The sequence below is a fragment of the Equus asinus genome, chromosome 11, assembly GCF_041296235.1.
Source record: "Equus asinus isolate D_3611 breed Donkey chromosome 11, EquAss-T2T_v2, whole genome shotgun sequence".
Lineage (NCBI taxonomy): Eukaryota > Metazoa > Chordata > Mammalia > Perissodactyla > Equidae > Equus > Equus asinus.
Genome location: NC_091800.1, coordinates 17,901,431 through 18,020,024, shown reverse-complemented (window position 1 = coordinate 18,020,024; position 118,594 = coordinate 17,901,431). Strand labels below are relative to the sequence as shown.

Below are 118,594 nucleotides of genomic sequence, written 5' to 3'. Positions count from 1 at the left end.
CTCAGCCTGTCCTTCAAAGGAAGGGGAGAGACTGTTTCCAATCAACTGAATCAAGGGCAAAAACTTGACTTTAAACTAAGGGTTTTTGGTTTTGTTTTTGTTTTACTGAGGAAGATTCGCCCTGAGCTAACATCTGCTGCCAACCTTCCTCTTTTTGTATGTGAGCCACAACCACAGCATGGCTACTGAGAGGTGAGTGGTGTAGGTCTGCACCCAAAACTGAACCCAGGGCCACCAAAGCAGAGTCCACGGAACTTAACCACTAAGCCACTGGGGCTGGCACAAATTAAGGGTTTTAAACTAAGGGTTTTCCCATTGCTATGGATTGAATGTTTTTGTCCCCCCAACATTCACATGTTGAAACCCTAACCCCCAGTGGGATGGCATTAGGAGGTGGGGCCTTTGGGGATAATCAGGTTTAGATGAGGTCATGAGGGTGGAGCCCCAGTGATGGGATTGGTGCCCTTATAATAAAAGAAAGAGAGTAGAGCTTGTTCTCTCAGCTGTGTGAGGATACAATGAGAAGGGGGCCATCTGAAAACCAGGAAGTGGGCTCTCCCCAGACACTGAATCTGCCAGCACCTTGATCTTGGACTTCCAGCCTCCAGAACTGCGAGAAATAACCCTCTGTTGTTTAAAGTCCCCTGGTCTATGCTATCTTGTTATAGTCCCTGATCTGACTAAGACACCCGGTATTAGTAGTGACCCCCAACTATAATTCCATGATACCCTAGGATGTTGCTTTTTATTTCAGAAAGTATTGCACAGTTCCAAAATCAAAATTAAATTTATCTTTATCTCAAAAGCAAAGGTCTGCAGTCAAAAACAATGGGAGCCCATTTAGTTCTTTGGGGATCAGATATCACAAAATCAAGCAACCCTCATAACGCACAAAAAGTATATAGAAATAAAGTTTAAATTAAAAAGTCATTATAACTGCGTTCAAGTTTGTCACATGTACCATCAAATAATTAAATCCCACATAAAAATAATAAATCTTAATCTCATCCTTACTGTGGAGGTAAGTTTTGTGGATCATATTGCTCTCTCTTTTCAGGTCCTTTAATATGCCTGCCACTTCCCCAAAATGACCACAAAGCACCCCCGACTTCACTCCCCACTACACACACACACACACACACACACACACACATTTCTGTTAGTTTTCCAAAAAGACCAGAGGCAGGCATTGCTTTCTCCTGCACTGGTACGCCCTTGGAATAAAAAAAAAGCCTGGTGTGAATCCAAGCCCAAGATCTGTTACTCTGTCCTCTTCTTCCACGCCTAATCAATCTTCATACACTGAACATGAGCACTTACTATATACCAGGCGTTGTTTTAGGTTTTGTGAATAAACAAGAGCAAAATCAGATACACTCCTCATTCTTTTAGGTATTACAGGTAACTGAAGGAGACAGGCATTAATCAAGTAATTAAATAGGAGTCGACTGGAACAATGATGTTGCTTATGAATGAGAGATACATGGTCCCCTAAGATTACAAAACAGAGGGTCTGACCAAGTCAGAGAGGAGCAAGAAGGCTTCTCTAGGATATGACACTTGCACTGAGATCTGGAGGAAAGTAGGTGTTAATGAGGCAAGGAGGGGAAGGAGGAGCCCAATGATGAAGACCAAGTGAAACTTGAATTGGGAATTAATCATGGTTGAATAATTCCTGCCATTTAATTGAGTAGAATTTTTCTGTTCTTCATTTCATCCATGCTGCATTCATTCATCTATTCATTTAATTTCCTCAAAAAGTTCGTGGGTTTCTTAAAAGCAGCAGAGGCATCAAGAATGAGGATCAGAGGCTTACCCCGTGGCTGAGTGATTAAAGTTCTGCACATTCCACTTCAGTGGCCCGGGTTCGTGGGTTTGGATCCTGAGTGTAGACCTGCTCCACTCATCAGCCATGCTGTGGAGGCATCCCACATACAACACAGAGGAAGATTGCCACAGATGTTAGCTCAGGACTAATCTTTCTCAAGGAAAAAAAAAAAAAACGGGAGAGGGAGGAGATTGGCAACGGACGTTAGCTCAGGGCCAATCTTCTTCACACTCACACACACAAAAAGAATGAGGATCAAATATGATACCAAGTACAGGCAACAAAAGCAAAAATAGACAAATGGGACTACATCAAGCTTAAAACTTCAAAGGAAACAATCAACAGAGTATAAAGGCAACCTATGGAATGGTAGAAAATATTTTCTTTTTGTTTTAAATTAATTAATTTATTTTTGAGGAAGATTAGCCCTGAGCTAACATCTGCTGCCAATCCTCCTCTTTCTGCTGAGGAAGACTGGCCCTGAGCTCACATCTGTGCCCATCTTTCTGCACTTTTTTTTTTTTTAAAGATTTTATTTTTTCCTTTTTCTCCCCAAAGCCCCCCAGTACATAGTTGTATATTCTTCGTTGTGGGTCCTTCTAGTTGTGGCATGTGAGACGCTGCCTCAGCGTGGTTTGATGAGCAGTGCCATGTCCGCACCCAGGATTCGAACCAACGAAACACTGGGCCGTCTGCAGCGGAGCGCGTGAACTTAACCACTCAGCCATGGGGCCAGCCCCACATCTTTTTGCACTTTTTATGTGGGACGCCTACCACAGCATGACTTTGCCAAACGGTGCCATGTCTGCAGCTGGGATTCGAACAAGCGAACCCCGGGCCGCCGAAGCAGAACGTGCAAACTTAACTGCTGTGCCACCGGGCCGGCCCCTGGAGAATATATTTTCAAGTCACATATCTGATAAGGGGTTAATATCTAGCACATATAAGGAACTCCTACAACAACTAAACGACAACAAAAACAAATAACCTGATTAAAAAAATGGGCAAAGGTCTTGAACAAACAATTCTCCAAAGAAGATACACAAATGGCCAACAAGCATATGAAAATATGTTCAATATCACCAATAGTAAGAGCAATACAAATCAAAACCACAATGAGATATCAAGTCACACCCATCAGGATGGTCTCTATCAAAAGAGCAGAAAATGACAAGTGTTGGCGAGAACGCAGAGAAATTGGAACCCTTGCACACTGTTGGTGGGGCTGTAAAATGGTGCAGTCACAAGGAAAACAATATGGAAGTTCCTCAAAAAACTAAAAATACAGCTACCGTATGATCCAGCAGTCCCACTTCTAGGTATAGATCCAAAAGAATTCAAAGCAGGATCTCAAAGAGATATTTGCACACTGATCTTTTTTTTTGAGGAAGATTAGCCCTGAGCTAACATCTGCTGCCAAACCTCCTCTTTTTGCTAAGGAATACTGGCCCTGAGCTAACGTCCGTGCCCATCTTCCTCTACTTTATATATGTGGGACACCTGCCAGAGCATGGCTTGACAAGCGGTGTGCAGGTCCGCACCCGGTATCCAAACCAGTGAACCCCAGTACCCGAAGCAGAACATGCAAACTTAACCACTGTGCCACCCGGCCGGCCCCTGCACACTGATCTTCATTGCAGCATTATTCATAATAACTAAGAGGTGGAATTTAACTAAAATAATAAAGACATATTTAAAAAAATTGTTTAAAATGGAGATTAAGACAGTTCACTGAATTATTAATTGAAAGGTCACTGGTGGCCTCTAAGAATGTTGGAATAGCACTGAAATCAAACTGTGGGGATGGAAGGCAGAAGCCAGAGTTGGGGAAATTAAGAAGGGACGGGTAGGACGGAGAGACAAATATCAATCACGCATTGTGAAGTTTGACAGTGGAGTAAAGGACAAATACTGGATGGACTGGGGGAAGAGTTTTGATCCCAAGAGAAGCTCTGACTTGACTGAAGTAATGACCTGAGTTATCGTTTCTCTCTCATAGAAAAAAGAGAGATGCTGAAATGGACTGGAGAGAGGGCAAAATTCAGAGGTTGCAAATTGCTAGTCAAATTTGGCTCAAATATGTTTTCTTTGGCTTGTGTCTTTAAAAAACAAATTGGGTTTGTTATCAAAACTTTTTAATTTATAAGATTTTCCATAAAATTCTGTATGTCTGTTATCCCTTGAAATTATGTCCTCATTCTCACATGGCGCCAACTGGCTGGAGCTGCGTACCAGGAGCTCTCTTCAGAAGGAAATGTGCTCTCCAGTCCCTACTCCTCACTATGCTATCTGACCTGGCTGACTGCATATTGACAGTCCCAGCCTGGTCCAGGCTGGCATTGTTTGCAATCCCAGTTACAGAGTAAGGTGAAGCTGTGAGGAACCGTAGGAGTGTCGGAAAGAGGAAAGGTAAGCAACAGAATTGTGAGTTCTCTTTTTACCTCTGGGACCATTCCTTGGTCTTTCTTTAAGGCTCCAATTTTTCCTCCCACTTCCTCAATGAGCGTGTTCTCACTCCTCTGTTCTTTCTCCATAATTTCTTCATCAGGGATCTCATTCCTTCTAGTGGCTTCTGCTGTCACCTCTACAGGTACATTCCAAATCTACATCTCTCCTCTAATCACCTTCCCGATATTTTTAACCGCATGCTAAACATTTCATTCATTCAACAAATATTAATCGGGCATCTACATGTGCCGGGCTTTGTTTCAGGCTGTGGGGATACAGTAGTGGGCAAAAAGAGCGTTCTTATAGAGAGACAGTCAAAACACACAAATGAATGGTTTATATGAGTTCATGTAGTGATGATGCTATGAGGAAAAAAACAATAAATAAATGAGATTTGGGGAACAACTGTACATGAAGGTGATTTCTTGTTTTTTTTCCTCTCATCTTTTTCCCCTCAACAGTCCCAGGAGGGAGAATCCCACAACAGGAGATAGCCGTCACTCTTCATGACTAAATCAAGATGTTCTGTTAGTCGAGTACCTTGTCACAATCCCAGAGCATTTATTTGGTGATGTCCTACCTCGTAACATTATTTTTCTTATTTATCCAACTAGTTTGACAGTTCTCTTAGGAACAACGAGGTTTTCATGCTCAAAATGTCCAGGAATTCTGCACATAGTAGGCATTCTGGGCTGCCTTTACAGTTGTACAAGTTGTGTCTGCATCAGAGTGCCTGGCCCAGGGGGCTGAAATCCAGGCTGCACTGTGCCTCAAAGCTGGTACTCACAGAGCTGTGTCCACTGAGACTTGGGGGGGGGGGCGGGGGGCTTCTTTAGCTACCGAGGGGGTAGGCATTCATACTCATTTCTCAAGGTGTAGCTAAAATTTCACCTCTGTGGAGACCTCCCTGACACCTCCCCTGTGCCCACACCCCAAAGTGACACACAAAGCTGTATGACAATCGTTGGTGTGTGTGTCTCTCCTAGTGAGCCTGAGTTGACTGAGGGCCAGTGCCGTGTTCATATGCTTAGTCCAGGCACCTGGTACTCAGGAAAGTGTTCAATAATGGTTATGGAATGAATGATGGCTCTTGATGGAAAGTTCAAGGGGGAGGCAGAATAACGGAGAGCTAGGACAGAGTTACAGATGAAATGTAGGAAGGAGACTAGAAGCGGGAGGGGTGTGTGAGCAACAATTCCTAGTTGAGGCTCTGAGCGGAACCATTATAATGCTAGATCAAACGTAAGGGACAAGAGATGAACAAAGCAGAACCTGCACATCTATGAGTACTATAGACTTTGTCATCATCTCATCCTATGCTGGACATAGAACAAGTGAAGAGAACTCAGCCTCTTACGGGAAAGGAAGCTGCCCTTCCTACCGCTGTTTTATAGGCTGTAGGAGCTCATGTTGCGCCAAGTCCTTCTAATTCAGAAAATGGGAAGCTCAGTTTCACTGCGGTTTTCAGATCTTGAACCAAAATTTTACTGGAGGTTCCACCAAATCACAACCTGTGACTGAGTCTCACCGCTCATATGATTCCCATCATGTAGTTTTTTGGTGGAAGTTCTAACAAGCAGTAAACTTGCAGCCAATGAAGAAATCAAGAGGAAAAATAAAGCAGAGAGTCTGGATTTCCTATCACAGGGCTAGTCAGCTCCTGAAAAATGGAGTGTCAACACTGAGCCTCCTTTCCCAGAGTGGGCAGTTTCTTATAACTCACCAGATCTTACTGCTCTTGGGTGAAATGGATTAACTTTCTATACTAGGCTTGAGGAATAAATGATAAGAATCGTATATGTGACAGGCTAACTTTTAGGTGCCAAAATGTCTTGGTATGTAAATGAGAATGTACAGAAAAAGCAGACTACACACACTCAAAGAATCTGCAAATCCAAGTCCTGCCAAGAGCCAGGAGCCTTCCGTGAACGTACAAAGACTCCACACCAGAAGCATGAGCCAGCACAGCAGTGGTTCTAACTTCTCGCTCTGCATGGCGTCCTCTGCACTGTCTAATGCCATAAGAGAAGGAAACTGAGTGACTGAGCCATTTCTTCTCTTAACAACATTTTTAAAAAACGTGAGCCACATGGTATCAATCCTGAGGACCTAATTAGTTTACTTGCAATAAAGTACACAACAGGTGCCATGGGTAGCTTTCAGCAGTCTAAATGTTTCCTGGTGTTTCACACCCAGAGCAATCTCAAACATAACACCTGGCCTGGAGCAGAGGTAAACGGGCCAGGGGTAGAAAAAGGATTTCAATTCGAGTTTTAGGTTCTACTACAAATGCTGTTTTAAATAAGGGCATTGCTCCACTACAACAGTGTGATAATACAGAAACGGCATCTGCCATGGGAAGAATGCCCAGTGCTTTAAGAACTCAAAAAAGCAGTTAAATTCTCACGTTTACAGTTCAGGGAGAATCCTTTTGGGGGAGTGATTTTCCTATACACAGGAACAAACTGAATACTGTCCTGAGTGGCTTTATTTTACTTTCACCTCTGCAGTAAATGCCTTTTCTTTGAAGAGCTACTGGCTGATGGGGAATCAAAGGCCATCAGTACTGGGTGGCATTTCCTAAGCGTATTCTGAGTGGATTCCAGGAGTCCACGGTGACCTCAAAAGGCAGGCTACCTAGTGGGCAGGCAGGCCATGAACAAGAAGGTTGTACATTAACATTGCTCAGTGCCCACGAGGTTGTATCTTTATTAGATTAGATAATATATATCATACGCTAGGCTGTTCAACAAATACACGTAGGGAAATGACAATCCACATAATTATATAACTAGTTTTAACTCCACTCACCACTCAGGGTGATTAGGTTTCCTTCTGCCTATGCCTGTGCAAACCAGTTACTCTGGCGCTGCGGACGGGTGTAATGATCCCTTTACTCTGAAAGGAGTAAGGAACCATCAGGGCTTAGAAACGTGTCCGAAAGAGCGGCTCGGAGGGGTTTCCAAACCGGTTTGTTGGTCCTGCATCTGTTCTGGTAAGAACCCTCCTTCGGCCTCAGGCTCCAGGTGGAGACGAGGGACGCGAGGTGCCCCACGCTGCCGGGAGCGGGGCTGGGGCGCGGACCGAGGCGACCCTGGGCTCGCGCGGCAGGACCGAGGGGCAGCCCTGGCCGGGGTCCCGCGTGGCCGGCGCCCCCGCCGCAGGTTTCCGCGCACGTGGCCGCCCCCTCCCGGCGGGCTCCCGAGCGGCCGGGCGCGCGGCGGCGGCGGGGGCGGGCCGGGGAACAGGGCTGCTGGCCGCTTTCCAGGTCGGCGCACTAATACGGGCGATGAGGCTGCGCGGCTCCAGTCTGACTGACGCCGGCTGGGCCGCCGCCGCCGCCGCAGCCGCTGTCTCGGTCCCCGCCGCCGCCGCCGCCGCTGCCGGGCCCTGCAGCCCCTGGGCGCGCGAGCCAGGCAGTGAGTGCGCGGCGCTCGGAGCGGGCGGCCGGGACCCCCGGGGGCGGGGGGAGCCAGACCTGGGTGGGGGAGGGATGAGTGGCACCGTGGGGACAGGTAAGAGATGCCCTCTGCGGCGCGCGCTGGGCGGGTGCGTGCGTGTGTGGCTAAGTTTTTCTTCCGCAAGGGAAGTCTTGGAGGCTCTTGGGCGTGTGGCTTGGTTCTTTGTATTCTCGTCCGTGTATTTCTGGGCAGAGCCTGTTTGGGGTGGGCTGGGTGGGAGAGGAGCCGGAGGGGACAGCCCCGGGGAGTTGGCCGCACCCGACGGGGCTGCCGGCACCGGGGACCTGCCGGAGGATGCTTGTCCCGCGGCGGGGGCGCGGGCCGCGCGGGGCTGTGGCCCAGGGCGTGGGCAGGGATGCGCGCCCGCTGTCCGCGGGGGAGGCCGGGCACCGCGCACCGAGGACCGGGGCCTTGGAGCCCCAAACTCGGAGCTGAGTAACCATTTGCTGTGCCGGGGGGTGCGGGGTGGGGGGGGGGGCGGCGAGGACAGTGGAGAAATCAGGGTGAGGGGTAGTAATTGTGACTCAGCTAGCCTCCCTGGCCTTCGATCACACAGGCTTTTCACTCTCCTTACCTTTGAGGCACGCGAAGTGAGAAAAAGAAAAAAAGTTAGGAATGTTGTTCAAGTGTCTCTGGGCTAGCGCTTGGATTGTCTTGGGAGCTGGGATGTTTGTCTTTTCCTTCGCCTGCCATTCGGTGCCAGCTCTCCGCAGAGGGGAGGGGGGCGAGGTGGGGAACAGATACAGGAGACTAACTGACGCCAGCATTGTGATCGGAAGGAGGAGCGCGGGGGAAACATTTTTATGGATGGCTAATCGCTGACAAGTCTTCCCGTTACTATTCCTTCCTCCTCCCACTCTTGACAGTGGAAATTTGAAATGATAGTTTAGAAATAACTCCGTTGACTTGTTTCTGGGCTGGAACTGGTACTCCTGAGAAATAACCTACAACTGATGTACATCTAGTTTTGGAATAAAATTGCATGTAAATTCTTTACCCAGTAACTCACAGTGGGATACACATCCACAGGACACTGTGGATTGCTTTTAATGGATGCAGTTTACGAGTACCATTTCCGTGGCTTGCCAGCTTTCTCGGATGATCTTCTGAAAGTGTGGCTTAGCAGGAATAATAGAGGATAACTGTAAAGGCATACGGCACTTAGTAGTGCTGCCTCCTTGGCCATAAGTAAGCGGAGGATTTGGGGCATCCTTCTGGGTGTGTGAAATGTTCTGTTTCAGACAGATCTTCCGCTTTAGGAGTCCTGTCGGTGTGAGGGAATGCCATTGAGTACTTGCATTTTAAAAATAGTCATATATATTTAAAAAGGAAGTAAAAGTAAAACCCAGCGCATTCTCCTAATTTCAAATAGACAATTGAATAAGTGAGTTTCCCTATGCTTGTAGGAAACCATAAACAACAAGATTTTGGACCGATTTCAAGTTTGTGGTTGTCCAAGAAGGACACTGCAGATAAGAAAATGATGTAATAGTTTATAAATAAGGAGCATTTTAGATATAATATGACGGAAGTTTCAAATATATCAGAAGAATAACTTTTAGTGATGATAATTGCCTTCATTGATGGCAAGACAACTGTCTTTAGCAGACAGTCTTCAGCCTCTTAATCTATTCTGACACAACCAACTCCCATTTTTATGCTTGACTGGCTATCTTTGTCAGAGTTGTTTTATGCTTCAGCTCTGTGGTTTCAAGCTATGTTTAAGGGAATGTCAACATACTCTTAATCTGAGCAAACTAATTTTTATTAGTATAGTGTTTACTAAAAAATCAAAGATATAAACAAATTTTAGGTTAAACCACTAAATACTTTACAGTTCTTACATCTCTGTCATCAGTCTTTTAAAGTCAGCATGAGCTCTTTGACTTTTCTCCTTTTAAAATCTTTTTCTTTTACTTTTATATCCCAAGTTAATGAGTAATCAGAAAATATTCACAGATGTCAACCACTGCGTCTCTGATTGCCCAAGACATGTAATGAGAAAGAAGAGTTTTGTTTTTTTAAATGAAACATTGCCAAGGATATCAATAAGTAATAAGCAACTGGTAAATTTGTTTATCCTTTCTGATTGTGTGGTCAGTTGGAGGAGAAAAAAAATCTGTTAAATTATTTCATAAGGATTAAAATTTCAATTTCAGTTTTACAAATAGTTTAATTGTGATTAATGAGAGTGCAATTTCCCTACCAAATTGGAGTGTTTAATAAGTGGTCACTGTAGCACTTAGGCAACTAACTAGTTTATGTCTGACATTCTGCAATAAATAAAACAGCAATTTCATCTTTTTCTGCTTTAATGTGTCAGAAATAATACTCATCCACAGAATGTGTTCTGATTTAAGGAAAGATACAGGTTAAGGAAAATAAAGAAGTTTTTTGTTTTTTTAATTTGCAAAACATACTACATTAAATTTTAAAGCTCTAATGAAGCTTAGTGCAGATTTTCTGTTTATTGTTTCTAGCATTTAGAGGGGAATTCGGAAACACGGAAGTGTCCAGAATGAAAAAGTAAATACAGCAGTACATTGAAAGCATGAATCTCTTCAAATAGTTGTAATTCTAGGCCTCTGGCTTTATATTTCCTTGGTTACAGTTGCCAGTGAGTTGAAAAGTTATTCTAAAGAAAAAAAAAGCAAACAGTAAATTCACACGTAGTTACAACAGTGTGAACACTTTAGTGATGTTTTTTGTTAACCTAGTGAATGTCCATGTCATGACTAGGGGTATAACAAAAAATAAACAAATATCCCTTGGCAGAAAACTAACCTTTTAAAATAAATAGTCTTATAAATTGTGTCTCTTAAGAAATGTGTGCTAACCAAAGTTGTTAAGATTTCAAGATGACTGTTAGCATTAGAAGCTGTCATACCCCTGAAAGCTGAGTGTTAATCTTGCCGGTGGACTGCATCCTGGCACTTCCACCCCAAACCATCCTTAACGCCACATACTGCTCTCCTTTGGTGTCAGCCGCAGGCTGACCCTGGACCATTTTTCCAGGCTTATCTTCCCACCCCGTCCGTATTTCATGCTGCAATTAAAATAATGAATTATAATTTCCCATGCATAGCTCTCCTTTCCTCTCCTCTGCACCTTTACTCCTGCTAAGGCCTAGAATGCCTTCTCCTGCATCCCCACCCCTCACCAGATCCTCAGATTTATCAACATCGTCCTCATCTTTTATGGCCCTGTCCAGGTGCTGCCTTCCCAGAACTTCCTCTGCTGACCCTGGTTGCAGGCATGTCCTCCTTTGAGCTCCTATGGCCCTTTGCATTTTCTGCTCTTGCCACATCTTGCATTAAGTTTCTCATATGATAATTTATTTCTTTTCCTCAGTCAGTCCTTTCAAGATCTGTGAAGGAACAGACCATGTTTCATCTATCTTTTTCATTCCGTTAATGCTAACCGTGGTGCCCTGCCATAGTGCTCAGTCAATAAATATTAATTAAATGACGCATCTTTCACTGAACCCATGATCTCTTCTGAAATAAAATCTGAAAAGGATTTTCCCCCATACAGTAGGTTTTAACGGTCCATTTTTCAAGAAGTCAATGTTGAACTTGAGCTGAGGACTTGTTAAGAGGCTGTGGAGAGCCAGCCCTGAAACCCCTCCAGTCCCCTTGAGCCTCTTTCTCCTGAATATTGTGGCTGAGCATTACAGTCAGGAAAGCTTATGTGATACTCCTATTGCATTAGCAATTTTCCATATCAGATTCACCAAATACACAATGGAAGCCATTTAGCAAAAAACAGATTTTAATGTGATATGGCTACCACAATGAAGCTCTAATGTGATTCCACAGAAAATTGCTAACACGATATGCTGACCCCCCACCCCCCCACTAATAGCCACGTAAAAATTGATACTGTTTTTAGTGTATATGTTTCAAACTATGCTCACAAAAGGAAAAGCAGACTGCTACTGAGATGAGCTTATGTTTTGGTCACGTTGGATGTAGAAAGGGTCTTGTTATCAGCCTTGTCAACTGAACCCCCCTTTGTTCCTTGCTCATTATATTACCAAGCAATACTAGATCATGTGTTAAAATGCATCATATTTTGTCAAGTGATTCAGAATTAGCAGTTAGTATAATGTAAAAAATGTAATTTGTGTATAAATATCATACCTATATAATGTATTCTATTCAGTTTTAGTTGGGAAGCCTAATCAACTAGAAATCAGTTTTCTAAGAATTAAAGAGACTATGACATAAAAATTAAATTCAAAACTTAAAGTGAAATTCATAAGTATTAAGAAACATTATAAATGTGTACACGCAGCTGTGTCATTTTAAGAAGTCATAAACACTGAAAGGATTTTAGTTCTTTTCCTGCATTTCCTAACCCATATTTAATTCAAAGACAAAAATTTCACCCATAAAATAAATGTAAAGGAGTCCTACAAAGTTCTGATTTTTCTCTTGAAGGCAATTTTTATTTTCTTTTTTTGAAGGAAATACTAAATATCAAAATCTTTCTCTCTTTTGGTATTCTGATTAACATCACTGGTCAGGATTATTTTTATATATGAAATTCCCCTTGGGGAAATTAAATATTAATGTCTGATCACTTCCTTTTCCCCCTTTTCAAATTTAACTTTGAGGGACTATAAATTGGAAACGTGTATTGTTCAATCATGAAATGGATCGATTTAGTGCTGCGTTGTGAAACTCAGTCTGGTTTACAAACACTGGGATTACCAGGGATGACCATTCATTCGAGAACTCCAGTTTCCAGTTTTCTACCACTGGACAAATCATCTGGAAAGTGCACATGTGCTCTTGGGGCCACCCAGCTGTGTTGATGACATAGGGGATTGGTTCTGAAACAACTTAGGGTTTGGAAGCGGTGAAAATGTGAACACTGAGGTAGCAGCTGCTTAAACTCGCTGATCCTGAGAGCACATCCCTAGGTAGAGCGGGCTGTGTGCCTTCACAAACCCTGCTTTAACCCAGGGATGTCTTCTTCCATATAGCCTATTATTTTTCACTTTTAATCTGTTAAACTGTTTGGAAGCTGATCAATGTAGATTTGCTTTAGTTAGTGTGCGTGTGTGTGTGTGTGTGTGTGCACTCGCGCATGCACATATGTGTGTCTGTATGTTTCAATTTGTTTTTGCAAAATGCAGTAATTGTGAGATGGGTAAAGTAGGAGATAGACCTGGAACCGTAGATTGGGGCAGTTTATCAAAAGCCTTGAAGGATTTTGTTTTAAGTACTTGCGGGCTGTGGAAGGTTTAGAGCAGATTTGCAAATATTTTTACAGGAGAGTTTGATGGATGGTAGAGTTCAGCTGAAGTGCTAGGAGTTACTTTCTGAATTCTTGTATCTAAATTTAACTGACTTGGTGGTAACACTTTTCAGAAAATAACTCGGAAAAGGATTCACAGATTCCATCAGTTTTCCATCCCATGGTAGAATATTTGACTACTTCTGTTATTCACACTTCATTATAAATCCATTCATTCATCTTGCTTTTTACTTTGCTAAGAATCGCACGGAAGAGATTGGAGTTTGGTTGGAGGAGGAAGGAGAAAGAGGAGGCAGTTTAAAAGTTTGTGCATTAAGGGCAGTTGTGAAGATTTGAGGCCCCTAAGCCTGGGCCCTGGGGTGCTGCAGAAAGCAGGTGGGCAGATGGTGGGTAGACATCACCTGTTTGGGCTAGTGTGAGCAGATTAGAGACCACCGGGATTAGGAGCTAAGTGGGCTGGCCAGGGACTATATCAGCACTCAGAACATTGTTTCTATGGGAAATTCCAATTTCCAAACGACCGCACAGAAATGAGCACAATTTGTTCATAAAGCGGGACTACCAGTGATTAATGATATGAGTGATTATCATTAGTAATATGAGTAATTATTAGAAGCCAATGAATGTGGAAGATGAGAAAATGTATTCAACTAAAAAGATTTTAGGTCTTGTGATTTTCTTTCACTTGCTGAGGCATTTATATAATTCTTTACCTATTTGCTAGTGGTAGCAGAATTTTGTTTTTAGGAGCAGAAGTTGGGTCAGATGTTTGTCAAAGGCAAACCTTTGTGTACAAAAATGCTTCCCTTAGGGCTTATTGGTTGATTGTGTGTTTACACAAAGCTGTCATTAGGTGTTTGCTCTATGTGCAAACAATGGCAAGTTGGTGCCTAGGTGTTGTTTCAAAGGAGTGGCACCTCCTTTCTATTGTTATTGGTCTAAATTTATTGCAAATACCCACTTTTAACTTTTTTCAAAATATTGATTATGTTTTGGGGTTTTAAAATATTGTGATGTTGTGGATGTAGTAATTGCTCTATAAAGTAGGATTTATAAATTTTGCGGGTTTATATAGGTTTTTTATTCAATCAATATATACTCTGTGCTGGTTGAACCTATGCTGCTTATGAGGCCCCAAACCAGGCCCTTGGGACCACATAACAAAATAAAGTAACAGAACAAAATAAAATCCTGTTCTCCAGGATTTCATAGCCTAATTAGAGAGAGAAAAGTCATGAAAGCGAATATCAAAATGTTTATCCAATAGTAAGATTCCTTATGTAAAAAAATTGTCATCTATTTGGATTTCTGTATATTTTTCCTGGTTAGAATTCCATTTTTACTGTGTATGAATTTTGAGTCACCCTTGACAAAAGTACAGTTTTCTCCCATTATCCAAAAGTAGAGCGTTCCTCTGGAAACTTTTGTAAGCAGAAATGGTGTAAAGTGCAAACATTTTTCGCCTTTCTTGATAAAAGCGAAAATCCTCTTCAGATTTCTTTAAGTTAGTGAAAACAGGTGCTAATGTAGGAGTTTCATAAAATTGAAGTGGCATAAAGGGAACTTTCGAAAAGCAGGGGATACCTATAATTAGAATGGTCCCATTGGGGATTGGGACTCTAAATAGAGGTGAAGTAGAAGGCATAGTGGGAATAGAAACTCTTGCAATAAGTCCTTGTGAGAACTTAAGGATGCTGAAGATGTCCTTAGGTATCAGGAGGGAGAGCCGCTGCTTCTCTGATTTTCACCTTCTCCTCTACTGTTCGAGAGTGAGTTTGCTTGGCCCCTCCCACAGGAAACCTCCCCTGACCCCCCCTTTTTTTTTTCCTGAGGAAGATTAGCCCTGAGCTAACATCTGCTGCCAATCCTCCTCTTTTTGCTGAGGAAGGCTGGCCCTGAGCTAACATCCGTGCCCATCTTCCTCTACTTTATATGTGGGACGCCTACCACAGCATGGCTTGCCAAGCGATGCCATGTCCACACCTAGGATCCGAACCGGTGAATCCCGGGCTGCTGAAGTGGAACGTGTGCACTTAAGTGCTACGCCACCAGGCCAGCCCCTCCCCTGACCCTTTTAATAGCGGTTATAATAATGCATCTGTCACCTATCTGATAATGATGTGTTTAGATTTGCATCTCCCTCTGTGGACTGTAATATGGTAGAGAGAAGAGACCATGTCTTATCTTGAAATACCCAGCACCTAGCAGAGCGCTTCATCATTGATACTTGATCAATTTAGTTTCTTCCTTCAACCACCCCTTTCTCTTCCCTAAGATGGGTGGGTGTTTTCTACGGTAAGGTGGAAGGAAGGACAAGCCATTTGGATTTTAATCTGTAGGCAAAAGAGAACTATTAAACTTTAACCTGCGGTCAAAAGAGGAATATTAAAGAGTTTGAACAGGAGACTCACATAATCGAAGGGGTATTTGAAGGAGAGTGAAGACACATTGAAGTGGTGTGGTACTGCTAAATGCCACATTAACACCTGGCGAAGCTGGGGAGACGGTGCGGAGACAGTGCTTGACACATCAGCTCCACTGCTTTGGGAGTATGTTTGGCAATTAAAAATCTGAGCTTCTCCAAACAGCAGAGCGTAACACAGTTTATGACTGATTCTTCTCCACCAGTCTGTAGTCGCCATCCCTCAGGCAGCCTTTGGCCAGGAAACTCAACCTCCCACAACATGCACACATCAATAAAACCTTAAAAATTGCCCACACATCATTTTAAAAAACATTCATAGTGTTGTTTATAGCCATTTAACACTTTGCAGTATTCCAGTATGGGTTTGTGTTCTATATAACATCACCTTAAGTGGGCAGACTATTAAATGCACAGGAAGGAGGGAATGCATTATATGATTCTGCCTTTCAGAGGAATTTGTTGTATCACATGAGCAAAGCCGTGGGCTTTAGGTCAGAAGTTAGACTAATTGCATAAGGTTTAATAATACAATAGTTAATGTTATTGATAACTGGATTTTACTTTCATTCATGCCACGTTTATTGTGCGCCAGACCTGGTGTGAGGTGGAACAGACCACTCTGTGGCCTGGCCTGTGGCCTTTGGAAGGATCTCAGCATCTCTGTGGAAAACAGGTAACAAACATGAGTCCACTGTGATCCGTGCTATTGTGAAGGTGGGCACTGTGGAAGCCCAGAGGAGCTGAGGAGAGCTGATTAATGCTGCTGCCTGGGGGCCTCAGGGAAGGTTCCAGGAAGCTGGCTTCCAGCTCTGTCCTGAAGGAGGAGCAGGGTGTAACTGCACACGGGCCTTCCGGGCAGAGGGGAGGGAATGAAGGGCAAAGGGAGCGAGAAGTGATTGGGTGGGGAATGTAGTTTGAAGAGGCCGCATTGTGAAAGCCTGGTTTGAATTGATGTTAAAAGCATCAAATCATACTCACCCATGATATTTACTGGGGCTTTTCCCTGTAGAATATATAAATGCATACTCATAGTAGAAATTTGGAGAAAAAATTATAAAGCACAAAGTGCTTTTAATCCCAAACCCTGAAAGTAGTACTGTCCCACTTGGCTGCAGTGTCACAGCAAGGTGTGTCACTCAGGAGTGTGACAGGATCAGCTCTGGACTTGGAATGACATTGCGTGAGGGGCCCAAGAGGCAGAGTGCTTTCTGGGAGGTGGGCTGGTGAGGGGAGGCACAGTAGCCTACGGCTGCCTGGGGTGGAACAGACTCATTGGGAACGTCTGGGATGGGACATAGCTAAGAAGTGTGTGGCAGGGCCCATCCTCAGGATTTAGTGACCTATTGAATGTGGGATTGAGGAAGAGCAAGGAATAGAATTTTCATGAGATGGTTCTGAGTCAAGGGTGGCCCATGGTTTCTAGCTTAGCCACGTGGTTAGAGTGGTGCTGCCACGAATAGGGAATGCAGGAAGAAAAATGACGTTTTAAGAAAGCTAGTAGGTTCCCTTTCTTTCTCTTTTTTTAAAAATTAATAAACTTTTATTTTTGAGAGCAATTTTAGATTCAAAGCAAAAGTTGAGCTGAAGGTGAGAGTGCCCACATATTGCCTGCCCCCATACGTGCACAGCCTTCGCTACTGTGGACATCCTCACCAGAGTGGTTCAGTTGTTACAGTCAATGAACCTGCATTGACACATCATTATTACCCAAAGTCCAGAGTTCACATTAGGGCTCCCTCTTGGTGTTCTCTCTTCTGTGGGTTTGTACAAATGTATAATGACGTGTGTCTGTCATTGTAGTATCAGATAGAATAGTTTCACTGCTCTGAACTTCCTCTGTGCTCTCGCTCTTCATCCCGCCCTCTCCCCAGCTTCTGGTGTAGATTCTGTTTCTACATTGGAACATGTTGCGTTTAAGGATCCTGGAGGGTGGAAGTCAGAGGTAGTCAAATTTTAATTAAAAAAATTTTTTTTTTACCCACAGGGCCCTTTCATCAAGGAAGCCACAATAAGTAAAGCCGAACGAAGAAAGGCTGCCTTGGTGAAAGGTGGTCTTTGCAGAGGGACAGAGCCTCGTTCTTTGGCTTCTGCCTGCTGGCCGCCTCCCCGCTGCTCTCTCGTTGCTGTGTCTGAGGCTCTCTGCCATCTCCAGAGTTCTGAAGGACACGGTTTGCAAGCTGCACGGTAAGCAAGCCTGGAGCTCAGAGGAAGGGCTGGTAGATCCTGGATGCAGTGACCTCAAACTCTTGTGCTTTTTGAGCTCTGGTGTTTGTTTTTTAATAGGTTGTTTTCTCTTGTTTGTTTGTTGTGGTCCCTTTTCTTGGGGTCAGGCTGCCAGCTTTGATTTCCCTTTGCTGTCGCTGCACCTGCTGGTGGCATCTCCTTTTCCCTCTCCCGGTTTGCTTGGAAATCCTAGAAACATACTTGTTTAAACTGAGTTGAAAGTAGTTGCAAATAGGTCCTGTGTGATCTTCTCTGTACAGACTTGGTGACATCCGTTTTGGCAGGTAGAACCCTTTCTTGCTTCTTGCTTGTTCTCAATTACGTTTTGAACAGATGCACTTGCTGGAAAGTCAAATTTTGCACAGGGAGTGCTGCATCTCTGCCAGGGTCTGTTTGTGTCTCACCTTCTCCCTCTTTCTGATCCTGGAATTACAGACAAAGTGTAGATTATGGGCTCCGAAATTTCTGTCCGATAACTCTCCTGGGTGAATAGTGGCAGTTAATGCTGATTAGGGAGAAAATGATGTCATAATTTTAATTCCTAATAAGATGCTAATATGTTGAGATCCTGGTTTTTTTTTTTATTGAGTTATTGATAGGTTACAATCTTGTAAATTTCAGTTGTACATTAATGTTTGCCAGTCATGTTGTGGGTACACCACTTCACCCTTTGTGCCCACCCCCCACCCCACCTTTCCCCTGGTATCCACTAAACTGTTCTTAGTCCATAATTTTAAATTCCTCATATGAGTGGAGTCATACACAGATTATCCTTCTCTCGCTGGCTTATTGCACTTAACATAATTCTCTCAAGGTCCATCCATGTTATTGCAAATGGAATGATTTTGTTCTGTTTTGCAGCTGAGTAGTATTCCATTGTATATATGTAGCACATCTTCTTTATCCATTCATCTGTTGATGGGCACTTAGCTTGCTTCCACGTCTTGGCTATTGTAAACAGTGCTGCAATAAACATTGGGGTGCATAGGACTTTTGGGATTGCTGACTTCAAGCTCTTTGGATAAATACCCAGTAGTGGGATGGCTGGATCATATGGTAGATCTATTTTTAATTTTTTGAGGAATCTCCATACTGTTTTCCATAGTGGCTGCACCAGTTTGCATTCCCACCAGCAGTGGATGAGGGTTCCTTTTTCTCCGCAGCCTCTCCAACATTTGTTGCTATTAGTTTTAGATATTTTTGTCATTCTAACGGGTGTAAGGTGATATCTTAGTGTAGTTTTGATTTGCATTTCCCTGATGATCAGCGATGATGAGCATCTTTTCATGTGCCTATTGGCCATCAGTATATCTTCTTTGGAGAAATGTCTGTTCATGTCTTCAGCCCATTTTTTGATTGGGTTGTTTGATGTTTTGTTGTTGAGTTGCGAGAGTTCTTTATATATTATGGATATTAAGCCTTTGTCAGATATATGACTTGCAAATATTTTTCCCCAGTTAGTGGGTTGTTTTTTTGTTTCAATCCTGTTTTCATTTGTCTTGAAGAAGCTCTTCAGTCTGATGAAGTCCCATTTGTTTATTCTTTCTATTGTTTCCCTTCTCTGAGAAGGCATGGTGTCCGAAAAGATCATTTTAATACTGATGTCAAAGAGTGTACTGCCTACGTTTTCTTCCAGAAGCCTTATGGTTTCAGGTCTCACCTTTAGGTCTTTGATCCATTTTGAGTTTATTTTGGTGAATGGTGAAAAAGAATGGTCAATTTTCATTCTTTTACATGTGGCTTTCCAGTTTTCCCAGCACCATTTGTTGAAAAGACTTTCTTTTCTCCATTGTATGCCCTCAGCTCCTTTGTCAAAGATAAGCTGTCCATAGATGTGTGGTTTTATTTCTGGGCTTTCAATTCTGTGTCATTGATCTGTGCACCTGTTTTTGTACCAGTACCATGCTGTTTTGATTACTGTAGCTTTGTAGTATGTTTTGAAGTCAGGGATTGTGATGCCTCCCATTTTGTTCTTTTTTCTCAGGATTGCTTTAGAAATTCAGGGTCTTTTGTTGCCCCATATGAATTTTAGGATTCTTTGTTCTAATTCTGTAAAGAATGTCATTGGGATTCTGATTGGGATGGCGTTGAATCTGTAGATTGCTTTAGGTAGAACAGACATTTTAACTATGTTTATTCTTCCAATCCATGTACATGGAATGTCTTTCCATCTCCTTATGTCATCATCCAATTCTCTCAGAAAGGCCTTGTAATTTTCATTATATAGCTCCTTCACTTCCTTAGTTAAATTTACCCCAAGGTATTTTATTCTTTTTGTTGCGATTGTGAATGGTATTGTATTCTTGAGTTCTTTTTCTGTTGGTTCATTACTGGAGTATAGAAATGCTACTGATTTATGCAAATTGATTTTATACCCTGCAACTTTGCTGTAGTTGTTGATTGCTTCTTACAGTTTTCCAATGGATTCTTTGGGGTTTTCTATATATAAGATCATGTTGTCTGCAAACAGTGAGAGTTTCACTTCTTCCCTCCCTATTTGGATTCCTTTTATTCCTTTTTCTTGCCTGATTGCTCTGGCCAGGACCTCCAGTACTATGTTAAATAAGAATGGTGATAGAGGGCATCCTTGTCTCGTTCCTGTTTTCAGGGGGATGGCGTTCAGTTTTTGCCCATTGAGTATGATGTTGGCTATGGGTTTGTCGTATATGGCCTTTACTATGTTGAGGTAGTTTCCTTCTATGCCCATTTTGTTCAGAGTTTTTATCATAAATGGCTGTTGGATCTTGTCAAATGCCTTCTCTGTATCTATTGAGATGATCATGTGGTTTTTATTCCTCAGTTTGTTGATGTGGTGTATCACGTTGATTGATTTGCGGATGTTGAACCATCCCTGTGTCGCTGGTATGAATCCCACCTGATCCTGATGTATGATTCTTTTGATGAATTGCTGAATTCTGGTTGCCAAAATTTTGTTTAGAATTTTTGCATCTATGTTCATCAGCGATATTGGCCTGTAGTTCTCTTTTTTCGTGGTGTCCTTGTCAGGTTTTGGTATCAGCGTGATGTTGGCCTCAGAGAATGTGTTAGGAAGTGTTCCATCTTCCCTAATTTTTTGGAATAACTTGAAAAGGATAGGTATTAAATCCTCTCTGAAAGTTTGGTAGAATTCCCCAGGAAAGCCATCTGGTCCTGGGGTTTTATTCTTTGGGATGTTTTTGATTGCTGTTTCAATCTCTTTCCTTGTGATTGGTCTGTTCAAATTGTCTGCCTCTTCTTGAGTGAGCTTTGGGAGATTGTAGGAGTCCAAGAATTTATCCATTTCCTCTAGGTTATCCATTCTGTTGGCATATAGTTTTTTGTAGTATTCTCTTATAATCTGTTGTATTTCTGCAGAGTCTGTTGTTATTTCTCCTCGCTCATTTCTGATTTTGTTTATTTGAGCTTTCTCCCTTTTTTTCTTTGTAAGTCTGGCTAGTGGTTTGTCAATTTTATTTATCTTCTCAAAAAACCAGTTCTTTGTCTCATTGATCCTTTCTACTGCCTTTTTCGTTTCAATAGTATTTATTTCTGCTGTGATTTTTATTATTTTTCTCCTTCTGCTGACTTTGGGCTTCATTTGTTCTTTTTTCTCTAGTTCAGTTAGGTGTGCTTTAAGGTTGCTTATTTGGGATTTTTCTTGTTTGTTAAGATGTGCCTGTATTGCGATGAATTTTCCTCTTAATACAGCTTTTGCTGTATCCCATATGAGTTGGTATGGCATGCTATCATTTTCGTTTGTTTCCAGGTATTTTTTTATTTCTTCTTTAATTTCTTCAATGATCCATTGCTTGTTCAGTAATGTGTTGTTTAGTCTCCACATCTTTGTGCCTTTCTCAGCTTTTTTCTTGTAATTAATTTCTAGCCTTATAGCACTATGATCTGAGAAGATGCTTGTTATTATTTCAATTTTTTTTAAATTTGTAGAGGCTTGCCTTGTTTCCCAACATATGGTCTATCCTAGAGAATGTTCCATGTGCACTTGAGAAGAATGTGTATTCAGCTCTTTCAGGGTGGAGTGATCTATATATGTCTATTAAGTCCAATTGTTTTAGTTTTTCATTTAGCTCCACTATTTCCTTGTTGATTTTCTGTCTGGATGATCTGTCCATTGATGTGAGTGGGGTGTTGAGGTCCCCTACTATTATTGTGTTGTTTTTAACATCTTCCTTTAGGTCTGTTAAAGTTGCTTTATGAATCTTGGTGCTCCTGTGTTGGGTGCATAGATATTTATAAGTGTTATTTCTTCTTGATGAAGTGTCCCTTTGATCATTATATATTGCCCCTCTGTGTCTCTCTTTACCTGTCTTATTTTGAAATCCACGTGGTCTGATATGAGAATTGCAACACCTGCCCTTTTTTCCTTGCTATTTGCTTGAAGTATTGTCCTCCACCCCTTCACCGAGTCTGTGTTTGTCCTTGGGGCTGAGGTGTGTTTCCTGGGGGCAACAAATTGTTGGATCTTGTTCTTTAATCCATTTTGCCACTCTGTGTCTTTTTATTGGAGAGTTCAATCCATTCACATTGAGAGTGATTATTGATGCATGTGGACTTAATGCTGTTAATCTGTTGCTCATTATCTTGTTTTCCTGTGTTTCTTTTCCTGTTTGCTTTAGACTACCCATTTAATACTGCAGTTTCTTATGCTGGGTTTGTTAGATTTTTCCTTATTTATGATTTGTGACTCTGTTCTGTATTTTAGTGTCTACCTTGAAGTTTGTATTTAGAATCTCGTGTATAATATAGTCTCTTCTCTGGTGGTCTCTTACCTACTTGACCAATACCCTTTGCTCTTCCCCTCCTAAATAATTATTTTCATTTTTTATTCCAACTCGTCTTATTAATTTGTAGTTAGAGTGCTAAGATCATCCTTGTTTTGGTAGTTTCTTACCTTTACCCTAATACTATAATTGAATATTTGCTATCCTGTTCTGGTTCTATCCATCGGTCTCCCTAGTCTGTGGATTGTGTCCCCTTTCTCCCTTTTTTCTTTTTTCAGGTATGAGAGCCTTCTTGAGGATTTCTTGTAATGGAGGGCTTTTAGTTACAAATTCCCTTAACTTTTGTTTGTCTGGAAAAGATTTAATTTCTCCCTCATATCTGAAGGAAATTCTTGCTGGATAGAGTATTCTTGGCTGAAGGTTTTTATCCTTTAAAGCTTTGAATATATCACTCCATTCTCTCCTAGCTTGTAGGGTTTCTGTAGACAAATCCGCTGACAGTCTGATAGGGGCTCCTTTATAGGTTATTCTCTTTTTTTCCTTACTTCCCTGAGTATTCTCTCCTTATCATTCCTATTTGCCAACTTTACTATTATGTCCCTTGCGGTGGGTCTTTTTACACTGACAAATCTAGGAGATCTAAAACCCTCCTCTACACAGATTTCTCCGTTGATCCCTAGATTTGGGAAGTTCTCTTCAATAATTTCGTTAAGCACACTTTCTGCTCCATTTTCCTTTTCCATATTCTCGGGAATTCCTATGATCCTTATGTTCTTACTCTTCACTGAATCCATTATCTCTCGGAGATTTTCCTCATTTTTTTAAATTCTTAGTTCTCTTTCTTCCTCTGTCTGGCGCCATTCAGCCTGTCTATCTTCGATTACGCTAATTTTCTCCTCTATGTTGTCTACACAGGCATTCAGGGAATCCGTATTCTGTTGTATCTGGTCCATTGTGTTTTTCATCTCAAGTAATTCTGTTTGATTCTTCTTTATGATTTCAATCTCTTTTGTGAAGTAACTCCAGAACTCGGCTTGTTTCTTTATCTTTCTCTCTACCTCATTGAGTTTTTTGACTATAGCTGCTCTGAATTCATTATCACTTAGTTTACCTAATTCGAAGTCCTCAGGACTTAATTCTGTGTTTTTATTGTTTTCCTTCTGGTCTGGGGCTTTTATAAATTGTTGGATGGTAGAGGAGCAGTTTTTTCTCATGGTGGTAGAATTCGGTTGCAGTTACAGCCTGTCGCCACTAGATGGGGGTCAAGAGCCGCGTGTTATGAGCTCTCCGCCTTGGGGCAAGATGGCTGCGCCCACTGGCTTTGCCTGGGGGGAGGGGCTGTTACTCACATGCGCTGGTCTGGGTTCAGATCAGTTCTGTTCTCTGGTCTCCCAAGGCCCTTGATTTATGGGGTCCCCGCGGACGGAAGCTTTCCCCCTGTCAGTGGGTCTCCACTGAATCAGCGGCAGGAGTCCTGGATGATCCCCTGGTCGCGCGGCCCCTCCCCCGCTCCGGCCCGACCCGCGCCGCAGCAATCGCAGACTCTAGGGGAGGGAGCGATGTTCTCTCCTACCGTTCCAGCGCCTCCGAGGGTTAAGTAGGGTTTATGATCTCCGCCTTCTTGGTATTGTAGGTCTCTAACGAGCTGGCATTATGTTTATTCTCTGAAATTCAGTTCTTCCAATCTTTTGTTGTATTTTGGAGGGGAGAGAACCCTGGGTCAGCTCACCCCGCCATTTTGCTCCGCCCACTTTGAGATCCTGGTTTTTTGATGTGAGATACTGGATTTTTGATCCTTTTTTTCCCCTTCTTTGCCTCTGATCTGTTTCTGAGATGGTTTTTCTTTCTTTATTTCTTGGCACCTTTTACTTCTACAATGAGGCATGCAGGAGGAATAAGCAGAAATACAACTACTTGTTAAGAATAAAAAATAATATCCTCACATTAGTTTACAGTTTTTGGACTGCTTTTGTGCACATCCGCTCAGTGTGAAGGGTGGTGGTTATTGTTTGTTTCACAAAGGAGGAAACTGGATCGAGGTGGTTAACTGCTTGAAAGTCACAGATAGTGATGGAGCTGGCCTTCAGACTCAAGTCCTCGTCCTCTACATCCTGTGTTCTAGCCAATACATCAGGTTGCCTCTTATTCATGGAAGCACCAGTTTAATTGTGGGCCCTTCCAAACTTGAATAATAAAATGTCACTGTTGTGGAGTGTTGTACAGTATTTCCAAGCATATGCTGACAACGTAAAGAATATAGGTTGGAATGCTAGAAATTTATGCCATAATCTTTCCAAGATTGATGTCTCTTGAATTGCTTATCCGTAAAATGTTTAATCATGCTTTTAATTTTCGGAATAGTACATGGAAAAGATATCTAGCATTCTAAGTCTACTTTAAAAGTGACTCAAATGATTAGCCATATTCTTTAGATTCCCTCTTCGATGCTGTAATGCCTGTTTGACTTCCCTTTTAGTACATTTGGCATAAATAAAAATATCAAACAGGCAACAGAATAATAGTTCCATCTCCAAAAGAAGTGGTACTGAGCAACAATAAAAAACGTATCTCGTCTTTTTATTTTAAAAAATAATTCTAACTCTCTGCTAGAACTTAAGAAATGATGTCTAATCAACGTCAGCATTCTAGCTGAGAAGACAAACTTATCTGAGTGGCCAAGAGAATTGTATCCAGGGATTTAAATGAACATACATCAAGACTTCCCCAATACCTATTACGTGTAAACTCCAGTGAGACCAGTTTACCGTAGCACCTCCTATCAGGAGCACAAGGACGCCTGGTATAACCAAGTCTTTCTTTGGACAAAATATACCACTTTGAAGCAGGGCATTTTGTTTCATGTGAAATTCAGTACTAGTATAAAAAGAAGCCAAGCCGTTGTTGGAGGAGTTCTATTTTGAAGGTGTGTGTGCGCTGTGCACCGTGAGGATTTTGATATATTTGTGGGCTTCTATCAGATGAGACAGAAGTCATCGTTATGTTACTTCCTCTGGGCCACAGTGTACCCAAATCCAGGAATGGTGATAAAAAGGTGTATTTCAAAATGAACTTCAAATATTCTTGTACTTAGTTGTGTATTATAAGATAGATTTAACACAATAATATTTTCATGCAGTAGATGCTATTATATTACTTTCTAGGAGGGATCATAAGGTTAACTTTATGAAAGATTGAATTTCAAATTGTGTGGACCTTCCAATGGGTTTGAAGTCATAGAGATTCTGGAGTATTAGTAGGTATTAACACAATTGTAAATATCAGATATGTCAGTGCATGATAAGAAATTTATATTTCTGCTTTCTTTTAGAATGCTCAGAGTTGTTGAATCTATGGATTTTTGTTGAATTTAATTATTTGCTTTGACTAAAGGCATTTTATAGTTTGCAGTATAAGAATACTTGATTCCAAGAAAATAAAGCTCAAAATATTGATTAATGGTATATAAAATTGATATTGAGTGATTCTGAGATAGATAATAGATGTCATTTAAAAAAATAATCTTTCTAGAGATTGTTTCATATTTTTTCCTTGTTCTTAGTGTAGAAGCTAATGTTATTTTTAAAACAATAATTCCCTTCTCCCCCCAAACTACCATCATCAGAGAAAATTGATAGGTTATCATGAATCATCATTGAGTGGAAGAAAGGATCTGAAAGGCAGGCAGAATGCCAGGAATTGAACAAAACTATGACTGCCTGTTGAAAGGAGATTAACCTACCTAATTGGGCCTGGAGTGTGTGTGAAGATTTCCCGGCATTTTATATTATCAGGGATTCTAATTTCTTTCAAAGCTTCCACGTACCAATGGTACATTATTTTCCATCTCAAAATTAGAGTTTAGAGAAAACCTCTAATTTTGGCAGAGGGAGATTTTATTTGTAAAATCTTAAAGGTGGTGATGAAGCAAATTATTGTAACATTTGGCATGTGATTTTTCTTTATTGTGATAAAAAATACGTAATATTTACTATTTTAACCATCTTTAAGTGTTCAATTCAGTGGTATTAAGTGCCTTCACATTGTTGTGCAACCACCACCGATATCCATCTCCAGAAGTTTTTCATCCTCTCAACCTGTAACTCTGTACCCATTGACCAAAAACTCCCCATCCCCCCTCCTCCCACTTCCTGGCAACCTCTATTCTATTGTCTGTCCCTATGAATTTGCCTGTTCTAGTTACCTCATGTAAGTGCAATCATACCAAATTTGCTTTTTGTGTCTAGCTCATTTCATTAGTATAACATCTTCAGGTTTCATCCATGTTGTGCATGTGTCAGAATTTCCTTCCTTTTTTAAAGCTGAATAATATTCCATTGTATGTATATACCACATTTTGTTTATCCATTCATCTGTTGATGGACACTTAGATTGTTTCTGCCTTTTAGCTATTGATAAATAATGTTGCTGTGAACATTTCTGTACGTGTGTTTGAGGATCTATTTTCAGTTCCTTTGTGTATTTTTTGAATGCAATTACTAGGAGTGCAATTACTGAGTCGTGTGGTAATTCTGCATTTAATTTTTGAGGAGCTGCCAAACTGTTTTCCATGGCAGCCGAGCCGGTTTACATTCCAACCAACAGTGCGCAAAGGTTCTGATTTTTTCACATCCTTGCCAACATTTGTTAGTTTCTCTTTTATTGTTAATAGCCATCCTAATAGGTGTGAAGTGATATCTCATTGTAGTTTTGACTTGCATTTCCCTAATGACAAATGATGTTGAGCATCTTAGCTTGTGCTTATTGGCTATTTGTATATCTTCTTTGGAGAAATGTCTATTCAACTGCTTTGCCCACTTTAGAATTGGGTTGTTTCTTTTTGTGTTGTTGAGTTGTAGGAGTTCTTTATATATTCTGGATCAGAATCCCTTATCAGATATATGATTTTCATGGAATGTGATTTTTAATGGACCGTTTCTAAAAACTTCATACTTTTATCACCTATTTGTATATATTACTTTTCACATTTAAGAATTAATTCTGTGGAATTTCGTAACATATGGTCATATAAATAAAAGGAATCAAATGTTTAAAAAATTCTTTGTTTCTAAAAACCACCAATCTGAGGTCACATTAATTTCAAGCAAATCATGGTTTGATTAGAGGCTATCTAGCCAGCATAAGAGATAACAGTCCATGGGTGATATAACATTCAATGACACAGCATTTATTCTGCAAATGAAATTAGAAGGGCCATTTGGCCTTTGTAGCTCTAGAAATTTGGATCACTGAAGAAGATTAGCTGCCATCCCCTAGAGTCTGTTTTTTTCCCCTCAGTTTCCTCCTTATTTAAAAGCTTTCATTTGAGTTAAGAGAGTTGTAAAGCAGGTAGATTAGAAATAAGAATTTTAAAACTGTTCCAGTTCTGCTTTTGAAATACTGATTATTGACAATGTTATTGAAATCCAGTGGCAACTCTTAACTAAAAAACAAAGATATTAAAAAAAAGTTTAAGACCTTTTGAAGGACGACAAAGATTTTTAGTCTCACTTATATGTGGAATCTAATTTGAAAAAACAAAGCTCATAGATACAGAGAATAGATTGGTGGTTGCCAGAGGCAGAGAGGAGGGCGGGGGTAGGCGAAGTGGGTAAAGGGGTCACGGGGTACAAGCTTCCAGTTATAAAATAAATGTCATGGAGGTGTAACCTACAGCATGGTGACTATCGTTGACAGTACTGAATTGTATATTTGAAAGTTACTAAGAGAATAGATCTTAAAAGATCTCATCACAAGAAAAAAAATTTGTAACTGTATAAGGTCACAGATGTTAACTAGACTTATTGTGGTGATCATTTTGCAATTTATACAAATATTGAATCATTATGTTGTACACCTGAAACTAATATAGTGTTATATGTCAATTATACTTCAATTGAAAAAAAAGATCTTTACAAAGAAAGATTAGGGGAGAGAAAGAGCAGGAATAGGGTAGAATGACAAGGAGTTAATTTCAAGAAATGAAAGTGTAGGTTGGGATTTCTCAACCTTAACTCTGCTGACATTTGGGACCAGATAATTCTTTGCTGTGAGGTGCTGTCCTCTGTGTTGTAGGGTGTTTGGTACTATCACTGGCCTTTACCCACTAGATTCCTGTGGCACCCACTCCCTCCAGCCTAGTTGTAGCCATCAAAAATGTCTCCAAACATTGCCAAATGACCCGGGGGGGCAAAATCACCCCTTCTTCCCTCATTGAGAACCACTGGTCTAGGCTGATAAGAGCCTGAGCTGAATTCTAACAGCAGAGTGGTGATTAAAAAGGAAAGCAAGTGAAATTTTGAGGAAAGGAAAGGAAAAAAATTCTCATAATTAATATGTATTAAGGATCTACTATTTTCTGGGCACCAGCACTCAGTGACATAGTCATTTAACATAAATAATGACAAATGATTATTAAATGTCTATTTTATGAGAGAGATTGAAGCTACAGAGATGAATAAGACAGTCACTGCCCTTAATGACTTTGTCATTTAATAGAGGAGAGACATATGAACAAATAAATTACAAGCCAAAGTGAAAATAGTAATGTGTGTAAGCTGCTTACTGCGAAGAGAATTCCGTCTGGGGAAGTCACAGGAGGCCTGTGATACCTGAGCTGGATTTGAAGGATGAAGAGCAATGTTGTCTCCTGGAGTGGGTTTTGCAGATGAGGTGGTGAATCATAATTAAACCTGGGATGACTGCCCGGGGCAATTGTATATTTTCCCTGAGGCTTGAGTAGAGCGATTAGCACCTGGCAAATCCCGGAGCTATGCAATTTTAGTGGCAGTTTATATACCTCCCATATTGTTTTAAATCCAAGGGGACGAGGAGATGCAGACCTAACTCCCATGATACATCAGACGCCCTGACAAGTTATATACACAAAATCTTGTTGATTTTGAGAAAGTTAAATAAGAGGCATATTTGCATCCTCTGGTTAACCGTTTCTTTATTAACCAGTAGGTGTACTGTAATGGAAACTAGAAATAGATGGGACCATATGGCTTAACTTGTGGAGCGGCAATATGTTGCTTAATCTCATAGCATCAGTATTTGCTGTTATCTAAGAAAAATATGGTGATTCAGTGGCAGCTTACATAATATATAATCAGCAGTAGTGGCGCTCTTCATCTTCCTTAATTATTTACATTTTTAGAATTTTATATTGAAAAAGAAAGTAATGAGCATCAAAGAAAGTTGCCACTGCATTTCTCTTAAACCGCGCCACATCTCCCGCTCTGAGCTTTCTTCACTGGCTTCTGTCCCATTAGTAACAATAGTGTTCAGACTTGCCTATGTCACTGCCCAGTTATTTAATTTGACTAAATGTGATAAATGTGTTTATTTAAGATTTTGTTCAGAATTTTTTTAAAAGGTCACTATGGTACTTTTGCATTGCAGGGTATGTTTTCTGATACGATTGTAAAATTACATTAACTTATCAAGGATAATTATTTACATATACTAAAAGCTATGGGGACTCTCAAGATAAGATGCAAAAGCTATTTTCCCTCTCAGTTCAGAGAAAACAATTCATTGTTATTCAATCTATTTCATCTTAGCTGATGTTTTATTTTTGAAAAATAGAAAATGTTCAGTGTGATAGTAACTAAATGATTTTTAGTTTTAGTACATATGAATTAGTAAAGGCTGACTCACACTCCAGAATGGCTGCTGCCGCTCGTGCCTCCCTGACAATATGGTTTTGAAAAGATCCCTTTGGCACTGGAGCCCAAGGCCTAAACCACCCCTCCTTCCTGCCTTTTCAACTCTTCTCTGACAGGAGTTGCTTAATCCTGGTATTCTCTTCCTCTCCTCTTGCCCTCCCACCCGGACCGTTTTCTCTGGACTGTGCATGACTCTTATCTTCTCAGGAGCCCATTCATTCATTTAGTAAATATTAAGCACCTAGTATATGCTAAGCCCTATTCTAGGTGCTGGGGTACAGCGGTGAGAAAAATGGACAAAAGTCCCATTTTGTGGTGGGAAAAGGAGACAGTAAACAATAAAAATTAGCAAAATGTAAAACATTCTTGAAAAGGGAGAACGAAATTGGAAGGCTCACGCTTCCCAGTTTCAAAACTAACTACAAAGCTACAGTAATCAAAACAGTGTGGTATTGGCATAAGGATAGTCATAGAGATCAATGGAATAGAATTGAAAGTCCAGAAATAAACCCAATTGGCTATGCATCTATGGCCAATTGATTTTTGACAAAGGTGTTAAAACCATTCAATGGGGAAAGAATAGTCTCTTCAACAAATGGTGCTGGGACAACTGGATAGCCACATGCGAAAGAATTAAGTTGGGTCCCTACTTCACATTATATACAAAAATTAACTGAAAATGAACAATGATCTAAATATAAGAGCTAAAACCATAAAACTCTTAGAAGAAAACATAGGGGTAAATCTTTATAATCTTGGATTTGGCAATGAATTCTTAGATATGACACCAAAAGCACGAGTAACAAAAGAAAAAGGAAATAAATTGGATGTCATCAAAATTTAAAACTTTTGGACATCAAAGGGCATTATCATGAAAGTAAAAAGACAGCATACAGAAAAGGGGAAGATATTTGCAAATCATATATCTCAGTGTCTGTATATCCAAAATATGTAAAGAACTCTTACCATGCACTCAAAAAGACTAACAATACAGTTAAAAATGGTCAAAGGACTGGAATAGACATTTTTCCAGAGAAGATAAACAAATGACCAACAAACGTATGCTCAATACCATTAGTCATTGGGGAAATGTAAATCAAAACCACAATGAGATAACTTCATACCTACTAGGGTGACTATAATAAACAAGACGGAAAATAACAAGTGTTAGTAAGGATATGGAGAAATTGGAACTTGTACACATATCTGTTGGGAATGTAAAATGTTTCAGCTGTTGTGGAAAACAGCTTGGCAGTTTCTCAAAATGTTAAACATAAAATTACCGTGTGACCCAACAATTCATTCAAAAGAATTGAAAACAGGAACTCAAACAAGCGCTTATACATAAATGTTCCTAGTAGCACTATCCACTATAGCCTGAAGGTGGAAACAACCCAAAGGTCCGTCAAAGGTTGAACTGATGAACAAATTGTTGTGTGTGTGTGTGTGTGTGTGTTTGTGTATGTGTGTGTATGTATATGATGAAATATTAGTCAGCCATAAAAAGGAATGAAATACCAACACATGCTGCAATGGGCATGAACCTCAAAAACATTATGCTAAGTGGAAGAAGCCAGACACAAAAGGTCACATATTATATTCTTCCGTTTATATGCAATATCCAGAATATAAATCCATCCCGATGGAATGCATATTGATGGTTGCCAGGGGCTAAGGAGTGGGGGCAGCAGGAGCAGGGACTAGGGAGAAATTGTTAATGGGTATAGGGTTTTGTTTTGGAGTGGTGGAAATGTTTTGGAACTAGAGGTGATAGTTGTACAACATTGAGAATGTACTAAACGCCACTGAATTGTTCAATTTAAAATGGATGATTTCATGTACTGTGAATTTCATGTTAGTAAAATTTTAAAAAATAAGTAAAATTTATGGTAAGTTAATGATAAGTCCGCTAGGGAAAAATAAAGCAGGAAAGGGTGATAGGAAGATGGGGGTGTGGTGGGTTGCAATTTCAAATAAGATGGTCAGGGAAGGCTTCACTGATAAGACACTTGAGTAGAGTTCTGAAGAGAATGAGGGAGACAGCCATGTGCATACCTGCGGGAAGAGCATTGAAGAAACAGAAATGCCCTGAGGTAGTTGCATGCCTGGCATATTCAAGGGAAAGTAAGGAGGCGATTGTGGTAGGAGTAGAGAGAGCAAGGTAGAGAGGAGAAGGAAAAGAGGTCAGGGAAGTAACAGGGGTGGATGCTCAAGTACGTGTCATTCTGATGTGCCACCAGGGCTAGGAAGTAGTGGTGTGGGGCCTCATAGATCATGGAAATAACTTTGGCTTTTACTTAGAGTGAATAAAACCATTGCAGGATTTTGAGCAGAGAGGGATCATGAAATTGACTTATGTTTTCATAGAGTCAACCAGGCTTTTGTGTTAAGAAGAGACAGAGAGGAGCAAGTGCTAAAGCAGGGAGACCAGTGAGAAGGCTATTATATTAACTCATGAAAATGTTGTTTTTCTTCTGTTTTTTGCATACTATACAATCTCATCCAAACTATAGTTTCCTTTCCCCCTTAAGTGTTGATAAATTTGGGACTCCCTCCGTTTAGTTCTGCCCTGTCCCCTGAGCTCCAGATCCTGTATCTAACTGCCTACTGAATTTCACTTTAATATCATGCTTCCCCCAACCCTCTACCCACCTCACCACTTCAGACTCAGTATATCCAAAATAGACTTCATTGCTTCTTTCTTGCCCCCAACTTCAATTCCTTCTTCAATTCCTTTGATGAATGACATACCATCACCATTGCCCAAGAAATCTGGATTCTTCCCAGTCTCTTGATCTTAACAGTTAAGATTTTTTGATATTCTAACTTCCTTACTTTTTCATATAAATTTCAAAATCATGCTGCCAATTTATACAAAACTTACTGCTGGGAATTTAGTCAAAATGGCATGGAATCTATAGATTGATTTGGGGAGAACTGAATTCTTAACCGTATTGAGTCTCCAAATCCATGAATGTGATATAACTCTCCATTAATTTCTTGCTGCAGTGTTTTGCAGTTTTCATCATAGAGTTCTTGTCCATTTGTTGTTGTTGTTAAATATATTCCTAAGAGTTATATGGCTTTTGATAGTATTGTAAATATTTTTATTTATTTTATTTTCAACTTGTTTGCTGCTAGACTATATAATTGTTTTTGTACATTTATCTTGTGTCCTGCAACTTGCTAAATTCACTAATTAGTTTCAGTAGTTTTTTCTTTTTTTTGAAGAATCTTGAGGATTTCCTTTGTTGTTCTTTCTGTTGTCTATGAGTATAATTTTGCATCTTCCTTTCTAAGCTAGCCAGTATAATGATGAATACAAGTGGTGCGAGTGGATTTTCTTGCTTTGTTTCTAATCTTAGTGGAAAGTATTCAGTATTTCATCACTAAGTCTGATGTTAGCTATAGGTTTTTGTAGTTGCCCTTTAAAGATTGTGGAAATTTCCTTCTATTTCTAGTTTGTTGAGAGTTAATAATTTTTAAAAACTCATGAATGGGTGGTGACTTTTGTCAGATGCTTTTCCTGCATCTATTAAGATGATAATATGGCATTCTCCTTTATTCTGTTAATATGGTGAAACGTTGATTTATTTTCGAAAGTAATATGAGTCTTGCATTTCTGTGATAAATGGTACTTGTTCATGAGGTATTAACCCTTTTTATGATGCTGGAAGTGATTTGCCAATATTTGTTAAGGTTATTTACATCTATGTTTCTGAGTAATATTTGTGTTTTCTTATGATATTCTTGTCAGATTTTTGTATCAGGATTATGCTGGCCTCATAAAATGAGTTGGGAAGTTCTCTCTCCTTGATATTCTGAAGAGTTTGTGTATTATTTCTTCTTTAAGTGTTTGATAGAATTTGCCAGTGAAGCCATCTAATCTTGGTGATCTCTTCCAGGGAAAGTTTTTGATTTTGAATTTAGTTTCCTTAACAGATATAAGGCCATTCAAATTTTCAACTTCTTTCTCTGTAGACCAAAAATCAACTTCTGTGTTGCATACGTCTGTGTAACCCACACCCTTATGAAGCCATAGGACATTTCCATCACCTCAGAATGTTCCCCCTAGTGAACTTTGGATAAAGAACTCTTTGTAAGTTGGAGTTTGTATGAGCAATTATCACTGAAAATACATATGTAATATATCTCTTTGAACCATTTATTAGTTTTGTTTTGTTGATATTTATCAAAAATAGAAATCTCCTGTGTTCTATTTTTATTAAAAGCAGGTTATCAAATTCTGCATTTTCTTTTTTGTTATTTAGGAAAAAAGTTTATTTTAGAATTTCCTCTGAAGATATCCCACGTTCCTAAAGTTGATGCCAGTTTTCAAACAGACTTGAATATATTTTAGATTTCCTACATTGTGGTAGACTCTTCGAATGGCAGTTTGAGCTTAAGTAGAAATGGGCTTTATATAATGTGGAATACTACACAGCAGTTAAAAAGAATGAAGTAGATTTATGTAATACTAGCATAGAAAATACCCTCAAGCAAGTTGCAGAATGATTATTTTAAAAAATTCAAACATAATATATATGTGTGTATATACGGATATATACACACAAATATATTTTGTGTGTGAGGACCTATCTGTGTATGAATATGCAGAGCAAAATATCTAAAACTAATCCCAAACTTGTAATAGTGCTTATAGCAGGAAGTACATGAGGATTTGGGAATAGTGATTGATGATCACATTAAATTTAACCTTATTTATAATGTTTTAATTTTTGTAAGAATAATAGCTTAATGTAGAATTTATGTATTTAGAACTGTAAAGTACTCTGACAGATTTATATGTAACAAGAGGCAAAATGCCTCTAGGTTTTTTGTTTCATTTTTGTTTTAGCAATTACTCTGAAACTATTGAAAACCAACTTATAAAATCTGTACAAGGAGTGCTCTAAATCTGTTTTTTTCAAATTATAGCACAAGAAAGTATTGCAAGTGAAGTAAAAATGCTACTTAGAATTAAAAGTTGCATATTGTTCTGACTACCACAGAACTTTAAGAACATAAAATATTTATTAATGTGAAAATGGTTATACTATATTGTTCATTGAAAGAAGCAGAATATTAGCTGTATCTATATAGATTCCTATTTTAAAATATATGTTTATTTAGAAAAAATTTAAAAATTCACAAAAATGTTAATAGTGATTATTATATCTGTGTGAATCAACAGTGGTTGTTAGAACCTTCTTTTTTAAGGAACTTTTCCATATTTTCCTAGTTTTTCTTCTTCATGAACACGAATTGCTTTTAAAATCAAGGGGAGAAAATCCCCTCCCTATCCCAATTAAAGTAAAAAGGAAGGAAAGGAGGAAAGACTGGGCAGGGCAGGGAAAGGAAGAGAAAATAAGCAGTTCTGAGCATTTGTAAACGTGCTACACGGAGTTCTGGTACATTTTTAAATGAGAACGTTAGATCTTTGTTTTAGAAACCTGGCAATTCGTAGAAGAGATTTGGGAGAAATGGAGGGAGGTGAAGGGGATGGGGAGGAAGAGGTGGTTTTGAAAGATGTTTGAAAAGTAAAAAATCCACAGGAGTGGATCCACAGGGTGGGTAGGAGTGGACTGAGAGAATGAGGGAAAGGTTTTTTTCCCTCCCATTTATATTTGTCAATTTGAACCCAAGTCATTTCAAGTCTATTTTGTAACTGTGTTACTCTTCAATTTAGGTACCTGATTCTTCTCGTTCTGTGATCATAACTGAAGTCTGAACCCTCTGGCTTTTGCTAAGGTAGTTCAAAATAACACTACATCCCAAAGTTTCAAGCTGCCCAGGAAAATGCTATTGCTTTGAAGTGGATTAATATCTCAGTATAGAAGCCACGATCCAGACCCTTCTGTAATCTTCAGCCTAAACAACTGCGCTGGGTAACATTCGCTAGGATAACCTTTTAAAAAAGCACTATATTTTCTATGCCTAGAATTCAAAACTTACTCTCTGTGCAGCCATTAGCAGAGCAAGTTTTCTTCCATTTTCTTTTTTTTTTTTTAAGGATTGGCACCTGGGCTAACAACTGTTGCCAATCTTTTTTTTTTTTTTCCCCTGCTTTATCTCCCCAAACCGCCCCCCTGTACACAGTTGTATATCTTAGTTGCAGGTCCTTCTAGTTGTGGGATGTGGGACGCCGCCTCAACGTGGCCTGACGAGTGGTGCCATGTCCATGCCCAGGATCTGAACCCTGGGCCGCCGCAGCGGAGCACGCGAACTTAACCACTCGGCCACGGAGCTGGCCCCTCTTCCGTTTTTTAAATCCACATTGAACACACCTTTCTCTGGAATTCTGTTTCATTTTTATTTAACAATAATCTAAATCTTAAATTATCAAGATCTTGTGATTATTGAGCAGAATGATGATTTATGTTAAACCAGTGATTTTTGACAGAGGGCAATTTTTGCCCCACACAGGACATTTGACAATATCTAGAGACATTGTTAGTTGTCACGACTTAGTGAGGGTGTGCTACTGGTATGTAGTGGATAGAGGCCAGGGAGACTGCTAAACATCCTGTAATGCACAGGACACAGGACAGCCCCCTCCCCGCCCCGCTCCCCAAGTATCCGGCTCCAAATGTCAATAGTGCTGAGATGGAGAAACCTGTATTAGACCCTTTGATCTATTCAGAGATGCATGAGACTTCACATTTCAGTAAAGGATATATATCCAGATAATTACAGTATCGTTTACAGTAGGCGAATAGTTGTTACATATGGGTGTAGAGAGCTGGGAAAATTGAAGACGTAGATTTGAGGGTTTAAGGTTGGTGGAATGGTAGACGATCTAGCTGGTTAATCTGACCTGAGGCTAACGTGTGCTGGCTGTAGGAGATGGGGTGAGTGGTGCTAGGCAGTTTGGAGCCCCTCACTACCAGACCATTCAGAGAAAACTGATAGGCATCATTGCCATGGGAGTGAAAGAGAGAGTGTGACATAAAAGAGCCAATCATACATCATAACGAGTGATTTGGGGTGGTACATGTATCAACGAGGGCTTGGATCCCTGTCATCTTCTTAATGACTTGGCTCAGGATTCCCAGGGAGACTTCACATGAGGGTAAGGGGACCCTTAGAGGAGGTGGGGTTCTCTACCAGGACCCAAATCAGTGTGAGGCCACCTGGGATAGTTGACGTATGAGAAGTATAAAGCATCAGCAGCGAAGATAGAGATAACATTCAAATAGGGGATCAGGAGGAGTCTATGGAGGGGACTGGACTTGAAGAGGGGAGTTTAGAAGATCAGGAGACGGAAAGGCATGCATGAAAACACGGAGGCAGGAAGGGCTAATAGTTCATAGCAGAGAAGTTAACCCCTGGGGTGCTCTCTAAATGTTTTGTGTGTTAGTTTTGTAACTTTATAACTTGTGTATGGTGCATGCTCAAGAAATTATTGTTCTTAACCTTCTTAGTCATTGTTCTAAGGCTCTTCTAGTTGTTGCTTAGGATTCTCACTTTTTCTTAATCTTTGATTAAATTTTGATTCTCGAATTTCCATCTGCTGAGAAATATCATTGTTGTTTACAATGGGGACCATGTTATACGTGTCCTCTGAGATTTTGTTTTAAAGTAATTGAAATATTTTATTATGTAGTATTTGATACTTTCAAAAGAATATGTGGCACATGTATAAAAATTATGATGGAACATTATAATAATTAATATATGATAATATAATAAGATGCGGCATTCCTAATGCCACATCTTCCTGTTGTGCTACTCCTCTGCCTCAAGTATTAATATCTGGAATTTTGTGTTTTCCTTGCCTTGATGTTTAAAATGTAATTTAATCACATATGTGTGTATCTCAATGATATTTAGTTTTTATTTGTTTTTAAACTTTATAAAAGTGATTTCATACTCTGCTTAGTCTTCTAGGCTCTACTTTGTTTCTCATTTAACATTGTCTTTAAGATTAATCCTTGCTTGTGGGTATAGTTAACATATTTTTATTATTATATAACATTCCATTGAGATTATTCCTTCATTTTATATTCATTCTCCAGTCGATGGGTATTTGGGTTATTTCCAGATTTTCACTATTTTGGATAATGCTGCTATGAATATTATAGTATGTGCAATAGTGTCATTAGGGCAGTGGCTTTCAAGTAGTTTTGTTTTTAACTATAACCTGACAGGACATATACACAAATCTCTCTCTCTCTTTATGTATCTATCGATCACTTCAAAAAGTTCAAGATATAACACTGTTTCCTATTCTGAGCAATGACTGTGATAACATCGTCTATTTTTTAAAATGCTGATGGAGACCCAATAAATTTATTACATTAATCATTTCTGCCTGAGGTTTGAATGCCAGTCTAGGATGTATACCAGATTGTGGAATTGCTAGGTCTTGTGATATGCAAATTTCAACTTAACAAGATGATGACAGATTGTTTCCAACGTACATGATATACCCATTCCTGCCAATTCTTGTTAATCACATTCTTCTCAACACTTGGTATTTCAGACAAAATTAGGTTTTCAACAAGAAGTCTATTAACTTAGTAAATAAAATGAGGACAAATTAATTTTACTTATGTGCTGATTTTATAACTAAAAATTTCTAGCCAAATAAAGTGCCAGGGTTTCTAAAAGGGTGGAGAACACTGAGTACTGTATTCTGTTTGAGATCTTGCTTAGGAATGTCTTCACATTTTCTTTGCTTACAAGTCCATCTTGCTCATTATTATTCTGTTTGCTTTGCTGCTCAAGAGTGCAACTATTGATCCATCTTAGTTGCGGCTTTGTGCTTGATTATTTTAAAGTTAAACATCACCAAGAAATTATTTGCTAAGTAAAACTTAAACCTGCAGAGAAAACAGCTATGTTGTCCCTGATGCTGTATGTCACATTTCATTTTAAAAAGACTGGAATTTTTATAGAGAGTGGTGATGTCAATTTTAAAGCTCAGAGGATTGGTTAAGTATATCAGCAGGCTGTTTGATGGAGAGTTTTGCTTGATTTTGTCAAAATGTGGTCTTTTGTAGACCTGGCCTTACATCCTAGCTTCATAGTGAGAAATTAGTTTAGCTAGTTTGTGGACCTTGTCATTATTTTTAAGGTTGAGAATGTCTTCCCTGATATTTTCTTTACACTTGCTAGGGTAGTGATTCTGGATGCTACTGTATGTCCTCTTGGCATTTGCTGTGTTTCATGACTCCTTAGCCTGTAAAAATCTATGTGTTAGTCTAGATTCAGTGACTAAATCTACATAGGAAGAATTTTTGCTCTGCACAATGACCGACTTCATCATTAATGGATATCCTCCTGGTTAACTGGTGATCAACTGTAACCTTTTAAGGCACTTTCCTTATGTCTGTCTGACTTGGGTCATTCCAACAGGAGGTGAGCTTCTCTCCAGGTTAATCTTTCAAGTCAGTGGGACAATCAAGCCTAGCCACCCAATAATGCCGCTTTATATGTATTTCAACAATATTATCATCATTGTTACCAAAATATTTCCAACATGATTTTATACTTTGTCATTCTTCTGGATGTGTGTTTTTCTGGCTTGGGAATGTACATAGCTCATTACAATGGATGAGCTCACTTTTACTCCTATAGAGATTCAGTTTTTGTTTTGTTTTGTTTTGTTTTTTTAGTTTCTGGAATTCCATCTCAACACTGAGGATTCAAACTGTGGGTCTAAAAAAGCACTTGCTTGCCTTGTAGGAAAGTAGTGGTAAACAGAGGGCAAATGGAGTGGAAGAAATAGATGAATTCACGGTGCTGAAATAGTCTAATGACATCTAATTGATGTCATTTCTTCAGTTACACCGTATCTACATTTTCAGAGTTCCACCTGGAGAAAAATATAACAGGTTGGGGCAGCTCAAGTTCATGCCCCAGAGTCCACCCAGCTCTGGTCTAGGGAACAGGGAGAATTATGCTGTGAGTGCCAGTTACAGACCGTGGGGCTCACCGGGCCTGGTACAGCAAAGAAAGTACATTGCTTCTGGGCTGGCCCAGAGTCTCCGACTCTCTGTGATGAAGTCACTCTGTTGTCACCTTTGTTTAAAATAAAAATAAAACAGAGCAATACACACCCCCATAAACTATTTAGTAAAGCTAAAAATAGCCCCCCAAATATCCTTATTACATTTTTAAGTCTCTAAATATTTTGAAGCAGTTTAATGGTATTGCATCCTGACTCAGATTCTTTTGATTCCTTAGGTAATGAAGATTTTGAATCTGGAAAGCTGTTGTACAATTTTAGCACACAGTGCAGCACACAACGCATGGTAGAAGCTCAATAAATATTTGTTGACTGAATCAAAGAGTGAATGAAAATGAGAATTACTTCAGGATGGCTTCCCAGAAGATATTTTTTTTTATTATTGAGGTCATAATAGTTTATAACATTGTGAAATTTCGGTTGTACATTCTTATTTGTCAGTCACCATGTAAATGTACCCCTTTACCCCTTTGCTAACCCCCAACCCCCTTCCCCCCTGGTAACCACTAATCTGTTCTTTGTCCGTGTATTTATCTTCCACATATGAGTGAAATCATATGGTGTTTGTCTTCCCCAGAGGATATTTTCAAGGGCTTTTTAGAAATAATCCCTGATCCTTGTAGTGCATCTAAGCACAAGGGAAGATAGTAAAATGCTTTAGGTAATACCAGGTAATGGCCATTCATTCTTCTGTAGGTTTGCATTTCTCAGAGGACCAAAGTGGGAAAGAGAAAAAGTGAAAGGTCGTTTGTTGTGTTTACCATAATTACAGGCTGGAAGTTACAGAAATTAATTAAAAAAAATTTTTTTTAGTAAGTCCCATATACGTTACTTGTGTGTTGACATCTGAGAGGTTTGGAGTGAAAAATAGGAAAAGTTTTAAAACACATGTTTCTGTCCTCTGTGTGGTGTGGCTGTGATGCATTGTTCTTGCTGTGCCACCAGCTAACATGTCCCTGTTTGGGGCTGAAAGGCATTTATTTTGAGGTGGTGACGGGAGGATGTATATATTGGAGGGAAGCTCATTTCCGTTGTTCCTGAACACTCACCAGGGTGAAAAAAGACATCCAAACTGACCTGAGGTGACATTACAACAATGAGAAGGTGGAAATAGACCTACTCACCTGTAAAATCAATTTAAAAACATCTGTTTTTTAAAAAGGGAAATACCCCTTTTCCAAATTTGAGCTAAACTATTCTACACGGGTATTATCTGACATGTAGAATAATACAGCTTATCTGTTTTCTGAAGGACATGCTGGGAACATTTTTAAAAAGTGGTTTATTGACTACATCAGTAAAATAATACTGTATTGCTTACAAAAAAGCTGGAACAGTTGTAAAATTCTTAAAGTTTTAAGGATATTTGGTGTTTTGATGGGCAAAGAGTTTATAAGATAAAGTGTCCTCAAAGCTAATTTGATTTCTTCTGCAGTTTGCTAACAATGGTATTCTTTAGTGCCCCACGAAAACATTTAGGTGATAACATGGCCTAAATAAAAAAATACATTTTTTAAGTTAGGATTATATTTTAGAAGTAGGAATGGAAAGTGAGATCTCTTCGTTCTACTGACGAGTGTAGATTGTTTCTGACTAAAGAAAGAGATATACCTTTAAAAGCAAAATCTGTCAAGTTTGGCAGTTAACTCTAGGAATTGCAACATAAAGAACCTGGTAAATATTTATTGAATGAAAGGATATTTATTCCTGAAAAAGCTGTACGTGAATGTTTTTTGTAAATGAATCTTACTTTTACATTTATTGATTCATTTTGTAAGACAAATAATCTATCCCAAATTTATATTTGTAGTAAGCCCAGATTTTCATAGTTCAGAATTGCTTGGAATAAGGACAGCTTTAAAGTGCGTTGTGTTGTGTAACTTCTGGTTTATGCTTTTTGAGGTTGCTAAGGTGCAGAAAGTTTGATATTTTTTTTAAGAGCAACAGTTATTCACCAGTTTATAAACAATTCAGTAAAAATAGATTTCTATCTAAGGATCTTCACTTTGTTATTGATAAATTGTTCATGCTGAAATACTTGGCCTTGATTCTTATTCTCCTTGAGAATGTGGAGTGTTTCATAAACACCTTGAGTTACAAATATAGGAGGAAGAAAGAAAAAATTGCATCATAACATGATGACATGCAGTTGTGCATACATGAAATGTCAATCAAAGCACTCTAATGCAAATAAGAGAGATGTTCAATTGGGGTCTAAATTAAGAATAGGCTCTAAGTAACAGGTAGTCTCCTTTGTTGCAATCCTATTTGGGTCCTACTGTGAGTTAAAGACCTATTTTGTCTCTGCTCTCTTGTTTCTTTCCTGAGTTCTGGCGATGGAGTTAAAGTTTTAGGATGAGTAAAAGCTCCCGATGAATGGATTGTGTCTGTAAGGTGTTCCCTACCTACTCTCTAACTGGGAATGCAAAGCTTCTCTTGGGGGTGAAAAAAACATGGAGCCACATTTTAGAGTAAACACCCTACTCTTTTCTGAATGGATACTGGAAATCCAGTTTTCTTGTAGTTTTAACAAGAGCTGAACCAAGATCTGTGAACACTTCAGAGAGACTAATCATACATATGGTACTGCTTCAACTTATGCTGAGGAAAGGTGGGGAAAAATCAATCTTGTTAAGGAAAAGTTTATCCAGAAAGAAATTCAAGTATGAAGCAGAATCAATGCCAGGAAAAATAATGGGCAAAATATTCCCCACTTCTTTGCAGTTCTTCTCTTCTCAGTTTTCTGTTGTGATTTTTCTGACTTGAGAGGGGTTTTTCAGTTGATACAAAATTCAAAAAGAACAGAAGTAACGTGTCTTCCACCCTTTTCTCTGGCCACCATTTTCTTTCCAAAAGCAGCTAATATTGTCAGATTCTTGTGCATCCTGTCAGAGTTCTGAAAGTATTTATCTCCAGGCCCTTCCTCTAAGCTATTATATTAAAAGCTTCCAAAGCCAGGTTAATCACTTCTTTCTGTAAGGAATGTAAATACTCTGTATTACCACTTCATAGTTTGTTCTGACTTCCTAACTTCCGAGCACTGAGTGGCATGCTCATCACAAACAATATTTAGAAGTATTAGGTTTTTTTCCTACTTGAGGGCACTGCCTACGTTGGTAGGAATGTGACCCATGTATATTTTGGGAGTTTCTTGTAGTGATGTTTTTGTGACTCTTACAGGCAAGTGCCTGAGTACCTGCTTGGCTGTCCTGCTTCTTTATCCCGCTCTGATCACCTCCTTGTATCATAAAGGGGAAAAGAGCCCAGTGGTCGAGGACCCAGGTTTTGGTCTGAGCAGCAAGCAATGCTCATTTTCTGAGAGTAGAGCTACTTTTTCTGGAGCTCCTCGGTGTGGGGCCCTCCCAAGGCCTCACTCTCAGCCGTGCTGAGGGGCCTCTGTAGGAGCGTGCCTTTTGTTTTCTGTCCAGCGTTTCAGAACACACTCCTGCTTTCCCATTCTCTCCCTACTTCCCACCTTTGCCTTGCCCCTCAAATCTCTCACCCCTCCTCCTCCTAGTCTTACTTGAGTATCATTGAGAATTAGAATCTTTCAGAGGGAGTGCTCTCATTTTCCCGTGACCAGATGGACAAACCTACCTGTATCTGCCCTCATTCTCTCCTCTTCCCTTCTGTGGTCCCACTTCCTCTCCCTATCTTTTGCAACATGAATCTCTCCTTTGTACTGATTAATTCCTCTTGATAAATAAGGTGCTCTCTGGAAGGCCCCATTTTAAAACAAAACAAAACAAAATAACACTCCACTGATCCCACCTTCCCCAGTAGCTCCCACCCTGTTGGGTGTCTATGGTCTCTCACCTGTACTTTATGATATCCTCCAGTTGGTCTCCCTGCTTTCTCTCCCATCTGATTATATTCCACATAAGCAGCCAGTGTGAGCATTTAAAAATACATCATATCATTGAACTTCTTTGCTTTTTAGACCCATTCACAGACTCCCCTTTGCACTTAACATAAATCCATTTTCCATATATTGCCTTCAAGGTCCAGCATGAGCTGCCTCCAGCCCACCCCTCCCGCCTCACCTCCAGCTCCGCACCTCCTTGTCCACTCCTCCTGGGCCACCCAAAGGCACCACATTCTTCCTACCCCTTAGCCACTGTCCTAGAACTTTCGTCTGAAATTCTCATTCCACAGCTTCTGGAGAGACTGGCACTTTCTCCTCCTCTCGGTTTAATTGTTACCCCCTCAGGAGATCTTCCTCAGGAGGTCCCAGGGGATCCTTTGCCCCTGCTTTTCTCTATTCCAGCGCCATGTTTGTTTCCTGCATAGTACTTCATGGTTTGTTAATATTTGCTTGTTTAATATCCAGACAAGACTCTAAGCTCTTTGAGGGCGAGGATCATGTCTGCTTGGTCACCACCAGGCAGCGCCTGACACATAGTAAGCATTCTTGGTAGCTGTATTTGTTGAAATAGATGAGTGAGTGAATGCTGGCTAACAAATGAGGTTTGGCTCTGGTTTATCCTTTTCTTGAGAACAGAGAGCCAACCCTTCAGTTGTGCTACATGCCCTTTTAGAATCACGACATTTTGGAGATGGAAGAAACCCTGGAGGGTTTGTATTTACCTTCCTGCCATGCATGCCCCTTCCCTCAGCATCGTCCTCCGTTTCATACAGCTCAGACCCAGCCTTGGGTTCAGGTGCTCTGTTGCTCTCAGTCTGAGCATGACAGGGGAGACACCCATTGTTGCTTTCCTCTCATCTCCTTTGGGAGGAGGGTTATGGTGCAGTGGTTAAGGGTGTGAGTCTGGAGCCAGACTGCCGGGGTCTGAATCCTATCACTATCACTTACTAGTTATGTGATCTTGGGCAAGGTATTTAATTTCAGTATGCCTCAGTTACCTCATATATAAAGGTATAAAGGGGGGGGAGCTTATAACCACACATAGCTACTGCACTGATTCAGTGAGTAAATGAATGTAGAACACCATGATAATGCTCAGTATGTGTTAGCCATAAGCCTTTTTTACCTGTCCTGTTTTCATTATCTCCATTTACTCTAGTCTTTTAAAAAAATTTATTGTAATAAAAATCACATCATAAAATTTACCATCTTAACCATTTTTGTGTACAGTTCAGCAGTATTAAATATATTTGTAATGTGCATCATCTTAATCTTGATAACATTCATAATGTGTAACCATCACCACTATCCATCTCCATAAGTCTTTTCTTCTTATAAAACTAAAATTCTACACCCGTTAAACAATAACCTGTCATCCTTCTCCCCTCCAAGCCTCTGGCAACCAAATGCTACTTTCTGTCTCTGAATTTGACTACTCTAGGTACCTTAAATAAGTGGAATCATATATTATTTGTTCTTTTTTGTCTGACTTACTTCACTTTGCATAACGTCTTCAAAGTTCATTCACACTGTAGCACATTTCAGAATTTCATTCCTTTTTAAGGCTGAGTAATATTCCATTGCATGTATATACCACATTTGTTTAGCCATTCATCCTTGATGGACATTTGGGTTATTTCCACTTTTTGGCTATTATGAGTAATGCTACTCTGAACATTGGTGTACAAGTAACTGTTAATCTCTGTTTTCAGTTTTTTTGGGTATATGTCCAGAAGTAGAATTGCTGGATCATATGGTAATTCTATTTTTAATCTTTTGAGGAACCACCATACCGTTTCCACATTGGCTCTACCATTTTACATTCCCATCAACAGTGCACAAGGGTTCCAGATTCTCTACAACTTCACCAACATCTCTTCTTTTCTTTTTTTTTTTTTGATAGCCATCCTAATGGGTGTAAGGTGGTATCTCATTATAGTTATTATTTGCATTTCCCTAATGATTAGTGATGTTGAGCATCTTTTCATGTGCTTATTGGCCATTTATATATCTTCTTTGGAGAAATGTCTATTTAAGTCCTATGCCCATTTTTTGATCAGGTTGTTTAGATTTTTGTTGTTGAGTTTTGAGATGTCTCTGTATATTCTGAATATTAATCCCTTCTCAGACATATGATTTGCAAATATTTTCTCCCATTCTGTGAGTTGCCTTTTTACTCTGTTGATAATGTCTTTTGATGCACAAATTTTAAAAATTTTCATGAAGTCCAATTTGTGTATTTTTTCTTTTGTTGCCTGTGCCTTTGGTGTTCTATCCAATAAATTTTTACCAAATCTAATGTCATGAAGCTTTTGCCCTATGTTTTCTTCTAAAAGTTTTATAGTTTTAGGTCTTACATTTAAGTCTTTGATCCATTTTGAGATGATTTTTGTATATGGTGTTAGATAAAGGTCTAGTTTCATTCTTTTGCATGTATATGTTCTTTTGCATGATATCCAATTTTCCTAGCATCATGGGTTGAAAAGATTATTTTTTCCCCACTGAATGCTTGTGGTACCCTTGTCAAAAATCATTTGGCCCTATATGCAAAGGTTTATTCCTGGACTCTCTATTCTATTCCATTGGTCTGTATATCTGTCTTTATTCCAGTACCACACTGTTTTGATTACTGTAGCTTTGTAGTAAGTTTTGAAATCAGAAAGTGTGAGTCTTTCAGCTTTGTTCTTCGTTTTCAAGATTGTTTTCACTATTCAGGGTCCCTTGGGATTCCATATGAATTTTAGGAGAAGTTTTTCAATTTCTGCAAAAAACTTCATTGAGATTTTGTATAAGATTGCACTGAATTTGGAAATAACTTTGGGTAGTATTGATATGTTAACAATATTAGGTCTTCCGCTCTGTGAAGGTGGGGTGTGTTTCCGTTTATTTATGTCTTCTTTCATTTCTTTCAGCAGTGGTTTGTAGTTTTCATGGTACAAGTCTTTCTGCAAAAATTATCTGCAAAAAGACATAATTTTACTTCTTCCTTTCCAATTTGGATGCCTTTCATTTCTCTTTCTTGCCTAATTGTTCTGGCTAGAACTTCCTCTTATGTTGAATAGAAGTGACAAAAGTGAACATCCTTACCTTGTTCCTAATCTTAGAGGAAAAGCTTTCAGTCTTTTACCATGGAGTGTGATGTTTGCTGTGGGTTGTTCATATACGGCTTTTATTACGTTGGAATAGTTTCCTTCTTTTCCTAGTTTGTTGAGTGTTTTTATCCTGAAAGCATGTTGAATGTTGTCAAATGCTTTTTCTGTATCAATTGAGATGATCACGTGGGTTTTTTCCCTTCATTCTGTTAATGTGGTGTATTACATTGATTTTTGTATATTGAGTCACCCTTGCATTCTAGGAATAAATCCCACTTGGTCATGGTGTATAATCCTTTTAATATGCTGCTGAATTCAGTTTGTTGGTATTTTGTTGAGGATTTTTGCATCAATGTTCATAAGAGATATTAGTCTATAGTTAGTCTATAGTTATAGTCTTTTCTTGTAGTGCCTTTGTTTGGCTTTGGTTTCAGGGTAATGCTGGCTTTATAGAATGCGATAGGAAATGTTCTCTCTTCTTTCATTTTCAGAGAAGTTTGAGAAGGATTGGCGTTAGTTCTTCTTTAAATGTTTGGTAGAATTCCCCAGTGAAGCCATCAGGTCCTGGGCTTTTCTTCGTCAGGAGATTTTTGATTACTAACTCAATCTCCTTACTAGTTATGGATCTATTCAGATTTATAATTTCTTCATTATTTAGTCTTAGTAGCTTTGTGTTTCTAGGAATTTGTCCATTTCATCTAGGTTATCCAATTGGCATGCAGTTATTCATAGTACTCTCTTATAACCTTTTTATTTCTGTGGAATCAGCAGTAATGTCTCCACTTTCATTTATGATTTTAGTAATTTGAGTTTCTCTCTTTTTTTCCTTAGTCCATCCAGCTAAAGGTTTGTCGATTTTGTTGATCTTTTCAGAGAACCAACTCTTAGTTTCATTTATTTTTCTATTGATTTTCTGTTCTCTGTTTGATTTATCTCTGCTCTGATCTTTATTATTTCCTTCTTTCTGCTAGTTTTGGGTTTAGTTTGTTGATTTCAGATCTTTCTTATTTTTTAATGTAAGTATTTATGGTTTATAGCTATAAGTTTCACACTTAATACTGGTTTTGCTGCATCTGATAAGTTTTGGTATGTTGTTTTTGTTTTTGTTTTCATTTATCTCTAAGTATTTTCTAATTTCCCTTGTAATTTCTTCTCTGATCCATGGGTTGTTTGAGTGTGTTGTTTAATTTCTACAAACTTGGGAATTTTCCAGTTTTATTTCTGTTGTTGATTGCTAGCTTTATCTTGTTGTGATTGGAGAAGACAGTTTGTGTGAAATCTGTCTTTTTAAATCTCTTGAGACTTAATTTGTGGCCTAATATATGGTCTGCCCTGGAAAATGTCCCATGTTCTCTTGAGAAGAATAGGTATGCTGTTGTTACTGGGTAGAGTGTTCTGTCTATGTCTGTTAGATCCAGCTGATTTATCATGTTAAGTTCTTTCTTTCCTTACTTATCTACTGTGTGGTTGTTCTCTCCATTATTGAGAGTGGAATAGTGAAGTCTCCAATTCTTATTGTAGCACTGTCTCATTCTCCCTTCAGTTCTGTCAATTTTTGCTTCACGTGTTTTGCTCGTCTGCCATTAGTTGTGTAGAAGTTTATCATTGTTATATCTTCTTACTGTATTGAGCCTTTTATCAATATATAATATCCTTATTTATCTCTTGTAACCTTCTTTGAATTACCCCTACTCTCTTTTGGTTGCTATTTGCATGGAATATCTTTTTCCAACCTTTCACTTTCAATCTATTTGTGTCTTTGGATCTAAAGTGAGTCTCTTGTAGACAAAAGAGAGTTGGATCATGTGTTTTTATCTATTCTACCAAACTCTGTCTTTTGGTTGGAGAGTTTAATCCACCTACATGTAATGTAATTAATGATAAGTTATTACTTATCATTAATTACTTCTGCCCGTTTGCTATTTGTTTTATATATGCCTGTTAGTTTGTTATCCCTCATTTTCTGCCTTACTGTCTTCTTTTGTGTTACATTAATTTTTGTGTTAAGTGAAATGTTTAAATTCCTTTTTCAGTTCCTTTTGTGTACATTCTTTAGCTATTTTCTTTGTGGTTACCATGGGGATTACATTTAACATCTTGAAGTTATAACACTCTAATTTGAATTTATACCAGTTTAACTTCAATAATATACAAAACTCTGATTTTTTACAGCCCCATCCCCATCACTTTGGGTTGTTGATGTCACAAAATTACATTTTTATACATTGCGTGCCTCAAAACATAAACTAATAATTCTTTTAAATGCGTGTCTCTTGAGTTATGTAGAAAACTGCATATGGAATTACAAACCAGAGTTACAATTGCACTACCTTTTAGACTAATAACTTAAAAAATACATTATTCTCTTAAATTATATGGAAAATTAAAGGTGAAGTTACAAACCTTTGTTACAGTAATACTAGCTTTTATAATTGCCCATGTGTTTACCTTTATTGAGATCTTTATTCTTTATATGGCTTTGAGTTACTGTCTGGTGTCCTTTCATTTCACCCTGCAGGGCTCCCTTGAGCATTTCTTCCAGGGCAGTTCTCGTGATAATGAACCCCGTCTTTTGTTTATCTGAGAATGTCTTAATTTCTCCCTCACTCTTGGAGGACAGTTTGCCAGATATTCAATTGATTGACAATTTTTTTTCTTTAAGCACTTTGAATATATTGCTCCACTTTCTTCTGGCCTCCCATGTTTCTGATGAGAAATCTGATAATTTTATTGAGGATCCCTTGTATCTGGTGAGTTGCTTCTTTCTTGCTAATTTCAAGATTCTTTATCTTCAGCTTTTGGAAGTTTGATCATACTATGTCTCAGTGTGTCTCTCTTTGAGTTCTCTTTCTTGGAATTCACTTAGATTCTTAGATGTTTATATTCATGTTTTTCATCAAATTTGGGAAGTTTGCTTTCTTTTTTTATTTTATTTTATTTTATTTTATTTTTCCAAAGATTTTATTTTTTTCCTTTTTCTCCCCAAAGCCCCCTGGTGCATAGTTGTATATTCTTTGTTGTGGGTCCTTCTACTTGTGGCATGTGGGATGCTGCCTCAGCTGGTTTGATGAGCAGTGCCATGTCCGTGCCCAGGATTCGAACCAACGAAACACTGGGCCACCTGCAGCGGAGCGTGTGAACTTAACCACTCGGCCACAAAGCCAGCCCCCTCTTTTTTTATTTTTTGAGGAGGATTGGCCCTGAGTTAACATCTGTGCCACTCTTCCTCTATTTTATGTGGAATGCCACCACAGCATGGCTTGATGAGCCGTGCTAGATCCACGCCCAGGATCCGAACCTGTGAACCCTGGGCTGCTGAAGCGGAGAGCATGAACTTAACCACTATGCCACTGGGCTGGCCCCCAAGTTTGGGAAGTTTTAAGTCATTATTTCATTAAATATTCTCTGATCCTTTCTCTCTTTTCCTTTTGAGACTTCCACAGTGTGTATATTGGTCCTCCGTTGATGGTGTACCACATGCTGTGTTCACTTTTCTTCAATCTTTTTTCTTTCTGTTCCTCAACTTGGTAATTTCCATTGTCCTGTATATAAGTTCACTGATTCTTTCTTCTGCCTGCTCACATCTGCCTTTGAATCCCTCTAGTGAATTTTTCATTTCAGTTATTGTACTTTTCAGCTCCAGAATTTCTTTTTGGTTTCTTTTTAGGTTTTCTGTCTCTTTATTGATATTTTCATTTTGTTCATACATCATTTTCTTGAATTTCTCTACATCTTCCTTTAGTTCTTTGACATCTCTAAGATGATTGTTTTGACATCTTTGTCTAGTAGAACTGCCATCAGGTCTTTTTCAGGAACAGTTTCTGTGGATGTAATTTGAATGGGCCATACATTCTTGTTTCTTTGTATGTCTCTGATTTTGTTGTCGTTGTTGAAACCTGAAAATAGGAATCTTATAATTAGTGACTCTGGAAATCAGATTCTCTTCCTTTGCTGGGGTTTGCTGGTTTTTGTTACTGTTTTTGTTTTTTTATTGTAGTAGGCTGTCTCTGCATGAAGGCTCAGCCTGAGGTGTAAATTGAAGGTCTTCTCAGGTCTTTTTTGAGCCTGCACCTTTCCCTAGTGTGCACAGTCACTTTCTAAGTTTCGCCATATATGCAGTTGCTTTTGAATGTCCTAGTCTTGAATGTCTGGCTCCCAAAAGGAGAAAAAGAGAAAAATAAAAGAGGTGGGGAGAGGGAAAGAGTGCTGGCCCTTTAAATCCCCTGGAAGTCACTTCAGCCAGAGGGGGAGGAGCTTGCAACAGTAGAGGGGGGTGGAACAACAATGGCCACCCTCCTGTTTGTCTGCACCTCTGTGATTAGAAACAGCAATCCATGATTAGAGCACAGATCCCTGATGTTTGGAGGACAGGGTCCTTTTTGCCTGCCCTGGCTCTCCCAAACTGTGTGCAAGCTTCTGCAGGAACACTTACTTGCACAGCTACCTGCCAAGGGCTAGAGGATGGGTAACTGCTCCTGTGCTAAGAACTGAAATGGACTGAAATTAACCACAATTTACCATCTAAGCCTTCCCCTGGAAGTTCCAAGCCTTCTATTGACTTCAGAGTTCCATAATATTAAATTAGATAGATTCTGCTGGTGTAATTGTTGTCTAGGTAGGGAGACAGATTTCTGGTGCTTCATATTCTGCCATCTTCCCAGAATCCGCTGACTCAAGTCTTTTTTAAGCCTCTTTCCAGCACCCACTTTAGTCAGGTAGAGTAGTCGGCTATTCTCTTCCATCTCTTCAACATATTCCCCTTCTCTCTCTTACCTTCTCCATTTCTTTTTTCTTCTAATTCAGTGAACTTTTTTTTTTTAACCTTTTGGAGGTCATGGGTTCTTTTAAGAATTTGAAGAAAAATTCCTATGGACTATCTCCCTAGAAAAATCCATATAGAAAATCCATATAGAAAAATCACTGAAAATAAGCAGACAATTCAGGGGTCTATAGATGCCTTGAAATCCCACCATGGCCCTCTTGAGTAGAGTCCCTACTATACGGATGTGTCTCTGTCATCTTCCATTGGCACTGTGGGCAGAAGATGTTCTACCCTGCAACCAGATGCTCACTAGGAGACTGGTGAATGGGAACTGCCCTCTCACAGATTTGTAGGAAATCTCTGAATACAGCTAGAAAAGCCTCTCCCCCAGAATATGAAATCATGATACCATTTCCATGTTTATCCAACTGACATGTTTATCCAGTGACACTAAACGTATACATGTATGAGGTAGTTATTTATATCTTACAGTACAAACTTGTGATTGCCACTCATTTGGAGCATATACAGATGACAGGCTAGTTTAAGTGAAGACACATTTGAATTAATCAAATATACATCTATGTATTTGTGTGTGTGTGTGTGTGTGTTTTAAACCTGGTTTCTCTTCAAGTGTGTACAGTAGTAAGACATGATGTATATGTGCCACTAGTGATAATAACAGCCAGCTATTTTCTAGATAGACCTTCTTTTGGATCTGTTTTTACACTTTAAAAGCACTTATTATTGCCATATTAATTACTGGTGTACAGAAAGTGCTGTAAAAGGAGTCAAGAGAACAGTCTGTTCCTTTAAGGTTAAGTGTTCCTTTGGCAAGTGTGTTGAAATTCTAAATCTGGTTAGTAAGCTGTTATATAGAGGAGATACCAAGGTGTACTTAATGCTGACTATGGATTAGAGCATCCAGCTTGATAGGGTTAAAAAGTTTAAAAACAAAGCAAATAATGAAACAGTGTTCTGTCATGGGTAATGTTTCTGGAGTGGCCCTTGCAGAAGGACAAGCACTTCCTGATCCCCTGGACTGACTGTGGTGTACAGCCTGGTAGGTGGTGTAGACTTTTCTTGGCCACGTGGACCCAGAAGCAGTGCCTATGAAGGATTGTTCAGAGGTTCCTTATGTCCAGGGTTTAGGCATGCTCCAGAGCAGACAACCAACAAATCCATCTTAAATGATATTTTTTGAATTTTATTTTCTTTGCAATTAAAATCACCAGTTGAATCTTCCAAGGAGGCCATGTAGGTGGAAATCATCTTGAGTAACTGCTAACAGGAGTTGGATTTAAACTGACAACTTAAAAATAAAAGGCTCATATCTCCCGAACTTCTCTCCAGCCTGGTAAGTTGGATTTCAGTGTGAAATCACGTATGGTTAAATCATGGTGCGTGCATGTGGTCAGTGCTGCTTTTCTTTTACGTGGTCCTGTTTATTTAAAAACTTGAAAACGAGAAGTTGTTTTGCTCACTCAGTTGGGGTTTATTATAAAGCTCAGATGCCAGAAAAAGAAAGGACTGTTTTTGTGCTGCGAGTGCGTGAAGTGGACCACGAGTGAACCGGAGGAGGCATGGTCATGGTGCTTTTTTCCTTCCGCCCAAAGAAGGAAAGCCCTAATGATCAACAGATGGCATTTGGAGACGTCTGGGGTTTTGAAGGCCTTGGTGAAGGTGCCACAAATGGTGTCAGATGCAGTAATGCCAAGCATACGTTTTCGCTCTTATTCCTTGGCAGTAATAAAAATAAGGCTAGAGAGAAGGAAAAAGCTGGAGAGAAAGGTGGAAGTTGTGTTGTGTTGGTAGATGACCATTTGTTATAAAAAGGGTCAATTTGACAACCGTGGAAAAAAAAGTGTTGCTTTGCCCTGCTCTATGCAGTATGGCTTCGTGAGTGAAGACCTCATTCTCAGACTACCCAGGGAGTAGCAATGTAGCATCGACAGCAGCTGAGCGGGCCACACAGTCACACAGCCAACACCCGTGGAGTCATGGAACCATCTCCCAGACAGACACTTCCAGGGAGGCTGAGTCCCTCTTGATCTGCAGATGAGGAAATGAGGGGGCCCAGAGAGAACACGTGACTTGCCGAAGATCATACAGTTGATCTGTGACAGGGATATGTAATTTTCTTACAAAAGGGAGAATTTAACCACAAAAAAAATTATTACGAAATTGTCCTAATCTGCCAAGTTCATTTATTTTTTAACTGAGACTTAAATCCTTCTAAGTGCAGTTCGGTTATCTCCAGAATCCTCCAGAACTCCCCAGACTGGGCCAAGGGCTCTTCCTCCTACAGTACCCCCTGCATCTCTCTTCCTTAGCTCTTGTATTTTGTAGAAATTATCTGGTCATGTTTTTGTTTATAAATCCTTCAGGCATATTCATCTTTATGGTTTATTTCATTTGATTCTTCTTTGTACTTTATAGGCATGGAGTAACTACAAGCAGTATTAACAACTCCCACCCCATTGTTGTGACAGCTTTTTAATGACCCTCTGAGAGCACTCTATGTTAATTACTATGGTGGGCCTGGGCGGTGGTATCTGCAAGGAGGTTGTCGCAGGTCAGAGCATATAGTCTATGGGCATTTCAATGATCTGACAGTGGAGAGCTGTTCTGAGCCAGGTTGACACTATCAAACAAACTTGGGTGGGGTCGGGGGGGCCCACACTGTTGATATTAGTGTGATGGCCAGCTGGAGATAAACAAAGGGCCCTTTGTTCTACTAGTGGCTAAAACATTATAGGAATGAGAATGGAATAACCTTTATGAACCTTAAATTGCACCGCTGGACAAATAGGAGCTGTTAACATAGACAAGAACCTGAAGCCTTAGTGTTAGTGAGTTTCCAAGTTTGATTCATTGCATTAAATTTACTTTTTCTCTTAAAAAATACATCAAATATACAAACAAGTATAGAGAATGGTATTTTGAACATCTGTGTACCCACCAGTCAGCTTTATTAAACCTTAACTTTTTGATATTTTCTATTCTCTTCCTTTCCTATCCAGAGGCAGCTATTACAAATTTTGTGTTTATTACTCTGAGATTCTAAATTTGGTTCTTTGGGCCCCCCCTCAATGCGAGGGCTTCTGTGTAATGGGATAGGAGCTGTGTCTTGTAGCAGTAAAATCATAGTTTTGGATCCACTGTGAGACTATGATAAAGATTTGAAATGCGGCAATGAGATCAGTCAGCAGAGCCAAGATCCCTCAGACCCTGGATTCTTGACCAGTTGGGATTTCCCTAAGGGACGAGGAGGGATGGTGATCCCTGAAAGTCACTCATCAAGAAACAATTTGAGGAAATGTATGGTTTAGAGGTAGTGCTTTTCAGACATTTTTGATTGTAACCCACAAGAACAAATAAATTTTGCCTTGTGACCCTTGACATCTACACATGCACACATACACATAAACCTCTGAATGAAAAGTTTTAATGAAATAATACTTATTCTTTCTCTGTTAGCTGCACTACACTGTAGTTTATTTTATTGTTTTTGCAACCACTGTTTTGTTCTAATAAATTGAATTCACATGCTGTTCATAGATAGGAACCCACAGTTAAAATAACAACAAACCCTGGTTTAGAGAACTGTTATTTGTTTCATGGAGCAAAAGTTTTTTTAAAAAGTATATTTAATTTAGCTTTGCTGACTATTTTTATGAAAAGCCTTTTCTACCACTGACCTAAGCTTAAAGATTTATGCCACAATTTACAAATAACAGATCCAATGTAAAAGTAAGCAGAATCAAAGCTCTTGGGGGTTCAGATTATTTTGTATGGTGTTGCTTCTCCCAACCCTCTTCAGCCATTGCCTTAAGGCAGCCTGTCTCGATTAAGTAAACAGAACTTGAACACAGTGACTTCACTATACTTTATAAGTTCATGATCGTTAAGCCACAAAATCAACCTTTCCAAATAAAACTGAGTGTAAGTCAAACTGCCAAGTGAAAAAGAACAGCTATCAAGCTCTCAGCTCTCCTTTTCTTCAGAGTTTACCCCTATACAATGCTAAGTAAAGTCTATATGAGGAATAAAGTGATATGTGTTGCTTTATATTTATTAAATGTCGTCAATTTTTGTGTAACCGGGCTGTCCTCCTCCTCACGTGAGGTGCCTGATAATTATCACAATAGCAGGGGTTTATATGGCACTTTCGTTCAAAGAAGTTTATATAATTGGGCTCAGAAAAGTGAAGCTTTCCTGCCAGGGAAGCAAAAGAGAAAATTACATTGAATGCATATGAAACAAGCAGTTGTTGGAGATTATAAGCGAGATGGATTCCAAGATAGTAAATGAGTCAGCTTGCTCCAAAATGTTACCAACAGCCACTTTAAACATTAATAAGGTAGCTGGTTTCTAAAATCTGGAACAAGGAGAGGGTTTTGTTTAAGCCAGCTGCTTCAGAGAAGAGGAAGTGCAGTGCTACCTCAGGAAACTTAAATGGGACTGTTGAATAACTGGGAAAGAACGTCTCCTTTGGATGAGAGGGCAAGGAAGAATTCAACTGATTTTCCGGCAGAATAACAAAGGTGACAGCAGTACTTTTTTCGTGTACGCATTTATGTGTGCGACCACGTGTGACTTCTAGAAAAGCAGTTCTCAAGCTTTTTGGTCTCATCACCCATTTCTACTTTTAAGAATTATTGAGAACTCCAAAGAACCCTTTCTTATGTGGCTTACATCTATCAATTTTTACCATTTTAGGAATCAAAACTGGGAAACTTAAAAATATTTGTGGATTCATTAGAAGACAGTAATAAACCCATTATATATTAGCATAAACATTCTTATTTAAAAAACTGTATTTTCCCAAAAAATTAGTGAAAAGAGTGTTATTGTTTTATATCTTTGCAAATCTCTTTAATGCCTCTTTAAATAGATGACTTGGATTCTCATATCCTCTTCTGCATACAGTCTGTCATGATATGTTGTTTGGGTTGAAGTACATGAAGAAAATCTAGTGTACACAGATATGTAGTTGGAAAAGAAAGGACCTTGCAGCTCCCCGTTAGGGACTCTGAGACTCAGAGGGTCCTTGGGTCACACTTTAAGAGCCCCTGTCCTATAAAGTATTGTGGAAGAACATGTGAGTGGTGACAGTATTAGTGATGCTAATTTCTTTCTTTGTCATTTATGTTGTTGTATTATATTATATTACCATGTTTTCTACAATAAAGGTAGATTACTTGTACAAACAATACATGAGAAAGGAGGAAGCATGAGCATGTTGAGGAAAGATTATAGAGGCCCTAAAAACCCAGGCAGAGAAGTTTATACTTGGGAAACCAAGGAGCCACTGTAATTTCTTAAACAGGAAAATGACTTGTTAGAATTCGTATGTGGGAGTGAAAAGATTCCAACTGGAAGAAAGGGGCCGCTTCAGAGGTGGCTGCAGTAATGTAGGGGAGTCATGAGGTGGCCTTGGCCTCAGGCATTGGTGGAAATGGAGAGACACGTTCAAAACCTGAGAGAGATTTTGAAGGCAGAAATACTAAGACTTGGATATGGGGAATAAGGGAGTGGGAGGAATCAAAGATGACTAGGGGTTTTCCAGTCTAAAATATTTGAAGAATATTTTCTCTCTCATATCCAACTTGAACCTTTTCTGAAAATTATCCTGATTAAACTGAGTGAAGTCTTGTCTTGTTTTTCACAGTTGGCCAGCCCATTGCAGGGCTTAGGAGAAAGTCAACACACGTCCCATACTGAATTGGTCAGTTACTTCCAGAAGAAGAGGAAGACCTATGACACCCCTGAAGAGTTCATACCTATGACATCCCTGGAGAGTTACTTGCTGCTTCCTTCCCTCAGGCCCCACAGGCAGTGAAGGGCTGTCTGTCCAGTTCCTGTTTGCACTGGACGCCGGTGGTTCACCTCTTATGCACTCCAGCACCCCCATCAGCTCCCTCTTCTCCTTCACCAGCCCGGCAGTGAAGAGACTGCTAGGCTGGAAGCAAGGAGATGAAGAGGAAAAGTGGGCGGAGAAGGCGGTAGACTCCTTAGTGAAGAAATTAAAGAAGAAGAAAGGAGCCATGGACGAGCTGGAAAGGGCCCTCAGCTGTCCGGGGCAGCCCAGCAAATGTGTTACGATTCCCCGGTCCCTGGATGGCCGGCTGCAGGTGTCCCACCGCAAGGGGTTGCCACATGTTATTTATTGTCGAGTGTGGCGCTGGCCCGACCTCCAGTCTCACCACGAGCTGAAGCCGCTGGAGTGCTGTGAGTTCCCGTTTGGCTCCAAGCAGAAAGAGGTGTGCATTAATCCCTATCACTACCGCCGGGTGGAGACTCCAGGTGAGCTTCCTTCATGATGTCATGGTTTATTTTAGAAGTTAAGGAGGTACGTCCCAGTTGATGGAGAGTGATGGGGCACCAGCAAGACGAGGACCGCCCCCCCCCCACCCCTTAGCAAAAAAGAGAGTGAGAGAGAGAAGAAGAGAAGAGAGGGAGGCTCAGTTTTGAGGAACTAATGCAAAATTTTGTAGTCAGAAAAATCTGGAAGGCAGAATTCTCATTTCAGTGTACATGTAAGCTCTGTGTGATTTTGAAAAATGCTGTTTTATGTTGATGTATTTTGGAGTCATCATCATAAGGTTTTCCCAGTTCTTGGGGCCTCTGAAGGTTTTAATATGGCCTTGATATGATTAACTGTAAAAATGAACATCCCCCTGCCTGGCCACTCTTCCTCAGCTTAGCTGAACTGCACTAAACTAAAGAAGGTTTCTTAGCTGCCGTGTTCCCCAAGCTCAGGGAAGTGGAGGTATCTCGTATTTGTGTCTGAAAAGAGCCAATGAAAGAGTTGCCAGAAATCCTTCTAGGACTGAAAACAATGGGGGTTGGGAGAGATTGGCAGTTGTTGTTAAATATGGCTTTAAATATGAGAAAGCGTTGTTCTAAAGCTCTCACACACCCGTATGTGTATGTGTTTATACATATATTTTACCCCCTTTTGAAGAAGTCTAGTGGATGTCCTTGTTCCTTTGCACTGGCTGTGACAGGTTGACTGCATTTCTCTTTGGGTTGTGTTTTCCTGTGGCTGTAGGGATGCAGTTTTATGAGAGCTTCTTCTCCCTGAATGGCCATCTGCCTCTTTCCAGGAGACCAATGGCCCGTGTCCCTTAGGAACCGGCTCCGTCTTGTTAGGCGGGCTGTGGTGGGAGTGCAGCCTGCCTCCCGTCTCCAGAGTTCGGTTAACCTTCCAGCAGGACCCGTGAGTGATTCCTGCCCAGCCTGTAGCAGTCTTAGCTAGACAACCTTTCAGGTTCCCAAATCTTGCCATCATGTTGTAAAACTGTTACCAAGGAAGTCACCTGCCTGGATGTGGATGCCTCTCGAAGTCACTTCCTCCCGGGATCGAGTTCCTGCATGAGACTGCGATGAGAAAGTCCCACGGTCCTGGCGAATCTGATGCATTTTCCCTCAGTCAAATGGGTCTTTGCTTTCTTCCCTTCTTTCCCTCTTCTCTCTGGGCTCTCTTTGCATGCTTTAAAAAAAAGTCATTAATGTCTGAGTTTATGACAGAAAGGACTTGATTCCTTTTTTTGTTTCAAAGATTTGAGTTCTATTAAACACTCAAACAGAAACCTAATTTTAAAGGATCATTGATAGTTTGGTTTTTCATATTATTTAAGGTTCTTTTATGAAGGACAGTGTGAATGTTTTTATGTATGGCACATAGATTTCATATCATCATATTTTAGGTTTGAGTGTCCAAAATGAAAGGTAAAAATTTTAAGGTAATATTTAAGCTATACAGGTTTTCTTATTCCTAACTTTGATTTTTTTCATAGAAAAAGGAGATTTATGGCCCTGTTTAAAGTAAATATTTTGGGAACAATGAAGATGTTAATATTAAGCAAGTTTGCTGGGTCGCTAATTATCATAAAGTTTACGTTTTGCCTTTGAAATCTCCCATTTTTTGACTGCCCATGGAACATTAGGAACATTGAAGCTGCATTCTGATTTTCTTTTCACTCACATAACCTCTTAAGTAACCTATTTCAGTGCTTCTCAAACTATCTGTAGTGAAAGACCAGTTTTTGTTTTTTAAATCTCCGATTGTTCAAAAACCAGTAAAAACAAATTACTAGGCAACTGAAATTTTAAAAAGACTTGCAAAATACAAGCCCAATTTTCTTTATTATTCATTTCAATAGACATAAAATTACTTTGTCAAATTTCTATTAAAGTTTCCAAACACTGTCAGTTTCCATGTTTTTATCTTCATGGGCTGGTACCCAGCAGCTGGTAAAGTGTCATCTGTCCTCAGACCACACTTTGGGAGGGTCAGGTCTGGTAGAAGCTGTACAAAAATGTGTTCCTGTCACATAATGATTGTACTCTATGTGACTAGAGGTTATTTCATGAGTGTAATTTCTCCTTTACATAAAATACCCATACTCCATCAAAGAATGACTGTTGAAAAAGATACAAAAGCTTTTTTCAGCTCTGGTTTGCACCCCCATATACTCAGTAATTCCTTCCCCTATTTTCCCCTGTGTAACACTTAGATGGTAAGATAGTGTAGTATTTAAAAGGCAGCATAACATTGAAACCAGGGTCTTTGAGGTTACCCGATAGTATGTGCATGGAGCAGTTGCAATGTGAAACAGAATTTCATAATTAGGAATAGCTATTGCTATAGATTGAATGTTTGTGTCCCCCCAAAATTCATATGTGAAAACCTACTGCCCAAGGTGATGGTATTAGGAGGTGGGGCCCTTGGGAGGTGATTAGGCCGCGAGGACAGACCCTCATGAATGGGATTAGTGCCCTTATAAAAGGGGACCCCAGAGAGATCCCTGGGCCCTTTCCACCTTGTGAGGACATAGTGGCAAGACAGCTGTCTGCACCTGGAAGAGGACTTTCACCCGGACCCAGCCGTGCTGCCCCCTGGTCTCAGACTGCCCAGCCTCCAGCTCTGTGAGAATAAATGTCTGTTGTTTATCAGCTACCCAGTCTATGGTATGTCCGTCATAGCAGCCCAAATGGACTCGGACAGCTATGTTTAGAGTGGAAGTATTTAAAAATATGAACAGTGCAGATCTAGGGTAACTGAGCCAGTCGGGCCGAATAACAGCAGGATGATACCATTGGTTTTCTTTACAAATAGTCGCTGCCTTTGGTTTTACACAGATGGTAAAAATATTTTATCAAGATATTTGTCTCAATAAAGAAAAGCAGACCCTTTCTTTTCTTTTGGTGCCTAAGGTTTCCGGGCCTGAAGAAATAGAAGTCTGTGCATTCAGAAGAGCGCAAGGCCTTATGTGTAACAATGTTAGGAATATACCATAGAGATAATTACATTAAAGCTGAAGTCACAGAGATTATTCAAATTCTTCTTCATCTAAAAGAGAAAAATGAGTGTTTATTTGAACAGTGTTAACATTGAGATGAGGAAGCATCATTGAAAAAGAAGCCATATGTTCTTTGCTGTGTTGGTCCTTCACTTTCAGACTATTCGTGAGGCAAGCCATCTTTTCTGCTTGCACATTCAGGAAGGGGTACATAAGAGGAAAGGTAAGGGCTTACCATCCAGGTCGTTTTTGCATGGTGATGTTGAGTGCTCTGTAATGTGCTAAGGCAGTGTATACAAATCCTGGCTTTTAAAGGGGGAGGAAGTCATTTGTTTCCCTGCCACCCTCACCTCTAGTGGTTTAGTTTAAAACTTTTCGTTTACCTTTTTGAGTTTATTTTTTTGCCTGTAGAACAGAAAATGATTGCTCGTTAAGAAAGAGATAAATGTGTTATGGTAGATAAATGGTAGACTTTGTGACTGATGTGTTTGTTATTGTATTGCTATCATTATCTGTTTATCTCAAAACGTTTACTTTTTATGGAAGTTTTATCAGTATTTTAGTGTGGCAACAAATCAACAGTGTGACTAAAAATAAGAGCTACCAGGCCAGCCCTCATGGCCTAGTGGTTAAAGTTAGACGTCCTCGACTTTGGGGCAGTCTGGGTTCGGTTCCCAGGCACAGAACCACACCACTCATCTGTCATAGCCATGCTATGGTGGCAGCTCACATAAAAAGAGGAAGATTGGCAACAGATGTTAGCTCAGGGAAAGTCTTTCCCAGCCAAAATAAAAAGAACTCTATGAGATAGAGTTAAAAAAAAAACAAAAAAACCACAAGTGCTACCACATCCATCTCTGGGTACAACCTCTTTTAATCATTCTTGCTAATTTCTTTTGCTAGTTTCCTCCATTATTACTAAAAATTATGGAGGTAACTCTAGATAATATGCTTAAATATCTGTTTCCAAATTTATCACCATTAGATAACTTCATAAAAGATGAGAATTAGCTAATTTATAATAGCCTCTTCCTTTCTTTCTTTTCTCAATCACTGATATCTGTGTTTTGGTTTATAGTTTATATTATTTTGGGATGTTCTGTTGGTTTTCATTGTGGGATTTGGGACTAAGAATTATTTTCCCTTAGAAGAGCATTGGTGCATTGCCTTCTAGTGTCCAGCGTTGGTGATGAGGAGTTAGATATGAGTTGGATTCTCATTTTTTTCTAGGTGACTTTGAGATGATCCCCTGGGAGCTTTTAGAATACTATTCCGTTTGTCCTTAGATGTTTGAAATTCAAGACGGTTTGACTAGGTTGGGATCTTTTTTCATTAATTGGGCTGTTCACCCTGTAGTCTTTTCAGTCTGATGACATGGATCCATCTGTAGCTCTGGAAAATTTCCTTCTGTTATTTCCTTCCTTTCTCTGCTTCTCTGTCTGGATCTATCCTTGGTCACAGGTTGCACCTCAACATTTATGGAGTCCCTTCTTTCTGCCAGCAATTGTGACACTTTACAAGTAAACAGGAGCTAGGAATGCCTGGACAGAGCTTGCCCTTGAGAACTGCATCCATTCCTGAGGTGTTGTATAGAAACAGGGTCAAGAACACTCGTGTTCTTTTTAAAATATGGAACCCAGAAGGAACATACTAAAATGAACAGGCTTTATTTATAAGTTCTCTTATTGCTGTTTATCTTTTACTTGGTCACTTTTATTACTCACTGTTTATCTTTTGCTTAATAACTTTTGTTACCTTCAAATCTTTCTGGTAAAGACAAGTAGAATGTTTTTACTTTAGGAGCACTACTGAGCCTTAAATTTAGGCTGGTCATCTAAATGATTCAGCATGGGCACTGAAGGAAGAATATTCTGGGCACCACTCAGAGTTTCAATGCAAGCAAGAGAAACTGATATCACCTTAAAAAACACCAAAACCCTTTATTGGCAGAATCGAAGGAAGATGTGAACAATTAGGTGTCTAGAAGGCCGGGTAATAGGGCAGCTCTGGTCATTTCCGTGGCAGGAATGAACAGGCTGTCTCTTTAGAGTGCTGACATCAGAATGATTCTCCTCTAAACTTCCTGTTGGGAGAGTCTGCGTGATGTACAGGCTGCAAGGAGAGAAGCTATTGGTTTAGCTTGCTTCACCAGCTCACTTTTGGTAAGAGATGGGACCTCAATTGACATTTCACAATGAGCACAAAGAATGGTGGAGGGATAGTTCCCAAAGGAAAAACTGAGTTTTATCATAAAAAAATGTGGACTGAAAACAGCAAGTGTTGGGGTCGGCCTGGTGGTGTAGAGGTTAAGTTCACGCACTCTGCTTTGGTGGCCCAGGATTTGCGGCTTCAGTCCTGGACACAGACCTACACACCACTCATCAACCCATGCTGTGGCAGCATCCCATATACAAAATAGAGGAAGATTGGCACAGATGTTAGCTCAGGGACAGTCTTCCTCAAGCGGAAAAAAAAAGAGAGAGAGAGAAAGATTGTTCCTGAGCTAACATCTGTTGCCAGTCTTCCTCACCAAAAAAAAAACAACAAACAAGCAAGTGTTCACTCTATTTTGTGCCAACAAGCCAATATTCAGTTCTAACCCACTGGTTCCTTTCTTATCCTAGTGCTGCCTCCTGTACTTGTGCCAAGACACAGCGAATATAACCCCCAGCTCAGCCTGCTGGCCAAGTTCCGCAGTGCCTCCCTCCACAGTGAGCCGCTCATGCCGCACAACGCCACCTATCCCGACTCTTTCCAGCAGCCTCCGTGCTCTGCATTCCCTCCCTCACCTGGGCACGTGTTCTCTCAGTCCCCGTGCACAGCCAGCTACCCTCACTCCCCAGGAAGCCCTTCCGAGCCGGAGAGTCCCTATCAACACTCAGGTCAGTAAAAGCTGCCGGGGATGTGAAATATGACCTAAGGCAATTATTTATGGTGGGACCATCATCATTCCAATCACTGTAACTAACATTTATCTAGAGCTTTACAGTTCGCACAGGGATCTCCTGTGGGCCGTTGGGCCCTGCCCACCCTCAAAGATGATCCGGGCTATTCCCATTTGGAGCAGTTACCCTGGAGCAACAACATGTCTTTGCTCTGGTTTCTGGTCCTAATCCTCTGGAAGCTCAGAAACTGAATGGATTAGAGCAGCATCCCTGGGAATTTCCAGGGATTTTCTTTAAAAGGCAGTAGAAAGAAGATTATAAAATCCTTCTCTAACGCAAGCAGGAAGACTTGGCCTGAGGGCAGGCAGTGTGAGGGCTCAGCGCTTGGCCTTTCTCTGACTGCCTCTTTCCACAATTAAAGGGAGTCCCTGCCTGCAAAAGATGTCTGTGCAGCTTCAGGGGGCAGAGAGTGAGGCCCCAGCTCTAGCCAGGGGCATTCTCCCTTCTTGCTATGGGAAGCCAGCACAGTGTCTTGAAGACAGAGCTAGTCAGTAAGTGTTTGCTGAACTGAAAAAGCATACGGAAGAGAGAGGGAATGTGCATGCCCCCATGTGAAAGGCGGAATGTGGGCTGAATGATGGCCTGGGCTGACAAGTTCCCAGAGGCATGCATTTGGTGCCAGATGTTGTGATCTGCCTCATTCATTTCCTCATATGTTCAGTTATTTAACAGATAGTTACTGAACTCTTACTATATGCAAGCATTGCCTTAGAGTGCTCAAAAGAGAATTAAAAGATTAATAAAAATTGTCCCTGTCCTCAAAGAACTTATAAAATGTGGGAAAATAAAGGAGTTGCCTCCTCCCTTCCGAGTTATTCAGTTCTTCCCTTTCCCCCTCAGCAGCCCATCTCCTGTTTTACATATACATCTACCATTACATTTATCACACTATATTCTGTGATTCCTTTGTGTCTACTTCCCACATTCAGCTGGCAGTTGTCTTCCCTTGTGTATGTCTAGTACAGAGCCTGAAAGGCAGTAGTTGCTTATTAGTTGATTACCGAGTAAATGAATTACCACGTAGGCGTTTGGAACTGGGACTGGAGCGCAGGGTTGTAGATAGAGATTATATTGAGCCAGTAAGTCATGAGTGAGCACCTGCTAAGTGCCAGGCACTGTACTAGAGGTACAGCGATGATTGATTAGACAATGGTCTCTGACCTTCAGGATGCAGTGACCATTGAGAACAATTGTGTAATAAGTAACAGAGTGTGGGGCGGGCTGTAGCAGTCCAGGCAAGTAATTCTAAGGACTTGGAGTAGAGAAAGGACGTGGGCATGGAAAGAAGGCAGTGAAGTTGAAGAGGTAGAATCAGTAGGACTTGATGTGGCGGGAAGGCTGAGGTTAGGAAGGAAGGCCGGGAGTCGTTCACACAGAGTGGAGGAGGTGGCTGAAGTCTTGCAAGTGGCTGGATTCCCTGAGAAAGGGACACAACACAAAGAGAAGTCATTTGAGGACAGAACCATGGCTAAAGAACAGGAGGATAATTACGTCACAAAATGTGTGTTTACATAAAACATATCTGTGCTATAAAGATTTCCTGTACTGACTTTGCATTCCTGCCCTGATTAAACTAACAGGTTGATTTTCTTTCCTCTTCCCACCTGGGAAGGAGAGACCCCAACATCTATGCAGAAGCTGGTTAGTTTCTCACAGAGGGAATAGCCTTTTAATTTGAAAGAAAATAATTCTTTTCTGAATGTTTAATGGCAAAATGCTGACCTGAATATCATATCCATAGATAAATAAGACTAAAAGGAACTTTGAGATTAACTGGTTCAGCTCCTTAAATTTTGTTAACAGCTTTATTGAGATATAATTCACGTGCTATACAGTTCACCCATTTAAAGTATGCAGTTCAGTGGTTTTTCATATATCACATAAAATTTGCCATTTTAACCATTTTTAAGTGTGCAATCCAGTGGCATTAAATACATTGACAATGTTGTACAACCATCACCATTATCCATTTCCAAAACGTTTTCATCACCCCAAAGAGAACCTATTAAGCAATAGCTTCCCAATCCCCTTTTCCTCCAGCCCCTGGTAACCTCTAATCTACTTCCTGTCTCCATGAATTTGCCTATTCCAGGCACCTCATATAAATGGAATCCTATAATGTTTCGTCCTTTTGTTTCTGGCTTATTTCGCTTAGCATAGTGTTTTCATACTTCATCCTAGTTGTAGTATGTATCAGTTACTTCCTTTCTGTGACTGAACAATATTCCATTGTATGGATATGTCAAATTTTAAAAAATCCATTCATTGGTTGATGGATATTTGGGTTGTTTCCACCTTTTGGCTATTGTGAATAATGCTGCTATGAGCATTGGCATGCAAGTATCTGTTCAAGACCCTGCTTTTAGTTCCTTTGGGTGTGTACCCAGGAGTGGAACTGCTAGGTCATATGGTGAGTCTACGTTTAGCCCTTAAATTTTATATTTAAATTTACTCAAGGACCTGCAAAAGGATCACCTCACTTTATAACTTCTTCACCAGGGTCATAGTTCATTTTCTCACAAGGAAATCCTTATGCATGGTTTTGCAGAGTGGTCCACGGACCACCTGCGTTAGAACCGCCAGCAGTGCCTGTTAAAATATACCTGGCTACATCCAACCGCTAAGCTATATCAGAATTTCTCCAGGTGAAGCCAGAAATCTGCATTTGTAACAGGTTCCACTGGCGATTTTTGTGTGCCCCTGTGTGTGAGATCTACTTGAATGGACAGTTCAGTTCAGCAAAGGCAGACTGACCCCACCTTCTATGCCATTGAACTCCACCGCTGATGTCACAGGACCATTCTGAACAGAGACTAGGAATGTATACAGAAGGAATCAGTTGTTCTGAGGTCCTCACTGAAGAGTTTTCCCTCTGCCTTGGGAGTTTGGATTGTTATGAATTAATTTCTAATGAGAAATTATCTACTCAATGCCTACCATTTCCCTCATCACTGTCCAATCACAGAACAGATATTTGGGGAGAAGAGCCCTTCTCAGCATGCCTTGAACACAAGGTTACAGTCAGGTTTCAGCTGTTTTGTGTTTGGGGGCATATTTGAACTGTCTCAGAGACAGAGCATCCATGTGGCCATTGTACAATCCATGGCAACAGAGGAACTGAAAATTAAGCTCACTTCAAAGAAGAGTTAGCTTTCTCTGTTTTCAAAGCCAGATAACAGACTATTCTGCTATTGAGAAAAGCTAAGAGAATAGCCCTTAGATTTGAAACTCTTATCCTGAAGTCATTTGAACTCAATGATAACTCGTAAGTCAGAGAGAAAACTAATCAGCCCTTTAGTGAGGAGCTCAGGCCACCTGATTTCTCCTGTAGGACACGCCCAGTGTCAATACAGAATAGCCTTATTACATTACTGGTCTCTCTTTAGCAATAGCACTGTCCACCAAGCCCAGGAGTTTAATGGCAAAAAACGTTGTATCAAGCTGTCTTTGTGTAGCTTGCCAGGTTGACATTCCTGTTTTACTGCTTTCTTTTCTTTGACACACCACCCCCGCCTTATCATGCCACAGAAGCCCCAGGGACCCAGAATGGCCAACCTGTAGATGCCACAGTTGATAGTCATTTAGTGCTGTCAATGCCTAATGGAGGTAAATTTGCAGATGAACAGCTAAAGGTAGCTATTTTCCGAGAGAGTATTTCCTATTACCCCCAAACAAAGCAAATCAAAGACCAAAACAAAACAAAATGTGCTGGCCTGCCATTTCCCGCGTGTGTTAAGGGGCAGATGGTGTGGCTTTGCGTTTTAACTTTGACATTCCTCAGTACTGTGGGTTGACTGTTTTACTTATCACCCCGGTTACTGGAATAAATTCGTTTCTTATTTTAACCTAACGTTTAGAAGTTGGTAGTTCTTGATGTGTCGTATGGAATTGGGTATTTAAGAAGTTAGTGATTTTATCCCACTGTGTCTCTACTACAGGTTGTAGTGGTATCTTTCATTTATCTTAGAGGGATGCGTCTAGAAATATATGTAAGTAAGGTTTTACAAAATTTTATTTGTGTCTTATAATAGGCCAGATAGATGTTGCTCAATTTTAGTGTTCATACAAGCCACCTGGCCGTCCTTATAAGTGCAGATTTGATTCCCTAGATGTGAGGTGGGCTCCGAGGCTCAGTCATTCCTATCACGCTCCCAGGTGATGCAGGTTCTAGGAACCACGCTGAGCAGGGAGAGTCTAAAGGAGTTAACTATTTAAAGTATCCAAGAGTGAATTCTTGTATATTTGAAGGTCTTCTTGTAAGTCAAATAATCACCCCCTAATTTATCTGTTTCATAAGTTTATATTGTAGTGCATATAAGAACACACTCTAGATAAAAGAATTATGAGGATGTTCAAAGAAAAGAAAGATAATATAATGACTAGAAAGGCAGAGAGAGAATGTGAGTGGCAAAGAAAGACGGGACTCTGAGCTTTGGTTGGTTACTGACAACTTACTTAACTTGGAAAAATTTGAGGTAATAGTATACCATTCATGGATTTCTTATTGAAGTATACTGCTCTTGAAATATTTTTATGCTATAAATAATTATGTGTTCCATATGTACACAAAGGAGAATGTGAGTCTATATGGAAGTTTTTTTCCTTTCTTAAAGTCCTATCTGGTGTTTACAGTTTGGTTTTTATCATATCTAAACTGTTATTTTTCATCTTTAGTTTGTTAGAAAAGGATGCTCTTGGCCACAGGGATTCAGTTTGGCACAGTAACAGTCGTCTGCTTTCTTTCATATGTAAAGATGAGGTGACCTGCCAACTTCCTTCTAGCTGTGTTTCCTTTGGGGTGATGAAGTTTGCATGGATCTGTTCATATCGTTGTTTGCCTGGCCCCCTCAGTACTAATGAATATGTTTACAAATGCTCTAACCGTGGGAGAGTCACGGGACCCTGGCCTTTGTGCCACAGGTACGTTACCCAGATGAGCTGATCACAAACAGCTTCCGTTAAAGTGATGGGTTTGAAAAGATTGCAAAGAGCATCCTTGGTCTTGTAGCCAACATTCTAGTTAACAGCATCAATTTAAGTTTTCCGGTGGATCAGGAGATGGGAAGCCCAGGTGTGAGGGTAGTGATGTGCTGTCTGATCCATTTTCTTTCAGACTTTCGGCCAGTTTGCTACGAGGAGCCACAGCACTGGTGCTCGGTCGCCTACTATGAACTAAACAACCGAGTTGGGGAGACATTCCAGGCTTCCTCCCGAAGTGTGCTTATAGATGGATTCACAGACCCTTCAAATAACAGGAACAGATTCTGTCTTGGACTTCTTTCTAATGTCAACAGAAACTCAACAATAGAAAATACCAGGAGACACATAGGAAAGGGTAAAAACAAATGTGTAATTCCTTTATATATTCTTCTGAACTGAACGTGGAAGTAGGAACAAGCCGTGTATTGGCCACATAACGCAGCGGATGATCCCAGGGCTGGTGCGCTGGGAGACCGTCCTAGGGTTATTGTTGGAAAAAGTGCATGGGCCTTCAGGATCTTATTCTCTCTGCCTCCAAAGTTGGCATGGCATCTTCCGAGGGGTGGCATAGGGCGGGTATTATGGAGACAAACAAGTTGATAAGTATGAAAAACAGGATGAAATTGATGAATGGAAGTATTATGAGTTATTTTTGAGTTGCCTAAAGATACTAAGTAGGATAACTTCCAAAGAAGAGGATTCTAGCTGGATGATTACTTAGATCGGGTAAAGTTACCTGTGGAGACTTAGAAGCTAGGTAGTTAAAAAGCATTACTTATTTATGTTTGGAAGCTTTTGGTAGGTGATTGGGGTTCTCCTGTCTGGGCTGTGTTCTTACAGCTGAACGGGCCCAGGCCTCACTGGGATCTGGCTGGCGATGCTTTTGGAGGCTCTCTCATCAGTGTGCTCGATGGTAACAATTCCCAGCAGAGTGGGAGGTGTCATGGAGGATCTTTAAATCATTTTCTTTTATATAGAATCACTGCTAGTGCCTGAGTGATCCCTGGTTGTCCACTGTTATGTCAGATTTCTCTGGAATCACAAGTGTCATTTGATCTTTTCTGTCCCCAGACAGCACTTAGACACCTCGGGAAGGTAGCCACAAGCCTTTTTTTTCCATTTCCTGGGGAGATTCATTATTTCACTTGGTGGTCCATTTTAATATTCTTCCTAACATACCTCCTAAATGTCTCCTGTTGTCATAAACCTACAAGCTATTGATTAGAAACAGATTGAATCCATTCTTTGGTGTTGACTCTTAATGGTGACAGTTACTTTATGTTTGTTCATATCCTGTATCTCTCCGTCGTGGCTTTGAGGTAGCTTGCAAGAAAGCTTTGCAGTGAAATGATAAATGAAAAATGGAAAATCAGAACCTGTAGGTGAGGAGTGGGGGAGAAGACGAATACAACTCTGTCATCCCTTAGGGTCAGCAGTGGGATTGGGATTGTGGTTCAAGTTTTGCTCTGGTTTTCCTGACTGGGAGGTCAGAAAAGGGAAACTCGGTTTGTGATGTAATCTTCATCCCGAAGGAGGAAACATAGCTGTTCCTCAAAGGAAATAATACTTTCACTTTAACTGACTTCTTAAACAAATTTCTCAGGTGTGGTTTTACTTTCAGATGATTTTTAAAGAATCTTCAGGTGAGATCTAAAGGCAGAACATTAAAACACGGTGTTGTAGAGCTGTTTGCTGACAGGCTTTGCAGACTGGTCTGTGTATTAGACTTCTGCTGTTGCCACTGGATCCAAAGATAGAATTAAAACATTAAGGAGTATTGAATACCTTCTGGGAACCTTTCTGCAGGTAGTTGTTCGAGGTGCTGCTGATGTGGACATGGAGTCGGTGTTCTGTGTTATTGACTGAGAGCTAATCCACAGGATTAAGAAGCCCTAGGAGCAAGAGCCAGTACTGATGGCCTGTACAAAAACCAGAAAGCGTCAAGTGCTCACCTGGATAGAAGGCACTCCAGTCTCAGGTGGTCCCCAGCCAAAGTCACAGTTTTCTCAGAAGACTGCTTTGGAACTGCTTTAATGTGAAACGTTTTTGTAAAGCCAGGCCACAAAACATGGCAGAAGAAAAATGTTGGCTTGGAATATTTTTAAAGCAAGAGCTGTGAGTCTTCTCTGAGGTTGGGGACTGTTTCTCAGGTGCTGCCCTGGATCGTCTGGTTCCCAGCAGTGGGGCTTCCTGGCGCTCCAGCCTGACTCAGTTTGCAGCAAAATACCCTCCTAGATTAGTGAGTAAGTTAGCTTGTTCCATGGAGTTAATTAATAGAGACATTTAGATTTTAGAGATGTGCATTCATCTCATAAATATTTATTGAGCACCTACTTTTAGCCAGACTGTTCTGCTCCTAGGGATGCAGCAACGGGAAACAGTACAAACAAAAAAGCCATCAGGAAAAAAATCCTGCCTTCATGGACTATATGCTACTAAAGACAGACAGACAAGAAATGATATATATATGTCAAATGATATGTGTCTAGAGAAAAACAAAGGAAGGGAAGAGAGTAGGGTGGTGCCATGTTATAATTTAGAACAGGGGAGCCTGGGAAGGCCTTCCTAAGAGGTGACATTGGAGCAGAGAGCTAACGAGGGAATCAGCTGTGTGGGTGTCTGGGAGGAAAGCTTTCTAAGCAAAGGGAGCAGTAGGTGCAAAGTCCCTGAAGCCTGCTTGGTATACTGTGAAGAACAGCATGGAAGCCAGTGTGAGTGGAACAGAATGAGCAAAGGGGTAAAGAAGTCTTGCAAGAGGAGGGGACAGGACCAGGTCGCCGGGGGCTTGGAGCCCTTCAGCATGTTTTAGCTTTGACTCTGTGAAATAGTAAGATGGAGTTAAGATGAGTTTACATGATCTGTTTTCACTTTAAAAGGATCCCCTCGCTGTTATATTCAGATTAGACTGTAGGGGGCAAGGGAGGACGGTAGCTACAAAGAAATAATTCTTTTTATTATAGTCAGTGATGAGCCATTTCTCCCCTCAGCAGTTATCAGTTAGCTTTGAGGCCAGTTCTGGTTTGAGTTCCTTGCCACTAAAGCTAGCTAAGATGGCTGGTCCTCTTGAGAGCCGTTTGTGCGGCCGCCCTGTGAGCAGTGCAGGTGCTTTGAGTTGTGTTTTCTCCAGAGGGGATGGCTTGTGCTGACTCACCTGTGCTCTCCCCCTGCTTTGCATCCAGTGGGACACACTGTGCGGCGCCAGGCTTGGTACAAAGCATCAATTTGCAGCCTCGCAACAATCAACTGCTGTAAAGGGAATTGAACCTTTTCCTTTGACCTCACTAGCTAAACAAAGTGCTTTAAATAGCCCTTGGCAAGTTAGCTCTGGCATACCAGGGGCAACAGGTTAAGTATCAGAGGCCATACCTCGAAGAACCTGGAACGCTGCATTCTAATGTAAAGTCTATCCATAGTCTTCCTTGAAAACTGGGAAACCACTTGAACTCTTTTAAATGACTGACAGCTACCCCCATTGATGACCTAATCCGTGTCAGGCACCCTGGCACGCACTTACCCATGTTGATTTTATAGTACCCTACACGCAAGGTTTTCTTAGGCCCATTTTGCAGATGAGACAGCTGCAGCTTAGAGAGTTCAGTAGCTCACCCACGGTCACACAAGGGATGCCAGGCATTTGCGCCCATGACTGTCTCAGGCCGGCTGCTCCCCTCAACTGGAGGGGAGGGACCCCCCTGCCTTTTTATCTTTGACCCTTCTTAGTGCCTTGTTTGTAGAACTGAATCTTTCGATGTGGGATGAAAATACCTATCATACGCTGCAGCAGTGATGTCATCATCAACTTGGAGATGTTGAAATAATTCCCTACTAATACTCAAATGATGGGCCCAAACCTTGCTTGTTCACCATGTTATCCAGAGAGACTTAAAGTCTTCAAGTACAGATTTGGGGGACCAACCCTGCTACCAGGCCAGAGGCAGCTTTATGTGAATTAGGAGCCCCTTTCTCAAGAGAAGTTACTGCCATCTGCTGGAGAAGTCTTGTAATAATTATGAGGCAACCTGGAGTTGTGCAGTGCACAACTGCAGGCACGGTCCTGTGGAGGGCCCACGTGCATCCTCTGAACCAAAGGCCTGGTGTAGATCTGGAAATCTTTACTTTTATGTTATTATTTTTTGATCATCCATTAAAACATTTTTTATTTTGGAAAGTTTCGAACACACAAAAGTAGAGAGAGTGGTGTAATGAATCTTCATATTAACATGTCCACCTTCAGTAATGAGTCACACCCTGTGCCATTCTTTTCCTCCATCCCTCTACAATATTTTTGCGAGAGTATTTTAAAGCAAATCTGACTTCACATCCTTTCTCCCATATATTTGAGTGTATACCAACTATGCAAGGAATTTCTGAAACTGCCGTTACTATACTCAGATATATGCACTTTCTTAAAGCTCCAGCTGATCCTGATAATCAGCCAGCTTTTAAGATAACTGTTCAGAAGAGAGGACAACAGTGGCCAGGAGAAGATCGATTACAAGCTCCAGGGAAGGTGTTGAGCTTGTGCTCAGAAGTTGAGTAAGGCATCAGAGGTCTCTGAGCAGGGCGGTGGGGTAATGAGATCTGCTTTCTGTGGCGGTATCTTCCCTCCCTCCCAGTCAAGAGGGGACCCATGCACATTCCTTCCACTTTGGGACACTGACTTTCTCTTCTGACTATTAGATTCCAGAGCATTGGAACCCTCTCACCAGCCTAACTCACCCATCCTCCTCCCAGTCTTTCCTCCGTCATTTCTCTGTCACTCAAGACTACAGAAGAGGACTCAAAGGGAGCACACTTACAGTCTGACTCAGCAGACCCAAGTCAAACCCAAAGTGTCTCTGGTCCTAATTAACCGCAACACAGGACTCCAGACTCCCTAATCTCATAAAAGGTGGCTGTAACCACACACAAGTGGAAAGCTCAGATAAAGAAAGACGCCACCGTAGAAGAAATGTAGTCCAAGATGTGGGTTGAACTTGCTGGAGGACCACATTGCCTGGGTTCTCTTTGTCGTTTCAGGAAGCACTTTCTTTGGGCATTTGTCCTTCTTGCTCACTGCTCTCTTTGGCGATTTTGAATCTAGTACATGTGGTTTATAGCCACTATTCTGGCCTATCAAATGGATGCAAATAAAATCATTTGCCTACTTGACTCTTCTTTAGGTGCTGCTGTCTCGAGCTAAAACTGAGGCTCCTTCAGCTTGGGGTTGAGCTCCATCCTTGTCCTCTTGTTCAGAGCCGGCTCGGGCCTCCAGGTGCTCTTCCTGTTGGCTCTGCTCCCTCTTCTCACTCAGGATGCTAAACCACTGCCCGCCTGCCCAGGCTCTTCTCTGCTTTCCTTACTCTGCCAACATGTCTGTGGTTGCGGATAAGACTTTAACAGGATTGAAAATCATCCCCTAAATAAAGACCAGAGTCAGATAACAAAAATCTTATCTATTCTACTTAATGGGTTCTGGGAGGATTATATATTTGAAGGTCATTCAATTCAAACACATACTGAACGCTTAGCAGCCCCACTCTCTGCTCTCTTTTTAAACTCTCGTTTAAAAAAAGCCACCCCAGGGCCAGGCCTTCTCCCCGAAAGGTCACAGGGGTCGTTAGAGAAAGGCTGCTCTGATTTGCCCCTGCCTCACCTCCCGCAAGTCAGCCCAGCGAAGTAACTGTGTCCCAGCCGATTAGCACTGTCTTTCTGCCTACTGCTCACCGCCTGTGTCATGGGTGTCAGACCCAAGGCCGTTCAGGGAGAGTGAATAGTGGAGATGAGAAAGAAAGGGAGAGGAAGGCTGAGGAGAGGGGAGCCAGTCTGATCTGGGTGGTGAGAGGGGACCTTGGCCTGAATATCCAGAGCTGTGCTTTATCTTTGTGACTCTGGATCCGTTTCCTCAGAGTGACGTGGTTGGAATACGTCCTACTGAACAACGTTCTTTTCGAAAATTGTGTTAAGGGAAAGGAGATTGGAAAAGGAAACAATAATTCTGGCGGGTGGTAGTCCCATTAAGTGCCGAATGGCCTCAAGTGCCCCTTAGAACCTGACGGAGAAGCTGAGCAGCTCTCTCATCATGTCTCCTAAACGCAGTTATGCGAACCGAGCCTGAGAACCCCTGCAGGTCTGTAAGTTCTATTATTTAAAAGTTTTGTATTTTCATTTTGAGGAGATCCGAAATATATCACTGTAAGTATATCAGGCTCATTTCTACAAACACCATGTCACTGCATGGTGACTGTTTCGACCCTATTGACATCTAGTGCTGGCGAATTTTGTTTCTGCTAAAAGGTTGGAGAAAAATTGGTCTGGTGTTTAATATTTGCTAGACTAGAACTTGTTTATTTTATCTAACCCCAGTCCCTTGCTATAAATTTATGCTTAATCTAAAACCCAGACGTTTAGAAGGAAAGAATCAAGTAAAATTTAATTTGGAATAAAAATTAGTGTGAGCAGCGCCGTGCTCAGGATGTTTTCTGCCTTTTGACTGCAAGAACGTGAGCTAAGAGAACATGAGCCACATTGTGACTGGGAGTCTTTATATCCTAAACTGTGGCAAGAATTTCGTTGTTCATAAGTAAAAAATAGGCATTATTTCTGTGATCTGTAATAGCAAGTGATAAGCTTTAAAATGAAATAGGTCTCTTTGAAGGATTTATTAAGAGAAATGGATTTCTAATTGTTGGTAAAATAAAATTTAAACTTCATTTCTTGTTCCCTCTGAAATGGGTGTAGTAGATGCACTTAAGTAAGATTTTCCGTGATATTCTCTGTGCCCAATTTTTTTTTTTTTATCTATGGACCTGAAGGACTCTTTGATGTTCTGCATTATGTATTTATTTTGCATCTGCTGTTATGGGCTCTGCCTTTTAGAACGCATCAGTGTGAGATCGAGAGTGATGGGGGTGGTATGTGAGAGCCTGCTTATTTGGTCTCGGCAATGATTGTAAACATGGGTTGCCGTCTGCTTTTGAATGGGTTTATGGAAAAAACACAGATTATCATTAAAGCCAGTAGGTACTTTGGTCACACATTTTACTAATCTGTAATCGGTGATATCAGAATGAACCTCACAGGAGACAGTCCCATCTCTAGAGGTGACAGAGGTCAGTGAGAAGGGAGCGGTGTTTCACCTGAAGTAAATACGGTGCTGGTGTTTGAAGGCTGTGTTTTTGCCCGTAGGCGTGCATTTGTACTACGTCGGGGGAGAGGTCTACGCCGAGTGCGTGAGTGACAGCAGCATCTTTGTACAGAGCCGGAACTGCAACTATCAGCACGGCTTCCACCCAGCCACTGTCTGCAAGATCCCCAGTGGCTGCAGCCTCAAGATCTTCAACAACCAGCTCTTTGCCCAGTTGCTGGCTCAGTCAGTCCACCATGGCTTTGAAGTCGTCTATGAGCTCACCAAGATGTGCACTATCCGGATGAGTTTTGTTAAGGTAAGGAGTGCTTGCTGCCAGATTACAAGATGGAAAGTGAAAAACAAAACAAAACCAAAAGCGCTCTTTGGTTGATATGGTAGTTATACAGCCAGTTCGAGTAGACAGCCTTTTTTTGGAACTGTATTTAATTGTTTTTAGGAAGAGCTCCTCTATGAGTATGACCTCTCTTTTTAAGCAATTATAAGAAGATTCTTAAGCATATTACTTTTGGAGGAAAAACAAGGTAAGGTAGTTATCTGATTTTTTTAAAGGCAAAAGATAAAGTGACAATAATTTTATAGAACTTAATGCTACAGAGATTTTTCCATCCCTCAAATTGCTGGGTACTATTGTCACTCAGTAAATGATGATGAATGTACCTGAATTAAATAAGACGTTCTCCGTACTCTTAGAAAGCATACAGGCAAACAGAGGAGATAATATTTATAAATAAGCTACAAAATAGACAGTACTGGCTCTAATTCAAGATAGTGTAAATTAAGTGCTGTATAAAGGCATGAACAAACTGGGATAGAAACATTAAGCTGAGTATGATTAATTCTGAGATAGCAGTAGATATTCTATTTATGAATATTTGATGAATTTCTCAAATTAGATCTTATTAAGGTTGATGTGAAGGTTGGAGAACCAACAAGTTATTTAGTGGGAAGGAAAAATAACTGGATTTTCACATTAAAGCTAAAGCCCTCTCTTTCACCATCTGCTGTTTCAGCTCTTGCAAAGCACTTACAAATAATTCTAATATTTCAGAATCTGAGCTTCTTTATCAAGCTATTTGGGTACACATGACACCGTTTCTGCATTGTCACATATCCATCCAAGGAATCAGTATGGCTTGTACTAGGTTTTTTTCAAAGTGAATTTTGTTAATCCTTTAAAGTTATCATAAAAAATAATTGGCCTATGTTCTATACTCAAATTATACTTTATTGTATTTGTAATTCTAGTGATTATTTTAAAAATAAGAATCCAGACTATAGTTTCCAATTTAAAAAATGGCTTCTTGAAACCATTTCTATTTCATGATGGCAAAGCAGTTTTATTCAAATTTACTAAGTTTTAAAAGCATTTTTACATTGTAAAGCAATTAACAAATGCTTAGAAATCTTTTCAAACGTTCTGATGCTTTAGAGCCAGCAGAGGGCATTAAATTGCCATTAGTGAACAATCATTTGAATCATATGGTTATTCTTTCCAGGTCTCTGTTTTTAAAATTAGGATGAAATGCCAATACCCCAGAGGTAATTATTTCACTGTAACATAAGCTTACAAAGAAATCTGATTTTCCCAGGATCAACTAGATGTAGTTCTCAGATATGCAACATTTAAATTCATAAAGCTACACAATTCACAGAAAACAAACTGTTACTAATAGTACAGGAACTTTTAAAGAAAATAAATCCTTAGCAGATATAACTATAGATGATCAGTTTAAAAGAGATTTAGAAGTTCTCATCACAAGAAAAAAAACTGTAACCCAGTGAGGTGATGGATGTTAACTGAACTTACTGTGGTGGTGATTTTGCAGTATACACATATATCAAATCATTATGTTGTACATACACCTAAAAGCAATGCAATTCATGTGTCAATTATATCTCAGTAAAACTGGAAAAAATACAGTACAAATAAAAAGAATATAAAATATCTCAATTTCATATTGATTACATATTGATATAATATTTTGGGTATATTGGGTTAAATAAAACATTATTAGAATTTTAAAAAATTATGGATGACTAAACACTGGTGACTTCTACTGGGGGGTGATAGCCCAGATCATCTTTAAGGTCTCTTTCTGCTCTGATTTTTACTGGTTCTAGGACTCTTTCAGTCAGTCAACAAATAGTTATTGAGTGCCTACCATGTGCCAGGCACCATTCTAGGTGTTGGGACACATCAATGATGACTCAAAGATCTCTGCCCTCACGGCATCAATATTCTAGTAGGGAGAGATGGACAATAAACATCAGCTATGATAAAGAAGTTGAGTGGACAGAGAATGTAGAGCAGGGCGTGGAGAATTGGAGTGCTGGGGTAGAGGGAGGTTGCAAGTTTTAAAAGGTGGTCAGTGTAGGCCTCATTGAAAAGGTGACACATCAGCGAAGACTTGAAGAAGACATCGAGTTAGTCATAAACGTGTCTGGAGAAGAGCAATAGATGCAGAGGGAAGGGTAAGCCTCACGGCAAGAGCATGCCTGGGAATTTGGAGGAGTGAGGAGGCCAGTGTGACTGGGGCGTGATGAGTGAGCCGGAGGTGAGGGTGATTGGAGCAGTAGCAGGGAACCAGATCCCAGTGCTCTGTAAGCCACTGCCGGGATTTTGGCTTTTCCTGTAGAGAGATGGGACGCCATCGTGGGGGTTTGAGCAGAGGATTTTCATGAACTGACTTAACGTTGTTAAAGGATCACTCTGGCTGCTGTGTGGAGAACAGGTATGCTACAGACAGGGGTGGAAGTTGGGAGACCAGTCAGGAAGCTGTGGCAATATTCAGATGAGAGATGAGGGTTGCTCCCACGAGGAGAGTTCCAGTAGAAGTTGTGAGAAGGAGAAGGATTCTGAATTTTGAAGGTGGATTTGATGCAGGATATGATAAAAAGAGAGGAGTTAGGTGACGTTGCCTTCAGCCGAGATGGAGATGATACAGGTAGATCAGGTTTAGATACAAGATTAAGAGTTCAGTTTGAGGGAAAATAACTTTGAGATGTCTAGTCACACATCCAAGTGGGGATGCCGAGTAGGCAGTTAGATGTGCCGGTCTGGATTTGGGGAGAGAGGGCTGTTGGGGATGTAAATTTAGGAATTGTCACTACAGGGACAGTTTTTAACTCCATGAGCCTGGATGAGATCACCAACAGTTTGAGTTTAAACAGAGAAGATAAGGGGTTCTAGGATGGAGCCCTGGGACATTTCAGCATTAAAAGATGGGGAAGAAGAGAGAACCAGCAAAGAAAACCAAGAAAGAGCAACTAGCAAAGTAGTAGTAAGAGCAAGAGAGGAGGGTGCTTTGTAGGTCATTGAGGAGGAGGGTGAACTGACTCAGATGCTGCCCGAGCGGCACGAAGACTGAGGGCGCTGTTCATTCTAGCGATTTAAAGGGCTTTTTTGATCTTGTTGAAGGCTAGGGTGAAATGCTACTTAGATTGGATTTAAGACAGAATGGAAGGAGAGGAATTGAGACAGCCAGACTGGGCAATTTTTTTTAGGATTTTTGCTAGAAAGGGGATCAAAAACATAGGGCAGTAACTGGTGGAGGTGGCAGGGCCAAGAGAAGTATTTTGAAGATGGGAAATATTTGAGTATGTTTGTATATTGATAAGGACGATCCAGGATAAAGCAAAAGATTGTAGGAGACAGTGGAGAGTTTGCTGGAACAAAGGCCCTGGGAAGGCGAGTGAGTCTTAATGCACAACGGGACGGACTGGCTTATGTGGAAACACAGAGAATTAATCTCTGGAAAGAGGTAGAAAGGCCGAGTCTGTGGGTGCAGGTGCTGTGGAAATTCTCTTCTGATGGCTTCATTTCTCTCACTAAAGTAACAAAGAAGATCATCTGTTGCAAGCAGGCTGTGGAGTAGGTGTTTGAGGTTTTAGGGGAGAGGAGTAGGAGTGAAGTCATTTGGGGCATGCAGCAGGGATCGGGGGTTGGGAGAACGAAGGGACTCGGGGAGTGTGGTACAATTGCCGGGGGGCATCAGCGGTCCTCTTGAGGTTCATGGTCATCACTGTAAAGTGTGAGGAGGCAGCATGGTTGTGTTGAAATCCAATTTTTAAAAAACTCTACAGAGAATCACTGTTGCCAGTAACAAAACTAATTTGCTTGACTGTGAACCCTCTTTTTTTATTTTCCCCCAAGGAAGATTACCCCTGAGCTAACCACTGCTAGTCCTCCTCTTTTTGCTGAGGAAGCCTGGCCCTGAGCTGACATCCGTGCCCATCTTCCTCTACTTTATACGTGGGACGCCTACCACAGTATAGCGTGCCAAGCGGTGCTGTGTCCACACCCGGGGTCCGAACCGGCAAACCCTGGGCCGCTGAGAAGCGGAACATGTGCACTTAACCTCTGCACCACGGGCCGGCCCCTGAGCCCTCTTTTAAAAATAACTTTTCATTGATGTATAACATATAGAGAAAAATACACCAATTAATTAATTAATTAATATTTATACTCTCTCTCCTGTGAATGGTAATAAATAAGGAATGGCCAGACATGAACCAGAGAGAGAGAGAGAGAGAGATAGGAGAAACAAGCTTTGTTAGTCAACCCTGAATAATCAAGAGCACCCTCCAGTTCTCTCTTTACCACGTTCAAAGCCAGTCACAGGTCTGTAGAGAGTAATCATTTTGTGCAAAACATTGTCTTCAGCATGAAGGGGGTGAACATAAGGTCAAGTTTCTTCCCTTGTGGAAGGGAAAATGACATGCCAGTGTTTGCAGTATGACTAGAGCCCAGGCCATCTCTAGGGCTGTGTATTTGGTTGTGAACCCAGAGGGCAGGGCTTGATTAGGCTGTCTGGTTGGTGTAAAAGCTGGCCTGTGCTTACGGGAAGGTAGAGGCCACGCTCTCTCCCCCAGGTCTCTGGAGCTGCGCTGGGGCGTGGGCTCCGAGTCCACTGAGCTCTGTCTCATGCCTCTTGAAGCCGACTGTAAAGTCTGGCACAGTCACTCTTGGCTTCCACTCTTCCTTTCAGGGTTGGGGAGCCGAGTATCATCGCCAGGATGTCACGAGCACCCCCTGCTGGATTGAGATTCATCTTCACGGACCGCTGCAGTGGTTGGACAAAGTTCTGACTCAAATGGGCTCTCCACATAACCCGATTTCTTCAGTGTCGTAACAGTCAGGTCTCAGTCTACATTTCTATAGAATAGATGCTATTGCAGGCAGTGGCTTATATCATTTCAGATTTGCAACTAATTGAAGTTTTAAGTACACTTGTAAATACATATAATATATACTATTCATATTTTTTATCACCATTTGTTTTGTGCTTTCTGGTTAACCTGATAGCCAGTGCAATGTGATTAGAAAAGCAGGTTTTTTTGTCCCTCGGCTATAAAAAGCAGCTTCTTTTGTGGGAGGAAACAAACAAAAGGCAACTGTATCAATAGTATTTGAAGGGCGTTGGCAGAATAAAAGACAGCTTTAGTCAGCCATGTCATTGTATGGCATGTTGTGTGGCCACCAGAAAAATATTAAAACTGTTTATACGGCAAAAGTCAGGTACTAGCAGCACTAGAGCAAGTAACACTTTGAGACAAAACAAAGCAATCAAACCCATGTGATTTAAGTGATCTCACTTTTAGTGCTATTGGCAAGAAAAAAACCCAAGCTTATACAATCAATTATGTAAGATCGGACACATAAATTTTATTTTATTTCTGAAGTTGAAATACCTATAGCTGGACTATTGTGCTGATATTAAGGGTACATTTTAAACAAATTTTAACTGTGATTAGAAAAGAAAAAACTGTGAAGCTGAGAGTCCTGTTGCCTCATAATCTACTACTGTAAAGAAAAAAAAATGAATCTAATATGGCAAGAAAAACATGAAAATAGCATGAACTGAGCTATATCCCCAAATTGCAAGGTAAGACCAGAACATAGTCCGAGAATCAACCAGGGAGACTCCTGTTTTCCACATAGGAAATCAGGTTCCTGTTTCCTGGTTATTCGTGTCGGGCAGTCCGTCAGATGTCCACGTCTGCATGGTGAGCTGTGAGGCCATGTGTGGTCCTGTGTGGAGAAGCAGCAGGTAGAATAAGAGAGTTGGACAAAAGCATCCTCTGTGTTTACTTATGCCTTCCCACATTCCCACAGTAAAAGTCTCTAGGTGAGGGCCCTCCTTTTGTCATATTTCCTTGCCTGTTAGAAAATTTTAACTATTTACAGATTACTAAAACAATGGTGAAGCCTTTGAGAAAATCCCATTACTGGGGTCAAATTTATAAGTTATTTAACTCAGTGTCTCTGTTGATTAAATTATCTACTGGTCAAATCTAGTAGTCTCTTATAAAGCTAAAGTCTCATGCTTGGAAATAACTTCCCAGGTAAAATGATAATAGTTTCATAATTCCTGTAATTTCTGGGGAACAGTGGTACTGAATGACAGGACACTTAAAAAAATACACAATATTAAAAACCTATTCTTATTTACCCTTGGGTGATAAAGAGAGGAAAATTCCCCAAATTTCTAGGTACTTTCATATATATAATTTCCACCCACTAAACACTGCATTGCTTGGAAAAATATTTCACACCCTCTTAAAAATGTATAATTTAAGAAGGTAATTATGCTTGTAACAGACGGTACTTCAGTAATCCAAGAGGTTTCTTCATTTATACATTCTGTCTCAACTCTTTCTAGCATTAGTGCACACGGTAGTTGTTTCTCATTAAATTGTATTCAAGGTAGAAATGATCATGTGACAAAGATATATGAGTGAGCTACTACTGTCACTGCTTGTAATGACTAGTATTATCTAATAGGAACTTTCATATATACAATAGAAAATAAATATTACATTTTACATTAAAACTAGGTGGCCCATTTAGTGTTAAGAAAACCCCGTAGTTTCTTGGTTCATCAACTATGTATTGTGTACCTGTATGTGCAGGTACCATGTTAAGTACTGTGGAATCAAGTATAAACAAGAGACAGTCCCTCTGGGGCTGAGAGTCTAATAGTAAATCTGTTTGTATGGACATCTTCATGTTTCAGAACTTGTAAAACAAAACACAACACACAGTTTTTGTTTTGCTTGAAAGAAAATGTGATTGATATCTTAATTATCTCTATTTCAAAACTCATTTCCCTTCTCTTCTGAGCAATCAGGTAATGGATGAAGATGTCTTTGGATAAATGCCACTTTTCTTCTATGTCTCAAAGTTGGTTTTTTTCTCCCCTTGCTTCCCTGTTTTCCAATAATTCTCCATCTCCGTTTTTCTTGGGAAAGGCATTAATATGGTGAGTCTTCCTCATATGAGTATCATTCCATGAGAGAGTAGCAAGTACACATGGTTTCTGCTCCAGAGACCAAACCTGGCTTTCTTTTCGTTTTTTTTTTTTTTTTGCTGGGAAAGATTCACCCTGAGCTAACATCTGTTGCCAGTCTTCCACTCTCTCTTTTTTTTGTTCTCTTCCCCAAAGCCCCAGTACATGGTTATATATTCTCATTGTAAGTCCTTCTAGTTCTTCTGTGTGAGCTGCTGCCACAGCATGGCTGCTGACAGATGAGTGGTGTGGTTCTGCGTCCAGGAGGCGAACCCGGGCCACTGAAGCAGAGGGCGCCGAACTTTAACTGCTGGGCCATCAGGGATCGCTCCAAACATGGCTTTCTTGATCAAACTCACCCTCTGGTGATCTTATACCTTTACAGAATTAATCAGAACTGGTTGCTTACACATGACATTAAAAAAACCAAATCTTGAATTTTCATGCAGCTTTGGGAAACCAGGACAGAATTATTCCAGTGAACCTGAATTATTTCTTCAAAAATAAATGATTAAAGTGGTACATATGCATCATCACCAGTCATGTCTCACCAAAAGCCGTCATTAGGATATATGTGAAATTCAGAGAATTTAGAATTGATGAGAAATTAACCCTTCAGTCTTTGTAACATAGTCACATTTTAATCAGCCTTTTTTTATTTTTGCTGGCAAGAATTGTCCAATGTTGTACTGCAGTATTTGATTTCAGACTTCTAAATGTGCTCATTTAGCATTCATTCCTTGAGGTAGACAATCTGAAAAATGTAATAGCATTTTTTTTACAGCAAAGTGGACATACTAAGCCATTAAATGCATCAGCAATGCCAAACATGTCTAAGGTTGCCATGGACAAGGGTTGTGCAATAGAGAATAATAACATTTGGCCTGCTCACAAGACCCAGAACACTTATCCTGTTGTTCAAGCCTGTTTTCTGGTTTTTTTCCTGTTAAAAAATGGAGATGTGAAAAGTTTGTTTTACTTAGACGGTATTTTAATATCTGCCAGTGCTTTGGAACTATAAAGATGTCACTGTTCAACACATTCACTTTATGTTGTGTTATGTTTTTTTTTTTTTACACTCAGTATAAATCAGGAAACGGGCAACAACCTAGCATTTAGAATCCCTTTTCATTGTCTTCCAAGGAACTGAATACCCCCATGACAACAGCAAAAGCATTTTACACAGATCGCTTGCTAGGCTTTAAGCGCCTGCTTAACTTTGAATGTGTCCTGAATATTTGGTATATGTATTCAGTAAATAAAGCAAAATGTAACATGCATTCCAAATTTTGTCTTTTCCTGTTATGATTTAACAGCTGAACTGTATGACAAGATTAGGTGATGCTAGCATATGTTAAGGATAAGTTCAAATTAATGTCAAACAAACCAACAAAAAAAGAAACCATTTCTTTTTAAGTAATGCTTTTGATTATAATATCTTGGCTTCAGCCATCCTTCAGATGCACACCTATACTGTTATCTGATTGTTTATAATAAAGAATACTGTACCTATATGTCTTTTGGCTTATTTTTCCCCACGCACCTCATAGAAGGATTCACTGCATATGAGTCTTAAGATGATCTTAAACCATCCTATTTTGAAAATGTGATGTTCTTAAAAACCAACATGATATGCATAGAGGCTTTTTTTCTGAACAGTAGGAAATATTAAGTGATATTGCAGTATATAGGAAAGAACGAACCATTTTATTATTGTAAACATCTGTATGTTGTTGTATATTACCTATCAAAAAGGTGCTAACGAAGGCTGGTGAAGAAAAACTAAGATGAAATCCAGGAGGAATATGAACATCTCTGAAAATGTAAATTCTCAGTTCCCTCCATTAAAGTTTCTTCCCAGTCTTAAAATGGAGGGAGAAAAATATGCAAATATTTCAAGAAAATTTAGCCTTCCTATTACCTTGATCCAGGTTTTCCTTTTTAATGTTTTTTGGAAATGGAAACCTTTATTCAAAAGAAATATTTTGTGGAATTCCAAAATATAAGCAAATGAAAGACAAGCTATTTGAATTATAGGTGGGGATCATGAAACCTCCAGTTTAAGCTGTGAGTTTTTGGCGAGCGGTGATTGTGTCTTGTTTGTTCTTGCCCCCCCCATGGTTCACCACCCTGTTCTTGCATCTAATATCTGGTATTGGCATTTCAAACACTAACTAGTACAGATTTTTTAATATATCACAGTATGGGCATAAAATATTGTCTTTAAACATTAGCCCATATTAGAGAAGGAATATTTTCATCAACCCAGAAACTTCCACATATTCATTTATCAGATGGTTCTCATGCATCAGCTACCTTCAGGCAGTCACTGTAGATCGAATGCCAACACAGTTCCTGCCTTTAAGGGGTTACCAGGTTGTAGTGGAAGAGGAACAAGTAAACCAATAAAGATCAGTGGCTATCAGTTATGACAGGCTGTGGGGGACCAAACAGTGACATCTCCATCAGGCCCTGGGTGGGTTCCTGGGGAGGCTTCTGGGCTGGTCCCACTTGCCTTCCTTCCCGTCAGTTCCCTTAGCAAGTCATCCCAGACATTCCTAAGCCAGGTCAGGTGCCTGTTTTCTGTGCTCCCGTCATAATTTGGGGTCATCAATGGTCAGTTTTCAGTTCCTGCATCACATTGTTTATTTGTCTCTACCAGGCTGGGAGCTCTTTAAGGGCAAGGATTGTATCTATTCATGTCCAGCATTTTCCAGCTATTGTTTAAAAAGACATTTGGGGTTTACATCGAAAAGGCAGAAATGCTATTTGTTTCCAATTCTCCTTTTTAAAAATCAGCGAGTATTTAATTTCTCCCCTTCTAAATAAAAATAATGGCAAGCCTCTAAGTGCCTGTCCAGTGACCATGCTGCAGCTGGTGGGGATGAGGGAAGGATGCTCATGGTTTAGTTTGGAAATAGATATTCAGCTGCACAGCAGTAGCAAAGAAAGGTAACTTTGACAGTTAAGCAGTTAAAATTGCTTTTAGTCTAAGCACTTAATTTATTTCCAAAATGTGAATTTGAGTAGAGATAAGAAGCACAAGGAATTCTGGTGTTGCAGCACCAAGTTAACAAGGAGGATGAAAAAGACGCCAATTCTGAAAGTTTCTCTCTGCGTGATCATTGATGGTTCCGTTATTTGTATGCATCTGATAATGTTAGGTATGGCCTCAGAATTAGTCCAGTAGTCTGAAAAACGATGTTAAATAGAGTAAATATAATGAAAATTATACTCAGTTTGGCTCTTAAGCCAAAAATTACTCACACCTGCGACATGTTATTTGGTGATAATTCTTGCAAGTGACAGGCTAACTTCTCTCTAATATCATTATTTAGAAAGAAAAAACTCTGAAAATTCTAAAAATAACCCACTGAGGTTTAATGAAGAGATGTCTGTGGAGAGAGGTACAGTAGCAGGGGTCAGAAGACTTTTTCTATGAAGGGCCGGATAGAAAATATTTTTACCTGTGTAAGCCATGTGGCCTTTGTTGACTGTTGCAAGTGCTCAACTCTCTCATTGCAGAGCACAAGCAGCCATAAGCACTGTGTCAGCGGATGAGCCTGGCCATGTGTCCATAAAAGGTTACAGACACCAAAATTTGAATTTCATGTAATTTTCACGTGTCACAAAAAATTTTTCTTTTGATTTTTTCCCCCAGCCATTTAAAGAGGTAAGAACTATTCCTAGCCTGCAGCAGTAGAGAGCAGACTGTTGGTCGGATTTGGCCTGGGGTTGGGTGTCCTAGTTTGCCAACCCTCTGGAGGATGAGAGGCCATCTCGAACATTCCAGTCATAGCCACGCTCCCATCTGAATGCAGCCTCGTGGGACATCCCAAGCCTGACCACCAGAACCCCTCAGCTAAGTTCAGCCAACCCACAACACTTTGAGCCAAGAAAGTAAAAGGTGGTTATTTGAAGCCACTATACTTTGGGGTGGTGTGATAGACAACTGAAACAGTGGTCCTAACCATCATCCACGCGTTTGGAATGTTGATGAAACTTTGTTCATCAAGAGGCCTCAGCAAATCACTTCTTGTTACAAAGGGCAGGCATGCCTGTGTGAGAGCACCTGCGATGTATCATATGGCTGCCACCCTGGTCCTGATCAGTCTCCTGGCTCGATGTGCTTTGCCAGTATGTCAGCTGTTTAAGACATCTCTGTTCAAAATACTTACTTCCCTCTCCCAGTGTATGTGGGAAGGCTTGCCATTTTGGTTGCTAGAAATAAAACAATCAATTCTCGCCTCCTATTATTAACACGAGAGGTGAGCTATTACGTTGCCCAGCAAGTGTACAGTGCAGGCAGGAGGGAGTACCAGCCTCTGAGGACACTGCTGGTCTGGCCTCTGCAGCACTTGGCACAGTTACTGCACTGAGCCCAGTTCTGGCCTTAGTTTGCAGCTCGAGAAGAGTTCACGGCCCAGTGCTCTCCTGGTCAGAAAGCACTCAGGCTGCCTCTCCAAACAGGGCACTTGAGTGTTGCTCTGTGTGTCTCAGTTTTAAGTTCTTGTTGCCCTTCGGAATGGGTAACGCCTGGCTTGGGCAGGGGCTGTAGTCACTTTCCAGTTGCTAACCAAGCAGGAAGTGTTCAAGAAAGTGAGACATTAGATGGACTGTGTGTCTCATTTAAAGGTAGCAAGTGTCTGGGACCAGTGAGCAGAGGGCAATTTTGATTGTTGCTGGCTCTAAAGGAGAGAATAAGAAATAGAAGAGACACAGGAAACATGGGAACTCATTGTTTGGACACAAGGAAGAGAGAAGGGTACCCAAGTGAGAGAGGATGCTTGGCTTTTCTTGCACAGGCATCTCCCTGGCAAGAAGAGTCCACCTACTAGCACAGAAGTCATGGAGGCTTTGCAAGTACCGTAGGAGCCTGCGAACAAGGCTCTCTGGGCACTGTCCTGCTAAAAGCAAACCTGAGCTCCCACACTAGCAGACAACTTTTTGTGATCTTAGAAAAATATTGACCTAAGACTCAGATTCGCTCATTTTTTGAAAGGAAATAATGCTGTCACAATTACCCGCACCATCCCCCCCACAGATGATTCTAATCAACATGATGACTTGCAGGTATATCTGTGTATTTTAACATGATATAATTATATTACCATAACAAATAGTAATAAATTTTTGTGCAAATATTTAATATTAATATAATGCTATTAATATATCTTCCTTCTTATTAGATTTTCAAAGGCAACCGGTATAAAATCTTATTAGTGCTGACAATGGTCTCCAATTTGAGGACAGTAAATGATAAAAAGTGCAATTATAAGAAAGGAAAACAAATAGAAGATCTCACTAATCATAACTTCTTTTCTGGTTGTTTTGCTCAGCTCTGTTTTCATTTTCCTGCTGCGTGTACTCCTGGGTCCTCTTAAGCCCAAACTACAAATAGCTCATGAAAATCAGCGTCTGTGCTTGGTGAATATATCTTAAGAGAGGCTGCATGCATTTCTATATTACTAGGCTAAAGCCATGAAGAGGAAAGATTTATTTATTTTGCTGCGGTAGATGATAACAAAAGTTCACCTCCAATGCTTTAGAAGAATACAAATGATTACTTGGAAGGTGAAGTCACATGTGTTGAGGATAGTAGGGAAGGTCACCCATGTCCTGATTAGAAGATGAGATCAAATCACCTAATTATTAATCATGTCACATTTTCACTAAAATGTTTTAAAAACATTGGTTAACTTTAAACTCAATAAAAGCAGTATTTTAATCAGACTTTTTTCTATAGTGAGACAAGTCTGCTACACAAATGACGGTTCAGCTCTTTTTCAAATAAATTGCTAACCAAACACAGGTTCTAATGTCTGTACCATTTAATAGCATCTGTTGTCATGATTGTAATATTCATTATCGTAGCTAGAGGAAGTCAGAAACTGAGGGAGTAATGATAAAACAATACTAAATTTTCCATGTCAATAAGTTACGCAAAAGAAATCAGGGCTATTTGACAATATCTGTATTAGTTATAATTTCTAATTCTAGAAAGAGAAACAGGAAATTATAAATTAACAGTCATTTGAAAGATCCCAAATCGAGGCCTTTTAAACCGAGACTGGAAACCCTGAATCCACAAAAGAAATGTCAGATATGTTGAAATATACAAAAATTAAAAGCTGTATGGCAAAGATACCATTAAAAAAAGTTTATAGAACAATTCTAGATTTGGGGAAAGTGAATAAAAATGGCATAGGGTTAATTTTTATAATATTCACCAGACTTCTGCACATTGAGTAGGAAAAGGAAACCTAATGGAAAAATAGACAAAACATATAACAAGGCAATTCACAAAAGAGCAGATCTAAATAACCAACAGGCTTATGAAAAGGTGCTTGAATTTACCAGTATTCAAAAATGCTAATAAATTTAACAACTAGCAGTATATATCTATCAAAAAGACAGGAGTTAAAAAAGAACAATAATTCCAACTGCTAGCAAAGATGTTGGGAAAAGAAACTCTTGTTGCTGGTGGACGTGTGAAGTGGTATAGCCTTTTTGGGGGAAAGGAATATAACAATATCTATTTAAAGGATACGTGTAGCTATATATCTCCCTCCACCAAGCAATCTCGTTTCTGAGAATCTATCCCAAGGCCACAGAACCATCAGTACATAATGGTACATAAGGACACGTGACAAGGATGTTTGCTGCAGCATTGTTCATAGTGGCAGAAAATTGGACACCAACAGTGGAACGATTGAATGTGACAGTACATTCATGTCATGAGATGCTCTACAGCCATCTAAAAGAATGAACCAGAGCTATGTAAGTGACTCCAGGGGGCTTCTACACAGTCCTGGTGCATAAAAAATCAATATATTGATGTGTGTATAATACACTCACATTTTTATGTAACAATGACAGTTGCCAGTGTGTATATATGTGTGTTTATATAAAGTTGTAAGCATGGAAAAAATAAGGAAGAATACATGCCCAGTTGCTGACATAGGTTACCTGGAAATTGGCAGTGCATGGAAGACAGAAGTTTGGACAACCAACAAAAGGATTGAAGGGGCAACCTAAACAAAAACCCCTCAGTATATACAAATGATTACGTTGAGTTATTTATATAAATTATATGTGTGTGCATACAGAAAGTTAAAAAAATAAGCATTTATCGAAATGCCTACTGTGTTCAAAACCAGGCACTTAGAAATGTCAGCTCCTACTTTAGCAACGATATCTACTCTGGAAAGAGCATCATTTTTGGAGACAGAGGATTTAGGTTCAAATCTTGGCTCTGCCTCTAACCAACAGTAAGACCTGTTTTATAAGTCACTTAACTTCCCTGAGTTTCTTTCCTCATCCAAAAACAGGGACAAGAATACTTGCCTTGCCATGTTTTGAGGTTCAGATGAATTAGCACATATGAAAGTAATTTCTAAAGTAACATAATTAGGCTTAGTTTAAATAAAATTTGTCTTTTAACACATTCCAAAACCCAAGGCTTAATATACAAAGGCTTTATTCTCATGGCCCAATGATAGTGTATTCATTGTCAAATGCAAAGAACATGTTCCAATTGCACTGGCCTCACCATGATTACTCACACAGGTCACACTGCTTACAGCAGAGTGCGCTAAGTAACTTGGAATCAGAAGTCCTGGGTTTAAGTCCAATAGCTGTGTGATCCTGAGCAAATAAGCTCTGCAAGCCTGCTTCTGCATCGATGAAATCATAACTGTTGTGCATACATTATGGGATTATTGTGAACAGCAAGGATGGAGGCAGGATTGTTTTGAAAGTTATAAAGTGCTAGAAAATTGGAATCATTTTGTCATATTGTCCATAGGTGATGCTTTCTTCATGCACCTCCGGTAGAGAAGTTTACATTTTTGGGCCTCAGAATGGATGGTAAGAAACTCTGGGGAGAAAACAGCACTATAAGTAAGTGCTATGTATATGGAAATAAAGATTCATTAGTAAAACCACATTTCTTCCTACAAACTGAGATAGAAAGCCAAGGAAAAAGCATAAATTGCCTACTTTTCTCAATTTGTAACAAGATTTCAGTTTGTAATAAGAAAAACATTTTTGAAAAGCTCATACATCCATAGTAAAAACTCAAGAAGTACAAAGGATTATTTTTATAAGAGATGGTCTCCCAACCACTGAACCCCCATTCTCCTAGCCCACGCCACCAGTGCCCCAATTTTCCTTTATGGAAGCAACTCTCAATTTTGTATACAAGCATGTATGTCTGTGTGAATATATTTTTCTATGTAATTGTTGGTAACATTAGTTATGACCCTTTGTATTTGCCTATTCATAATTAAGTCCTTAAGTATATAGTCCACTTTAATTTTTGGCCAACATTGCCTTTGAAGGACACTTCATTTGGGCCCTCTGGTTAGTTGTCTCCTTTTTCTCCATGGTAGTTTGGATTAATAACTCCTGAAGCAAAACACCTATTTTATAGTTTTCTTTCCTTTTCCTTTTATTATCACTTTTTAGCAAGTTTCTGCAATACTCTAGAGCTGCTGGTTGATGAGCTGAAGCAAATCACGCTGGGCTTCTCACTGAAGTGAGCCCTCCCCGAGTGATTTTCCTGTCATTACATCCTACAGGCTTGTTTATTCAGTCCCTCCAAACCACGCTCTTCAAGTAGAAGCCTGGGAATGGTCTAATAACTGAGGATTTCAAAGAGCTTGAATTATTGGTATACACGCTGTTATGGAGTATCAAGATTGGGGCTGTCGCTAATTCATTGTAATGAGTACTCTTAGTTTCCTAGCTTAAATATCTTGTGCTCTCTCATTCTTCCTACACTTGCTCTGCAATATCGTAGGAAACTCCACTGTCTGTTGGCCTCACTTCTCTGCTCAGCCAGAACTCTATCTTCTTTTACTGAAATTATCAAAAGCATCCTAACTTCCTCACCCTCTTCTTCCATTAAATGAACCCAAGATCAAGCTTGCAATCTATCCTTCCTATTACTATGGCTGGTTGAGCCCTGTGAAATACTGTCACGTAACTGCAGATTTCCATTACAGATTCCTGGTTGCCAGGAGGCCAAATCTGTAATGTCACATCAATCTCTTTATCTATAGTATTATTTAGGATGTAAGTTTGGCTAGATGTATCATGATAACCATGGCAGACACAAGATATTCCATCTTTCACATGGTAGTCCAAAAACAGAGGGTCCCAGGCTCGGATGGTGCCTCTGCTCCCCAAGGCCATCCAGAGACACAGGTTCCTTCTATCTTGTTCCACCTTCCCCAGTGAATTACCCTCATTTGGCCTAGGTGATCTGCTGCTCTGTCCACGTTCGAAGCAGCAGGACGGAGGAAGAGGGGAAATGGGCCGCCTTCCTTTTTCAGGGCACCATCTGGAAGTTGCACACATCATTTCCATTCATAGCCCATTGGTCATAACTTAGTCACATGGCCACACCCAGCTGCAAGGGCAGCTGACACATAGTCTTAGAAAAAAACTTTTAAAAATTGAAAAAAAATACTGAAAAGTGCAAAAATGATAAATGTATAGCTTGCTGAACTTTTGTTAACAGAACACACATGCATAACCAGCATCCAGGACAAGAAGAGTATTACCAGACCCCCAGAAGCCTCTTCGTGCCTCCTTCTAGGCTCCACCTTGTCCCATGTGTAACCACTCCTCTGTGTTCTAACGATGGTTTTACTTGCATTTGTACTTTATATAAATGGAATCATCCACACGTCATTTGTGTCCAGATCCTTTGGCATGATATCATGTGCTAATCAGCCATATTGTTGTGTGGCTATGTTCCCAACCAAAAATTCCATTACTATGAAAGAAGGGGAAAAAATGTATCGGGGAACTATTAGCAGGCTACTAGCCTGTCATTGACTTCAATGTATCTTCCTAATTTTCCTCTTTTTCCTAAAGCCTCTGATCAACTCCCTCAGTCCATGTAAACAGATGACTTCTCTTCTGACTGCTGGAAAACGGAAGCTGTGAATTCCTTTATGTTCTTATTGCTACAGATATACCACATCTATACATTATCTCCTTTCCTCTAGCCTCAAACGAACTGCCACAGCATCACTTCTGCCATATTCTGTTAAAGCAGTCACAGGGCCTGCTCAGATTCAAGGGGGTGAAAAAACAAAATCCAGTGCTTAACGGGTTCATGGCATAAGAGCATGTGGGATGGGACATTTTGCTGCAGCCCCCTTTGAAGTCTGCCATGCCTAGCTTGAAAGCACTTGCACAGCTAATTAAAACCATAGTAATCAAACACAGAACTGTGAGAAATAGTAATAAATTGTTGTTTTAAGCTACTAAATTTTCAGGTGATTTGTTACATAGCAATAACTATTCAGTTAGGTGGTGTATCAGTTACCTACTCTCTCAAGAATGCTGCATAACCAACCACCCCAAAACTCTGGCTTACAATCCTAATTATTTATTATTGCTCACAGTCTACTGGTCAGCTGGGTAGTTCTGCCAGTCTGGGCCAGGCTTGGCCGACCTGTTGGGATCCAGTGTATGTGAAGTCAGCTGGCAGGCTGGCAGGGGATAGCTAGTCTAGCATAGCCTCACTCACATGTCTGGCTGTTTACCAGCTATTGGCAGTTCTTGGCTGGTACACCACAGGTGACTGGGCCACGTGTCTCATTATCTAGCAGGCCGGGCTGGGCTGGACTTGTTACCATGATAGCTGGGTAGGGTTGTAAAAGAATAAGTGGAAGTATTACAAATCTTTGGAAGTCTACTCAGGACTGGGATAATGCTATTTCCTCTGCATTTTATTGGCCAAAACAAGTTACGAGGCCAATCCTTCAGATTTAAAGGGTAGGTAAACAAACTCAATCTCTTGGTGGGAGGAACAGCAAAGTTACATTGTAAAAGTCATGAATACATGAAGGGATAAAAAATTGGGGACACACTGCAACAAATCTATATCAAATAAGTAAAAACCTTATGATTTTATTGATATATATCCCTTTTCCTTTCATTCAGCCCTCACGGGCCTATTACTTTCCCATTCCTCCTATTCCACTTGAAGAAGGATAAGCTGATCTTTTCGCCATCAAAGTTAACTTACATTCCAGGGCTTCAATAAAGCTTCCAACACCATAAGAGAACAAACTAACAGTTAATAACAAATGTGAATCAATTCCTCTGCATCCAGTGTGAGGCAACTAAAGAACAGAATAAGTGAATCAGACAACTCAAAGGTCAGCAACTGGACTTTAATGAATAATTTCAGTAAAAGCGTTTTTGCACAGATATGCAGGTATAAAACACACATTAAAAAATGAGTAAGATTTTTTCCCTCCTTAAATACTTCTTAGAACAGCTGTGACTAAATTTAATATGACATATTTCAGAGCTTAAAACCCAAGAAACTAACAAATTTTTGCATTATTAAACTTCAGACACGTGCATTTATTGTCCTAACATTGGAAATACTCTCTTGACATTTGATTTGTTACTGTTTTTGGTAAGTTTGCCTTTTAAAAGTTTTCCTAGGGGAAAAATACAAGAAAGTACCTATCCAGATTACCAGTCATTCTTTGAACATTACTTAGGAATAATACGGTCTGAAAATAGCTCACTTTTGAGAAACACTGACAAAATGCTGAGGTGTTCTTATTTTCAGGATCTCTTTTTAAAAAAGAAATAGTAAGGCTGGCCCGGTGGTGTAGTGGTTAAGTTTGCATGCTCCGCTTCAGAGGCCCGGGGTTCATGGGTTCAGATCCCGGGTGTGGACCTATACACCACTCATCAAGCCATGCTGTGGCAGCATCCCACATAAAATAGAGGAAAACTGGCACAGATGTTAGCTCAGGGCCTATCATCCTCACGAAAAAAAGAAAAACAAAAAAATGAAAAAAGAAATGAGCATAAAAAGAGTAATTTTGACCTGGCATTTGTGGGATGAGATATATCTATACTGTTCACAAATTCAAAACACAAGATTGTCCTCTTTAACAGAGATCAACACTAACAGGTAACAAGAAGTAGGGAAGCCAACTTCAGGAGATGCCTTCATTGCAGTGTACTTAGTCCCTCTCTTAGGTTTTACCAGCATATCTCTGAAAAGAGATGCACATCCTAATTTCAGATATTTAACAATGATCCCTTTTCTTATACATATAAAATATGCTTCCTCTTTGACAGCTCTAGTCTTAACTGCAAAGAAAAGGTTATCATGAGAACCTAATTCTGGGTGCCCAGCTACATTTTATCATTACAAGTAGCTATCAGTGTTTCTTAAGTGGAGTATTATTGGCATTGTAAGACAATTCTTAGTTGTGTGGACCATTCCAGACACTGCAGAACATTTAGCATTCCTGACCCATTCACTAAAAAGCAGCAGTTTTCAAGGTCACTGTGACAATCAAAAAACATACCACAGAGTTCCAACTGCCCCTGGATGAGAACCACTGAGCTAGATGACCCAAGATTAATATCTATTAACTTCATGACTTCCACAGAAAGTAACTGCTTCATTACCTTCAGTAACAATGACTGAAGAGGAACACTTTGTTTAAAAAACCTTGTAATTAAATGTTATTTTTGGAAGATAAGCTGATCTCTGCAAATTCATGGTGATCTGAGAGGATTATATGCACAAAGTGCAATACGTATTTATCCCCAAATGCACGCGTACATTTACAGGAAAATGATTATGTTGTACCAGCATGTCTTCCCCCACTTATCTTTAGTATAAAAATATGTTCATCTATTACAATAAGATAAAAAACATGTAGATCTTCATAAATTCCCTCACAGCGACGTTCCTGAAAATTGCTGCTGTCTTTGCTCCAAAACTTGCTGATTTAATAGTTGTTGCTGTTTCTGTAAAAACTGCACCACTTCTGGACTTCTTAGTAATGACTTAAAAAGAAAAAATATATTTATTAATATCATTATTCTTATGAGATTAGATTGCATTTATGCAATGAACTTATTCTGATATGTCCCCACACAAGATACAATGTGCTTACAAAACAAAACACTCCTGAATTCACATTTGCATCTGATGCACTGCGATTAAACTGCAAACTAACAGTAATAAAACTTGATGTCACACGTCAAAAGACTAAAACCTAAAAATAATGGGTGAAGCGTGATCTTACTGGCAACTTTGCACATCAAGGAAAAGCTTTCTATGACATGCCAGCATATATACTCTCTATGAAACATAGGAGCAAACAGCTAGAGCACTGGCCCAGGATTCCAGCAAGAAAAAATGGAAAATGAAAAGGGGCCACATGTGAAAACGGCAGTTAAATATCAGTTTGGAAATACATTTAAGGCTAGTACTGGAACTCAAGTTTCTCCCACTAGCCTACTAAGTCTTTCTAAAGAAATTAAAAATTGTGTGTGTATGTGTGCATAGGTACAGGTGTATAAACTGTATATAGGTATACATATATTAATAAAAGTAGTATTAGCACATTACCACAATTTCAGAAAAGAATACCACTGCTGTAAAACAACCAATACAGTTTTGCACACTTAACATTTTTAAGTGTAGTTATAATCATATAACAAATGTAATAGACTAGGGTTAATATGTTTTTATTATAATACAATACTTATTTAAATCGATGAAGAAGAATACTTTGGCCTCAGTAAATTGAAAAAGATAAACTAAACAAAGTGGAAATACTACTGTTAAACACTGATTCTAAAATTTAACATTATAAGCGTAGGACATTTTCTATTTATTAAATAGTTTTCTTTAAAAGTTAATCTGTAAAGACTGCTCAACCCTCTATTAAGGAAATGTACAACAATCTACTTAGCTGTTATAAGACTGTTCAACACAGGCTCCTTAAACCACTATATTACTCTCTGTGACAAATACATTTCTCGCAACATCCTTATGTTTAATTTTATCCTATTTAGGATGTACTTCCTGTGAATGTCTTCACAGTAAGTATGACTTCTGAGTCAAAGGGATGACCTTTGTAAAGACTCCTGATACATACAGTCCAGCTGCTTTCCACAAAGTGTTGCAACCGGTATATGACGCTGTCAACAGAATGAGAGTGCTCATTTCATGGAACCCTCAGCATCCTTGTGTGTTATCATTTTAACGCTTCTCATTTGTTGTGTAGTTTATCGTATGATTTTTACTGATATTGAATACCTTTCCATATCACTTAATGGTAGTATTTCTGTTTTCTTCTTTTTTTCTGTTTTTACTTTTTGTATAGACAGAATGTATTGAGGCCAAAATTTTCCATCAATTTATATGAATATTTTATACAATACAAATAGCAACCATATTAACCATAGTCTTTTATATTTGTTGCAAACGTTTTTCCTATATGTTATTGTGAAGTTTTTGTTTTTACCACCATTTTGACTACAGTATTCATTTGTATGTAGTCAAATTTATAATCTTGTCTTTGTAATTTTGTCTATTTCTTTGAAGCTAGAAAATTCTCATTCCAGATTTTTGAGATCAAGTCCCAATTCTATTTTTTTTAATTTAGAAAATTTTTAATTTATCAGGAATTAATTTGATGTACCGTGATGTGACGAGCTAAATTCTATTTTGTCCTCAAATTATTATCTAATTACTTCAGTATTTATTGAATAATCTCTCCTGACTGAATTCTGATGCCTTCTACCAAATTTATAATAGAGATCCTTATTCAATATTGGTCTAATTATACCTCAATACTACTAAAGCATTATTCCATAAACCCCAAAATTCAGTACAAGGAAAGTCCACTTTAAAATCTGATCTTGCTCAGATATCAAGGTTTAGTCAATGAAGACAGAGGATTAAAAGTGTTCCTGCTCAGATAGTCCTGGGAGAGCATTATGAGATTCCAGGGTGTACTGGCAGAGGCACAATTCAATCCTGATGACCAGTTTAACAAGTTTTAAAATCTCAAAAATCTAAATAGTTTCATTTATAACAAACAACTTAGTCAATAGATTTGTAACTACTATACAAACAGATATTTACCAGTCTTTTTTGATTTAACACTTGTTCTAAAAGAGTAGGTCTTGCAGGACGATCCCCAAAGGATCCCGTTCTTTGTTTAACAACGGAGAGTATGTTGTCTGCATTTTCCTGGGGTAAATGACAAAAATGCAAATAGGATTAACAGTTAACATAATATAATAACCCATGATTACAGGCATTTCAATGATGTAACGAACAGGTCTTTGCTTCTCTTCCTTCTGGCTCAGTCCCTGTGGGACTTGGGGAAAGTCCCTCATTAAGTCATAGGCAAAGTGTTGGCAGTTAATTTTATACAACTCTCCTCAATCCCTCTCCCTCCAGGATTTCCAACCTGGGCTCTTCAGTCTCCTGAAGGTCTCAAAATCAACAGTGGGGCAAAGGTGGGGGAGGGGAGCAAAGAGTTACTTGTAAGCTATTTTCAATACTACAAAAAATGCCAAGTGGAAACTGAACGTTCTCTTTAGATAAAGCTGTCCAGCCCAAAACAAAGTTTGCCTGCCTTTGGATGGGATATATGAACTCAAAAGCAATTTATATATTGCTAATGAAACACTGATAGTTTTTTGCCCAATTAACAACAAAAAATGGAGGGGGGGGCAAAAAAATATTACTTAGGGAAGCAACTGATAGATAATACTTTCAAAATTTGGAAGTCCTTAGGAGAAAAACGACAAACTGGCTTTGAAAAGACTGGAAAGTAGTGATATAAATAATCTCCTGCCACTGGTATGGACAAAATAGGTAAGCCCTAAAACACACAAGATGAACTATCTGCTTACCTGTAACAACTTCAAAGTACACCCCTAGTGAGGAGAACAATGGCTAAGGTTAATGACTTACTATCTGCTGGACACTGTGTCAACACTCAACATGGAACATCTCACATATTCACAGCAACATTATGAACTAGGTACTATTTTAACACTCATTTTACAGATGAAGAAGCTGAAAGGCTCAAAGAGTTTAATAACCTGTTCAAGGCCAGAAGTCCAACTCCACAGCACGGGCTTTAACCTTCAACATAGTTCAAATCAAACAATCCAAAAATCTTCTGAGATTTACATTCCATTATCATTCAATTTTTTTCCTTAGGTGTACTAAGAAAAAACAGGGTAGTAAGAACACGGATACTGAGAACAAGGTATTAATTATAGGGGTTCTGAGAACAGGGTTCTAAGAACAGGGTATTAAGTATAAGGGAACTAAGAATAGAGGTACTGAGGACAGAATACTGAGAACAGAGTACTAAGAATATGGTTAACTGAGAATAGGATACTAAGTATAGAGGTACTGAGAACTGGGGTACTAAGAACAGGTGCTAAAAATAGGATTCCAAGAACAGGACCTTTTCCAAAGCACCAACTTCATCTAGGTTCCTAAGTCTCTTTGCCTGCTCCTTTGGTGATGAACCAGAACAATCATTTCCTATCTGTCCTTCCAGCCCATATCTCAGATCTTTGAAATGACAGCTCTGATGAGGTGTCACATCATTTTCACCGAAATTGATTCATCTATCACAAAGATGCAACAGAACTGTTAAGGCTTGGCACATGTCTGTATAAACTTTATTTACGGCAAGCACTCACTAACTCTCAGCCACAGCAACCTGGCCCATTTGGAAGCCGGTGGGCAGGCGCTGGAAATGCGGTCTGCGGCAGCAGTGGGGTTTCTTCTTTCACCTCCCACTCCCCAAGACCCCAGCTAGGGTCTGATACCTCCTGTTTGACGTTTCCCCCGCTGCCAGTCGGGGCGGCCGCACCGCAGTTCAAGGCCTGGTCGCTCTTCTTCTTTTTGTACTTGTCCTTGTACATCTTGTTGCGGTGTTTCTTGCACATCCACGGCTTGCGCTGCTTGGCCACCTGGCTGGTGGTCTCGCTGCAGCCCTCGTAGGTGCAGGTCTTGCTCAGGCTGCCCCCGCCGCTGCCCCGTCTCCGGGCTCCCCCGCTGCCGCCCTCGCCCCCGGAGTGGGTTTCCTCGTCCTCCAGATCCTCCAAACTAGCCGTGCTCTCTCCTCCCCCCGGGGGGTCCGAAGTGTCCAGCAGGTCAGCTTCGTCCTCGCCCGCCTCCTCCTCGGCATCCCCCGCCACTTCACACAGGTACCTAACAGGCTGGCCCGCCCCGGCGCTGCCCCCCAGGGCCGGAGCCTGCCTCAGGACGCCCTCGGCCGCAGCCTCGTCCTGCCCTCCACAGGGGCGCATCACCAGAAGGGTGAACTGCGAGGCCGGGGCCGGGCCGGGGGGTGGAGCCGGCGCCTGGTCAGGAGCCGGGGCGGGGGCCCCGGGGCGGAGCACGCCGCTGGCGGCGCCCGGCCCCGCGCCCTCGGCGACACCCTCCACCTCCGTGCTGCTGCGACCTGGCAGGGGTCCACGACCCCGGCCTTTCAGCACTTGCTGGGCTCAACGGCGCTTCACAAACCGACACCCAGGCCAAAAGAGGAGAAAATGCGCCTGCCCCACGAAGACACCCGACTGCGCCTGCGCGCCCGTTGCTCGCGCGTGAGCGTCGCTACGCCGGGCGCCTTTCGGAGAACCCGGCGCCCCCTTGAGGGGCGGGGCTGAGCGGCCACCGGAGTGGCTGAGTGCGCAAGCGCTGCTTCATTCCCGAGCGGGTGGGGGCCGGTCCTCTGCGCTGGCGACGGCCGCGGTAGAAGCTTGTGGCGCTCGAAAAGCAGCGTTTTCTGCTGGAAGGTTCTCTGTCGGAGACGCTTCGAAGCACTTTTGTACAAGAATTCCACAATGTAAATTAAGATGGCTCCTGAGCGACCTTACGACTTGTGGCGTTAGGACGCTGATTATAGTGATATGTCGCCGCACACTTCCTGGAAAGCGAGATGTGACGCTGGATTGTGGTAGCATCACGACAGGGCGCCGCCAGTGAGCAGTCGCTGAAGGCAGAGGCGGCAGATTTGAAAATGCTGTGGTAGAGGAGGACTGGGTCAGACCTGGGGCCAAGTTGTATCTGTGTTGAGAGCTGAACGACTTACTGTTGATAAATTTGTTTTTCTCTCTTGGAAACTTTAGTTGATTTTTAATACTTGGCCTTTTCTATGACCTCTAAGATAAGTCTTAAATAACGTTTTCGTTAAGTACGGTGAAAATGTGTGAAAAGGAACATTGAATACAGATGTTGTAAAAAACGATGAATGATCTATTATTTCTTCCAGTTGTTACCCAATTGCTGGTTGTTGAATCTTGACTTAGCCAGATCTCTGGAGGGACCACATCCTGCCAGATCCTGAACCAGGCTGTCAGGTACGTGTTCACTTTCCGTTTATTCTTTCCTCCTTTCCTGGTCAGGTTTCCCATCCACCTATTGGAAAAGAAAGCAATGACTGTCCAACAAATGATAAATCCATTCACGTTAAGGTGTTTGGGTGTTGCTGTGTGGGAAGATCACCAGCTACATTTTAAAGAGAGGCACAGTGAAAGGGAGGAGGTTTGGAATTAGACAGACCTGCGTGGCTCTGTCCTGTGTGACCAGGGCTAGTTAGTGACAATCTCTCTGAGCTTTAGTTTTCTTATTGGTAAAATGGGCAGTCAGTGATGTGCTGGAGCTGGTTGATGAGAGCCGGTTGTTAAAATTTCAGGACTTTAATGAGCTGGAAATGAAACACTGCCGTTATTAAAAATTAAATTACACAAATTTATAATTAAATTATATTAAAAACAAAGGTGAAAAAACTGAAAACTCATCACTGTCTTCTTTTTTTCTTAAGATTGGCACCTGAGTTAACATCTGTTGCCAGTCTTCTCTTTTTTCCCCCTCTTCTTCTTCTCCCCAAAGCCCCTCAGTACATAGTTGTAGATTCTAGTTGTAGGTCCCTCTGGTTGTGCTGTGTGGGATGCCGCCTCAGCAAGGCCTGATAAGCGGTGCCATGTCCTCACCTAGGATCCAAACCCACGAAACCCTGGCCTACCGAAGCAGAGCGCACAAACTTAATGGTTCGGCCATGTGGCTGGCCCCTCATCACTTTCTAGTTACTATTAGCAATGCTTATAAGATTACTTGTGTCTGTTGTATCCATATGTGGAAATACTATTTAATGGTGTAATGGGGCACATTTTTTCCCAACTCTGCATTCCGTCTTGTTACCTTGGTGTCTTGAAACCAGCCGTGATGGGAATATTTACACCATAGAAATTGTCCAGTGCTACCAAGCAGGGCTTGATTTATTGTTGATTATCTCCAGACTCAGAAAATGATAGTAAAAATGTTAAGGAAGATTAAACTTAAAATGTTTCATGTCTGTGGCTGGCACATTGTCAAGAACCCCCCAAAATTGAGGAAATATTCTTTCAGTATTTGAAAATGTTCATGATTTCAGCAAAGAAGTTGCTTTGCTTACATCGTTGAAGAACAAATGGCATATGTCTTCATTATTTCACTTTTGTCTTACTCCTTAAATGTAAACAAAAATACCAGCCAACATTCATGTCAGAACTACGCTCTAATAATGTGAGCAACTTCTTTGCTGAACTGGCTAGAAATCAAGCATTTATTTATAGTTTGAATATGTGACACTATTGTTGGTGGACTAATTATAAAAACTGATAGTGGATTTTTCAAGAAATAGCAAGTCACGGTGAAGAGTATGGGTGTATGGAATTTGAAATAAAAAGTCTTGTGTATTTTATCGTTGTTTTGTAAATTGTGTGCTAAACATTCTTTGTATCAATTGACTGTTTTTTAAAAATTTTACCAGCATACCAGCGAGGGCCATGCTATTTAACTCGTAGTACAGATTCCTATTAGGGTATTCGATAAATGACAGCAGGTTCTTTTGTTTGTTTGTTCTGTTGAGATATAATTTACTTCCCGTAAAATCCACCCATTGTAAGTGTATAATTTACTGATCTTTAGTAAATTTCTAGAGTTGTGTAACCATCACCACAATCTAGTTTTAGAAGAGATCTAAAGATCCTTCCTGTCCATTCTCAGTCAATCCCTGCTCCTATTCCCAGCCCCAGGAAGCCACTAATGTACTTTCTGTCACTGCAGGTCTGCCTTTTGTGGGCATCTCATATAAATATAATCATATAATATGTGGTCTTTTGCACCTGGCTTCTTTCAGTTAGCATAATGTTTTTAAGATTCATCCGCTTTGTTGATTGTATCAGTAGTTTGTTCCTTTTTGTTGCTGAATATTATTTCATTGTATTGTTTATCACTTCTCCAGTTGATGGACAATTGGATTATTTTCAACGATGTTCCATAATAGCAGCAGGTGGTATTATCTAGTGCTTAGCACCAGGACCAGGACTCTCTGGGCTTTAGTTTCTTAACCATAAAATGATCAAGTTGGTCTAAATTATCTGCAAGCTCTTTCCTAAATTTAGAGTATAGTTTAGAATATAGAATGCTGTAATGACCTTTTACTGTGCTTGGGCCCACTCCTTGGGATTTTGATTGTATTGGTCTGGTGTGGGGCATAATTTTTACAGGATCTCTAGCTAATTTTATTATATAATCAGGGTTGAGAAACACTAAATTCTCACTGATAGCCAAAATGTAATCTAGTAGACTTATATATGCAAATAGTCTAGCTCAGGGATTCATGAACATAGTGTATTTGTTACCAACCAATAAGATTTGACGTATATGGTAGAAACTCAGATTATAGTCACAACAAAATTTTGGCATTATTACTGTTGTCATTGTTTCATGTAGATTCCATTCATTTAAATCTTCCTTGAAAGCACACTACTCAAGACAAGGCATTTTCTAAGTTCTGGGTAGGCTTCCTCACCTAGTATATTTATCTCTTTAGTATTTCCCTATACCCATGCACATTCCTCCTTCTGTGTTTTTAATAATAAGGCTTATTTATTATCAAAAGAGTCCCTTTAAATGAGACTTTTTTTCCTGATGGTGTTTGGTTTATAGGGGCTTTTTGGATGCAAGGATGAGAGGCCTGTTAAAGGGGACTCAGGCTCTCGGGGCTGGGTTGGGGTACTGCCGCGAGTGAGTGGATGGAACCAGAACCAGAAAGGCATCAGAATCAAGGCAGCACTAGGGACTGACTACTCTCCCCATCTTTTTTCTCTCAAGTCATTTGCTTCTCTCTTTCTACCAGCTGTCTACAGATCCTTCGTGACGTTGGCCTGGATGTGGCTCTTTGGTTGGTCTCTGTTTGATCCCCAGATATACCCACTTTCCTCGTCTCTTCTCTGTCCTCTGGAGGGCTGAACCACACCAGAACTCCCGTGGTGGCAGTCTTTCCATTGGAATTGGCTAAGGAGTGGGTCACCAGATGACAAGAGGAAAGTGAGAGGTCAGGGGATTTCTTCCCCCTCCCTCCCTGGCCCACTTCTCATCTCTGGCATTATCTGTATCCCTCCAAGGCTGCTGCACCCCCTGAGGGGCCCTCTCCACATTTCCAGGCCTCACTGAGCTCCAGTAATACTATTTCTGCCTCCTGTCCTGTCAGGCCCAGGGTAGTAATGGCTTCTTACTATTACTCTGGGTGACCTTACCATCCTTTGTTTGTTCTCTTAACCCTGCCTGTAGTTCTTCAAATAGTCGTTGATTAAAGTCTCTTCCTTTGAACCATCTGTGTCTTCTGTTTCCTGCTGGGTCTCTGAATGATATAGTGGCTGACAGTGGATTTCATGTTCCGCAGTTCCTCAGGACCCTTAGGTTTCAATTCCCGCTGCTCACTAGTTGCATTTCTCCAGGGTTTCCAATCAGATTCTTGAGGTTTGTTTCACCTAGCTTGTTCCTATTACTGGGCTGGTGAGAGATCACCTGGAAGGCCAATGGATGGTCTGCATTTGGGTAAGCTGCTCATTCCTGATCCAGTCAGTGGTTGGAAGTGGAATCTCTTCATACAGAACATGGTTGCCACGGGAGCTGTGGCCAGCACAGTTTCCCTTTAAAGGGGATGTAGGTGGGCAGGGAGCAGTCGACTCCTGCAGTGTTGCTTTAATTCTCCTTTCTCAATATTAAGGTAACTTAACTCTGACTTAGTCTTCTGCCTTTGCTCAAGAAAATGATGTATGGTTAATTTTTATGTGATTCTTAACTCAAATAAAATTATTTTATACCTAGAACCAGAGTTTCACACCTGTTTTTATTTATTTCAAACTCTGTAGACGAGTTCACCTTCTCTAGTTTATTTTTTTCTTCCTTTCTTACTCTCAGACAATTGTATTATGCTTCCCCTAGAAGTAATATATGCTGTGTGTTGGGGGCTGAGGGAAAGAACCATTCTAATTTCCCTTTGTCAGTCCCCCTAGGTGTTCTTTCAAACTATGAAACTTGGTGTTCACAGAGGACCAATTCTCTCCAAAACAGAACTTTACCATTATGATGACAGCATAATAGAATGCTCTTAAAACCAGTTATAACTTTCATTTGTATCTAAAAAGACTTATATGGAAATAAATCTTTGGGTCTTGGATTTCATTTTATTATTTCAGAAGAAAATAAAATTCTTATCTGCATTATATATCATAAATATGTTATGTGATACTGATTGATTGATTGATAATTCTTGCCTGAATGAATCTTTATTATAATCATTGCAAAATGATAATTTTCAACTCTACCACTTCCTCTCTATTTTGAGTTGGCATTTTACCGTAAGGAGAGCCCTCGCTTTTACTTTGTATATTTATTTATCATTTATTTATTTACTGTGAGTATGGACTCATGGTTTTCTATTTTATTTAGTGGATTATAATTTATTACTTATCTTATTGATGTTGCTGCTCAAATTGTTCTGGATTTGGCTGGTACTAGTCCTTCAAGCTGGCCCCTCTGTCCTTTTGAGCACTTAATTACTTTCTGGTACAAGAAGATGTTCCAGACTCGTCTTATACCTTCCCAACTCCAGTTCTGGAATCACTCATTTCTCATTTCTTCTAGAATCTTTGGTTCCCTTTAATGGGGAATGATATCTAGAAACCAAGATCTGGGTGCTAGATGTGCTCGTGGCTGCTAGGTGCTTTCAGTAGATAGAGATAAAGGGAAAAAATATATATCCAAATATGTACATATCTATATATATCTATGTCTGTATCTCTAATCATGAATTCATACTGCTTACTGATAACTCCAGTTCCAATGCTACCCCCTAGGAGTCTCCCTTGCCTGCCCCCACTCCACATTCCTTCCAGTAGCTTCGAGTAGTGGTCCTTGACCCTATGTATTAGTCAGGGTTCTCTAGAAAAACAGAACCAATAGGACATATATAGATAGACATAAGAGGAGACTTATTATAGAAATTGACTCACACAGTTATGGAGGCTGAGAAGTCCCACAATCTACTGTCTGCAAGCTGAAGAACCAGGAAAGCTGGTGGTGTAACTCAGTCTAAGCCTGAAGATAGAGAACCAGGAGCACCAGTGTCCTAGAACAAAAGACGGATGTCCCAGCTCAAGCAGAGGGAACACATTCACTTTCTCAGCCTTTTTGTTCTATTCAGGCCTTCAATGGATTGGATGATGCCCACCCACGTCGTTAAGGCAATCTTCTTTACTCAGTCTCCTGATTCAAATGCCAGTCTCTTCTAGAAACACCCTCACAGACACACCCAGAAATAATATTTTACCAGCTATCTGGGCATCCCAGTCAAGTTGATACATAAAATTATCACAACCTAAGGCCCAAAAGTCCCTCTTTTTTTAAACAAATATTTTGTAAAATTCCTTCTCTATCCCAAAATGAAATCCACATTTAATATAATGTACTTATGCACATGCATAATTTAAAAATCAACATTGTCCTCAGAGAGGAATGGGGGAGTTGTTTAATGGATATAGAGCTTCAGTTTTGTAGGATGGAAATGTTCTGGAAATTGATTGAAAAACAATGTAAATATATTTAACACTACTAAACTACATTTAAAAACAGTCAAGATGGAAAATTTTATGTTATGTGTATTTTACCATAATTAAAAAAAATCATCATTGTCCTAAATGTAATATAAAGGAGATATAAAAAGAAAGTAACTTATAATCAAATAATGTATGTATCCAGCAGGTTAACTTTTAGGCACACTTAAGGCTGGAAAGAAATGTAGTCAGATGCCTTCATCTACTAAAATGAGTAAGAAAATTACAAGTCTTTCCTTATAAGGGTTACAGGACAAGGAAAGAGCAAAGCACAGAGGACACCAGAATAGAAATAGTTTAGGATAAGCTCAAACAAAGCAGACTAGTTTGCATATGATAAGAAAGAGGGGGAAACATTTAACTGAAGTAGGGAAAATGCTCGAAGACCAATTATGGACTGTCAAAGAGAAAAAATGGTGAAGAATGAGTTGGGCATTATTTATAAATGAAAGGTGAAATAATTTTCTGTATTATGACATGGGATACCAATAAGAGTATCTCAGATGATATTTCTTCTATCTAAAGATCTCATGATTTATTTAGTTATACATCCAACCTCTAGAAATTGAAAATAGATATGTCAAAGACCATTCTTTAATAAGCAACAATGAATAGAGAATAGATTGGAAAAAAGACACTCATACAAAAGGATACAGAGAGATTGTGCTAGACCTTTGGGGACTCTGAGTATGATAATTAAATAGAAAAAAAACAAGAAAACAAATAATAAATAACTAGTTTCAAAATGTAAGTTTCATAACATATATATCTTATCATAGTACTTTAAAAATTTAAAATATATATGAAGATGAAATGTTTGAAAATAATATGTTTCATTGAAATTCAATGAGGTGTCTGTTTCCTATGTCTATGTTTTAGTATTTTCTGCTAAGTCTATTAAAGTTAGTTTAAAATGTTGCCTCACATGTTTGCAATTGGTTTTTCATAACTTTTGTAGTAAGCACACTGACTGAAAGCATTCTCGACTATGCACGTAGTAGGAAATGCTGCCATAACTTACCTTCTTTTCAAGCAGGTGGAAGTGAAAGTCTTAGCTGGAGCCCAAGCCTTTTTAATCATTGCTGGCCCCTTATACTTCTTTAATTTTCAATATTTAAGTTGTTATTGTTTCCATCAACCTTTGCCATCTTCACTCAAAACCAATGACACAAAAGTTCAAACTAATGATTTATCATTTAAAATAAGTAGGATAAAAATATAAATAATTAAACCTCGAAAGGATGTGTTTGATGTTAGTAGCATTTATACTTCTGAAATTAGAAAAGCTTCAAGAAGACTTATGGGACATGATGTACATACAAACAGACACACACACCCCCCTACACACATTTTCACAGACTAATTCAGTATTTTCAATCCCAAGAGTAAAGCATTTTCTCATTTTCTTTGAATCTTTTATATGTCATCTTGACCCTATTTCTTCTTACTCTGTCTAAAATAGTCTTCACTCTCCAGAGCTTGGACACATGTGTGGCCCACCCAGAAGCCAGGCCTAGGTCAGCTGAGCTAAAGTTCTGATCTTTAGAGGGGATGTTGGGACTGGGTCCACGGTCTGGGTTTGAGTCTAGTCTTTCAGCAGCCCTTTCAGGGCTCCAAGTCTGCCGTGCACATAGCTCTTTCACGGAGTAGGCCTAACCTTCCCCCTCCAGGCCCATGTGGCCTTAAGTCTTGCCTGTACCCTCTAGAGAGGGTGTTTTGAGTCCGAAAGGAATTACCTTATTACATCCTTGGACATGTTTTGACAGTGGGAACTGAGGATTCCCTTACGGATTGTACTTTTTGATGACTGTGGTTAATTTTTCTGACTCCTTGGAATGTGGGCTTGAACAGAATGTCTATTCTCTGTTGATCACAGAGTTTCACACAGCTTTCATGGGAATAAGAGCATTTGAGTTCATTTGCGTGTACTGTCCCAGTGCACATGTTCAAGAGCACACCTTTGGGTGTCAGCCCCGTGGCCGTGTGGTTAAGTTCGCGTGCTCCACTTCAGCGGCCCAGGGTTTCCGTGGTTTGGATCCTGGGCGCGGACATGGCACCTCTCATCAGGCCATGCTGCGGCGGAGTCCCACATGCTACAATTAGTAGGACCCACAACTAAAATATACAGCTAGGTACTGGGGGGATTTGGAGAGAAAAAGCAAAAAAAAAAAAATAAAAGATGGCAACAGGTGTTAGCTCAGGGCCTCCCCACCCCTTAGGATATTTTCCCTGTGCATGACAGTCCTCAGTGTGAACAAGTAAGGTAGCTGGGGAGCATGGAGAGTGCCAGTGTGAACAACTCTAGCCAGAGGCAGCGTAGTGGGTCCTGATGTCTCCTTCTTTTGCAGAGAGACTTGAGAGGTGGGTCCCCTGTTGACATAGAAAAGCAGGCTTGGGTCTGCAAGGGGTCACTTTCCCATATGACTCTGCGAGATCATATGTATTGGTGTCTGCCCCAGTTCCTAGCACAGAGCTCCTGAAACCCTTGGAATTTCCTGAGAAGTCAAAGCACTAGGAGCATCCTTTGTTCTCCTTCTTGGTTTTGGACCCCGGTTCATGACACAATGCTCCTGAAACCCTTGTCATTTCCCAGGGGACAGGACTGTCTTGTGTTCTGAGGGCTCCTGGATAGCTCCTGAATGAGGGCTGGTCACCAGAAAGACCAAATCATGAGAGAAGACTGGAAGTTTTAGTTCCCCCCACCCCCATGCTCTTGAGAAGGGAGAAGGGCTGAAAATGGAGTTAGTATGGATCCGGCGTCCATAAGGAAGCCTCCATAAAACCTCAGTAGTACCTGGTTCAGGGAGCTTCCGGGTGGGTGAACACATCTGTGTTCCAGGGGGGGGATACACCCCAAGACCATGGGAGCAGAAGCTCCTGCCCTCAGGACCCTTCCAGACCTGGCGCACTGGATGTCTTGATCTGGATGTTCATTTGTACCCTTCCACATATCCTTGAAGAAACTGGTCAACGGAAGGAAGTGTTTCCTTGAATTCTGCAAGCAGCTCTAGCTAGTCAATGGAACCTGAGCAGGGGTCTTGGAAACTCCAATTTGTAGCAAAGTCAGATGGAAGTTGTTGGAACCTGGGGACCTGTTCTGTGTGATTTGCATCTGAAGTGGGGTGGGAACAGTCTCGTGAGACTGAGCCCTTAACTTGTGCGTTCTGATGCTGGAGTGTCAGAATCGAGTGAAACTGGAGGACAGCCAGCTGGTGTGGTGGACAATTGCTTGGGGTGGGGAAATGTCCCCCTCACCCCCACCCCCCATTTGGAGACAGTAAGTGTCAGAAGTGAAGTGTTCTGTGTGAAGTCAAGGAGAAGCACACAGTAGGTGGAGAAGTGAGTTCTTCCCTACTCAGGAGGGGACGACCACGTTTTTCTGACACAGATAACCCAGCCTGAATTTAGTGGGCAAGAAACCAGCCGTCACTATGCGTGGATCCTGCTTTGGGCTTGATCATCTAGAAATCCACCTGAAGAGCAGAGGCATCGTTTCCCGACCACAAATGATGGATTCTGGGAAGCCTTTGGTACACAAGCGCGCTTCGATGTCCCATTTGATAGTCATTGCACAATTATACATACACACACCTCTGGACAGGTCGTGTTCTTCTTGATAAAAAGATCATCTTAGTTATACCAAAACAGGGATTGTCTAAGTTGTGCTTACTCCCTTAAGCTGATAAATATACTTCCAATGGAGGACTATGTTTGATCACAGAATAACTTGCTGCAGAGTTAATTCTCTCAGCAGTCACCCAAATGATCTTTAACGTCTTTCTCGACAGAGAAAACCACTTGATTCTTTACACATCCAACAAAGACCTTTTCCTTGAGCTGGGACTGAAATTCAAGGCTGCTCCTTTATGGTCTCCTATCATCAAAAGATGCAGGGACAAATGAAGAGACAGATAGAAGCATCTCAAGAACAGGAGGGGGCATAGTGTTCTCTGGAGAGGAAGAGGAACAGAGCTGTTGACAGTGGCACTGTCTTTGGTCTCCTGTGGGAATCGTTTGGATGGTGTTCTATTGTAGGTGACGGCCAGTTACTGGCCACTTCCTCAGCAGCTCTCTAGGGCATTAGAGAATGGATGTTTCCTCGGGAAATTGCTCCCAATCTATGCCAGGGGAGGAGGTTTACTCTCTCTGGCCTGTTTCAACCTTTCAACCACTTTGAGTCCTATGTGCATGTGTCATTTCTTTCTAAGATCCTGGGAGGTGTGCCCATTGGCAAACCTTCCTTTTCCATTGCAGGTGATGGTTCCCATCCAGAAATAAAAATTTATGTTCACGCGAAAAATTTTCACAGGCAGTTCCTAGCAGCTCTCTTTCTCGTAGTGAAACTCTGTGCCCCCCCCAAAATGTCCTTCAGTAGGTCAATGGGAAAGTGTGGTGCCACTTTGCCTCCTTCCTCCACATCGCACCCTAGGCGCACAGTGTCCCACCATCAGATGGTGACCACACCACAGTCCCAACCCAGCTGCTTTCCCCAGGAGGAGAAGGCAGGTGCAGGAGAGCAGGGCCCTTCGCTCCTCTGGGGTAGAGGGGACAGCCCCCGAATCAGCCTCCGTGCTCCCCACGCGCCCGCCCTCAGAGCCTGAGCACAGTCCTCCTCCTCGGTGCTGCTGCTCCAGAGTGGGACAGGGACCGAGGGAGGGCAACGCTAAGCTGAGAGGGGTCCACAGGCCCTTCTCCATCCAGCTCCACCCGGGAGAGAAGAAGCTCCTGGGGCAGGCGTCATTCTTGTCCCACCACGAGCTGGGGGTGAGCGGCCAGGTGTCTCCCCTCTCTGGACTAGGGGCTGGCACTGCCCCCAGACTCCCCTCCGGACCCTGGGACGTGTGAATGTGTCTCTGACACTTCCCGGAGCCTCAGGGGGAATTTCAGCCTGTGCAAACGCCTTCCCCACAGCCCCACAAGTTCAAGGGAGAGAGAACACAGGAGAGGACAGGCTGAGCCCCATCCTGGGCTGGGTGTTTAGAGCTTTTGCTTGTCTTCAAGGATCCTAAAGGCTTCCATTTGTCTTTGTCATGAGGGCATGATGGAAACTTCCGGCACAGTGAGGGAATCAGGGTGAGAGTGGGTAGGCCACGCTGTGATCCGCCTCCCTCCACAGCCCCGCCCCTTCTGGAAGCCAAAGCAGACCCTCAGGCAGGGCAGACCCAGGTCCTGTCCCTTCCCCGAGAAGGGCACAGAGGCCACCACCTGTCCCAAAAAGACACGTTTATTGTGGGAAAGTCCGCGGCTCCCTGGGTGGCAAGGTCCAGTTGCCATGCCAGCGTCTCCTCTACTCACTCTTGTTAGGACAGCCGTGGCCCCTGCGGGTGGCTTGCTGACTGTCATGGATCCTCACTCTCGTTGGTGTGGGAGGGAGGGAACCCCGTGGGAGCAGGAGCGCCCAGCTAGCCAGGCCAGAAATCGGCCTTTGCGTTGCCTTGACAGGGAGGCACGAAGTCTTCGGCCAAGGCCCAGTCTCTCTCGCAGGGCCCGTCCAAAGGAGGTCCCCGACTGCTGAGCTTCCAGAGCCTTGCTGTCCACGGCCGAGCTGTTTCTGCCAGGTTCCTGGCTGTGGGGCGTGGCTGCCGCAGGCTTGCCTTCTGGAAGGGGATCTGCCGGTTCTTGGTCTTCCTTGCTGGGCCTTAGGCATGGCAGAAAGCGGCTCAGGCCTTTAGTGAAGCGGCCTTCTGGCAAGACCGGTGCCTTGTGTGGCAGAAGCTGGAGGCATTTGCTCCCAAGGGTGTCTCCTAGTCCCCCGACCTGGGAAGGGTGGCTCGTCCTGCTGGCTTGGGAAGCCCTCGGTCCTGCGAGTCTTTCTTCATCCCCTCCCGGTCCGGGACTCATCTCCTCCTCCATCTCCTCAATCGGGGGAAGCTGACTCTTCCACGGGGCCTTCCGTTTTGGTCTCCTGGGCTGCTGCTGCCCCTGGCTCTTCCGTGCCCTTGATGGGAGGGCATGTGGCACCTGGCCTGGAGACCACGTGGCATGGAGACCATGAGTAGGAGGGTCTTGAAGGAGCATGCCGGCAGCACGGCCTTGAGGCTGCTTCTGGGCCGGGAGCTTCCCCGGCAGCTCCAGCTGGCTCGCGAGCTTTGTTGGAAGGCGCAGCTCCTTAGGCTCTTGGGCAGCTGCGGCCGAATGTGTGGGTGGAGAGGTGCTTTTCCGGGACCCTGGAGACACTGGATCTCTCCCAGGCACATTGCCGGTTCTGGAGGGGGCCGGCAGTGTGGATCTCCAGGTGAGGTACCAGAGAAGGGCTTCCTTGGCCTGCACAAGAGCCCCGGCCCCTTGAGCTGTGGGAGACTGGGAGGCTGAGCTCCCCTCCAGGCCTGCTACCCCACAGCAGGGGTCTGGGGAGGTCCCTGCCCGACTCTCCTTCTTTGGCTCAGTCCTGGCCGTGGAGGAACCTGCTTTCCAGCCTGGACGGCCTCGCTCAGCCCCGACTCCGGTGCCGCTCTGCCAGCTTCCGCCCATGAGCCTGCGTGTGATGGTCAGAGGAGGCGGCCTGCCCACCTGTCCAGTCGGAGGGGCCCCGGAGGGTCCCTGGCCGCCCACAGTTAGGGACCCTCCCAGGCCCTTCTGGATTTTCTCCCAGGCTGGTGACGGAGCAGGGAGGGGAAGGGCCAGGCTAGGAAGGGACTCTGGAGTTTGGAGCCTGTTTTGTTTCTCCCCCGCTGGGGGCTGAGGAGGTTTTCGTAAGACGTGACAGAGGTGGCTTTTGAGTGGGCCCCTCCAGAGGTGCAGCCCGGTGGAGGGGGAGGGTGCTCGGTCAGAGGAGCCGGGGAAAGCACTGGAGACGCGGCGTGAACAGCGTCTTCCAGGGGCTCCATGCATGGCTGCTGGGCTCTGGCGGACGCTGGTTTCCACACGTCCCCAGGGGAGTGTGGACAGGACAGCCGATGACAGGCACCGTTGGAAGGCAGCCTGTCCGGGTCGCCGCGGGAGACAGGAGGTACAAGCTGCAGCCGGGGGCTGAGGGGCCTGCCAGGCTGGGCAGGCCAGGCAGGGGGCCACTGAGGCCCAGGGCCCTCCCCGGGCCCCACTCTCACTTCACAAAGTTCTGCCGCCCGCCCTCCCCCCAGGCCCTTAGCCAGCCCCTGTGGCCATGGTCTCCCTCCCAGCTCAGCCCCGCAGCTGCCTGCAGCCCTCGGGCCACCTCCGAGGCTCTGGGAGGAAGAAGCAGCCAGGAGAGAAGGAGAAGATTCTCACCTTCGCAGAAGGGAAGTCAGCCCGCAAGCTTCTGCCAGTGCTTTCAGGCCTTGTCTGTAAGCTAGAAACCAGGAGACCGGGTCACGGTGCTGAAGGCAGGGGCCCAGGGCTCTTACCCGAGGCTGCCTGCGATGTCCCTTTAGGGGCGACCATAGGGAGGGCCGACTCTGGAGCCCAGGCAGCATAGTCCAAGGCTACGTGATCCCCGAGGCGGACGGCAAGGCGCACGATGGGCTGAGGTTTGTCATTGACCAAGTGCCTCCACGTCCGCTACAGCCCACAGGCCCCTGCTACTCATCCTCCATTGCCCGGTCCCTGCGGGCTTGGGGCTTCCTTCCCGGCACAGGCACAGACACTGGCAAGTGTCTGAGATCTCCTCTCCTTCCCGGGAGCCTCCCAGAGGTCTCTGCCTCCTGAGGGACACGCTCTGGCCCCCGCTTCCTGGGAGGCCGCGAAGCTGGGCGCTCAGGGACAGGAGAGATGGCGGCCAGCTTTCGGGGCACAGGGCTGAATGGCAGAGGCTTACCTTGCAGAGCTCCACTTTTCTTCCGACTCCTGCTGCCCCTCCCCCTTGGCTCCACTTGAGGCTGAGAGGTGAGAACAAACAAACAACTCCAGGGGCTCAGAGCCAAGGCTCCCTGTGCTCTCTCTAGACCAGGGGCAGAAGCTCAGCGATCAGGAGCAAGGTGACTTTCTATCTTGAACTCCTGGAGCTCTGTGGTGGTTCTTTCTTTCGACTCCTTTTGAAAGTGGATAACTGAACCTAGAATGGGTGTTTTGTGTGTTCCTTCTTTGAGGAACATCAGGAAGGATGTTCCAGGTGAGACCCCACCGTGGATTGCTCCCACCACTGTTCCTCTGTTCAAGAACACGCACGCTGTCTGACCTACACATGCCTCTGAGCTTTCTCAGGGAGGACTCTGCTGCCCGAGGCCGGAGCCCCACTCCAGCCCCTGCCTGGAGGCTCTCGGGGCTCAGCACCGCACTCACATCTGCCCCGACAGAGGATGGCTCGCCCATGATCTCCTCCAGGGGAAGGGGGCTGGGGAAGCAGTCCTCAGGGCCTGTGCTCGCACACAGATCCAACCCAGTGTCCAGTCCTCTGCCTGCGGTCGCTGCTTTGGGGCCTGTGCCCTGGACTCCTGCTCTGAGACCTCGGGATGGACATCCTTGTGCCCACTCTAATTCCTGCCTGCCAGGCCTGGCTCGTCCCTAGAAGGATGCTGTTCTATTCTTTCCCATCCACAGAGCCCCTCGAGTTGATTCATAAAAGTGGAAACCCTAGTAGAGAGGAAGAGAGAATGATCTTCTATTGGGTCTCAGCCAAGGCTTTCTTACCTTCCTGACGTTTCTCCGTTTCAGCAGGGGTCGTAAGGATGGATTCCTGCGGAGGGAGGGAAGGAAAATGAGGACGAGCCCCAGTCCACACAAGAAGGCGAGGATGGTATCCATCGCCCAGGAAGTGGAAGTGGAGCTCAGCCAGGTGGCGAGAGTGCTTTTCAGAAACCAGAGAGGATTCTCCATGTCTGGAGTGCAGTGCTGCCCTGAGGCAACTGAGCTCTGGGAGTGGCCCGGAGATGATTACCACAGGCCCCCATGACAGACCTGTGGCCCTGTCACAAAGGGCTCCTGAGGGCTGGGGAGGGGACCTAAGGGGAGCAGGCTGGACCACAGCCCCTCCCCCACCATCCAGCCTACAACTCCAGGCCTCTGTCCTGAGCCTTCTAGACCTTAGTTGACTTTCTATTCTTTCCCCCTGGAAGCCGGGTATCACCTGGTTCCCTGGATCTCCTGGAGATCGTGGTTTGAACCCACCAATTTCTTAGCCTTTCAAGTGGGAAGTTCTCCCAGGAATTTGGGTATTGCCCAGGGATTTCTCCTCTCACGTTCTCCTCTGTCCTCCAGTCCCATTGTTGTTTTCACCTGCCATGTTGACTCTGTGTGTGTCGGGGGGGGGGGGGGGGACAGTTCTGGGCTCGCGTCTCAGCTGATTCCAGGGACTCCATTCAGTGTTATCAACTGCAGTCACCGTTTCATATTGTAGATGCTCAGACCTTCTTCGTCTCCGAGCTGAGAGTTTGTAGCCTTTCACCAGCCTCTCCCTATTTATCCTCCACAGCCAGCTCCTGGCCACCACTTTTCTACTCTGTTTCTATGAGGTTAACCTTTTTTTTTCTTTATTTTATAATTTGCACATGATTGATCCCATGCAGTATTTGTCTTTCTCTGTGTAGCTTCTTTCATTGAGCATAACGTCCTTCAGCTTCTTCCATGTTGTTCCAATCACAGCTCCGTTTTTCCACAGAACAAGTTCTTTGGTGTCGTCAATCCAGAAGTTGAACTTTATTTTATACTTCTTTAATTTTGAGTATGTAAGTTGTTATCGTTTCCATCCACCTTTGCAATCTTCACTCAAAACCAACGACACAAAAATTCAAACAAATGATTTATTATTTAAAATAAGTATGTTAAAAATGTAAGTCATTAAATCTCCAAATGCTGTATTTTATGTTGGTAGCATTTACACTTCTAAAGTCAGCAAAGCTTCACCAAGCCTAATGGGACTTGCTGTACGTAAACACACACACACACACACACACACACACACACACACGTACTGATACCCACAAATCTTTTCACAGACCAATTTAGTACTTTCAAACTTAGGAACTAAGCACATTCTCATTTTCTTTGAATGTTTCATATGCTGTCTTGACCAAATTACTTCTCACTCTGCCTAAATTAGACAGTCTTCACTCTCTGGATCTTGGACCCATGTGTGGCCCAGCCAGAAGCCAGGCCTGGGTCAGGTGAGCTAAAGTTCTGATCTTTAGAGTGGACGTTTGGGCCAAGTCCACGGTCCGGGTTTGAGTCCAGTGTTCAGCAGCCATTTCCAGGCTCCATGGTGTGCCCTACAAATATTCTCCTTCTTGGAGTAGGCCTTACCTTCCCCCTCCTACCCCGTCCAGGCCCTTGAAGCCTCACGTCTTACCTGTACCTTTTAGAGAGGGCACTTTGAGTCCTAGAGGAATTCCCTGGTGACACCCTTGGACATGTTTTGGCAGTGGGAACTGAAGTGGGGATTCCCTTAGGGATTGTCCTTTCTGATGACTAAGTGGTTAATTTTTCTGACTCCTTGGAATAGGGGCGTGAACAGAATGTCTGTTCTCTGTAAGTCACAGAGTTTCACACGGCATTCACGGGAATGAGAGCATTTCAGTGCATTCGCCTATATTCTCATCAAGGCACATGTGCAAGAGCATGCCTATGGTATCTGCTGTTGTTTTCATCTGTCTACAGCCTCTTCACCCATCGGGATAATTTCCGTGGTGCACGACAGTCCCCAGTGTGAACAGCTACAGTAGCTGGGGGACATGGAGAATGCCAGTGTGGACAACTAGGACCAGCAGGGAGCTTGATGAGTCCTGATTTTCTGCTTTGTTTGCCGAGGGACTGAGTGGTGGGTGTCATGTTGACGTAGAAAATCAGGCTTTGGAATGCAAGGAGTCACCTTCCAATATGACTCTGTGAGATCATATGCATTGGTCTCTGGCCCCTCTGTGGCAGTTCTGGGCACAGAGCTCCTGAAACCCTTGGAATTTCCTCAGAAGTAACAGCACTAGGGGCATCGTTGGTTCTAGTATTTGGTTTTTGACCCTGGTTCCTGACACACTTCTCCTGAAACTGTTGTCACTTCCTGGTTGAAAGAACTGTCTTTTGTTCTCATGAGGAGACTCTAGGTGGGCTCCTGGATAGCCCCTGGATGATAGCTGGTCACCAGAAAGACCAAGCCATGAGTAGAAGCTTGGAACTTTTAGTCTCACCTCCTCCATTCTCTTGATAAGGGAGAAGGGCTGAAAATGGAGTTCATATGGAGCATGCCTACATAAGGAAGCCTTCATAAAATGTCAGTAGTACATGGGTCAGGGATCTTCCAGATGGGTGAACACATCTGTGTTCCAGGCAGGTGACACACCCTAAGACCATGGGAGCAGAAGCTCCTGCACTCAAGACCCTCCCAGACGTGGCCCACTGGATCTCTTCATCTGGATGTTCATCTATACCCTTTCTCATATCCTTTCATAAACTGGTCAGTGGAAGGAAGGGTTTCGTTGAATTCTTTTATCCCTCTAGCAAGTCAGTGGAACCCGAGGAGGAGTCGTGGCTACCTCGGATTTGTAGCAAATCCGATCTAAGTTGTGGGGAATGTCGGGGCCTGCTCTTTGTGATTTGCA

The 118,594-nt window shown here is 41.2% G+C and overlaps 2 protein-coding genes and 1 long non-coding RNA gene across 11 annotated transcripts; 2 read left to right on the top strand and 1 right to left on the bottom strand.

Moving 5' to 3' along the window:
• Positions 1 to 7,522: 7,522 nt before the first annotated feature.
• Positions 7,523 to 84,893, top strand: SMAD9 (SMAD family member 9). Of its 9 annotated transcripts, none has more exons than XM_070520532.1 (9): positions 7,558 to 7,695; positions 16,020 to 16,100; positions 17,412 to 17,611; positions 52,963 to 53,084; positions 57,402 to 58,036; positions 63,663 to 63,920; positions 69,097 to 69,318; positions 76,131 to 76,387; positions 81,081 to 84,893. In XM_070520532.1, exons 5-9 carry the CDS (start codon positions 57,625 to 57,627, stop codon positions 81,222 to 81,224), a joined length of 1,293 nt encoding a protein of 430 aa, XP_070376633.1. In that variant the 5' UTR covers positions 7,558 to 7,695; positions 16,020 to 16,100; positions 17,412 to 17,611; positions 52,963 to 53,084; positions 57,402 to 57,624; the 3' UTR covers positions 81,225 to 84,893. The 9 variants fall into 9 exon arrangements, with proteins under 9 accessions (XP_070376636.1, XP_070376633.1, XP_070376641.1 ...); XM_070520540.1 differs by lacking the exon at positions 16,020 to 16,100 and adding an exon at positions 67,479 to 67,589 and having other exon boundaries at positions 7,560 to 7,695; positions 81,081 to 81,946; XM_070520535.1 differs by lacking the exon at positions 52,963 to 53,084 and having other exon boundaries at positions 7,523 to 7,695.
• Positions 84,894 to 94,555: 9,662 nt separating this feature from the next.
• RFXAP (regulatory factor X associated protein) lies at positions 94,556 to 100,715 on the bottom strand (the record flags this gene model as incomplete). The annotated part of the gene is made up of 3 exons (XM_014862695.3): positions 94,556 to 96,227; positions 98,320 to 98,427; positions 100,035 to 100,715. Coding segments are annotated over 3 exons (900 nt in total), but the record flags the coding sequence as incomplete, so codon positions are not given.
• Positions 100,716 to 100,899: 184 nt separating this feature from the next.
• On the top strand, positions 100,900 to 104,867 carry LOC139046605 (uncharacterized). Its single transcript, XR_011506862.1, has 3 exons — positions 100,900 to 101,253; positions 101,483 to 101,570; positions 104,393 to 104,867. It is a non-coding gene; the product is annotated as an uncharacterized lncRNA (long non-coding RNA).
• The last annotated feature ends 13,727 nt before the right edge of the window (positions 104,868 to 118,594 follow it).

Bases quoted from the DNA above. Each gene is read 5' to 3' on its own strand.
- SMAD9 (XM_070520540.1), top strand. From the start codon at position 57,625: ATGCACTCCAGCACCCCCATCAGCTCCCTCTTCTCCTTCACCAGCCCG. The intron at 58,037-63,662 runs GTGAGCTTCCTT...TTCTTATCCTAG, and splicing joins CCGCCGGGTGGAGACTCCAG to TGCTGCCTCCTGTACTTGTG. The intron at 76,388-81,080 runs GTAAGGAGTGCT...TCTTCCTTTCAG, and splicing joins TCCGGATGAGTTTTGTTAAG to GGTTGGGGAGCCGAGTATCA.